The sequence below is a fragment of the Salminus brasiliensis genome, chromosome 3 (genome assembly GCF_030463535.1).
Source record: "Salminus brasiliensis chromosome 3, fSalBra1.hap2, whole genome shotgun sequence".
Taxonomy (NCBI): Eukaryota; Metazoa; Chordata; class Actinopteri; order Characiformes; family Bryconidae; genus Salminus; species Salminus brasiliensis.
The window spans coordinates 11,375,371-11,515,777 of NC_132880.1; the positions used below are offsets into that span (position 1 = coordinate 11,375,371).

The 140,407-nt window shown below is 38.8% G+C and overlaps 2 protein-coding genes across 4 annotated transcripts; both read right to left on the reverse strand.

Moving 5' to 3' along the window:
• Positions 1–11,964: 11,964 nt before the first annotated feature.
• Positions 11,965–32,837, reverse strand: zdhhc18b (zDHHC palmitoyltransferase 18b). Of its 2 annotated transcripts, none has more exons than XM_072675435.1 (9): positions 31,737–32,837; positions 31,047–31,207; positions 29,461–29,616; positions 27,119–27,256; positions 26,294–26,345; positions 26,079–26,181; positions 24,708–24,820; positions 22,387–22,483; positions 11,965–15,593 (listed from the first exon to the last, which is right to left on the reverse strand). In XM_072675435.1, exons 1-9 carry the CDS (start codon positions 31,985–31,987, stop codon positions 15,216–15,218), a joined length of 1,449 nt encoding a protein of 482 aa, XP_072531536.1. In that variant the 5' UTR covers positions 31,988–32,837; the 3' UTR covers positions 11,965–15,215. The 2 variants fall into 2 exon arrangements, with proteins under 2 accessions (XP_072531536.1, XP_072531537.1); XM_072675436.1 differs by lacking the exon at positions 11,965–15,593 and adding an exon at positions 15,609–17,956.
• Positions 32,838–40,564: 7,727 nt separating this feature from the next.
• On the reverse strand, positions 40,565–93,964 carry arid1ab (AT-rich interactive domain 1Ab). Of its 2 annotated transcripts, XM_072675437.1 has the most exons (20): positions 92,626–93,964; positions 74,960–75,172; positions 72,979–73,545; positions 72,156–72,272; positions 56,322–56,559; positions 54,944–55,033; positions 53,455–53,622; positions 52,541–52,853; positions 51,772–51,911; positions 50,512–50,609; positions 49,949–50,158; positions 49,475–49,679; positions 46,520–46,652; positions 46,131–46,306; positions 45,830–45,971; positions 45,572–45,691; positions 45,181–45,277; positions 44,180–44,987; positions 43,953–44,083; positions 40,565–43,848 (listed from the first exon to the last, which is right to left on the reverse strand). In XM_072675437.1, the coding sequence occupies exons 1-20, from the start codon at positions 93,616–93,618 to the stop codon at positions 41,947–41,949; spliced, it is 6,861 nt and encodes a 2,286-aa protein (XP_072531538.1). In that variant the 5' UTR covers positions 93,619–93,964; the 3' UTR covers positions 40,565–41,946. The 2 variants fall into 2 exon arrangements, with proteins under 2 accessions (XP_072531538.1, XP_072531539.1); XM_072675438.1 differs by lacking the exons at positions 72,156–72,272; positions 72,979–73,545; positions 74,960–75,172.
• Between the last annotated feature and the right edge of the window lie 46,443 nt (positions 93,965–140,407).

The following is a 140,407-nucleotide window of genomic DNA, read 5'->3' on the forward strand; positions in this document are numbered from 1 at the left end:
TCTGAAAGCTTTTTAGAGGATGCCATGGTGATACCATTTACTCCACTTACTTTAAGAGAAAACCAAACTAAATGTCTGTGTAGTGTCCTTCAAAATTAATGTTGAAATTACAATGCTTTTTTACACAGCCTATACTAGCTATGAAGGGACAGATAAGCAATTTTAGGTCTGTTGCTACTCTAAACCATCACAAGGCACACTTTTAGTGTTTTTTTTTATTTGTCCTCAGAGAATCCTGTCATAGATTAAAAAAAAAATTGAATTTGTGTCACAATTTAATAAAATGTAGTGTAATCAAGGCATAGCTTTATTGCGTGAGGTACTTCAAACATAAAATGCCTAAAACTGGGTGGCTTAATTTGAGTGGTTTTAAATGTATTCAAAACATCTGAATACATTTAGGTAAATTTCTTGGAGAAGTACTGTCGATGCTTTACTTTACTTGTTTTTTTGTTGACTTATTACAGAAAGTAGATTTAATATGTTCCATTACCCTGGTCCTAGGCCTAACCCTAACCTCAACCCAAAACATAATCCTAACCCGAATCATGGCCCTTTACCTTTTACCATAGCTCCTTGAACTCAACTTAGGTCCCAGTTCCAGACTGGCATCAGCAGCACATCTATAGCAGCTGGTTGAGGACACACTAATTCAGTAGACTATAATTTTATTTATGCAGTTAATTACAGTCTCTTGATATGCTACTGAATGTATTCAGATGTTTCACTATTGCTGTTAATCCCATCTAAAAAGGAGCATTCAAAATAAAGTGTCACCAAAAACAATGTGTGTGGATTTGTATTTTAAGAGTGCTGAATTTGTGGCAGAATTGAACATAAATCACTTTAACATGGAATCAGTTCAGCTGCATTGTATACCACTTTGTGGCAACGCACATGATTGCATATTGTCAAGAGCAATGCAGTGTTTGTGCCACAATGAAATCTAAGCATAGTAAAAACAAGACAAGTCTTCGTTAAGTCAGTCAGACCCCATCGGCAAGAATTCACTCAAAATGGAAAGAAAAAAAGAGGTACACAGTTTAGCTACACTAAGTGCACCAGTTTAGCTGATGGTAGTCAGTTCTGTAATTGCAGTTTAAACATGAGTATAACTCACATTAATGTGTTGAAATTTTATTGGAAACTCAGGTTTATCAAGGGTGGTGTGTTCCCTGCAGGGCCACTTTTCCCTCATTTAAAGACCTATAATGTTATCCAAAAGGCTTTGTATCACACATTCATCATATATACGTGGCAATGTAGGCATGTCAAAACATAGAGATGGTAACATGTGGATTTAACACTGCTATCTATTACAACCAGCTATTAGAATAGTATTGTTTTAATTGTAAACTGGGCCATGTTGTAGTACTTCACATTAATAAACTTAAAACATTCTTTATGTCTTAATGGTGTTCATGCACAATGAATTACAAAGAAAATGCTTATATTGAGCTTGCTGAGCTAAGTAATAAAACTAAGTCAGGCCAACAAGATTGTACGCATATTGCACATATGACACTAAAGTGCACCCCAAGAAATTTGTAACATTTGCACGAGCTCCTGTCCAATATTTCATACATATTTCACGTTTCACAAGGAGCTCCTATCCACTGATGGCACTGTTTTGCCTACCAAGCCAAGGGTTAGGTTAAGTTTAGATAGTCAATGTACCTGTTTTGTTGTGGGTAAAAAACAAAAAAAAAGACTATTCAGATAAGCTATAGCGCTTTTGGAAATTAATTCCTATATTAATTTCCCTATTCAAATTATCTATTATTATAGGTCTTTAAAACATTCTGTCTTTAAGTGTGTATAAGCAGAATCATTTCCATAAAAATACTCTTGTATTATCACATTTCAAAAGTATGTTTTTACACTGCCTCTATCCTGCAGCAATACACTGCATTTCCATAATTCTCACCAACAAACTGTGCCTCTCATTCATTTCAGCAGTGCTGCCCATGGATGTGGTTTTGTGACTACTAGGCAGGACTGTTTCTTTTACAAAGATAAATTGTTGTAAATTACATTATAGTTGTGGGCATTTTCACTTTCTACTATGGTATGGTAAGGAATATGGCCAGAAAACTGAATAAAATAATACAAATAAAATGTATTGAAAAGTTTTATTATAATTTATAAATATATTTAAGGTTTTGTAATGACCAAGTCAAAGTCCTGACTTAAACCACATTGAGAGCTGTAGCTGGACTTTAAACAGATATTTTATGTTTAAAGGCTTTCCAGTGTGGCAGAATTAAAGCAACTCCTTCTTTCAGTAAGTTTAGAATTTAATTATTTGGTGCAATTTTTGCAAAGTGTTGCAAAGAACCCATTTCCCTTAAATAAATTAAAAAATGCTTTGTATTTAGTTATGTTTTCACTGTCTTGTATTAAATGTAATATTTTGTGTTTGATAAGCCAAATAGGAGGACATCAGGAAGGGGTAAATATCTTTGCAAAATGTGGACATGGTGGCAGTACTTTCGAAAAAAGCTGTTAAACACTGTAAGGATCTGTTTTTTGCTTTGAACCCCTCTCAGTGTGTGCATGGGATGTATATAGCTTTATATGCCTCCTGGTGACTCAAAGGAGAGTAAAATCCACTGCACTGCTGGAGACTGCTCATTTTTCTTTCCTTCTACTAATGATCTCCCTCTCTCTGTGCATGGACCACAGCTTGGGCCATAACTCCCAACTCTGAGTGTCTATTCACATCTTGTATCTTTTAAACTTTCCTTTTAAACTTGATGCTTATCCAGGTCCACACAGCAACACTCTCACGCCTACTGGCCTTTTTCTAGACCTTTTCACTTTTTTAACTTTCCCTTGTGTAAAAGCCCACAAAGTAACATAACTGTGCATGGCAACTAAGCAGAAACAACAATTGTTACAAGATGCCCTCCTCCAGTGTTTGAAAGACTAAACCTATTGTTCCTGTTCACCAAAACAGCCCAGCAAAAAAGCGTTCAGAAGAGAGCACAGTTTTGGCTCGCTTCAATAGATCTTGTCAAGAAGGACTACAGGGAAGGGGATCAAATGAAGCAGCTTCCCAGAAGTGCTTGTAATGGTGTAGTGGCCAGACATGCCAGGGGAGCCTGGGGAGTGGTTAGGTGGGGTTCCCAAGCATGAACACACACAGCTCGCACATCCATGCGACGCCAAACTGGCTAATAGAACTGTTTAAGCAACTGTCGTGGTGTTCTTGGAAGGACTTCTTCTTGAAAGGAGACTCGTGACCACTGTCTTTCAATTGCAATGATGAAACATTTTATTCAAAAGTACAGTGTGGAGAGAGCCTGCCAATTCTCAGTGCCCCTCTGCTCTCTCTTCCTAGACAGAGGAGCATCTCACATTTTATACCCTTCTACAGGTCATGTATTGTTGCACTATTTCCATATATAGGATGTCACTGTTTAGCTCCATGAGGGGTGTAAATCAATTGTCACATACTATGTTTGTTCAGTTTATGTATGGCTTTACCAAATTAGGCCTAGGAATGGTTCATGCTCTCCCATTTAAGGCTAACCCATGGGCCTCACCATATTGTCTCTCGACTCCATACCATTCCTTTAGATCTATAAATACCTGCAGAGCCAATGTATATACACTACACAACCTTTTTTAAATATGTCATGAAGGAGCAGGCCTAGCCCTGTGCCTGTTTGTGCACGTTACAGAGGGCTGAAAAGGGCTGCATAAAATAGTGACTGTATTTACTGTCTGCATTTACATTTACTGACCGAGGCTTATCTATAGCTTATTTCTGTTGACTGGAATGCCAGCTGTGCAGATTGCTGCTGTGCTTAGAATAGTCACAGACCCAAGAATTATCTGGTTAGTGGTGGTCCTCTACTGGTTCCTTTACTCTGATGGACAAAGTAGAAGGGGCCTGAAACAGATGTACAGCACAGATGAGTTGCAGTCAGTAACTGTAAACCTACAAAGTACACATACTGTACATGGGTGTATATTTGCTCAATGCAGCCAAAATATAAAAATAAACTGGCCTCCACCGTTCATGTCACTGCCATTTCTTAATAACATTACAAGGCAGCTGCTTAGATGATTAATTGTTGGAACAAGGCTTGAGAACTTTGAATATTTATAAAGATTTGAAATTATGATCTGCTCTTTCCCGATGAGGACAGTGAACAAATAATAGCCCTAACAAGTTAATTTAGGTCTACCTTGGTAAAGGTTATTTGACAACTCAAATCTCACTTAATAAATGTAAGAACATAAATGTAATAAATACATATAGTTTTTATAAAAATGATTTAAATAATCATAAACTATTATTATTATTATTATTATTATTATTATTATTATTATTAAACAATCTTTCTTATACTGTAGAAAAGAAGGATTCATTTTTAAGGGATGCCCAAATCATGTCACTGTATGCACTGACTGTCCACTGCCACTGAAAAGAAAGAATCAAATAATAAATTAACCTTATTTGATCAATTCAGGACAGCTCATCACTTCAGCGACAGCAAAGATGCATAGAGTCTGTGGCAGAGAATACAGACCATCACAGACTATAATCCTTCCTCACAGACCTGCAGAAGCACCACCTCTATGCTAAACGAGCTGAATAAATTCTTCACTCAGTTTGAAGCATACAACAGCACATCTGCACAGAAATCCTCTCCCCCTCCTGGCGACCAAGTGCTGACATTGTCCCCGATAAGTATGAGGTGGTCATTCATCAAGATCAATGTCCGGAAAGCCCAGGGTCTTGACAATAAGGGGTGCTAAGGGTATATGCGGAGGAACTCACAGCTGTGTTCACAGATATACTTTAACATTTCACTGAGTCAGGCCATCGTCCCTACATGCTTTAAGGTCACCACCATCATCCCTATCCCAAAGAAGGCCCTCCAGTCTCAATAAATACTGTCCGGTGGCACTCACCCCCATCTTCATGAAGTGCTTCGAAGGACTATTCATGCAACACATAAAGTTCGGTTCTCAGCAGACAGCTCAGTCCACCAGGCAGTCAGGATGTTCAACTCTTTCCCTGCCCTGCCTCCCCTTCCCCTTTCACTCCCTTAACATACTATTCATACACTTTATAAGTACATTGCTGCATGGGCCACTTTACTTCTGATGTAATATGTCATCATATTACTAATATTAATTATTAATATGAATAATGTTAGTAATATTAATATATTCACAATATTACTGTCACACACATGCATATTTTTTTCTTTTGTGGCATTATTTATATCTGGAATTGTGATTTTTGAATTTGCCACATAAATGCCACAACAGCATTGGAAAACAGATGGTAAATTGATTTTAATGCAATAATAGACTGTTAAGCCTTGATATTCAAATAGTTAAAAAGCAGCAAAATAGAAAGAGAAAGAGCCCTGAGATTGGCTAAGACTACCAGGAAAGCAAAGGGTTAAGGCGCAGTAAGAAAGCAATGCAACAGAGAGATGTTGGAGGATGCCAAGATGTCAGCAGAAGTGCTTCCACAGTCCCCAGGACATACCATCCCAACTGTCTGTTGGAATCCTGTCACAAAATAGCTCTGAAAGCCAAATGCACGTTAATCACAGGGTGTGAAGGAGAGCCCTAAAGGCTCCAGGCTTTTTTCCCTTTGCCTTTTGCTAGCTCTAGCAGGCGACAATGTCCTACTTAACACACACACGCACACACACAAACAGACACATGTGGCCCAGGCCTACCATCACAGTTTCCATCAGCATGCTGTCAGATTTCCTGCCACTGGATATTTACAAGGAGTTGGGAAAAAAGATGTGACAGAAAAACCAAGCACTTATCTTCTTTTTATGGGGAAAAGAGAGGCAGGGAGGTAGAGAAGGGAGGCCTAAGCTTTAATGAGTTACATAAGTTGTGAGGTACCAGACATCTTCCTGCCTTCATCACACATTAGTGCCAGTGACTGTGCTAGTGCAACATACAATAAGCATTCTGCATTCCAGAAAAAAAAGTTTAATATTTTTTCACTTAATTCTACACAGAAATTGAGAACTTGCTGGTCACTCTATCTGCAGAAGCATAAAACCATGGTGTAGTTGTGAATGACAAGTTAACGTTTCTTGAATCATATTGTGAATCTGACTTGTTGAGTCTATTGTCATTTCAAGACTAAGCTGCTGTAACTCCCTTCTGGATGGTCTTGCCTATGCAGACCATCCGGCCCTTGCAAATGATCCAGAACGCTGTGGCACAACTTGTCTTAAATGTTCACAAGTTCAACCTTGTAACTCCTCTGGTGTGTTTCTTCAATGGCTTTCTGTAGCTGCCTGCATCAAATTCAAAACCCTGACCCTAGTCAACAAAGCCCAGAAAGGGCCAGCCCCTTCATACTTGATGGCAATGGTCAAAACCTGATCTATACCAACACCCCTCGAACTTCAAGTATGGCTCAGCTTGATCTAACATCAAATAAGATGCATAAAAGACAAGCATCCATTTTTTTTGTCCTGGCACCAAAGTTGTGGATTGAACTTCCCCCGGGTGTCCGAACAGCAGAAGACCCATCTCTTTCAAGAGTACCAAAATCAGCACTTATCTTGCACTTATTAAGGTTTACGATTGTATTTGTTACATGTTCATGTATGTTATACTTGATTTGTTTGACATTCAGGCAAAGTGTAGTGTTATCAATATTGCTATTGTGTCCCATTCATAACAGCATTCATAATAGCATTTATGTTGTAAATGAAACACAGACATTCAAAGTTTTAACAAGCATTTATATGACATTCTTACTTTAAATCTGCTACCAGAGTACTTACTGTATGTAAGTAACAATAAAATACGACTGATATTGTATGACCCTGCATAACTGCAGCAGTGTGCATAATAATAATAATAATAATAATAATAATAATAAATACATTTCCCACAGACTTTAAAAGCTTCTTTATTGATTAGAGGCTAGATCAGACTTTGGCTTCCTATTGATTAGATTGTGCCAGCATGTCTAAGAATGGAATAAAAATCTATAGAGTTAAAAAACAGCATGAGTGTGTGCAGATTGTGAGCAGCTGTTTCTTTTCTGTTCTGCTCTCACTATGGGTGTTCCTGCTCCGCCACAGAAATGTTTAACCCTACAACCACAGTTTCAAACTGTCGATCTAAAATAAAGACCTATAGGTTTAGCTGAGAGGACACATTTTGTATGATTAATCATAGGTTTAAATATTAGACCATTAAACTGTTCAAACTAAACAGTATACCAAGGAAGATCAAAAAATAACAACCTAACAACCAGCAATACAAGAAGAGATGTTCTCACACTTCCATTGCCCAATTACATGCCAGCTACCGCCATTAAAGACTTTACTTTAACTTAAAAAAGACCACTAAGCTCAGCTGGCATGACTGAAAAAGAACTCACATTCAAATCAATAGTTAGTCAGTCCAAAATCAGTCAGTCAGCCGAAACATATTTAGTGTTCAGAAGTGTCAAGTCTTTGGTGTGTGAGTTGATTTTCAAGTCTCTGCACTGTTAAAAGTATCAGATTCTTAAGGGAATGTCTTAAGGTTCTTCTATTTGAAACTGTGGAGGAACCTATAAGGGACCTTTTTCTTCCAATAATCTTCTCTGGAAGGTTCCTCTACAGAATTCAAATCGATTTGAATTGAATTGAAGAGTCTCTGGGTTGGGAGTCTGAATTGAGTTCTGAGTCTCTGGGGTGTGAGTCTGATGTTTCTCATGTGTCCAAGAGGTGTCTCAAGTCTCAAGGCACGAGTACTAGTTAGGACTTGAATCACTGGGTCTGATATCTTTTAGGATGTGAGTCAGAGTCATGGTTTTGAGATTCTGAGATTTGAGTTTTAGCTGAGAAATTAGCTAAATTAGCTAAATATACTGCATGTAGCACATTTTCTGTCCATGAGACTGAAAGGTGCCTTATAATGAAAGAAGTCTTTTTATTTGAATCCAAATTAAACTTGATGCCACAAAAAGACAGCACATAAATGGTAGCTAGACAGTACTAGACCGTCTGTGTGATTGTATAAGAGTCTTGATAGTGACATTAGTTGTAAGTGGGGTTTAAACTCAAATTCAGGAGGTGTGTAAATCTCACTTCTTTCACTGGCACCAACAATGTTCTGAGCGCTGATAACATGGAAGTGATTGTCAGTAGGTCTAGCAGTTTGGGTCCGTCCTATCAACTGAATGAAGCCTCATTTTCTTGTTGTTTCCATCCTTTTCTTGTTTTTTTTTTTGTGATGTGGTAGTCATGTGAACATACATGCTCTACCAAAATATCTAGTGAATACATGGGCTACAGCTCAATCAAAATCAAGGAAAACACACAGAAAAACACACTTAATTCAACTAATCAAACATACTGGTGCGCTGAAACTCCCCTGAAACTGTGGACAATGTAGGACAACCCTCACCATGACATAGTATTTGGCACAACACAGAGTCAACACAATGGCAGTTCTGGAGGACTGAAGTGACCTCACACAAACCCATCACCAACGCTCAAATAACTTAAATGAACATGCCTGTAATGGCAGCAACAGGTTTGACCTGCCAAGTCCCATATATAAACTGCACTTCGTTGTCTGGGAATGCCACCACCTCCCAGGACCTGGCAGCAGGTGGGTAAGATGAGTTGTGTGAAGAGTGCATAGTAAATTGTGATAGTAAAGTTTGAAAGCATTGTGACCCGGAGCGCAGTCGCCGAGACAAAGCTGCATCTCATGTGCCTTGGACGAGGCAATCAACCTTTTAGTATTGTCATGCACTGTGGCTGTTTTTCAAACTAAATTTGTGAGGGTGCCATGCAGAGTTGACAGTGGTAGAAAAGGTACAAGCCCTGTAGTCCCAGCCGCAGATTTTCCACTTACTTTCACCTATTGCACAAGCCTTAAACCTCTTCCTCATTGGAACCTGATGAATCTGTTGACACCATGCCTTATGCAAGGTGTGGGTTAAAGGGATATATGTCCCCCAGTATTGAGCTCTGGATGGGTGGAAGTGTGTTCTCAGGAATGAAAGTGCTACATCTAATCATTTTTTGAAGTTGAGTTAGGGAGTTGGCGAGTTGGGAGATGAGGTGGGGTGGTGTTCATCCAGATCTTAGTAACACTCTTGGAAAACATCAAAATATTAGATATTTTGAAATATTTGATATTTTGAGTATATTGAAGAGGATTTCATTTAACTTAGATATCATTTTGCAGTACAGGTATAAAAGAGAAAGTGTAATTAACACAATTGCTTTTTTTAAAAAATAATTATTTGATGCTGCACTTATAACCAAACTGAAAGCTAAATGCTTGAGTTTCTCTGCTACCTTATGAAACTATGCAATTTTAGCTGCAATTTTCCACATGGAAATCACAGACAAAAATCCCAGATCAAAAACAAATCAAGCACAATCTGTCAGGGAGCCAAAATCACATTTCGTGACCCAGTTGTGACTGTCAGTGAGCGTAGCATCAAACCACAGCAAATGAAAGCACAAGACACAGAGCAAGGGGAAACCAGAGGAGACAAAATCACTAAGCATGGATTGTGCTTGGTTCCACATAATTTCCCTTAACGCATCTGATATGTGTTTTAATAAAAAAAATCAAGTTAACCTCAAGTCGAAGAAAGAGAATTCTGAGAATATGTCAGAATATGTTGTTCATATATGTTTTTGTTTATATTTACAATATACAGTATAAGGTACAGTATGCACTTAAATTGAGTGACAAAATTGTAAATAAAGTGGTTGTGTTACATCAACAACAGATCCTCACACTGGCTAGTATTTCACTGAGAGATGGGTATTTTACTGTTATTATCACTCATCACCGGGGCTGAATGCTGCTACTGCGCTATGTAACTTTGTAGGAGCTACACTAGGCCTCTTGCAAGAACTATTTTGAATAACTCAAATTATCTTCATGTAAAATCCTGTAATATTACTCTACTGTGTCAGTTAGCCAAGCAGCCTTTTCCAGTATGCAGTTTTTAGTTATGCTAAGTGGGAAAACCACACGACAATGACAACAAAGCTTTAGACACTAGTGGCCTGCATTCCCCCTCCAACCAGAACTAAGGAAAGCTGCATGGCATGCCACAACTTGTCTCAGAATGAAAAGAGATGAGAATTGAAAAGGTCTGTGTGCAAGGAACTGTGAAAGAGTGAGACACTGATAACTCTCCAAAATACTTCACCAAAGTACCTTTTGTTAATGAATACATTTTGAATCACATTCTTTGCATACATGAGCTTAATGCAGTAGTGCTTACTGGATTCATTACATTTTGAGTGTTTTATGTCACACTCCTAACACTATGACATTTCATTAAAAATGTTAAGGCTTTAAATTTTAGCATGTGATTGAGGATAAGCTGTTTTAAAATCTAGCAGTACATGGTCTGTTACTCTTGTCATCACAAATTAAAAACATTTGGTAGTAATTGTTGCCATCTAGTGGTGACAGGTCTACAAAAGTGAATGCTGTGGTTTTGCTCAAGCAAGCGATATGTATGACAGTTTCAAATCACTTCTTTATTATCCATTTCTGACTAAATATCACTAAAACTATATAATTTTACCATGATTTAAACAACAGCGCCATTTACCAAAATATAATTACTCTGTCCCAACAGTATTTCGCTTGTTTGATATGCCCTACCTTTATTATTTTACCATGATGTGTGTGTGTGTATATATATATATACTTCATCTACAGAGCCTTCTCAGAGCAGAAAAAAGAGAAAAATGAGCAAGCAAAGGGATCTGAGCCACTTTCATCACATGCAATCCATGGAGGCCCCACCTCAGAACTTACAGGTCTTAACGGATGTACTGCTAAAGTCTTGCTGCCAGATACGAGAGGATGCCTTCAGGTCTTGTGGAATTCATGCCTTGAATGGTTAAATCTGCTGTGAGCGCACAAGGGGGACCTAGTCAGAGTCATGCAGGTAGTACTAAAGTAATGGCTGATCTGTGCATACACATCATGTTCGAATGAAAAGGTTCGGACACCCCCTCATCTATTATTTTAAATGGCAAAAAAATTAAATCAGGTGCATCACATCAGCTACAGACGGTTTATGTGCTTATTTTCAAAAATCAACATAAGACACTTCCATGTATGAGCCTGTATATCAAGTTTTTCAATTTTTGACATAAATTGAATTTAGCAGCTGTCCCTTTTAATGTGTTAAAATTTCATAATAAATAGACCAAAAAACAGTCCAAAAGGACTTTTTTACATTGACTTCCAAAAATCCTTTAAATTAGAATTTCATTGAAAGTTGAGAAGTTGCTGTTTTGGAGACCTATTAGCAATTATTATATTGTATAAAATGAATCATTGATGTTTAATCTTTAACTTAGTTCATTAAGTTTAATAGTTACTGCATTACTGCACTATTACTCATTTCATGTGTACACTGCTGTGGTTGCCCAATATTTAATCTGTAAAGTGTTTCATAATGCTTTTCTGTGAATAACACTGTAAAGCACACTGTATAGAAATGTCCTCGTAAAGTCTATGTATACTGTGTATACTATTGTACTATTGTTCTCTGTATGTTGTGTATCGTCTGTAAATTATATGTAGAGTAGCTGTATATTGTTAACACTGGATAGACACTAACACCTGGAACAAATTCCTTATGTGTGTAAACATACTTGGCCAATAAATCTGATTTTGAACTCAATTTTGCTACCTTTAACACTCGTTGTTGGTTGTGATATTGTGACATTCTCCCTAAATCCAGGATGAATAATAAGTATCTTTATAAATAATTATTCCTTTATAAATAATTATAAAAGAGCAAAGACTGGTGGATTACATTATTTATTTATATTTCTTAAAGTCATGTTCAGTTGACTTTGCAAGCCCTTGTGGAACTTCGTACAAAGGAGAGTAATATCGTATATACAACTGTATTCGACCACAGTCAAAGCCACAGTCAGCAAAATGTACAAATGTGGCGTAAGATGTTTTGCATCAGTTTTATTGTTTGCCTTTTAACAAAAATAAGGATGCATGCCTCATGCCCCCACAGTATATAAAAAAATCTGTCAATGATTTCAAATGCTTTTGGCTTTAAGCCTAAGTAACATGCTGATTAAAAAAAACAACATGAAAATACATTTAAGGAATCACCTTTAGTACAGAATACACATTACACAACGTGAAGACCACATTAGTGAGCACAGTGTGACACTGCGCAAATTTACATATCACAAGTATGCAAAGTCAAGTTGTCCAGTTAGCTTCTTGCATTTATTTGTGCAAATATTACAAAGGTTTTGAGGAACAGTTGGGTAAACATGAATTTCCTGCATCTATACTCAATACACTTTCATATTTAGTTTGCATATTGAACAACAGGACCTGGATAACAAAACTCCATCTAACTGCAATTCTCCTTTACATATTCATATCAGTGAGGTTAGCTAAAAAGCAAGACCCCCAAAATCAGTGAAGTATTGCTACATATAGTTCTTCAGGGGTGAAAAATAACTGCACTTAAATTCTGTACTTAAGTATCAATTTGGAATACTTGTGCTTTTCCACAAACACCTTTGCAAGAAAGAAAAGGAAAACCAATAAACCCAACCACATCCAAGCATCTACAGTTCTGGTTCTAAAATCTGATTGCCGCATTCAAAGTTGTTGTGAATACTCCAATGTACAATTATTTCACTGCCTCACAACAATTGAACTTTGCATTGACACACCAACTAATCTTTCACAAATATTATTACTATTACTAATAGGTTAAATGGCTTTTCCGTTAGCACTCGGTGATAGGGTTTGTTTGATGTAACACTGAAATATGAAAGTTAAAGGATATTCCACTGAAATGTCTTAGCAGCTTCGCACCATCTGTTGTAATTACATTTGTTTAGACCTAGACACAAAACCGATCTCAAAGTAGATATTAAAGTGGATGTCCAGCAGAGAACTGTGAACACAGTAAAAGGCTAAAAAAAGTATTTCTTAATCATATTATGCACTGCTGCTTATGCTCTGCAGGAAGTATGGAGCATTGTGAGATTCCCCAGTGATGTGAAAAGGTACAAACAATACATACATACACACCTGGAATTACACAGAGGTGCTTTATCATTATCACTACTGTCATGAGGGTAATTTGGGTAAACTGACCAAAAAGGTCTATTTTTAACAGAGTTATTTCCTTCTTCAACAGTCTGTGGTTGTTTGGCAACGGACACTCTAAACAAACTACATTTCTTGGCAAAAGAAATGTTTGATGTTATTGAAATAATTATTAGCCATTTATTCATTTATTCTAAATCTTTCTCTATTCCATCTTATTTTTCCTCATCATTTTATAAAAGTTATAAGACACTTCACTGTGTGTTACTGTGATTTTGAAACCATCACCCTGGCTAATTCACTGTATGCTGCAGTTACACTAGTCTTCTGAAAGCAAATTTCTGCCAGCAAAATAACATTTATTCAGTGGGACTTGCCACATGTAAGCAGTGTCCACAGCAAATCAAATTTGTGTGTTAAAATTACAAGGCTGGTGAACTGCACTACTACCACTAAAAGGCTGGCAAAGCTCTGTGGACCCAAACTGCAAAATGCTAATGCATGACTGTATCTTCACTGGCTTTTAAGAGACTAACAGCATTTACATAGCCTGTCTGGAGAATGCATTAGCTAACATTGTAGGTGGAGAGTTACCTTCTCATTTAAGAAGAGCCGGCACACAAATCACCCACTGTCCCAACCACGACAGTTATATATACAGTTTGTGTACCAAAACAAAAGACAACTGTAGTTTTTGATTGTCAAGTATGTAATTATCTGGCATAATTATGCTCAGTTTTGAATTTTATTGTTTGTGGTAATTGAGTTAGCTAGCATGCTAGTCACCAATTTAACTTCTTGTTTGAGTGTAGCAGAACACAAGTAAACTTCACCCAACATCACCAGCCACAGCAGTTATACTCAGTTTTACAGCAAAAAGCATAGTAGTGTACTGCAGCGGGTATATAATGACATGGCATAAGCATGTGCAGTTTTGACTGATTAATTTTATTACAGAACCGTTAGCCTCACTTTAGGAGCAGATCCCTTACAGACGTAGCCGATCAGCCAAAACATATTTGGTGTACATTTTACCTGTTTACTTCTTTTGAGCTGAAACTATGAGGCTCACGTGGCTTTAACAAATAAATAAATAAATATAATAACAATAATAATAAAAATTAGTACATACATGCCACCATACTCGATTTAAGCGATTTAAGTTTTAAATGCCTAAAACGGCCATCTTCTGCATTATCAACGCTCTAGTCATGAAAATACTAATAAAAGAGCAAATAAGACCAAATAACATTACAAAAATAAAGCTTAGGAATGCTAACGATCATAACCTGGAATAGAGTTTCTTATTCACTGAATGCTCCAGTATTTTTAACCTTCCAGTATATTTAAATGTAGGGTAGGTCATATTTTGTCCCTGAATGTTCATAAACAATGGGGAAGACACAAAACACTACAAGGTCTGAAATTATTAGAGAACAAGAGAAACAATTAGTTAAGGTCCTGAAATATTTGTGTGTCATGAGCTGTGAACAATAAATAGTAAAGTGTAAGCTACATTTACCAGGCATGCACTGATATTTGCATAATGAAGGCTGGCTTGGCCTTGGCTCACTTGGGCCTGACCAATACAGAAGATGTGGCCTGAGAAGTAGATCCCAGAACTCATTCCATGTACAAGACAAATATATTCATTGTAAAATTATTGCTGTTCAAATAAAGCTCCCAAGTGTGTGTTTTGTCCTTGGCCATTTTGGCACGCACTGTTAACGTTAATGGCTGTGGTCCATTAAAGATCCAGGACGTACACATTGCCTATATCCTTATCCCAGTCAAGATGATCCAGTCCACAAGTAATTAGAGGTAAACCCATGCACCTCCTGACCATGTAGCATTTAGCGCTTTTTGGCTGGAGCAGATGCAGCCATTTCCTTCAGTCACTGACAGTCCCTTACAAATGAAGCTCTGTGTAAAAACACCTGACTGACAGGTGTTCTTCTGCACTAAAATCAGTTTATCAAAAAGTTGCTGGAACAGCAACAAACAATTCAGGGGAAGACACCTGCAAGATGCAGATGGAAAGAGTTTGGTGCCCCTATTTACATTTTCTCAAAGAAGAATCCTGGAGTTCTGCTGTTTCTGGTGTGTGTGCCATTGCAGGTAAATCAGTGCAGAGGTGTGAACTTTGGGTCTCGGGTTTTTGGGTCTTTTCTGCTCCTCGAGCCATGACTGTGCCTTGGCCCCTGGGGGACAAGAGAACTGGAAGCGTGGGCGGGGTTGTGGGCTTGTGGGGCAGTTCGTTTGCTCTTGCTTCTGTGATGAGAGTGATGCCTGTGAGATGTTGTAGCTGTTGGCTGCTCCCTGGACACCTTGGACTGCGGTGGAGGAAGATGAGGAGAGGGAGCAGGAGAGGAAGCAATACTGGGCAGAGCATCCAGTGCTGCAGGTGGAGGCATGGCCTGAGCCTTGGCTTGTGGGCAGGGGCTAGAAAGGAAAGGGGACCGAGTGGCCGTCTCCAGCAGGCCTTTAGTACCCTGCGCACACTAGAAGAGGGTGAAGAATATGGAAAGAGCAAGGACATGACAACAGACAGAAATGGAAGGAAGTGGCAAAAGATCGAGGCAAAGTGGATAGTAAGGTAAAGAGGAGAAAGAAACACAGAAAAGAAAACATAAGAAAATATTTAAGAATAGTTTGTCCAAAACAGAAAAGACAAACATTAAATAAATAAAACAAAATCAAGATATCAAGATAACCAGTTAACAAAGTAGCACAAGCTAAAAGCATTTTAAATAAGCAGGGTGTGCGTGGCATGCAGCAACAGCAGCACTAGGGAGAGAAAGCATGCACGTAATGAGCTCACAATATACAGGGGCAGGATCAAGTCCATTTTTTAACTACAAGACATGAACCACCATCAGAAAGCTTCCACTACATCATGACATCAGCACTTTTACTATCACACAGAAGACTTCCTTTCTTTGAAGCAAAACACAACAAACAATAAACAAAATAGGTTTTTATTAATAAAGACCAAGAGAGTCTAGCACAGTCAAACAACACAGGTCACATGTCATTTAATACAGCAAAACATCAAATAGCAAAATTTCAAATAAAGCTACAAGGTGCTGGGCAAAAGTTCAAAAACGCATTCAAAAACGCATTTACAGTGATTTGCAACATGGTCATTCTACCATAGTCTGGTACACTGAACAGATTTAGATGTGACAAAATCTAAGCTTTTATAAAATGAAGTCGCTCATTCATCCAAGTTCCGTAAACCCAGTGCAAATTAGATAACACAGAAAGACTGGTGACCTGTTTTAAGTCTGAGCCTGTTTACAGCGGGCATTAATAGGGTTTTTGGTGACTGGATCACATTCGAAATTCACTTGTCTGCATTCAGAGGTAGTCAGAGACTGGTCGCATCCACATTTTATACAGGTGTAAACGAAATGCTTTTCTGTGATTGGATTCCATCAGGCAACCGCCTGAAAAATGTTTATATGAGTATTAATTACTGTGGATCTCGGTCTCTCTCCAATCCAGTGCGTGTTTTGGTGTGCATGTGCCCGCACTTTTTACCAGTACTAAGAGCAGTATTACAGAGTTTGTTTCTTTGCGGTTTATACAGTCTATCATATTTTCTGATACATACATTGATGAGAAATCATTGTTTACAGGAAATACAACGGAAACTACGAAGGCGTTGGTGTACTTTTTACTCTGGAAAGTAAAATCAGATCCCATCTGAGCACACACGCATTTTAAGTGTAAACAGGTCAAAATTCGGTCAAAGTAGCTCCAAATACTATCCAGATGAAAACAGGCCCTCAAATTCAACTGTCAAACAGCATTAGACTGAGCAAATATTTTAGCTTCATTGCTGTGTGCTCATTGCCAGAGCGCTCATTAATGCATCATTTGCAAATGGCACATTTCTTAGGTTGTTAAACTCACATGCTCAAATTTAGATGCACTACAACCGGACGTGACTGCACATGACAAACTCAAACAAAAATGTAAAACATGTAAAATCAACGGTGGTTTATCCTTATTCTGAACTAATTTTAAAAGGTTTAAAAAAAGTTGTCACCACAATGGTAGAATGACCCATCAACAGTAATGCCCTATAAAACAACAAACCAGAAATAATAATTCACTATAAACAATCAAACAATCTTCATCATGTTGTTTGTCACCACCAGGCAAGGGTGATGCAAGCAACAATTTGGCACATTAGTCCATAATTCAGTTCATCTGTGTGGTTCTGTGTATGTATATGGCTCAGCCAATCAAATTAAAAAAACAGAACTGTCTGCTTTCCTGAGATCCATTTTGAAAGCCAGAGTACACTGACCAGACAAACACATGAAACATTTGGTTGGTGTGCCATACCTGACTTTGTTTACTAAAAAACTCTAAGATGTTCTCTGTCTTTTTACTCTAGCTAGGCAGAATAAATTCCAAAGTGCATATAGCTCTATTTGCTGCTCAAATTCAGTCCAATACTGCAAAACTGGTAAGACAAGCATAGCTGTAAAAATTGTGTCATTGTCCAAATGTTTATGGACTCGACTGGAGATTACATGGTAAACTTCTTTTATACACATACACACTAACCACAAGCACTACAAACACCAGAGTAAACTGTTTAATGTCTTAGTCTTAATAGGAGGTGCAGTGCTCAGAGAGTTCATGACATGATGTGATGTGATAAGGCCCACCAGTGTGAGACTCAGCACTGTGGTTTTGGCACAGCAGCTGGCTCTGTGCAGCCTGCCAGCATGCAAGCCCAGCCCAGCTCAGCTGGGCAAACGTCTTACCGACCTCTTGTCCTGTACTGCACACATCCACTGATTCATCAACTGGCACAGGACAGTGCAAAATCCAGGCAATCATCCTCCTACACATACACATAGCTATTACTAGGGGAAGACTAATAAACATGAAGACTAATGGAGAGAGTAATTAAATTAATAATAAAATGGCTTACAATGACTTTACCGCACTTAATGGGTGCTGTTTGGTACATACCCTTAACTGTGTTAAAATGACTGATAAACCCAAGACTCAAAAGAGGAAACCATACTCAATGTCAAGCATCAGCAATTTAAAGTCTCACATTATTGGGCTACACAGTAGTGGACCTGTGGGAGTTATGAAACATATCTTTAGGATAGGTTGGAGGGTCAAAACTAGTTTTCCCCAACATCAGCACCTGATCTTACAAACGTTCTTGTGGCTGAATGCATTGAAATCCTCAAAGCAAATGTTCTTACATCTAGTGCAAAGCCTTCTGAGACCGCCGCAGCATCCAAGGGAGCAAAACCACCAATCAATACCCTTCATTTCAGAAAAAAACAATGTCTATAAAAGTTCAAAGGTTCCTTCAAATGTACTTAATCCCCTTAAAACTTTGGAAATCATCTGGATTACAAATGACACGTTGCTATGATGTTGAGGAAGATTTCACCCCAATGTAAACACAGTTGGCTAAAATTGGCCTCTAAATGTGAATCATTCAAGAGACACATATGCACAAATGTTTGCAGACATCCATTCAAATGAAGGCATTTAGCTGCTTTAAGTTGCACACATTGCTGAAATACAAAATGCACACACACACACACACACACACACACACACACACACACACACACACACACACACACACACACACACACACACACACACACACAATATCTAGACCCTGTAGCAAAATATGGCCAATAAAATAGGACTCCCTGGAGCAGATAAACATGAACCTATTGACACCATTCCAGGGTATAATGCCTCCTAGCACTGAGCTGTGGAGCAGTGGGACAGTGTTCTCTGATATGTATTGTGTATTCCATACTAGTACTGTGCTCCATCCAGTACTTCTGGTATGAGTTGGGGAGTTGATGAGGCAGGGTGCTGATCATCCAACATATAGTGACCTCACTTACACTTCTGTTACTGAAATCAATAAAATCCTCTAAAATCTAGAAGAAAGCCTTCCCTGGACAGTAGAGACAGTTACTAAAACAAGCAGGATAAACTCTTTTAAATACCTTTGATTTTAGAAAAAACAATATAAGCAGGTACCTCAATACTTTTGTTCATATAGTGTAGTTAACCTTATTTAGATAAAAGAAATAAACATGCCTAATAAAGGAAAAGGCTGCAAAATAATAGCCATATGTTTGGATATCCCAATGAGAACTGCTGGATCAACTGTCAGGAAATGGAAGCAGCATCACACAACACCCATCACACACACCACACATCATTCAGACACATGAGACATGAGGCCATGCCTCACAACTGTAAATCAAAGTAAGGAGACTTGTGAGGGAAGCCACAATATGCACCACTCAACAAGATCAGGAGCATCAGTCTGCATACAACAGGCCTATAAAAGGACGGAAGCTGGAATGAAAACATTACGGATGAGGGAAGAAGTGGAAAAATAAACAAACAAACAAACAAATAAAAACACAACTACCAGGCAATCTAGTGGTCATATGAAACAAAAATAGAATATTGGGATAGCATAGTCATGTTGGGGCTATGATTTTCCTCCACAGGGACTGGGCATCTTGTTAAAACTGAGGACTGGATGGATGGTACAAAATACAATGAGATAATGTTAGATATACAGACTGCTTCAGACCTAAAAAAATAAATAAAAAAAGGTCACATGGCCAGATGTTAATGTTGTACAAGCCAACAGAGAATCTGTGGCAGTATTTAAAGGAAAAAAAGTTCACAGGAGAGTCATCTAACCAACATGAACAACCTAACACAAACAGGCCAGGAAGAACATCATGCATATCTGGTGGAAAAATAACCCAGAACAAATCTTTAGAGTTTAGAATCTTTAGAATCTTTGAATCTTTAGAGTTTATGCAAGCAGCAGTTGTTGCAAGTTGTTTTTAATTCAAAAGGTATTCAACAATGAATTTTGATTTTATGAGCATACTGATTTGCAATAAAATGCTGACTGGAAAAAATCACCAGGGTCATTAACAACCCAGAGAAATAAAAAAAATGTTTTCAAGGAAGTGTAGTGTAGTTTTACAATGGCTTGGAACATGGCATAGCTTACATATTGTAAGTATGTTTTATTTATTTATGGATTAAAACAATTCCAATTCCACTGTGTATTTCCAACAGTTTATTTAACAATAATAAAAATATATATATCATAGTCTAACAGACAAAAAAAAATACAAAAAAACAAAACGTTAAAAAGTACAAAATGTTTTACAAAATATGGAATATATAATGCACATCTCCACCTGAAACAGGACTGCTAAACCACTCTATATGCACGGATTCCAAATTAATAATAATTAGCAATAAACACTATTCCTTCTCACACACACACACACACACACACACACACACACACACACACACACACACGCCAAACATTAAAGAATTTAAAATTAAATTAAATTTTAAATTAAATTTTATCTTCATCTGAACTGTTGTCCCTGAACTGTTGGTTCTTGTATTCAGAATTTTGATGCAGGGGTGATGGTGACGGTCAGGCATTAAGACCTGAGCAACTCTGACAAGAGCCAATTTGTTATGGTAACACGACTGGGGTGGAGCATCTCCAAGACGGCAAACTCTGGCAGTTACCTACTGATAAGGCAGGTACAAACCAACATGAGGTAGAACGAGCATGAGGTCTATTATGGCACAAGTCTCAGAAATCTTCAACAACACACAGTGCATTACACCCTGCTGCAAAGTTGCAGCCCAGCCAGACAGCCCATACCAAGTCCTGTTCACCATCAAAAAAGCTCTAGACTAGAGCTCTAGACTCTCTGGACTAGACAGTGAAGCAATGACAGGGAAAGGGCTGCCTGGTCTGATTAGAACTGTTTTTCTAGGTATGGTTGCATCATTTACCTAAGGGATGCACAGGATCTTTGTCAGATACAAGAAGATGCAATGCTAACACCTCAAAGACAGATCCCCTTTATATGTCTTACAGAGTGACCTATTCTGGTGGTATGCATAGGGCCATTGGCATTTTAGGTAGTCTTAATGTTTTAGCTCATGATGGGTGTGTGTTTGTAGCACTCAGCAGAAACACTTGACACCTTGAGCAGGCAAGGCCAGTATCTTAATAATGCACTAGTGTGAATGAAATGCACTAGTGTGAATGAAAAAAAAAAGTGTCACTTAGACTGCACTGTAAACAAACAACAGAGAAACACTGTTTCTTTAAAATTATAAACATTAATGTCCCCATTAAAGTCCCTGAGCGGACATGTAAACAAATATTACCAAAATATATTAAACTGTGTCAGAATACTAACTCTTCAAACCAACTATGAGCAATAGCATGGGTGTTTTACTGTGAAGCAGCTGACTAGTCACTATGCAAATCTTTCCATACTCCTTTTACAGTAATCAACATTATACCATCAGCTGTTATAACCAGCTCATCAGTTCAGTGTACATTACAGTGAAGCCTGCTTGACGCTGTAAAAAGTGAGTTTTATGGTTTCATGTCCTCTACAGTACTGACTTGCAAGTGCTTTTTCTGATGTAGGGTCACCTGATTTCTAGTCACACTAGTTCCTCAGTACAAATTAAGCCCTACTGTTGGTAGTTCCTCTGCCTAAAAGGGAAGTGTGTAGGACCCACCCAACCCAAAATACCTACCATTACTGAAAACCATGTGTCATATGACATACCTCAAAAGAAGCTGCATCATTTCTTATCCAATATTTGCTTACTTTCCTTAAAAGAGTAAGTCATCAGACATCTGACACTGTGTCTTCACCAGTGCTTGTCCATTTTACTCAACTCTTCCACTAACACGTCCATCACTGTAACACATTCTAGGATGACAACTACATTTTAATGTGTGTGTAACTAGTTCAACAGAAGTGAACACTGATCAGTAAATTCACTAGACCTCAATCCCAATTCTCAATCTAGAACAGTGGGTGCTGGAAGAAGCACACACAACCTATCTCTAGTGGAAGACTAGGTTAAAGGCAACTAATTCTGGTTGTCCAGTGAGCTTAGATCAACTTTGTTTCATTAAGGCAGCTCTCATTCAAATATATGAGCCATCTTCTGTTCCAGGGCAGAGCTTCAAGCAGTGGCAAAGACACTTACATCAACATGAAAGGTGCTTTCCATACCAAACAACAACATACAAAACAAACAATATGTTTCTATGAATCATACATAGAACAGGCGGAAGGGCTTAATCTGGAGCAGGCATGGAATTGTTCAGGCAGTAGACTGGCTTTGAATGGTAAGGGTTAGGATAGGAGGAGGGGCGACAGGGGCTCGGCCTGATACAGGAACAAGTCCTACCATGTTGATGTCATTTTTAGCAGCAGGAAGCTCAATTTCAGTGGGGCCAATCTCTGCAGACTCTTCTGGGGGCACAAAGCCTCTTCGGTCAATCAGACTGGAACAAGAACAGGAAAAGAACAGTTTGAGTCATTAACCACATGAAGCTAGCTGATCGAAATACAATTAAAGGCTACCCGCCCCAAAGCTACGCACTTATCAAACATACAGTGAGGAAAATAAGTATTTGAACACCCTGCGACTTTGCAAGTTCTCCCACTTAGAAATCATGGAGGGGTCTGAAATTTTCATCTTAGGTGCATGTCCACTGTGAGAGACAAAATCTATAAAGAAATCCAGAAATCACAATGTATGATTTTTTTATAATTTATTTGTGCGTTACTGCTGCAAATAAGTATTTGAACACCTGCCAATCATCAAAAATTCTGGCCCTCAAAGACCCGTTAGTCCACCTCTGAAAAAAAGTCCACCTTCCCCCCACTTATTATTCTAAATTAGCAGCACCTGTTTGAGGTTGTTAGCTGCATACAGACACCTGTCCACCCCACACAATTAGTAAGACTCCAACTACTAACATGGCTAAGACCAAATTGTAGACCTCCACAAGGCTGGAAAGGGCTACGGGGTAATTGCCAACTGTTGGAGCAATTATTAGAAAATGGAAGAAGCTAAACATGACTGTCAATCTCCCTCGGACTGGCGCATCAATGATCCTAAGAAAGGTGAGGAATCAGCCCAGAACTACACGGGAAGAGCTGGTCAATGACCTGAAGAGAGCTGACACCACTGTTTCCAAGGTTACTGTGGGTAATACACTAAGACGTCATAGTTTAAAGTCATGCATGGCACGGAAGGTTCCCCTGCTTAAATCAGCACACGTCCAGGCCCTTCTTTAGTTTGCCCATGACCATTTGGATGATCCAGAGGAGTCATGGGAGAAAGTTCTGTGGTCAGATGAGACCAAAATAGAACTTTTTGGTCTTAATTCCACTCGCCGTGTTTGGAGGATGAAGAATGTATTGCGAGATTTTGGGGAACAATCTCCTTCCCTCAGTTAGAGCACTGAAGATGGGTCGTGGCTGGGTCTTTCAACATGACAATGACCCAAAGCAAGTGGCTCCGTAAGAAGCATTTCAAGGTAAGAAGCATTGCCACTATAGAAAATCTTTGGAGGGAGCTCAAACTCTGGGGAAGATCTGTGTAGAGGAATGGACCAAAATCCCTGCTGCAGTGTGTGCAAACCTGGTGAAAAACTAGGAAACTAGGAAACGTTTGACCTCTGTAATTGCACAGTGGACATGATGAAGACCCCTGCATGATTTCTAAGTGGGAGAACTTGCAAAGTCGCAGGGTGTTCAAATACTTATTTTCATCACTGTACCAACCATGTACACTAACAGTCAGATGTTTCAGAACACCCCCATTTTTCTAGTGTTTATTGACATACAGCAGTTCATGTCCAGTAAATAACCTGTAATGGTATAAATCCTAGTGACCTCAAATTGTACAAAGGTAAGCTCGCTTGCTAGGGGAGGTGAAGCTAACAAAAAACTGGAAAATGCTGTAAAAAAAAGGCAATTAACATTAACAACAACAACAAAAATAATAAAATTATGAGAAATTACAAAAAAGCGAGAGGGTTACATTCACAACAGAATTAGAAGACAAGTATATAAATGTAAACAGTTTGTGTGACAGGTGGCGTACATAATTCCTTGTAACCATGCTTAACACTGGACCAAGTTTCAGTTTCAACGGTCAAGAGAAGACTTGGAGCTGCAGGTTTCACAGGCAGAGTATTAGTAAGAAAGTAATTGCAAAGATGGCAAATTAAGAAAAGCAGGCTTGTCTGGGCCATGAAAAAATTGGATGACTGAAACTTTTGATCGGTAGTGTAGGTGCAGTTTGCAGATTTAAAGTTCTTGACTATAGCTTTATAGTTAATTTTCATTCGCACACAAGTTGTGTTAATCACTCTATAGCCCTTAATAAGCTGTTAGCTGGGCATATGTTGGCTGGATTTTTTTGGTTGGTGGACTTCTCAAACAGCAAGGACAGTAGATACGCAAAATGCCAGTAAAATCACTGTGCCTGACACATTCATACCAGTGTCACACATGCTTATATGGTACAATGCGAGTTGTATGCTGAGTTTAGTTCACCACTTAAATATATGTGGTGACTAAAAATATCTGGTTAATGATGGTACATACATTGATGTATGGGCTAAAGATAGACACATAGAGGGGCCAAAAACGGGCTATAGACAGAAACTGTAAACCAAACTGCACTTGCATAAAGCTTTCCTTCCAAGCACTGACCTAGGAGGCATTGGCCCACAGAGCACTGAACAGCAGTTCTTGATAATGCTGTTATAACTGTAAGGGTTTCCCATCTCTTCATTCCCACTCTTCCCTGACCAGGAACCCTTAATCTGAGAGCAAAAAACAGAAGAAAGAAGGAAGAGGGAACAATTATGTTTTGAAAACATAAAATTCTCAAATCAGAAATAATGACTGTTTAAGAAATGAATCTCTAAAAGGAACTTGGTCAATTGGTCAAAACAGAGTAACATGATTTATCACCTACCCCAGACAAGGCCAATCAGCCAAGATACATTTATTATATCTGAGGTTTGCTACTGAAGTTTACAATGGGAGATGCTAAGCTAACAATGCTAACCAACTACTAATTTCTTCTCCGCAATCAAAATGCCCAAAAACGTTTCTCAACCTGACTAAAATGAATGCAGAAAAAAACCCCATAAATAAACACCCAAATAACAACACAGTGTGGGTGGGGCAGCATTTTTGAGAACCACTTTTACCTTACTACAGTATGTGGCATCATCCTATGCCCTGCGGTCCAATTTGAAAGAAGGAGGACAATTTTTTTTAAAAACTGTTTACACTGTTTAGAAGGAAATGAATGAAGATTTTGCAATGCATATCTTAGGTTCAGTGTTTGCTAGCAATGTTAGCCAAGCATGTCCCATTACAAACTAAAGAATCACACCAGAAACTAAACATGTCTTCAATGATCAACTGCATATGGGGTTAGTGATAAATTAATGAATAAATTCCACATTTGTCACTTGGTTCCATTTTCATCTTTTACAATTACACAAAAATGAGCCTTGTATTGTAAACCAAAGCCAGATAGGATGTGCATTAACAGAAATGACACTTTATGTATGGTTTGTCATTTAAATGGTCCTGTTTGAAGCACCAAAACACTCTGCAGATGCAGGGAAATCAACATTTTAACAGCATTTTAATGTTTCCATACATGGCATTTAATGCTCCTTATCCACCAGTACCACTAAAACAAACAACAAATATTTAATGGAATGACACAAACACTAATATACAGTCATGGTTGAATGTGTTGGCACCCCTGAATTTTTAGTACACCTCTGAAAGTATTTTTCAAATTATTGCAATTACATGTTTTGTTATACACAATGTGTATTTCCTTTGTGTGTATTGGAACAACACAAAAAAGCAGAGATATGTTAAGGGTGCCAATCATTCTGTCTGGCCCATTTTTGGAGTGAAATTATATTAATTTTATGTTGGAAAGACACAAATGAAATAAACATGTGTATAACAAAACTTCCAGAGGTGCCAACACTTTTGGCCATGACAGTAGATAGTCACCCAGATATTTTAAAGAATATTATGCACACTCACATCTTCATTTGTAGTGAGATTGGCAGCAACGAGGTAAGTATGGAAGCCGGAAAGGCCTAAAATTGACCATACTGAAAAAAAGCAGACTACTAGCTCTAACGCAGTGGAAAAAAGTGAAGGACAATATTTATACATATACAATATTACACACAAGACTAAAATGTACTTGTTCACAGACAATAAACCAAAAAAAAGAGTTACAGCCAAAAGGATATCTTGCAGGGCTTTCCTGGAGTGCAAAAACCAGACCATTTCCTCCTTGTGACCCTGTATAAACAAACAAACCGGGAAAAAAACGGGAAACAAACTTGGGGAAAAAATGATTTATGCCACAAAGAAACAGCAGTATGTGGAAAAACAATTAGCTATGTGAGAGGCAGTTTAAGGTACATTAAGAAAATGAAAGGGCTAAATTACATTTATGAATATCACACCTCATAAAGAGTCATGTTTTTTTTTTACTATTACTCTATTCTAATAAACATGATATCTATGTCATGAGTTGCATGGGGAGCCAGACAACTAGGGCTGGCAACCACAGAGTGATTTTTGATGTAGAAGGTGCAGTTTGTGCAGTGTCAGCCAAAGGTTTCCCAATTTTACTTTTTTCTAATTTATGAATTTGATTGGGTTTTTTTTATCAAATGAAATGCCATCCTGTAACCTTTGGACAGATCCTGAGCACAAGGTTACTGATGGAGGAATATTTCCCTTTAAAATCTAATTACACAGAAACCTAGTTTAGGACCCTGTATGTAGTTTAGGACACAATATTACTTACTGTAGCATATGAAAAAGAACAAAAATTTACACCATGCAGCTAAACATTACTGGGCAACAATTTCTGGTTTCTTTACAAAGAAAAGGGAAACAAAAATGCCCATTACTAAAAGCACTATATAAATAAATCTGACCTGACTTATATCATCAAGTCCAAATTTTATGTAAGATTAAGAAACATTAAGTCATTCAGGTACATCCAAACTTAACTGCTACTGTAAATACAAAAACAACAACACACAACACAGGAGCATACATACTCAGAGCCAGGTGTGTGGTCACACAGCCAAAGATGAACGCAGTGAGGAATGATAAAGAGACAATGAATGTGTAAAAGAAGCGATAGTTGCGCTTTCCCACGCAATTCCCCACCCAGGGGCAGTGATGGTCAAACCGCTCTGCAGAAAGAGAAAGAGATTATCAGTTTAGCTGCAGATTACTACAACAAGAAAGTGACCTAAGGCAAACAATGTCTATGGTGGATATATAGAACACACCCTAGCAATTTACAGAAAGTACAGGAACTAATTACAATTTAAAAGACAAAGTAAAATCAATATTACTTCAAAAAACTTTCACATTCACAAAGTGAGCGGTCATCATTAGGAAAATACAATGGGCATTACTGTGGTCACCATATTAAAGAACAGGTAAAAGATCAGTCTTCTCCTGTAGTCTAGACCTAACCCTAGGTATACATTTCCATTCTTTGTTAGCTACATCAGCCTCGCAGCTCCAGTGCAAAAATAAAAAGCACAATTTGGATACAAAATATATTTTGGCCTATTGGGGCTACAGAGATGCACCAAGTATACATCTGAAGAATGTATACAGAAATATAAAACGTCTTTATACATATACAGTGAGTCCAAGAAGTATTTGATCCCTTGCTGATTTTCTTTGTTTGCCCACTAATAAAGACACTATCCTTCTGCACTTTTAATGGTAGATATATTCTAACATGGAGAGACAGAATATCAAGACAAAAATCCAGAATATAATTTTAAAGAATATATTTTAATTAATTTGTATTTCAATGAGGAAAATAAGTATTTGATCCCTCTTGCCAAACACACTCAATACCTTAGTGGCAAAGCCTTTGTTTGCAAGCACAGCGGTGAGACGTTTGTTGTAGTTAACCACAAGTTTAGCACACACACCAGGGGGAATTTTGGCCCACTCTTCTTTGCAGATCCTCTCTAAATCATGAAGGTTGGTGGGCTGTCGCTTGGCAACTCTGACCTTCAGCTCCCTCCATAGATTTTCGATCGGATTGAGGTCTGGCGACTGGCTGGGCCACTCCATGACCTTAATGTGATTTTTCTTGAGCCAATCCTTTGTTGCCTTTGCTGTATGTTTAGGGTCGTTATCATGTTGGAAGACCCAACCACGGCCCATTTTCAGATCCCTGGCAGAGGGGAGGAGGTTGTCCCTCAGGATTGTGCGGTACATGGCTCCATCCATCTTCCCAGTGATGCGGTGAAGTAGCCCTGTACCCTTGGCAGAGAAACACCCCCAAAACATTATGCTTCCACCTCCATGCTTGACGGTGGGCACAGTGTTCTTGGGGTCATAGGCAGCATTTTTCTTCCTCCACACATGGCGGGTGGAGTTGAGGCCAAAAAGTTCAATTTTGGTCTCGTCTGACCACAAAACCTTCTCCCAATAACTTGGTTCATCTTTCAAATGATCATTGGCATACTTGAGGCGCGCCTCCACATGTGCTCTCTTCAGCAGGGGTACCTTTCGGGCACTGCAGGATGTGAATCCATTGTTGCGCAAAGTGTTGCCAATTGTTTCCTTGCAAACTGTGGTCCCAGCTGCCTTCAGGTCATTTGCTAACTCCTGCCGAGTGGTTGCAGGACGATTTCTGACTGTTCTCAGCATCATTGCCACCCCACGAGGCGAAATCTTCTTTGGAGCACCGGGCCGAGGTCTGTTGATTGTCATGTTATACTCTTTAAACTTTCTGATAATTGCACCAATAGTTGTTACTTTCACATCCAACACCTTACTAATCTTTTTGTAGCCCATTCCAGCTTTGTGAAGGTCAACAATTCTGACTCTGAGGTCCTGTGACAGCTCTTTGGTTTTACCCATGTTGGAGACTTGAAATCTGTGTGATCTGTCTGATTCTGTGGACAGGTGTTTTTCACACAAGTGATTAGTGAGAACAGGTGGCTTCAGGTCAGGTAACAAGTTGATTGGGAGTGTCTAACTGGTCTGTAAAAGCCAGAACTGCTAATGAATACTAAGGGATCAAATACTTATTTCACTCCATGAAATACAAATCAATTAATATATATTCCTTAGATTTATTTTCTGGATTTTCTTTTTAATATTCTGTCTCTCCATGTAAGAATACATCTACCATTAAAAGTATAGAATGATCATGTCTTTATTAGTGGGCCAACGAAGAAAATCAGCAAGGGATCAAATACTTCTTGGACTCACTGTAACTGCATACTGTCTTCCAAACCCACATAGAACATCTGCAACCATCCTAAACACATGCAGTCAGATTAACACACCAGTGATTCTCTAGAAAGGAAGCAAGAAAATGTTACCTCTGGCACATGTCATTATCCCCACTGCTACTCACCCACACAGTTGTCACACAGACTGCAGTGGGATGTGCGAGGCGGCCGGAAGATCTTGCAGGTGAAGCAGTACTTTAGTTTAACCACCTGCTGGTTGATGACTACCTCTTTGGTTCGAGGAGGGGGTCGGTAGGAGGAGGAGGAGCCAGTGGGATTGTCTGTGGGACAGAAAAAGTCAGAACATCAATTCTTTATAATACAAAAAAAAAAAAATCATAATCATAATAATAATAATAATAATAATAATATTAAGCTGTGAGACACCACAGAGCTCTGTCCAGGTGTTCAGCTTTCTCTTCCTATCTTCCTTATTTCATTTCAGTAATCAGACTGCTTTTCAGTAAATCACCCAACAATGAGGCCAGGGTAATCACCATTGATTCCATCTAAAATTGAGTAATGGGTAACTATTAAATGAGTAAAGTAAAGCCAAACAGAAAGGACTGCTGCTAAACTTATAACTACAATAACTTAGGAAGTCTGTGTGTTAAAATGCATATAAAAAGGGAGTGCACACCAGGTTTAGTTACAAGGAGGTACAGAAAGGCAATTTTAAATAAAATTGCATCATACATACTGCCAATCAACCACAGCTGAATACATTTTTAAGTGTTTGTGACAACTCTATATTAGACACAAAGGACAAAAAACAAAAACTTTTAGTCAACACTTCTATAATTTCCTGTAATCTAATGTGTGGAAGTGAAACTGAAATGGTTTTACATACTGGAAAGTTTACAATAAAGTGGCCCACATAGGGCACACACTCGTCTGGAACAAGGAGCAAGAGAAGGGCCCCTGGTCTAAGGAGTCCTGTTTTCATTTACAACACTTGCATGGCCACAGACCTCACAACTAACATGAGCTGAATGATGTTTAACATCTTTGTCTCAGATACAACAAGGCACCTTCATTGAGCTAGCAGAGTGAGCAATGGCACAGAAATATTCATCAGCATATTATGCTTATGGTTTTAACCCACCTAGGTAAATATTATAATGGACGCCTATTCTTTCAATGAGGATTATCAGAAATGAAATAGCTGTCTTTAACTGAGCCTATTTTAGGAACTGCAATGCAATGAGAAAATATTTAGTAACGGGAATCTTACTTTAAAGAATTATTCTTAGACAAGGCTATAGTTTTAAACAACTTGCAGGCAGGTATGCTGTAAACTGACTACTTGTGTGTGTGGGCCACAGTGAGTTACAACACACAATCCATGTGCTTAGTGAAGACTCACAGAAAAGAAGTCACAGGAAAGTCTGATAAGTTTATTTTAAAAAGTAATTTGCTATGGCCTTCACAGACACCAGATCCCAACCCAATTCAACCAAACTCCATTATCAATATACCTTTCAAGGGAGATGTAGAATTTATGCCAAAGTGCACTGATTCTGCTCTGGCATCTTATGGTGGCCTACCACCTAAAAATAAGTTTTTTCCCCTTTATCACTCGTCAGTAGCTTCTAAAACCTAACTACAGTCTTCACACTCTTACAACCATGCTATTGTGCACCATATGCAATTAAGGACACCAGCATAAAAATAACAAGAAAGAATGCAAATGTCAAGCTTGAACACTCACCAATCTGCTTCTCAATATCGGCTGCTTCTTCTGGTGTTGCCCTGGGCAGAATTCCTGGGTCGGTGAAGCTGGTCTGAAGAAGAGAGATGACTACAAACACAAAAAGGACGCCTCCAATCACTGGGATGCAGCCGGTCAGGTGTTTAACCAGGAACGGACAGCTAGGAAAACGGGTCACAGAAATGAGGGCAGTGATTGATCTCTGGAAAACTGCAGAAAGCAGATAGAAGACCAGTCCATCCAACATGTAAATCAACCAAATGTTCTACCACCACAAACAAGTCTGATAACAGAAACCAGAAATTCAAAGCATTTAATGCCTCTGAAAGCTAAAAATCACAATATATGCTAAACTCATATATGAAATGGCTATAAATACATTGGCCTGATTCCTAAAACTTTGTTCGACTCAAGTGTAGGGATAAAGTTGTGTCTTTATTTTAAGATGCTTAAGATATGGAGGTAAATGACAGGTGAAATAATTCCAAAAGAAAACTTTCCACAGTTGATCAATTTCTCTGTTACAATCTTACTAACCGTATCATAAAGCCATTTTGAAAACTAGTGGCTCTTTAAGACATGCACCAAACACACCGTACTTCCCATTCATCTGGTAGAATACTGTATAGTCCGATTTGGTAGCAGATACTGATTTGATGTTTGCCTTGCAGTTACACACCCAGCACTTACTCGAATATAAAAAATAGTCCACTGGTGACCAGAATGAGACCGATGGTCAGAGGTAGGACGCCACTCTGACGGGCTACGATGATCCTTCCGTCACAGCAAAAGCGATTCTTGCCAGGAAACACTTCCCATTTTCTTTTCAGTCGCTTGGGCTTCTTCTCCGGGCAAGGTCGAGAGGAAGGAGTCGGTGCTGGGGTGGGTGTTGGTGTTGCGAGTGCCTGCGGATCTATTTGTTGATATTCGCAATTTTTCATGTTTCGACAGCCTTCTTGAAAGTGCAGGCCTTTATCCAATGCCCTCCCTAAAAGAAGAAAGACTCACGATTGTTGGTCCAGACGCGCTTTTCTCACACCTTTGAGAACCCGCTTCAGACACGGCAACGACTGAGCGAGTGGTATGATATGACCGGAACTATTTCTCATAGCCGGTTCTCTTCAGCTGAGCTACGTATCCAGCAACGTCACGATCTAATGGCTGTGAGATATTAGTCCTGTTATAACCCTCATTTATCTCCTCCTCCACCCACCGCGTACTGACTGCTCTGCCCGAACATGTCAAAGTAGCCAGATTTACCAGCTAGTGACGCAATACTCTCGCAAAAAGCTTCCTTTGCCAGCCACACAAACACTACTGAACATCAAACATGCTATCCATGCTAACCTAGTGCTAGCTATATATTTTATATAAACATTCACGTGCGACTGTTTTTAGCCCACTCTGTTAATAAATATAGCTATATTAAAATCACAACATCGGTTACATTCCTGCAGCATGTATCTTAATCAAACGCCAATTGGCAAACTTATACTTCATTATTTGCATTACAAACGTGTTACAGATACTAGCATACCCAGCATCATCCCAGATCTGGAGACGGAACAGAAACTGCTGCACGAGACGGTTCGTACAAATAGCTATAAACAAATCAGTTCGGTCTCTCACAGCAGACTTACAACAACCTCCGAGATTGTCTACGCATTTTCCTAATGATCATGTGCATGTGTAAACCCCGGTTTCCACTTTTCTGGAGCGCTTTTAGTTCCTTCACATCGAGCATAGAGATGTTTACGCCAGACCCTGATGGTGTACTGTAGCATGGCGAGAGGATGACGCAAAGACGACGGAGGTGGAGGTTCAGCCCCTTTTAGACCAGCTGACTTCAGGGGCTGCTGATGCTCGTACAGTTTGCAGCGAGAGAGGGCTGATCTTAGATGAGGCGGCTCCTGTGATCGCGTTCACAAAAGCTGAACGTAGATACACTCTCCTACTCCGGAGGGGATGTATGAATATCATACCAATCATAGATCAGTATATTGTGAGTAAACATACGGTATATTTGTATTTATCTTATTTAGGACTATTATCATATATGAGTTATGCAACACTGCCCCATCACGTTTTCACTGATGATATCTTTAGGCTTTGCAACAGTTTTGGTGTTCTTGATCTTCACAAAAAATATCCAAACTGCAGTAACGTTAGCACATCATCTAAAGTCTTGTCAGAATGAGTTGGGCATGCTGATGACAGGGCATAATCTTTAAACAGATTTAAAACAAACCAGCCACATGCCAACATTTTTGTTAATATTTTCGTGTGTTTTTTGGGCAAACAACCATGGTTCTGTGTATGGGTTTATAAACAATTTTCCTCTAGCTATTATATGGTCTTTCAAGCAAAATACCAAAGTAATTTATCCAAACGTCTTTCCTTTTATGTCCTTTATCATAAATAGTTCTTTGTCATCAGGTCATGTACCATCCACCTTCAAGACCGCCAGAGTTGTCACTATCTTAAAGAAACCAACTCAGTGCCTGTAAGAGTGTGGATCATGGTACAGTAATAGGACGCCACCATTACAAGTCAGTTGGTGAAATTTCTTCCATCCTAGATATTCCACAATCAACTGTAAGTGGTATTAAAGAAAAAGGAGAGGGTTTACAAACCACAGCAACTCAGCCACCAAACGGCAGATCACGTAATGTTTCTGAGCAGGGCCACAGAGTGCTGAAGTGCATAGAAGTCGCAAACCCTCTGCTGACTCACTAGTGGCAGAATTCCAAACCTGCTGTTAGAGCTGCAAAGTGTTCTGTAGGTGTACCAATAATGTTTGTTTGGTTAAGTGGTTAACTGGTTTACTGAGTAACCAACTGGTATAGTAACTTTCTTTGATGAAGATTTTAGAGGCATTAAACACTTTGGACATCTGGTCACAAGCACCACCTCTTGAATTTTACATTTCTCACCAAACCACTCTGACTCTAATAATATCCTCACAATTTAAGTTAAATAATACATCATTTGTAACAAATCTTCATTTTACTTTACCAGTGAAAGACAAGTTGTCTTCTCTTGCTGATTAATTTGCCAGCACCTCTTCAATCTCATCCTGTAACTCATTGGTGATTTTCACCACTGTGGAGTAGGCTTTGTTGTTTCAAACCTTAATAATACAACATGGAGAATATTTTCTCAGCTAATGTTTTGTTGTATCTATAATGGATATGGTTTCTTGTGAGTAGTTTATTCATTTAGTATGTACTGTAATGTAGATTCTTTTCCTTACCAGTTCAAACCAATGGGTGGAGCTAGGGGAGCATTTTACATCTTTTCTCTTTTCAGCAACGTTTGGCAGTTTTGTGTGAGAGCAGCTCTCTTCCCTGCCAAGGCCAGCCTCAAGCCTGTTTCACATTTTTCAGAGCAAGCAATGCGACTTTACATTTTTTGCATGTCGCAGAGAACAAATGTATCTTTCATAAGTCTGCTGTAGCGAATGGGAAAGCATTCAATAAAAAACTGCCTTGAAATGAATTTTTGGGGGGGAGAGAAATGTTGCTCTGAGAGCAGAATGGCCTAGTTCTTAGAGCCTTGGTTGTTTTATCAGTGCTTAGCCCACAAATGTTCAAACAGTTCTCACTACTAACAATGGGAAAATTGCATTCACCCTGATGATTGTAGCAGGCAACAAGCTTTGCAAAATAATGCATTTGTGGGCAGAGCAGGTGATGTAATGTCCCTACATTACATTTCCAATATAAAGATGTATGTACCATTGTGGTCATACGTTTACATGAACGCATTATGGGCATGAAGGTCCTGGCAGTAATGGACTTTTGTTTTGTTTTTTTATATACAGACATACAACCAGTTAAAAGTCCCTTTATACCCTGACCAGACATATTTAGTAGCCATCAATAAGTTTAAATACATCTGAAGGCAGTCATCAACAAGGCAGAATTCTGGTTGGAGCATTTTTTTTTGTGGAACTGGTAGAATTCAATCAAATCTGTTAATTTTCCATTGACCGATATGTTCATCTTCTACAGCAATCTAGCATTTTAGTAATACTTTTAGTGGAGAATGGGTTTAGGCTACTCTACACTTGTCTGCCTAGAACCAGGAAAATACGTGTCTGGGGAAAAACAAAGTCCTCAGAAATACAGAAGTCGTCTAAGAGGATACAAATTGTTCCATTCTTATTGTTCAGGGCCAGTCTTGCTCAAGATCCAGGAGATGGTTTGAGAACATTGAAAATGTCATGCTTCTGAAATATATTGCACTTCAAGATATACATATTCTAAGTTACATTATAGCAAAGGAGCTATAAAAAGTTTTTTGTAGCTGTTCCTTAGACATGTCTTTTGTAACATACTGGACTGAACAACTTTGAAGCCTATGTTTTAAGAAGTCAGGACGCAGGAAGTTCTTTGGATTCGAAAGTGGTAACATTGAAAGTGGTAACATTAAGAAAGTTAACTGGCATCATGCTATTACATCAAGTAATTTTATTTATTTAACTATACAATTTGGATATTTCTTTTATTTAGTTAGCTATTTTGTTTGCCAAAGTCTGCAATGTTGGCTTTGTAGTAAGTAATAGGAAGTATTGCTAATGTGTAATAGCAATGCTTGCAGGAAATCAGCTTAATTTGGGCACAGCCCAGTCACAGCAGTTAACTCTTTTAGCAGTTGCCATTTTATATACTATATAAAATGTAGTATTACATTATATATACACTGTATGTTCATCAGCAGCAGTAAACATAAAAAGTTAACATTTTAAGGCAGAAAGGCTTATTACATGCTAAGGTGTATTATGCAGTTACTTTTGTACAAACTTCAGAAACTAGAATCTTTGGCAATAGAAGGCGGGTCATAGGCTGTTAATAATTGTGTGAATTGTCTCAAAGTCAGCTCGAGGCAGATTTTGAAGGGAAAAAAACAACCTAAAATTACATAGAACAAGGTTATTTTATTTTATTTTATTTTTTAAGATGTTGCAAGATAAATTCTTTGTCTAGATGCCATTCATTGAATACAGTGCAAGCCTCAAGATGTACGCAAGTGAAAATGCTCACTTTATCATCATTGGTAATGAAACCTCTGGCAACAAGTCGCCAATGGATGTCTGCAGTAGAGGTATTAGGTTAGAGTCATGTATGCTATTGTAGCCGGAATTTTGCTGGTACTCGTTAGGGTCTGTGAGGTTAAACTCAGCAGGATTTCACAGTGAAACCAAAATCTTTCCAAAAGAAATCTTACACATGGTTCTTTACCTCCTAAAAGAGTACTTCAAATACCATGAAAACTTCTTGTAGATGGCTCTATGTAAAACTATTTAACCCTTGGATGGTTCTATATAGAACTTTTTAAAACGCTTCTATATAATACCAAAAGATTCCACTGTCATTACAAGTGGAAAAAAAGCATTTTCGTTCTTATTTAAAACTCTTGTTCTTTTTAGAATATTAACACTGACACTTTTCTTTTGTTAATAATTGTTAATTTTATTTTAATATGTTGCTGTGAATAGTAAATGGGAGATGAACTGACCTCCAAACATTACAAATTAAACACTCTTTTCAACAGTAAGATTAGTGATTAGTGTATTGGTTTTGTTTTGCACAATTTAAAATAAACAATTTGGGTGAAAATGTGTATGCAAGTGAACAGTGAACTTGTTTTTACTAACCTAAATTAAGGAAATAACACTCACTTCAATCCAATACACTTAAGATCATTCATAAGTCTGACCTCCTTATTATTTATTCATAAAGCTTAATTAGTCTCAGTATCTACTATTTTTGTGTTATAAATGCACATGTGCAAGGTGGATTCTGTAGACTTCTGTTCATGGAAATGTAACATGCAGGTAATAATACCAGGCAATTATTGTGCTATTGTATTATGTTAAGCTAAAAAATATATGATCATAGGGAACCTGTAAATTTTTTCCACAATTTCAACATAATTAAATAGGATGTAAACAGTCACCAACAGAGTAGTTTGGTGCAAAAACAAAAATCTACACAGTTACATGGAATGATTACAAATACTATAGGTCCAGGTTCTCATTACCACCACTAATGTGGTCTTGTTGGAAAGGTTTTCTGAAATCTTTACATCAGTTATTAAATTATGCAGACATTTTGAAGGCAAGTCCAAGATAAAATAAATAGGGATGACCTAATGTATCGCAAAAACGTTATTGTAGATATAAATATAAATTAGGTCAGGCATAGTTATGATTAGAATAATCCGTGGTTAGGGTAAATCAGGATCTGTGTTTCTATATATTTTGAGTAATTGCATATTCAAACATAAGTAATTAAGAATATCTGTGTAAATATAAGCTTACATTAGTGGAACCAAGAGTAATGAAATTAAGTTCTTTATTTCTGCAACACTCCGTTCAGTATGAATGCAAAAGGCACAAACTGTTGAGCAATAATAAGTAATATGTTTGACTTGAGGGTTTTTTTTTTTCATGGGAAAAGTTGTTACAACTAGGAATACTGCCACCAGACTTATTTTATTTAAATATGGATTTACAATTCTGGAAAAAAAAAATTAAATATAAAATTTAAAATAAATAGGTTATATAATTATATAAATTATATAGGTTATAAGTTAAATAAAATATATTCTGCTTATTATCTATATAAAATACAAAAACTGGTAAAGGAACAAACAGTATTTGTGCCAAATGTAGTTACGTTTAGAGTCAGTGTGATTTTATCATTTGTACAATACAATGCTGTATAATTAGAGTACAAAACATTTCAGCTTAGGGAAATGTCAGAGTTAAGGAAATGTGTCCCCTTTGTTGCAACCCCTTTGCTAACAACCTTTATTCGGCTGGAAAGGCAGAGTAAAAGCAGAAATTAGCATTATTGTACAGTTTTGTTTTTTTGTTGATGTTTTTGTTTATACCAAGAACTGAAGGCCTAGCAACAACATTAGCAGTTCACGACAACTTAATAGCTGATAATAGCTCTAGCTGACGTTTGGTATTGTTAATGGTGATTATATATATATATATATATATATATATATATATATATATATATATATATATATATATATATATATAGCTGAATTTAGCCTATTTGAAGGGGTGCCTGGATACTTTTGGACATGTCATGTTAGCTAAATTACTTAATCAAGTTTTCACTGTACTCCATTTCTTCTCTAGCTTTCTTTATTGAAAAAAAAAAATCAAGGCACCGTGCAATGCGCTGTCATTGCTCACCATTTGGGAAGATAATATAACAGGAGGCACACAAACTCGAACAGTGTGAACGTCTGTGCTGTCATCTGCGATAAACCTGACAGATGTGACCTAGAAGAACGGGCTGCCAAAGCGTTGACAGGTTCTTTCCTCTGAATCTGGACAGACTGATTTAGATACTCCACAACGCCTCGTTTCTCGCTCCACCAATGAAGTAGCTGTGCTGCTCTGAGGCTGTTGCTAGGCAACCTCTCTCCCCCTCCATGTCCTGCTTACTCTCTCTGCAAACGAGACTAGACTCGAGGCTCCAGACAGGACCGGAATTTTCCCGCGGACAGAGAGCTAGCGCGTCTGAGTGAAATTCCTGACCCGCGGGAGGCCTCATTTGGGGCAAGAAAAACGTGTACAATGGCATAATAAACATGTTAATCATAAACATTTAACTCTTAATCAAGACACAGTAACCGAGCTTCTCCGTTCCCAATCTCTCAATTTAAGGGTTGTTTACATAACTAGTTAATAACAGTTACTGAGGTAAAGCCCCACACAATGCTCAACGCCAATGAGAAACATTTTGCTAATTAAAAGATTGAACAAATTTTGGCAAATCTTTGATCCAGATTCCTCGTTTGCCACACCTGCATTTTACAAAACAGGTAATTACAGGTAACTATAACTTTCTAGAATTCTCAGACTTCACTGACAGATGTTTCCAAAAGAAACCAATTGTTGTTTGCCTTTTTTTGTTCAACTTCTTGATGTGTGTGTGTGTGTGAGTGGACGGTGTGCTAAAAAAAAAAAATAAATAATAATAATAATAATAAATAATAATAAAGTCTAGACGTAGTACCGAGGACAGTCGTAAGATGGCGCTGTAGGATAAAAATTCTCTTTAATTTTTAAAGAAAGAAAAACTTTCACATTGCATGTAAACAATGATTCACGTTAAAGCCTTTTAGCTACATTTGTATGCATATAGAGAAGTTACTCAGTAGTCTGTGTCATACCCAGGTTTATGCAGGCTTTCTCTATGAGAAAACAATGGTCTCTTGAAAACAATATGAACAAACCCTATCAAACCGCATTAGTGAACTGACTTCATAAGATTTATCCTCACCATTTGTTTTACATTATAAAGTTTAATAACAGACTTGGCTTCCTGTGGCGTCATTTTAACGTGCAGAAGCATTTGCTTGCTTATAGCAAAAGTGTCAGAGTCAGTGCCATTCAAATACTTAATTTAGCAGTTCATGCTACGGTCTTGCTATAAGCAAGCAAATGCAGCAGCACGTCAAAAATCCGTGAAAACGTAGCACTAGCTACCACAGGAAAAAATGACTTAGGAACATTTTTGTTTTAGGGCTTTTTTAACAGAGAAAACAGACAAAGACGCAGTACCTACTGGTTACTTGAAAATAATCATTACAATAATGCATGTGGAGTTATAAGGAGTAACCGTTAAAGTCTTAAGGAGCGTTTCAGCCAGGGCTGCTTCCCGAAGGAGGCAAAATACAAGACAAACGACCTAACACAGTGGTCATTTTCCTATCAGTCCTAAAGGCACAGCAACAAAAGCAGCCTGTTTAATTCTGAGGGAAAGAGGAAGGTTGGGAAATAGGTATTTGTTCAATTCTAAAACTTAACATTTAAAACTAGCACCACTTTAAATACTTACATACTTAGTTTCTTTGTCTAAACATATAATAATTGCTAAAAAAAAAAAAATTGAAAAAAAAACATTTTTTTCCATCGGTCTATCGTAATTAGATCCTCATAACATTTCAATACTGCAATCGATTAGCTGAAGTGTATGTGTTGACTCTCTCCTGTCGTGAGTCCTCGCTTTGCAACAACGGGGTGCCCTCCATGTTGACATTTTTCAGAGGTGTAAATACCACTGTTCTATTATACCGACGAGAACACTGTGAGGCACACAAAAGACATGGGTAGTAATAAAATCTCGAGATCTGTTCTGCAGTTTAAAGATCTGTTCTGCGGGTATCATATGTGGAAACCTGGAATAAGCAAATAGTCGAAGTGACCAGCCTGAGCTTTCAATCTTAAGATACTGCAAAGTTAGTAAAACAATCTTGAACAGCAAGATACCTGGGGTTGCATGGGGTAACATGCCTTGCTTAAGGTCACAACCAGGAGTACATTTTCAGACCCTGTATGTCACTGGGTTACAATCGCTCACCTCTTAGTCTACTGGTCACTGTTAATGCTTCAAATGCTGAGATGCTTTTTCAAATTCACAAACTCACAAATTCCTATTTAAACGTTTCAACATTTGACTGCTTATAAATAAAACCATCACAAATGTCTTACGAAGATTTAATGTACATTTATTCTTAACACGTGGAACATATAGTATAAAGATTTCATACTGAATAAATGATATTCATTAAGCCAAAAAAGGAAAAAAAGGAATTTACATCAAGTTTTTAGCTACATCGTCTGAAATACAAATATGCAGAATTCATATCACTGGGGGAGGGTGGGAATGACTTCCTTAAGGATTGCCTAGGTTTGGTTGAATGTAAAGCTCACAAGGAGCCATAGACGTTTTATTTGATATATTTCTCTACACCCGAACTGATCTGTTAGGGGTCACAGTGAGGGGGGAGGAGTCCTGTGCCCCAGATGAATAAGGAAAATGGGTTAAATAAACACATGGCAATGCGCAATGAAGGGAGCTTGAGTGTAACCTTTAATTCGTCAAAGATTAAAAATGGTGAAGAGCGCCAAAAGGTGAGAGAAGGAGGAAGAGAGCAAAAGAGTGTAATGTACAACATTATTTACACTGCAGCCTGGACTGCACCTGGAGCTCAAGACCAGTCCTAAGAGGTGATTTTTCTTTAAGGGTCAAGTCATACAATCGAGGGACAAAGAAGAGGTCGGGGTGTTGTAGGTTCACGATACTTTGGGGGGAAAGCCTTCTTTTCCTCTCTCAACATGAACTAAAATCATTTTTAAAAACTACAGTTTCTGCTGCCAAGCCAGCGTTCTCAGTGTGAAACAGTATTATTACAGTATGTTTACAGTTGTCTTTTTAAGGTGTACAGTACAAAAAAGTCCTACAATCTACTGCACAGGCCTTTCATTTACAAATGTCTGTTCAGAGCCGACGACCTGGTTCCTTTAGGGCTGAATGTACGTCATCCAAGTTACAGCAACTCATACAACATACAAGAGTCTGAAACTGTTTAGCCTCCAAAATACAAACTAGATAACAGTGGTCTCTGTGTCCGCCAGCCCAGCCAGCCCGAGGGGAAAGACATGGGCACTTTTATTCCCCAAACTCACTGTAAACGTGACAGCAACTTTGGTTACAGTTTTATTTAGTTTTAAATTTTTTTTTTATTTTATCTACTTTATTTCATTAAAAAAAATGTCCCAAAGGGCAGCACACTCTCGCAGGCTAGGGTCTCAAGCCGCTCATCTGTGTTAGTTTCTCTTTGTCTTAAACGTGTTAAATTCACTATGATTTAGTGAAATCCTTTCTCAAGAGAGAAGCAAAGGTGAAAAGGACAGACAGTGGAATCTGAGGTGATTTTGCATAAATTAAAAAGAAAAAAAAAAGAGGAGGGAAAAAAAAAAAAAAAAAAAAAAAAGTCATTTTTGCCTTTACATTTTCTCCACTCACACACAGCTGCGAAAAAATAGGGAGGGGGAGAAGGACAAAAATCCACTCCACAACCGTCATGACTGGCCAATCAAAAACAGTACATCACAGATCACATGGGACACCAGTGAGTTCATAAGGGGGGACACGGAGACATCTAGTAGCCGTGACTCGTACAATGTGAACTCTGAGTGGTTTTCTTCTACCTTGGCAAGGGCGTGCAGGGCACGAGCAGCGCGCCGCATCATGTCCACACTGGTAGGCTCAAAGTGTGCCCCTTGCATGTGCAACAGCGAGCCCTGGCTTTGCTGGAACTGTGTGGCTGCTAGACTGTCCTCCAGAAAGCCCAGAAGGTTCCCCACACTGCCCTTCTGCACAGCAATGGCCCGAGCAGCCAGGCTGTCGCCCTGAGCCAGGTTGGCCAGCAGCACAACAGCCATTTCTCGGCATACAGGCACCTTCCTGTCGCCGACCAAACGCACCAGTGACCCGAAGAGTTTCTCCAGGCGGCTAAAGGGTGGTGTGGCCAAAATGAGGTCAACGTTGTTGTCCTGGATGCTGAGCTTGCTGAGGGTCTCAAGAACTAGTCTCTGGGGGGACAGTGCTCCATTAAGCCCCAGTGAGGGGAAGGGGTCAAGGGCTTCAGCTGAAGGACAGACGGCCCAGTGGAGTAGACCATCCAGCAAGGGCAAACAGATGCTCTCAGGGTAAATGGAAAGGTCCAGTTGGCCTGAAATGTTTGCTAGTGTGACCAGGCAGTTTTCACGCAAAACCTCCAGACAGTCCCACCACCACTCGTCTCGCTCACAGCTGACTCCTTCATCCTCTTCTTCCTCTTTTTCATATGTGACTGGAGCCTGCTTGCGCTCAGGGTGCCGGTGATGCAGCAGCACTAGACGGCCCAGAATTAACAGCAGACCTGGATGCTTGGACATTTCATGGTCATTGCCAGGGATGAAAGATAGGCTCCGCACAATATTGGAGACACAGATGCATCGACGGGCTAGTGTATCCTGCCAGTCTGACAATGTACACAGCGGGGTCTCATCCTTGCTGTGTGGCTCATCCTCCAAGATCTTCACACTGCTGTTTTGTTGTGCTGGATTGATGCCAAACAGGAATCTGTTTTTTTCCTTGTCACTTTCTGAACTGTCTCGCAACACTTCCTCGGTCACTGAGCTTGGGCGAGCCAGCAGTACGTCATCGACAGTGGCCGTTATGCTTGTGGATGCCCTGTTCTCAGTGTTTTCCTCAGCTGAAGGTTCGTTTGAGCAAGGCTGAGAATCCAGCTGCCGCTCCTGTTCTTGCTGCTGTAAACTCTTCTCTGCTTCTTCAGCAACATGCTCTGTTGCAGGAGGGGCCTTTTTCCGGGACTCCGTGTTAATAGGCAACCTTTTAAGTTTTAGCAACTCCATCTTACTCTCAAAATGAGTTTGGATGTGCTCTGTGGTGTCACCTCCACCAACACTCCAGTGAATCAGGCCACTGTCAAAGGCCTGCCGCCGTCCCAGCTTACTTGAGCGACCAATGACAAAAGGATCTTTCTTTCGCACTATCTTAATGGGAAGCCTGTCAAATTTGCTAGCTTGTTTTGGTTTCTCCTGTGGTGCACTGTTGTCCTGTGGAGTAGATGACCTAGGCTCCTTGGATGACAAAACCTGCCCTTCCATCTCTTCTTCAGATTTTTCATTGAATTTCTGGCCCTGTGTAGTCTCCTCCTTCTCCTGCTTCACCTGAATCTGTGACATTTGATCACTGCTTTTCTCTTGTTCCTCTTCATCGTCTTCCTCCTCCTCCTCCTCCTCATCCATCTGTTCTACCTCTGGACCTTCTTCATCAGACATCTCAGGGTCTACAGCATTTGGATCAATCAGTGTGCGCTGCCCAGGATCTCCAACCTCATATTCTTTTAAGATGCCAAAGATCTCAATAAGGCATCTACGGAAGTATTCCACTATCAGTTCAAGGAAACCAGGAAGCTGAAACAGGACACATGAGCATTACTGCAAACACATAACAAAATGAAGTAAATTATGTTTATTATAGCTTTAACGCTGCAAACATCACAGAGCTCAAGTCTCACCTGGCACAAATTAAAAGTGGAAATGCTGTTGTCATCGTACAAAAGAATATTAATGGTGTCCAAAGCCCATGTGCTCTCCGCTAACAAGCCTGATTTTAGGGACATCATGACTCTCCAGGCCTCTGGGGTTCCTATATAAATATATAAAAAGGATTGTAACAATTCCTAGTTCACCAAGAAAAAAAAAAAAAACACAAAAATGTTATCTAGAGGAAGCAGCTTCTTACCAATATCTTTCATTGTGAGTCTACGACGTGGTTTGAGAATGGGCTGGGTAGCCTCCACAGAGCCTGGCGGAAAGGCAACGTCTCGTCTTATCAAAGGAGGCTGTACTGGTGATGGGGCTATGTGTGAAGCAGGTACTGGAGGTCCAGCTTTTTGGATCTTCATCCCAGAGTGCATGTATGGGGACTTGCTAGGTGACGTCCTGTTCTCCATTGGCCTTGGCATGGGTGTTGGGCTGGACACTTGTGGAATGTGGTTTTGAGAGGACTGATAGTTAGACTGCATTGTTCTACTAATAGGTGGACCAGAACCTCCAGGTCCATAGGGAGGCTGCCGCTGGTTGACATGGCCTGGCCATGGACCTTCATGATTCATTCGTTGGTCTGAAGGCATCATGTCTTCAGAACGGTGGTAGCCTGGTCCCTGAGTGGGAACACCAGGAGGGCCCTGTCGGTTGGGGAAGTTTGGATAGTTCATCTCATTGCGGCCTTGCCACACTGGGCCTTGAGGTCCATCAGGAACCGATGGCATGGGACTTCCCATCATCTGTGGTGCTGTGGAGGACTGGGAGTTAGGACCTCCAGGATTTGGTCCTCTGTCCCGACCAAATCCAAAAGGGAACTGACCAGGTGGACGTCGATCTGAGCCAGGATAAGCATTATACTGGTTGTACATATCCTGCTGGGACTGGGGTCCACATGAAGGCTGAGGGCCCGGTTGCTGCTGTCCACTAAATGGATACATTTCCCCCTCATGACGCTTTGCTGGAGGACCGTAGCCACCATCTACAGGCCTCTTCGGTGTGTAATTCTGTATGTGAGGAGGATAGGAACTTTAGAAACTGCTTGCCACTTATCTACCCAGACTGCATTCCACAAATAAATCTAAAAACATTTGTTGTATAATCAACAAGCATCACTAAATCTTTAAAATAATTACTTAAATGTTACATAATCTACATTAAACACTTTGGGACAGGTATTGAGTTTAGTGATATACAAACCGGCTGCTGCTGGGGGAACATTCCTGGCTGCTGATTTGGGTATGGTCCACCAGGGGGAGCACTTTGTCCCGGGTAGTGATTACCATAGGATTCATGCCTATATTTTGTACAAAAATACAATGAATAATTTAGTGCCCTGTTTTTAGCTTATGTACACACATACACTGTATGTCGAAATGTTTGGAGTTGTCAATCAATCATTTGTGCAATTCGAATAATTTGAATAATTCGTTGCTATAGCCATTTTTTTTTTACTCACTGCAATTCACATATGGATTAAAGCGCAATAAAGTAAAAGTAATGGGTATCTGCCACAAAGTGAACAGTTATTGTATCTGATAAGAAGTGCCCTAAATGCCTAAAATGAATACATCAGTAACAAAATGGCAACCTTTGCTGCTGTGGGGGCCTGTTAGGTGAGTACATCCCTGTGTCTGCGCTGGAAGGCATCATGTTAGGCTGTGGCGCTCCAGGGCCCATACTGCCATCTGGTCCCATACCTGGTTCTTGTCTACAAGGAGACAACATATTGTTGCAATCACACAAAAACAGTGTATCTAAAAAACAAACAAACAAAAAAACCCAGCAACTTCACAGAAAAAAGTAATTGTTTACTGAAAGGAGGGGGGGGGGGTTTGGGGAGTCATACCTTCGTTCATATCCTGGTCCATATGGATACTGCTGTCTCTGACCCATCTGCATATTACTCATAGGACCTGGAGGTCCTCTGTTATACTGCTCACCCATTCCACTGTTAGCACCTTGCCCTGGAGTCATGAACTGTTCACCAGCTGCTCAAAATAAAATGTACAAGAACTGGGATTAGAATTTTTGCCTAAAAGCAAAATCGGTTACGATTACTCAAACCTGGTCTGTTAGCTTATTCTATCACCTAATAAACTTGTGCAAAAAATGTGAAGGCCTTAATTGCTTAACCAACAAAATCGCACCTTTTCTCATCCCACCAAAAGGATCTTTATTGGGCTCATAGGGACCCATGCGACCCATCATATCTGGTGGTCCACCCATGCCAGGCTGATAACCAGAGTTGGGAGTCATTGAGTTCCGCCTTGGAAATGCAGGGTCTCCACCATCAGCAAAGGGGTCCTGAAGATTCACACTGCTTCTATAAGGGATTTCACAAAAAAGCATCAACACTTTTACTTCAAGAAGAATACACTGGCATCTTGCTTTTATACATTTTCCTACAGATGACAAATGTTGGAGATGCAAGAAATGCAGACCAGGATACTGATGCAAACGAGCCGTTTTTGCATGTACTTTTTCTATCAGTCGTCTTAAACTATAATCAGTCCATTAGAGATCCTTCTTAAAGTACCTTGCAACAGGCATAGGGGGCATCTGGCTATGGGGTGTTGAAGCAGGGGTGGGGGGTTTCAGGTCACCTCCTTCAGCCATGGAGCTGCTTGTGGACTGGGGAGTCTGAGGACCTTGTAACGATCCGGATCCCGCTGAAGAGGGACAAAGAAAGGCCATTTAGCTTTAAACCATATACAAAACCAAGAGGAATGTTTCTTTATCCTGGTGTTTCTTCTGGGCATAGTTTTAATACATCTGATGCAGCTCGAGAATTAGCCAATGGGCTGGATCAGGTGTTTTGGGGTAGGAAACAGCTGAAACTGCGGTTTACCCCAGCTGATTAAATTGTGATTTTGACCACATCGACAGTGCCGACACAGTCCCTTCCCTTTTTTCCCCCACCATAATTCAAATGCAAGACAGACATGTAGGCATACATTCAAGCACTGCATGATGACATCTTTGAAAAGCACTCCAGGAATGTGCTGGCTTCATCATTATGTGCATCAGTGCAACACTTCGGGCATTTCTCATGACACTGCTGGCACACAGATTTTGGCAGCCCTTAATTGCATTTGAGGAGTTTACCCCTCCCACTGCCAAGGGGAAGCTCACTGCTGGCTGTGTGTTCATAAAGCACAGTTTCTGGGCTTTCAGTTCAGCAACTCAGCATGCCAGTGTCTGCCCTACTGCTGATACTGACCCACAGACTAACAACAGGCTAACCTCAGGCAGTGTCCAGTTCACCACCAAGCCTTCAGAGAGCAAATCTGCTTGTGGAGCGGGGCATGGACAAAGCACGGGAAGACAGTGTGCATATTTCTAAATGAGTCTGTATAAACAAATGTGTGTGCCACATGAGTTCCTACCCTAAGCGCAGCTAAAAGACTCTATTGGCACGGCTGGCTGATGAGTCATGCATCCACTCATTAACACACACACACACACACACACACACACACACACACACACACACACACACACACACACACACACACACACACACACACACACACAGAGAGAGAGAGAGAAAGACAGGGGTCATTACCAGGTCAGATGTATTCACTTCTCACACTTCACACACATGCGCGCACACAACTCTCCCCTCCCTCTGGACAAGGATTTCCCCTCAAAGACTGATAAAGATGTAGGGTGAGATGGAGGAGGGAAAAACACAGACAGAGGAGGGGTGGGGTGGGTAGTATATGACTCAGCACCCCCATCCTCTTCAGGTTTTTCCCATTCATCATGTTCTACCTCAGTACAGCCCTCCAGGGCCTCCACTGCCCAGGTCCAGCAGTCAGCCCTGGAGTCCCTGACTCGGTGCCAAACACATGAGGCCCACATCACAGAGGATTCCCTACTTACTCATATACTCCCTTTCCCCACTTAGCATATAATCTCATTATTTACACACCCTCTTCTCTTCTTTCGCTGGTTCATGATCTCTCAAACATGCTAAAAATGGGACAGTTAAAGGTCTTACTGATATTTCATCCAACAAAACCCAGGGATAATAATATTAATAAAAAAAAAAAGATCAAAGTAAATATCTCCACTTAATAGTGCCAATTCACAAAAGCTATGGTCAGATATTCACATAAAACAACTTGTACACAAATGTCATGGCAATATGAAGCTTAGGGGTGGGTGAAATGACAATTTTTGACATGCAAACAATCAAGATTTATCACAATGTCAATGAAGTAACGTTTCAGAATGGCGGGTTCTGAAATCAAGACAGGGTCAGAAGTAATACAAGGGACTTTCCCAATGTACTGTGCGGTTAAACGCTTTTTATGTGAGCAGAAACAAGCTACTAGCTGCAGTCAATCATGATCCTTAACAGGAAGGTATAAGGCAACTTGAAAGCTATTATTACGTCTGGCTAAATCAAATGGAGCATCTATTAACACAATAAGGACAAATGAACTAGGACTTCTGTTCATTCACTGTTTCTGATGAAAGCAAGGATATTGGAGGAAAAAAAGTTATCCTGCTTTTATTTAAAATTGTAACACAATAAGGCATTAAATAAAACACCTCAAATGTGCTGGAGACTGTAATTAGAATGAGGTGTTTTTAAACCCTTTTTGGTATATTTTAATAATACAAAAATATTGAACTGTCAACTTCTCACCAGTATTCTGATGGGAAGTTTCATATAGACTCATCTCGATAAAGGACAACTCAAACAAACCATAACTACATGAATTATGAATATGGCATAATGCCAGTTCATTCGGTATAACGTTTAAAATTCATCCAAGTTTTTTTTTTTTTACATACCACAATACTGTTATGCAACAAAAATAGGGCAGAACAAAATGTAGTGCAGCATAGCTTAGGCGCTTCACAAACAGCACACTTAACATTCATGTGTTGCCAGTGACAGTAGGCTAGCACTCATGCTCAGTTTTCGTATTAACCAGAGTTTATCCATAAACTTGCAAAAGATGAAATGAAAATGAAAATGAAATAAGCCATACATTTCTATAAAGTTTCAGTCATGATAAACAAACAAAAACCGAAAAGAAAAGTGAAATTCCCTGAAGCTGGTAATACAGAGCACAAAAGATAGCTACAGGAACCTGACCATAAACACAATCTAAAAAGCAACGCAGCGATCATGAAATACTCACATATCAACACTAAGATATTACGGCATGCCAAAGTACTAAAGATTTACAGCACAGGAGAACCAATATAGGAAATGACAATCAAAAATATTGTAGTTCAATAATATGCACCAGCGTATAAGCACATTATTTCATATTATAACATTTCGGGAGGGAAACAAAATCTTTCTTTAAAATGCCAGTGACAAGTTTACATTTACCACATTAAATTAAGCCATTAACCTGTACAGACACACACAGACACAAGGACGGTTTTCACAGTACAGCCATTCACCTTAAATTAAAGTAGATAGGTCAATAGTTTTTAGAATTACCAGATGATTATCTACACTAACCTGGAGATGGTGGCTGGATCTTGGCTTGGTTCTTTTTGGGGTCATTAGAGAAAATGTCAGGTGGCGGATCTTCTCCACGCTCAATCTTGCACTCAAAAGCATATAGACATTGGATGTACTGCTTCTTCAGTGAGCTGGCTGCACTACTAGAGGTTCCAACATTCAGGTTTGTAGCCAGCTCCCTCCACTTCTTGTTTTTATTCACCTGAAAAAAGGGGAGGGCGAGAGTGAGAAGTTGGGTTTCCACACAAAATGCAGAGCAGCGAAATGACAAATGTGATCTTAATGGCAATAAGACAAATAACTGTGACAATAATGACTTGGCCACTATTGCTTTTAAATAAAATGTTTTTTATACGTGAAGTCACATCTGTCTCAAGATCCATATAAGCAATTCCGAAACGATGCCCACTCCTAAAGATATGTCCTCACGTTTGCGGCTATTTCACTAATGTGACAAAAACGCACGCTTACCTGTGTAAGTCCACCAATCTCTTTAACAGATACATAGAGGCGAAAGAGGTCGAGTGGTTTACGGCCTACAGCGGGCAAGTTGCTCATTCCCATGGCTTTCTCTTCAGCGAAGGCCAGATAGCGGTCCACCCACATCTTCCTCTCTGGCTCAGGGCCCAGTTCATATAGTCGGGTTATCTTCTCATTAGTGGTTGTAGAAGAGTTTGATTTCTAAAGAGACAAAATATCAAAAATGCCAAATAAGGTAATTGCTAAATTTTTCAAAACATATTTAAACCCTTCCTTCCATACATAAATGAATTAATCATAATAAGATATGGCACTATTTAGATTATGGATGTTAAAAAAAATATATATATATATATATATAAAAAAAAATATATATATATATATATATATATATATATATATATATATATATATATATATATATATATAAAAAACGGTTTCCCCCCTTAGCCCCTACCAACCTAAATGGGGGAGAACTGACTGGTTTATGGGGCTTAAGACACTTGCATCACAACACAGGAACACTGCCAAAGTCCACTGAAAGAGCTCCTTACCTTTTTGGACTCAGTCTTGGGAGTCCCATCAACTTTGTTATTCATCTTCTGTGCTTGATTTAGCTTATCCATGCCAAACTCTGGGCTGGGGGCCATACCTGGAACAGAGATGGAAGCTTTTAAACATATATGCATTTCCAATAAATAAATATTTTCATTCAGCACTGGTTAGAACTGAGGCCTCAACTGTGTACATTCATAAATGAGCTATGCTGATATTAGGCCTGTTTCTCTGGAACGCCATAATTTCGAATGTCATAGCTACCTGAAAATCATGTTTGCATTAAGAACCAGTAGATGAAATCAAATGGATAGAAGATATGTAAACAGTTTTCAATGACTCAGAAAACAGAAAAACTATGTTGAACTAATTCTGTAAAAGGTTAAAAACAAATAAATATTGGTCATTTTAATTTAGGTTCCGGTTACACTTTATTGTTCCTACAGGTGAATTTTAATGTATTTTCTTTATGCATCAAAGTGAGTATCTAAATTGAACTTGTTTTTGTGTACAACTCCAAGTCTATCCTTATCCTGAGCTATGCTGGGACAACTCCATCCAGAGCTGTGGCTGAGAGCAAAGTCACCATAAACACTGTTCTTAAATTTATTTTGAAAGATACAATTAGATAACATGGTTATTCATCTAAATGCATATTATAAAGTATTAAGATTAATTAAGGGGTATTAAGGGTAGTGGTGGCTCAGCGGTTAGAGCTCCGGGATATTGATGACAGGGTTGTGGGGGTTGATACCCGGGCTCAGCCCTTGAGCAAGGCCCTTCGCCCTCTCGGCTCCCCGGGCGCCGCAGCAATGGCTGCCCACTGCTCCAGGCACGTGTGCTCACTGTCCACGGTGTGTTACACTGTTGTGTATGTGTGTGTTCACTGCACGGATGGGATAAAAGTGGAAGCCAAATTCCATCTGTGTCCGTCACAAATGGCCATTTTTTCCCCATACATCCCATTTATGTTAGTATACAGCCATATATGGACACTGAACTGGTGCTATAATAAGAAAATTCACATAATAGCCTCAGCTCTATACAAAAGGCTCATGTCAGAAAAGGCATTTCAATTGATCAATTGTTCTGCAAAAAACTGCATAAAATGGCACCTGACTTGTTTTGTGTAATTAAAACAATTACAATGACTTTCTGGGTTTAAATGTTTGATGTGTTGCACGCAGAATTGCACATTAATGCCACTATATATTTGTAACCATATTTACATATTTACAAGCATTAGGCCTGCTGCTTACCTGCCGAGTTGTTTGCCATGTTGCTTCCTATGGGGTATGGCCCTGCCTGGTTCATCATGCCCTGCATGCTGTTCATAGGGGGGGCATATGGAGATCCAGCCCCCATCATTCCCTGGCCCATGTTAGGATAACCGGGTGGTCTGGAGAACGCAAAAAAGGATCAGGAGGATTATTTAACTGAAAGACTGAGAACCATCTTTACATTTAACAAGGATTTGAAAAACTAGAACATTTTGTCATTGTTTGCCTAATTTGAGAGTCAAACAGCATAAATCCTGACTTGCTGACTTTCATGCTCTTTCTTTTTGCTGAATATGCAAGTTATGCACAAGGAATCATTTGGAATGTCAGTCTTTCAGAAATTGACCTAACTCCATTTTAATAGTTTTCTTCCTGTCTCTGCAGTCCTAGTCTGTCTCTTGTCTTCCTGATATTAACAGCCTTCTCCAGTCCACTGCCAAAACCAAGAGCATATCACATAAGGGAACACCTCAGAGTATCTACAACACTAAATTACAAGGATCATTTTAAAGCATAAGTGCTTTTTATTTCCTATATTTAACATACTGAACAAAAGAAAATGAACTAAATACACTGTTTTGTTAGGATTTGTTTTTCAGAAGCAAATTAAATTGTTTCCTATACATAATTTAATTACTTAAATTAACTGACAATGTACAGCATTAACACAATCTTTACACTGAATAGATGGAGCCCTAAAAAAGTGAATAGATTAAACAAATTCAGATATTTTGTCCAGTGTCCCAACCTGTGAATAGAGTTAGATGGGCCATGGTGCATGCCTGCCGCAGCTGGATCCTGGGGTTTCCTATTCATGCCAGGTGGAGGACACATGCCTGAAGCCACTTGTGGTGGCATGCCACCCATGTTGGGGCTGGGACCTATGCCAGGGCCATAAGGCCTTGTGCCCATTTGCCCTGGACCCATACGTCCAGGGGGCATCCCTCCATACGGCCCCCCTCCTCCTTGCCCTGCCATAGGGTTCATGGAACCACCCATGCCTGGTCCACCTGGGTAGTTTGTGCTGGGCATACTGCCATAACCTGGCTGCCTTGTGTAACCTGTTAATGAGAAAATAATGTCAACGCCAAAAGTCCAAAAGAGCAGTAAAGAAACACAAAAACAAGTTAATTTAAAGTTTAAGACAGAGAAGACACAAATAAATAAATGTATAAATGTCCCTGCAGCTTGTAACTACTTCTACAGACTAGCAAACCCAGCAGACCTGTAGCCTCTTCTGTAACATGCTACACTGACTGTATGCAAACAGGATTTGACCAAGCTATCTGATGAACAAGGCTTTAAAGGTTTCATATGACTTGTGTCACATGGCTGTTCTTAGAGCCCATGTAACAAAAGGTCTCTTAAAGAAAGCGGGGGGAGGGTCAAGCAGAGTGCTTCAGAAAAAGATGAAAGAGTTAGATACAAAAGCAAGGGCGTACTATGTTCATCAGTGCATTACCATTTGCACTGCTTCCAGCCTGAGTTGTTTTCCATTCCAAACACTACTACACTCTCACTGAGCATTATGTTTTACTATTACCTAACCGCTGCAGATGACAACACTGCTCTGTTCTGCTAGGTTTTCCCTTTGCCCGAGGCCTGACATGATTCAACACAAAGATCTCTCCAACATACACAAACACATGCAAACACCCTTACCCTGAGGCCCATACTGCCCTCCCTGTGGCCCATAGTTGCCCATTGAGTTATTCTGAGGATAAGGTCCCATCCCAGCGTGCATCTGACCTCCAGATGACTGACGAGGGGATAAGGCAGAAGCAGGCTGAGGAGAACCATACGGAGGCATCGGAGGATTCCGCATGTAGACTGAAAGGTAAGAAAGAAAAGTAAAACTAATTAAGAAGCAATGAATGCAATTATATGTATGCAATAAAATAAATGCAGACACATTACATAATAGGGCCTACATTAATAAAGTAATCTACTTCATATTCCAATGACATCTCAAATTCAGAATATTGTTCTAAATTTCTGAGTTGAGTGTATTTTTGTTCATAATTTAATTAAACATGTAAGATGTCATTTTATTATTTATTACACCTGAAAAGACATGCCAAATATTTGTTTTACTTTTGATCACTCTGCCTTAATGTTCAGGAAATCCAGTTTTCTAGAAGGGAAAACATGGCAGGAAAAGTTGCATGAACCAACAGGGAGGAACGCAGCCTCAAGAAGAGGTTGATTCAAGAACTTGGACTGAGGTTGGCATCTGTGCATCAAGAGCCAACATGCACAGATGTCTCTGGTACAGGAGTGGCTGGTTATAATGAATGCAGCAGTTGTAGCCCCTTTTTCCTGGAGATATCAGCCAACATTACCTGGGTTAAGAACAACACTAACTTGTCTGTTGCTCAATGTTCCAAAATCCTCTTTTAAGATGAAAGTAACTTTGCATTTCATTTGGAAGTCTATGAGTCTGGAGGTCGAGTGGAGAGGCAAAAAATCCAGTGAAGTCTGGCATGAAGTTCTTGCAGTCTGTGAAGATTTGGTGTGCCAGATCTTCTGCTGGTGTTGGTTCACCATGTTAATCAAGTCCAAAGTCAACCAGGAGATTTTAGAGCACTTCATGCTTCCATCTGCTGACAAACTTTATGGTGATGCAAATTTCCTTCTTCAGCAGGATTTACAACTTTCCTACAGCGCCAACATCCGACTCCGCAATACAGACGGGCTAAATGCCACTTTTGAACCTGAACATTAACATCTTAGCAGCGCCACAAACTTGATTGCCTCCATGCCATGCTGCATTGACAGTCATTTTTGGTAAAGGAGCCCCAACCAAGTATATAAGTGAACAGAAGTTGGACATTTCTGTTATGCATTTCATTTTCTAAGTCAATAAAATATTCTAATAAGTGAGATACCAGATTTCTGAATTTCATGAGCTATGGGCCATACTAATACTTACTTTTAGTAAAACAAAACCTGGCTTGAGTAATGGCACATTGTGATGAATTTACCATTTACTTTTGACTTCAATTATGAACAAGATGCACTTGTAACCATGTCTATCAGGCTTCTATTCTTACTTTAATGGTAAGTAGTAAGACTTAAATATGTATCATCATGTAATTTACCACTGCATATTCATATAGAGGGGGGAAAAAAAAAATCTAAGATGCCTCACCTCTGTCCTGCCCCATGGCTGACTGGTTAATGGAAGAATGTAGGATTCCATCTGATTGAACACTGGATGGTCTGGGGGGCATCTGGTTTCCTAAGGAAGGCAGGCAATTTATTTTCTCAACAAACCGCTGTGTCAAAATTAGTGTTGCCTAATTTAGGCCCATCACAAACAGCACTAAGTACCAATACGTTGCTAGGGACCGAAGGCTAGCACACACACGCTTACTCCCCAAGACCCCTGGGCAGTTTTCGTGTCCACTTGATTTAAAAATAAATCTACTCACTACTCAGCGAACCTGCAATTATGGAGGTTTATACCCATGTGAAACCGTTTTAAAATTCTAAATACTTTTAAAAATAGATCCTAAATGAATATTAATATTGCACAGTCATTGTTAAAATAAAATTAATGAATTAATACTGGTATATACAGTGGAACCAAAATGAATAAATAAATAAAACACACACATACTGTAATACACATTTTTGGATACACCACCTAGCCCTATGTCCAAATAAACAACACAATCTGATTATATGCACCTGTGTGTTTACTTCCAAAAACATTCCTTAAAGAAAAGCAAGTATGTACAGTTACCCTCCAATACCTAGTTTTCCTTATTACAAATCAGGTGGTCTGCTGAACAAATCCATAGAGTGGAGTAAGTTGACAAAGCCAGCAACCAGGTATTTAACTGTATTCTTCTATCTCATCAAGCCTTTTGAAAAAAGTTCCTATATTCATTCATTCACATGTGTATACAAGTATGTAAGAGGTTGTTTGTTTACATTTGTGTTCTCTTGTTTCCCTTCACCTTTCCGAGCTCCCTTGTTCGATTGGCTAACAATACAGATGTGCTTGTTGAGCTGGTGTTGAAGGATGGCTTATAACCAAGTCGACCAGCGACCCCTGGAATTCTCCTCCTTTCCATTACCATCAGCTGACCAGCCAGACCATGACATGGAGAAATGTGGCCTGCTCATCACGGGTTACTTGATTTTTGTGATTTGTTTAGGATTCTTTACAGTGGTGTGTAAAATCCTGTGCCTAAAGCTTAAACCTTTTAACTTGGAAGCTGTAGGGGGGGGCTATTTCTTTTTGGGGGGTTGATTATGTTTTCCATTAGGGAGTTGGGTTATGTTTATTGTATTTAAGTTAAGTTAGGTTTTTTGAGGAGGGGGGGGGATTACTTTGTGTCTGTTATTGGTCTGGTGGGTAGAGGTTCAGGAAGGTTGGGGGAGACACTTATGGTGCGGCCTAGCCCTAGACGGGCTGTTTTAAACAATAATCTTGGGTGCCGAAGACTTTACATGGTACTGTATATTTACAATAAATCTGTGGTTAGCAAAGTGAAACTAATGATGTTAGGACAGCCCACCTGGCACAGCTGCAGGCGAAAGCGGGCCAGTCCGGGAGGGTGTGGCGCTTGCGGGTGAGCCCACAGGCGATGGAGAGGGGCCTCGGATGCCCGGCATGTGGGGTGAGGTGTGAGGAGAGAAGGGCGACTGAGCCGGGTTACTCTGTTCACCCTGACTGCTAGACACACCCGATGTGCTCACGCCAGGACTCAGGGCACCCTCTGTACCTGTAGGGAGGTCATCAATAGAGCCAAGATCCTGAAAGCGACAGGGGGGAAAAAAGGAATCACATGGTTATTAAAAAGGCTTGCTATAGGATGGCTATAATCCACTGGCATTAAGCTGAAGGCAATGGTAAAAAGATTGTTGACAAAAATGCAGAAGCAGGGAGCAGTGACTTGCCTTGCAATTAACAAAAAACATGGTGAATCAAAAGTACTACATGGTTAAAAGACATCTGCATTATTACTACAATTTCTTTTCATGCGCTTACACAAATATCATGATTCACCAATCACACCAAAGTAAACTTATCTGGAATGATGATTGGGCATGACAGAACATATTGTAGCCTTCTGCAATACTATTATTGCAAAGATCGATATACTCTATTCATGATTACCGAATGACATAAGCAGTCCAAGAAAGGAGTTTTCACAGTACTGTTTTCATTCAGTTATGGCTAAATTCATTCATTACACTTAACAGGGAATGATGAAAAAACAACCCTGAGCTAAATGAACAGAAGGTCTACTTGGTGAAGCCTTTCTGAAATAAATCTGTCTGAAGCCCATAACCCCTCCCTGTAGAAAAGTGTGTGAGAGCGCATGTGCACAAGCACGCACACTCATGTTTACACACTGAACTGTCCTCACGTGTCACCCATGTGTTCAGTACAAATTTGTGAGCTCATCTGTCAGTCAGATCAGAGAGTAGGGGAAGGAAAGAAAAAAAAAAAAAAAAAAAAAAAAAAAAAAAAGTAAAACGTGGTGGGGAGTAGGAACACACACACACGCGCGCGCGCGCACACACACACACACACACACACACACACACACACACACACACACACACACACACACTGGATGGTGGCCAAGTATTCCCATAGAAATCGCAGGCTGGCGGCGGGCCCCGAAGTTGGCGGTTTTGCACTTGAAACGGCGCCCGCTGCTATTTTTGGGCCGTGACCTGACGGAGGAACCCCAGAGGGAGAGACAGGAGGAGGACGCTGAATCAGGCTCACACTGACTGCCACACACACTCAAACAAACACACACCGTTTCCTCGGACACGCTCACTGCAGGCTCTCTGTTAGGAACGACAGTGCTCCTAGGCCAAACATGCAGAGGCAAAGCCCAAGTGCTCACCTCCTCCCATATGTACTTGGGTGTATTTGAGCGGTGTAATATGACTGGCTGACCCAAGAATATTATTCAATCACCCATGGGAACATAACTCCATAGCTTGGGCAAGATAATTAATTTAACTAAAGCGACTCAGAGGACACACCTGTGTGTGCGTGAGTAAGAGAATTATACACTGACCCTATCCCAGGCACCTTAAGAGACTTCGCCCTGTATGTGAACTTATTCATTGATTGAGCTAAAGCTTTTGATTCTGTTGATCAATTTTACTTAACAGTAAACGTGGCAGTCCTGGGGCTTTGAAACACTTTTTGGCCTGGTTCTCAAATTACCTCTCTTGTAAGGTACAGATTGTTGAATTAGATAATTGTCCCCCCGAGGACTTAATACCAAGTCAACAGGCTTTCAATAACCTCCATTTATTAATTCATTTATTAAACTCCACAAAGACCAAAGTTGTGTGGTTTGGCAGGAAGGACATAAAACTACCAGAGAAAGAATGGTCACAAGCACTTACATGGTTAGATAGGACGATAGGAAGCTTTTCCGGTCACATTTCTAAGCCTTAGTTAAAGGTTAAGGAAAACAACCCCCCCCCCACCCTTTTTGGTTAAATGACCTTTTTTGACTATTGTAGGTTAAAAAAAAAAAAAAAAAAAAAAAAAAAAAAAAAAACACTGGTTTATGTTAAACTACCAATAGAAAAGGACTACCAATAGAAAAGGATTCTCTGGAGCACAAAAACACGAACCTGAAGTGAGGCAAACAGTAAATACGCAGTAACATAAGCCAGTTAGCCAAGTAGCGGTTAGCTATATTTGTAGCCATGTGTAACTAAAACTTGTAAACTGAAACAAAAACTAAAAAGAAGACCAGGAATGTGATTAAAGCAACTATAAGAAAGGGTGCATGCGTAAACTACTGTGACCTGGGTCAAATCTTTGGTGCTACACCCCTGACTACATAGATATTTTTGTCTCTTCTTCCTCAATTAATACCACTATTAATAGTGCTAAAAATGTATAACAATAATTATACAACAAGTTATACGTAATTTCGGTAACAGTTTAGTTTACATAGATTTCATAGACTTTGTGACACCAGTTGCCATCTGACCCCAAACCACCTGAAGGTCAGAGGTCACCAAGGTCAGGAAGCAGGGCCCTAACTGCACAGGTACAGCTAGAATTTAATTTTGCAAGAATTAGCTCTGATGAGAAACTACTTGGGCAATGGAATAAGCCTTGATTTGATTGCCACACTGTTCGAGTGAGTGCTCATACAGTTCTGGAACCTACCTCTAGTGCTCTTGTACTGATTCAACGCAATATTGCAATATTGTTTGCAATGAGTCCAAATTTGCCCAATATCTAACTTTGCAACAGAGCATTGCAAGTGTTACCTTTCAATTAGCATGTAAATTATAAACTGCAGTTCAAAGGTCAGACCCTGAATTCAGTGAGCATAGTGCAATAACAAAACCCACACCACCAAGCTCTAACAATTCAGCTGTTTTTTTCATTGATCCTGGTACAAATGAAAATAATTCACAGTATAGATGATGCACCACCCCAGTCCATTTCTTTCACACATACACACCATTTCCTGTTGCTGTGTTACAGCCATTGATTTCCAGTTCTGAATTCTGCACAACAGCAGCAGCAGCAAGCGCCAATCTGCTGACTGTACAAGCTGAGGCCGGCAAACTCGAGCTCCTGTCCTGTGCAGCGCATTCACTAATACTGACCACTCATCAGAGACAGCGATTCCATTGTCCAAGCACACACAGCTACATCAACAAAATTATAGCGACGCTGCTAATCACGCCAGAGCAAACACCCACAGGACTTCAAAACCCACAGACCCGGTCCACCCTAGATTCACACACCAGAGTTAGTGTCATTAAAGGTGGGAACACAGTCTTAAATTCTAGGAAACATCAAGCAGGTGTCATGACTAGATCCTAAGGTGTTTGTTTTTTTTCCACCATGAAAAAACTAGCATAGTCCACAGTACGCTAAAATCAGCAAACACTGTGTAGAAAGGGAACAGCTTCCATAAACAACCACACACAAACAATTAGCAAGCAACCAGCAGTCAAGTCAGTCAAATCCATACATCTGAAACATTAATTCATCACACAAAATCAATACACACAGGGAAAATACTCAGTAAAGTCACAAAAAAGCATAAGAGACAAAACTGAGACTCCAACTGAGGCTGGAAGCCCTCAAGGGCCTCTACAGCTCTTAAAAGACACGCATTAGCATACATGCTACCTTCACAGCACACTCTTCTATAACTGTGCTAGAGTAAGCATCAATAATTGAACACAGTTCTTAAGTGTTTTAAAGACTTGCAATTTTTTCCTTTAGAAGAATTTCTTGCTGCAAAAAACTACAGCAATCGTTGTAGCACTTAAGCAGTCTTGCACTTTTGCAAGCCATGTTTCCAGATTTAACCCCAAGAGGGGTAAAATCAATCAGTAATCAGGTGGGAAAGGGAAAAAAAATTAACTGTGTAGAGAAACAAACTGGACCAACGTGTGGAGGGGGGAAAAAAAGCAATATATTTAATATTGTTACCAATTTCTATGAAAAAAGTACACACAGGAAAGCCACAACAGCTGCACTGCCTGTAGTGCAAAGGATCCTGTGGTGAAATATGATCTGTGCGTGCAGAGGGATCCAGGATTTTACGTGCCCTAACTAAAAGCTCGAGGTAGCGGAAACAGGGGGAAAAATGCGTCTCTGAAGTTGTCATGGTAACTGTGCTGAGACTCCACGTGTGTTGACACATTAGTACGGAGAAGATGCGCACACCCCCCTCCCGCCCGCCTGCCTCGCTGAGGTCACTGTGCAGTCAGACTACAAAGAGCAGCCAGCCAAAGCCAACCCCCTCGCTTTTGCTCATGCGCGCGCACACGCACACACACACACACACACACACACACACAGAGAGAGAGATTAAAGTGTGTACCTCCCAGCACTTTGAGGAGGCCTTTGGCAAACAGTGTATCAAGCACACTCGCTGCAAAAAACTACAGCAATCGTTGTAGCACTTAAGCAGTCAATTTATAAAAAACAACAACAAGTGCTGCAAGGGATCACACAACTCTGATCACTGTTTTTGAGTGATGGATCGAATATTTTTTCAGATCAGCAAAAAAGTTTGAAATAAATTAATTAATTAAAAAGGAGACAAATGTGAGTCATTTTAGCTTTCAGCCTAAAAGTATTTGGTGTTACTAATTAATCTGTATCAGGGACCTATTTTGACATGGTTTGTGTGTGAGTCATGTTCCTTTTTGCCTCTCTCTCTCTCTCTCTCTCTCGAGTTTTTACTTTTTACACTTAGACCATGTCCATATCGGACTCCCACACCTCACACTAAGAACTCTGCTAAACTCTGCTCTCCTCTCAAACACCAATGTGATGTTACTGCAGATATGTGGCTTTTACAAACCATAACGGTTTTATCCACACACTCCAGTCACATGGCGAACAACGCCACAGTCTGTATGTTTTCACTGGAGCTCTGCGTCAAAATTGAGGGCACTATGGCTGTAATACAGTAACAGCAGCAGGAACTTTGGAACCTCTCTTATACCTCAGCACAACATAATGGCACTCCACAATTTTTTAAAGAGGATCAGTACTACTGAGGGATGCTGTGTGGTTGATCATGTAGTTCCAATTTTATCCTAAATGTTGACATAAGTGTTTATGAGCAACATTAGAATAGAATCTCTAAATCATAGAGACAAACTTTAAATACATTTGGGGGTAAGTAATGATCAAATATGTCTGTGGTAAACTATAAAACATGTAAATTAGATTTTTTGTTCAATGTCTATTCATTTACATGCTGGTGTTATCTACAATGCTAAAGAATTGTCTATAACTAAAACGATGTTCTTCCAAATTCAATTTTAAAAACCGAAACCCAAAACACAACTTTTGTTAACAGCACTTCATATTTTGCAGCTATCCTGATATGTTAGGTTGGCCTGTTTTTCTTGAAAAGGTATGAAACCAAATACATGCAACTGTACACCACACTCAAATACAAATGCTCATTGCCACCCTTCTCCGGCTGGGAAAACAATACACAAGAAGCCAAAGACATAACCAGCATTCCTCTCGAACAAAAGATTACTCAAAGATACAGTGTCTTTACTTATGACCGCAGATACATCTTTGTGTTGAGCCAGAGGCAGTGATATGACCACTGCAAATAAACATACCTTGTACAATAACATTTCCATTCACTGGAGTCTGAGAGGGCCATTATGTCTTTGCATTCAAATTAGCCATGTCTGCTTAAACATTTTTGCCTGCTTTGTAATGGTATAATTTGCTATTTATGTGCAGCTTATATTCTGCTAAATGAAGATATTAAACTCACACACAGAGATAAATAAAAGTACCTGTTGTACATTAGGAAGAAATACTGTCCAATGCAGAGTGCACATCATTTAAGAAATGGAAAATAATGAACTTCAGTCTCTCACTACAATTAAATCAATCACTCTTACTCATTATAAACTAGGTACACCTAGGCCTAAAAGGTCCTCACAAATGGTCAAGCATGGCCACACTACTCAGGTTAGCTCTGAGCAGTGTACAAGGGTACAAATATCCATTCCACTGAGAGGAACAAAGGACATCCACACCCCTAACTGGATCTTTGCAGGGCAAAACTCAACCATAAGGGGGCACTCCCATTCCACAGACTTGGTGTGACTGTGGAAGAGAAGGAGATGGAGATTGGGCAGAGGAAGAGGAAGAGGCCCCTGCCTCAAACAGCAGCCATTTCTGTGTTTTAGTGCAGCTTCACAACTACATGTATACCATGCACCTACAGAAATATGGAAGCACACGAGGAATGAGGAAAGTCTGTTAACTGAAATAGGGCTGCCCTGATTACTTAACTGCTCAGTAATGATAAAAAATACATATATGAAAAATTGCACGATAACGCATACTGGCATGTCTTATAGTAAGAAAGAAAACCTATTAGACACCCATGTCTATATTCGATAAAGTCCTTGCATGGTTTCTAATGGATCATTCCAATAATCATCAAAATAACAGGTAGACTATTTGAATACTAACATTATCTACAGTGATGCACTAATGTTGATTATAAATGAAAAACTGGCTGGCAGAGATGTGTGGAGGGGTGGTCTGTGTGCATACATGCGCGTGTGTGTGTGTGTGTGTAGGGAGCCTTTTGTGTGGGTGACAATAGCAGTAGGGGGGCTGCACAGTATAGAACAAACATCTCAGTGATGGAAGCAGCTGCCCTGTCTGCCTGTTTTATATCCCTCAAGGTGGAATCAAAAAAGCATTAAATTGCATTAAATATCAAGCAACTTCAATAGTTCATGCTGTTATAATGATTCAAGGTACATTTTTAACCTGGTCGTAAATAGCAAAAGGTACACAGGCCTATTTGAACATTTACTTGAGACGGTCTGTAAGCATAGTGAACAATGTAAATAAGTGTAAAATAATAAAAACAATAAAAATAATAATTAATAATAAATTAAATATTTAATACATGTAATAAAATAAAGAAAAATATATAATTTAAACTATAAAAATGCTGTATTTTACAAGCACAGCATTAATCATCATAATAATGACCATGCTGAACAATATAATAATGAACAAAAATAATAATGAACAAATGCTACTGTAGAGGGTAAAATACCTGCTGATGAACAACGTAATCAAAATATGGAAATAAAAAAAAATACTGGATTTTGAGTGTTATATCTTTTCATTTGTGTTCCACTTGAATACTCTTTAAGCCTGTCATTGAAAACAACTATAAGAACACACCAGTAATGCATGTTAGCAAGCGAACGAATAAATAAAGAAATAAAATGATAAATAAAATGACACATGCTACTTTTGTGGGAGTATTATTAACTAAAAAGCATAAATTTGATAAGACAAATGTAGACTATTTTTTTTTATATAATTTGATGTTAAAATGTAAAACACAAACACTGACAAACAGCTAAGCTAACAGTTTGCCCCTGATTGGAGTAAAATAATCGATACTGGGCAGATATAATCTGCCATTGCATACGAGAACAGTAGTATTTTTTTTTTTAATCAAACAGCAAAAAATATGACATGTTTGATTCAATTTAACTTAAGGTGACATTGCACATCCTGCAATATGATGTGAAGTGTGCCCAAAAAATAATAATTTTAAAGTTACTAATAAGAAAGTTACCACTTAAACAATATTGTAAAAAATCTCTGTTATTTGTAAATATCCCCATACATTTAAAAAGGCAAAACAAATAGTGGCTAGGACAGGGAGGAGAAAATACTGGGGGTTGGGCGCCTGCCTGAAAAGAGGGAAGAGAGGGGCGAGGGAAAAACTAAACAAAACATAACCCAAAAAAAAAAAACAAAAAAACAAAAAAACACCATGGTCTGTCTCCCTCCTCTCCTCTTCTCCAGAGCAACGCCCCTTCTACAGAGAGCGTTGGGCTGGAGTTACTGGTCCTGCATACACACCATACAAGTCCTAAGCAACAAAGATTGATCAAGCTGAAACAAAAAGGAAAACCGTGTAGCGAAAGGAGAGGGTAAGAGAACATTAGCTAGGAGAGAAAGAAGAAACTAGTGTACGAGTGAAGCCTAGAAAAGAGAGGGAGGCAATGCTGCAGTAAGGCACTGGCTGTTGTGGCGCAGTCCGCTCAGCCAACAGAAACGAGGGGGGTGAGAGGCAGAGATAGAGCAAAGCTACAGAGAGGCAGAGAATGAGTGAGGGGGGAGGGGCATAAAACAACAGAGTGGGTGTGTGAGCGAGCAAGCGAGCGAGCAAGCGCGAGCGAGCGGGGGGGGGGGATGTTGTGGGTGGAGGTGTGGGGTGAGAACGAAAACCACATTAAATTTCAGGTTAGTCGTTGGTGAATCTGCAGCATTTCCTTTCCTCCCTCCTTAAATTGCATTAATCAATTAATTAATTAATTAATTAACAAACTGATACAGAAGGAGACCTACAGTTAAAGCAGCACAATGGCTAAAGGCACAGCTAGAGATGGGCCCCTGAACCTGAATAAGACATGCTCATGTGCAGGAAGCACAGGCCCCAGAATAGCAACAGGAAGCACACCCCTGAACCTGAATAGTGCAATTACACAGGCTCACCAAGCACAGCACAAAACCAGAGCTGTGCAGTCAGATATAGACAGACCTTTAGAGATAAACAGCAAATACTAAACACTGAAATACCATTGACATTTGTTTTAAAATTCATTTTGTAACTACTTACACTAAACTTGTACTTCAGTTTAAACTAATTTGAAGCTCATGTTCACACTCATGTTCACAGAGCAGAATGAGATATATAGATTATATAAGCTATTTCGTTTCAATACTTTATGCTAACTTTAGATTAGCTTAGCTGTCGTTAGAACTAATGGCTCTTAGTCTGAGAAAAATCTAATGAGATGCCTTGCAGGTGCAAAATGCTCCTTGGATCATAGCCCAGACCAAAAGGACCAAACTAAACCATTCACTACGTCTTTTTTGTTGTTGTTTTTTTAACTGACAACACACCAATGTCAGATTTAACAAAAGCCATGACCCTTAAATTGCCCTTAGCAATACAGAACTCCTTGGAACTCTCAGTACTGAGGCTATATGATTTCTATGTCACAGTTACACCAAAAAAATCCATGTGACAGTTGGTATCTTCAGCTGTTGTGTTTGACAATCTGGGCTGAATTATTCTAGGCACTTATAGTTATAGAGGTTGCTCTGACCACTCAAATGGACAACTTCAACACTTAAAAGCACCTCCCCCCCATTAAACTCCTACCTTAACCAACCAACCAAGTCACAGCTCTTAGGTCCCAGTCAGGTCCACAGTATTTAAGACTGCTTTTTGATTAAGACATAACACTAAGACAAACTAGCAAGACAAACTTGACAAGTTGTTTAATTCAAAAGCATAATGAGAGGTCATGTAAAAATAAATGGATCGTTTTAGGCATAATATGGCCCTTTAAAAATTCAAAGGATGCTGTTTGAGGTGGTGACAATCATTCTGTCTGTATAAAAGTTTGTGCAGAGACTTATGATAGCTTAGACAGAAACTCAAATAGACAGAAAGCCTCTCATTATGCTGCACGGATATCTTGAGTTTGTGTTTTTGCTGCTCCCATATTAGACTATATGGGGTAGTGAGGTGGCAAAATGTGGATGATCTTTACATGACGAGAGCCACTAACGATCCTGTGTGAAAATGCCAGAACTGCCAACTCCACAGTCCCTCACATCAATACCGCTTTTACAATCAATTACACCTCTCCTTTTATCCCCTTTATCCCTTACGACTCTGCTGTCTTTTTGTTCCTCTCACGCGTTTACTCTGCTTGCCCTTTTTTCTCTTTCACACAAGGTCAAGAGACCCCCTGGATCACATTCACATCTGAATTAAGCACCTCCAGATCAGTCTTCTCAACTAGGAGGAAAGAGCATGCAAGAAAAAACAAAACAAAACCAAAACACAACACTTGAATGGGTGTGTGATCAGCATGTGACCTTCCCCTCCTCGCCTGAAAAAAACGAATAACAAGCAAGCCAGAGATGTGGGGAGAAGAGTAGAGAGTTATTAGGAAGACAGAAGAGTGTAAAATACAAACAGATACATGTTAAATTGATACAAATTTAAAGTGCGATAGAGGGGAGCAGAATGAATAGAAATTGGACAACAGAAGTTAGGGAAGTGTTTAAGGTGCCTGAGAGGGGCGGGAACAAAGCCGGATTAGCAGTGCTGTGAGGGGGGGGGGGAAATTGTACAAAAGCCCCCTTTTAAGGAGTGAAAGAGATCACACACACACACACACACACACACACACACACACACACACACACACACACACACACACACACACACACACACACACACACACACACACACACACACACACACACACACACTCTGGGTGGCAGGCCAGTCCACAATGCACAATGATTATAACGGGGGGAAGAAAGGATCATTCAAAAGTAGTTAACTGCAATTATGACAACTACTAAAACCCACAATGGGGGTTCAATCAATGCATTCTTTACATAATATTTACATCTATTAATAAAATGTGAGTGTGAAGACCCTTTTAAAAAAAAATTACAGAACCTGAAACAAAAATGCTTACACACACACACACACACAATTGTTGGAATCCCTCGGTTAATGAAATGAAAACCCACAATGGTCACAGAAATAACTTGAATCTGACAAAAGTAATAATAAATAAAAATGCTATGAAAAGTAACCAATGAAAGTCAGACATTGCCTTTCAACCATGCTACAACAGAATTATTTAAAAAAATAAACTCATGAAACAGGTCTGGACAGAAATGATGGTACCCTTAACTTAATATTTTGTTGCACAACCTTTTGAGGCAATCACTGAAATCAAACGATTCCTTTAACTGTCAATGAGACTTCGGTACCTCTCAGGACGTATTTTGGCCCACTCCTCATGAGCAAACTGCTCCAGTTGTCTCAGGTTTGAAGGGTGCCTTTTCCAAATGGCATGTTTTAGCTCCTTCCAAAGATGCTCAATAGAATGTAGGTCAGGGCTCATAGAAGGCCACTTCAGAATAGTCCAAGGTTTTCCTCTTAGACTTTCTTGGGTGTTTTTAGCTGTGTGTTTTGTGTCATTATCCTGTTGCAAGACCCATGACCTGCGACTGAGACCACGCTTTCACTGTGCAGCACATTTTTCTCTAGAATCACTTGATAGTCTTGAGATTTCATTGTACCCAGCACAGATTCAAGACACCCTGTGCCAGATGCAGCAAAGCAGCCCCAGAACATAACAGAGCATCCTCCATGTTTCACAGTAGGGACAGTGTTCTTTTCTTGATATGCTTCATTTTTCTGTCTGTGAACACAGCCTTGGCAAAAAGTTCCATTTTTGTCTCATCTGTTCATAGGACATTCTCCCAGAAGCTTTGGGGCTTCTCAACATGTAGTTTGGCAAATTCCAGTCTGGCTTTTTTATGATTTGGTTGGTGGTTGGTGTGGCGCAACAGATAAAACCACTAGCTGCCAGTGAGCTATTACACCATGTGGGAGACCAGGGTTCAATTCCCAGTCTGGGTGACTATGCTGCGCTACACCAATAAGAGTCCCTGGGCAAGACTCCTAACACTACATTGGCCCACCTGTGTAATACAAGTCACCTTGTAAGTCGCTCTGGATAAGAGCGTCAGCTAACTGCCATAAATGTAAATGTAAATGATTAGTTTCCAACAGTGGTGTCCTCCTTGGTCGTCTCCCATGAAGTCCACTTTGGCTCAAACAATGACAAATGGTACGATCTGACACTGATGTTCAAGCACTGATGTAAACTTGAACTTCACCTTTAATCTCTTTAGAAGTTTTTCTGGGCTCTTTTGTTACCATTCGTATTATCCGTCTCTTTGATCTGTCATCAATTTTCCTCCTGCGGCCACGTCCAGGGAGGTTGGCTACAGTCCCATGGATCTTAAATTTCTGAATAATATGTTCAATTGTAGTCACAGGAACATCAAGCTGATTAGAGATGGTCTTATAACCTTTAACATGTTTGTCTATAATTTTCTTTCTAATCTCCTGAGACAACTCTTTCCTTCGCTTCCCCTGGTCCATGTCAAGTGTGGTACACACCAGGTCACCAAACAGCACAGTGACTACATGTACACACATTGATTTAACATGTCCCTTTGGTCACATCATTTTTGTCCAGGCCTGTTTAATGAGTTTCTTACTCACTCAAAATTTTATTTTTCATTTTAATAGAATTTTTATTTATTACTACTACTTTTGTCAGATTCAAGTTATTTCTGTGACCATTGTGGGTTTTTCTTCATTAACCGAGGGGTACCAACACACACACACAAGCACACACACAAGCACACACACACACACACACACACACACACACACACACACACCTTTGCAAGAAGCAGGTGTTGCTGAATAGAATTTGCTCATTGTCAAGTGAAGCAAAAACAATTCCAGAACAAGTTCAACCAGTCAAGCCTGTTTGAAATATACCAGCACATTGCAGTTATCCGCCTGGACGGTTGGCTAGATTTCAGTCTCATGTTATTAAGCACCAAAAATTCATGATTTGTTGACTTGCCTTTAATTTTGTATTATTATTTGAATATGAATGAACAGCACTAGCCTTGAATACACAGGACAATACATAGCATACTTAGTGTTCCTAAGCGTTCCTTACCTTCCTGCAATGCAGAGAACATGTCAGATGAATTAAAGAAAAGGCTGATTTATTAAATGACAAAATCAAATCATGTGGTCGAGCAGGAAATCTCTAAACCGTGCACTCCAGATAAACTAATCGCATCCACTCACATTAGTTGAGTAGGGCAGACTGACAAAAATAGTAAAAAAAAACAACAAAAAAAAAAAAACACAACTTTCACAGCTGCCTTTGACCCATTACAATGGTCTCCTAAATGACTTGCAGTGGCTAGTAACAGTCCACACTACTTAGTATTCTTTCTATATATTGTGGAGTGCAGGGAGGGAAAAAAAAAGAAAGAAAGAAATAAAATAAAATAAATTAATATCACAAGCTGACTTAATTCATCAATAAATGGGATTCGATCCGTGAACCAATAATTGGAATTAGAGTGACTAACAATTAATCAGCATTTTTACCTTACAATCTTTACCTAACTGGGGACCAGACACAAACTGACCATCGAATGTACTTTAATACAGACAAATTGCATGCTTCATTAAAAACCAGGGCCACCAAGTGGTAAAGATGTCTTAGGTGCTGAATAGAATAGAACAAAAACTGTTTCAATTTGCCTTTTCAAACTGTAGAATATTAAACCAGGAGTAAATTGTATAAACCAAACTTTCTTGCCAAGAGACACTCTGCTATATAATGGAACAGAGTGCTATTATGAATATAATGAGTCTTTTAATTTCTTGCACATAAATAAGGCAATTTTAATTTAACGTTACAGAGCGCCCAGCGCTTTGTTAGCACTTAAGTTAGCAGTAGGGATGTCCCAATCAATCCAGTGACACGGGATCGAGGGCATTTTTAATGAATCAGGTATCTGCGTTTAAGGTTCCGATCCACTTCAGATCCTTAGGCGTTCTTTAGCAGGGTGTCATTTTGGGTCCTCTAGGCCCCATTAATAGACAATCCATAGCTGGTGCAGGCAACCTTCTAATTTTTTGGAAAGCTACCCAAGACAGAGTTCATCTGGGACTTTGTTCCGGTGAGGAAAACTAAACAGAGATTTATTTAAACTGATCAGTGCGGATGTTAACAGTTAGCAGCTAAAACAAAAGTTTAGATTATTAGACAACGTATAAATTCCATCTTAAATAGTGTCGCAGTTCCACTGAGTCCATTTCAATGTCAGAGCATAACTGCTGCATCATTTAAGGTGGAACAGAAAGTTCGGGAAAGAGAAAAACTTTAGCTTCGAGTTTGCTCAGAGCCTCGCTGTAAATGAGCGAGCAGCAGGAGAGTGTGTTAGATGATCTATTTTCTGGTATTTTTGTCCACGCTGCCAAAAACCACCCAGTTTGTTGTAGTTCTGCGACGACACATTTTATCCCATTATCTCAATTTGGGAAGATCTAACGTTCCTCCCATCTCATTTACTCCTGAATTCCACCTGATTAGAAACCAGACTATGTGGAACTAAACCAGATCTGAATGGCGCATTCAGAACCAAGAAGGAGGCTAATGTACACACAAACTAACGTGACCTGATGGCAGAGTTGTAGAGGAACTGGGAACTGAATGGTCAGGTCGGTCAGTCAGACTGGAATGTAAGATATTAAGCACTATAACACTAAATAATTGTTTAAAAAGTTGCTCCAAACAAAGAAGACCAGAAACTGGTACTACAATAATGATTTTACGGCTGTTTACTAGCATGGATTAGCACAGTTTACCTAAACTGTGGGGCTGGATTACTTACTGAAACACAAAGATCAGATTGGTATTGGACAGTTGTTGGCATTAAGAGAATTGGATCGGAGGGTAAAAAAAACCTTGACCGGGGTATTAGCAGTAAAATCATTATGGCATGAGAGAAGGACAATAATTTGCCTATTTCACCCATCACCCTGTGTTCATTTAAAGCCAATTTCCTCTAAAGCAAAGGATTCCCTGGGAGAAAAAAAAACCCTGACCTGCTTTGGCCATGGGCTGGACTCAACAAAAACAAATAAATAAAAGAAATGGGAACCACATCCTGAGGGCATCCCCACTGGCACAGATTGTGCACACACATTCACACGTCCCTCTCTCCATTTTACACACTAGCCATTTTCCTTCCTCCTGTCCTCCACTACTAGAGTCTCATTCACTCTTGCTTACTCTTGGTTTTTCCCATTAAAATATATAATTTCTTATTTATTTTCTTATAATTTGCATTCCCCGACAGGGTCATTTGCTAACCAATGAAAACAGATGCTCACACACACCCCTGCAGGGAATTTCTTTATAATCCTCAAGAGGTGCAAACCCTTTTTATATATATATATAAATATTTTGCAGAGGAAGCCAGGTATATGGTCTGCATTAGAACTGACATGATGCCTGCTGCTCTTTTCGGATCACAAAAATTCAGGTTTTAACTGTACTTAATACAAGGTAAGCATCAACTCCAAACTACTCCTTCACTACCACCCCACTTGAAGAAAAACAAAGCTCATTCGAACAGTTCATTTACGGCATTCAGCAAACACTTATCCAGAGAGACTTACAAAAGTGCTTCACGATTTACTCAAGAATAACCATAGCTAGTTTGAATAGACTAAAAATTCAAAGATACCTCTAAGCTTAGACACTACTAAACACAAGTCAATATGAAGACAATAGTACCCTACTATTCGCCCAAGTATTCTCGGAAGAGGTGGGTCTTCAGTCTGCGTTTGAAGTTCATCACACATTGTGAGTGCGCGTACCATTCCAAGATAGATATAGATTTATTCCTGGGGTTATTAAATTCCTGCTTGTTACAGCTTGATAACAAAAAACAACAATTACTGATTCACATTCAAACCCTTTGCATTCCCAATATACAAACTTTTGCCTTCCCTCCCAGTACCATCCTGGCTTCAAGTCATAATTGACACATGGAGCCCCCAGTCAAAGAACACACAAGCAAGTGTGCAAAAGCTTTACATGAGATCTGTTCAGGACAGTACAGTAAGAAATATGAATTGCAGTGCCAATACAGGAGTTTTGTCTAGGAAGTTTTCCTTTAATAATAAAAAAATAATAATTACTACAACACATGGACCCCCCCCCTCAAAAAAAATATACTTCCTTGGGCATTCACTTGTACGACAACTTGTGTTCCTAAACATTAAACAGTGTTTAATTTAGGCTCTTTAATTTTGAAGCATTGACTTGCTTTTCGAACTCAGTTTTGCATGGGGATGGGGTGGAGGACTTACTGGTAGGCTGGATGGGCGTCCCTGCATGCTGTCCTCCGTACCACTCTTACTGGAGGCCATGGGCTGGTTCGAGGAAGGAGCAGAGGCCTGAGAACTAAAGGAGTCTTGGGACAGCTCCTTGTATATAAAGGAGACAGAAATACAGACAGTGAATCAGAGATCAAGAGTGCTGTAAGAAGAATGCTGTAGTCATGTAACACTTTGTTTTGAGACACTACATACATCAAGTAAGGACTCTGGCAGTATGTAGCGTGCTAAATGAATTTGACACTCTGTGCTTTGTCAAAATCATCTTCTGACCTTTTGCCAGTAGTGGGAGTTTGGGAATAAAAGTAAACATCCTGTTTATCTGACTAGCAAAAGAGCTAGCAGAACACACACAAACACACACACATCATTTCATCAATTTCTTCTGTGGCTGCTTATCTGTACCACTAGACCAATTGCTTTCATTGCCCCCAAAATTTTTAAGACTCGCCATCACTAAGTTTACCTATTTAATTTTTAATTTAACTTTAATTTGTGGTTTTCAAAAAAAAGAATTATGATGGAGAAGCACATAGTCTACAATGAGCAGATCATCTTTCAGGGCAATTATTTAATACTTTTAGGTCACCTTAATACAATACACTGTAATACTACAGTGAGCAGCTGAACTGCTAAATTTGAAAAGAAAACACCATCATAATTAAATGAAGAATTTTCACAATATTTACATTCTGATTGCATTTCTGCAGTTTGTGTTAAAGAAATTTGACTGTTGAGAATTACCATTTGTAGTCAGTAAAGCTCACTAATCCAGAAAAACAAAGGGGGCTCTTACTTGTGGGGGAGGTGGAAAGCGCTGGAAGGGTGACTGCTGCTGCTGAGGCTGCAGTGGTGGGGTCTGTGGGTATGGCGAGGGTTGGCCATGCCCTGGGGGCTGCTGAGACTGCTGAGGGGGCTGCTGTTGCTGTTGAGGTGGAATCTGCTGCTGCTGTTGCTGAGAGGGGGGCTGCTGCTGGGGAGGCTGAACAGGACCAGGTGAGGGTTGAGAGTATCCAGGCTGTGACTGGGGACCCTGTGTTGACTGAGTTGGGCCCTGGGACTGAGCCTGGGACTGAGGATAGGGTGCCTGGCCAGCTTGGGACTGTGGAGGCTGTGTATATGGAGGTTGGCCCTGGGGGGGGCCCTGTGGAGGTCCTTGGGACTGGGTATAAGGGGCACCTCCCTGTGGATGAGGGGGGCCAGAAGGTGTTTGGGAGTATGGATGCTGGGAACTGGGGCCACTTGGGTGCTGCTGAGGGTAGGGAGACTGCTGTGGACCTCCGTGAGGAGGAGGACCCTGCTGGCCATAGTACCCCCCCTGGCTTTGGCCGTAACCTCCAGGGCCATGTTGACCATAACTCATCTATAGTGAAAAACAGCATAATAAACATCCCATCATTTCACAGCCAACACAAATATTCAGCATTTGTTTGTAACAGCTTTTCAAGTCACCAACAAAACACTAATGTTTTCATATTACACCTAATATTATATATTAGGTGTAATATAATACAATATTATATAAATTACATCTAAACAGGGATAGGAGAGTTTGACACAAAAATAAGACATTTTAAGCCAGTCACTTGAAATTTAGCTGCCATACAAAATTCTATAGTGTGTTTTTTTTTTTTTTGGTGGGGGGTTGGGATTAGACTGTTTTTACAGCATGTCACATGCTACATGTGTAAACATTTATTAAAAGAGACGACTGGATTGATAGCAACAGTTGCAATTGAAATTATTCGACCCCTATTACAACAGTTACAGCTGTTTGCAATAAACCAATCAAACAAGCACTTGTGACCTTTATCACAGGTCACAAGTGCATAAACAGTTCTCCTTCAAATTTAACATACATCTGATGCCAATGTACAGCATGTAATGATTTAAATACTTAAAAGAGATTAAATAAATATTAGCACGTCTACAACATACATACACTAGAGACCGACCAATATGAGTTTTTTTCTATAACCAATGCCAATGTTTAGAGGTCAGCCGATGGCCGATACGCTTTGCTGATTTTTTTTTTTGGCCAATATCTAGACGTTTTTCGCTTTATTCGCATGCTAAAAGGTCACAACAACAGGATGTACAACATTTTAGAACTAAAAAAACAAAAATAGTAGTGCTGCAAACAACTTTATGCATTTTTATATAAAACAGTCTAACTGTGAACAAACCTAACTTTAAATGGCCGCTACTAAACACGGATATCAGCAGATGTCAATATATATAAAAAAAAAAAAAAGGGCAAATGTCAGCCCAACATATTGGTCGACCTCTAATGCACACACACATACATTTTCAAAGCTGTTTTATCTTTTAGTTTGTCTGAAACTGGATTACAAGCTGTCCTCCTTACATAAAAATTACCAACACCGAAAGAGTCTGTGGCAAAATTAACAAATGCCCATGTGTGACATGTCCATATTTAAGCTTTTTTGTATCAAATGTAAATAAAAAACATAGCTATATGGCCATCTCTTAAATTATATATATATAATAATAATTACCACCTGTTGCTCTGTATTGATTCAAACACACTTAAATGAGCAGAGCGCAAGTCTGAACAATAGAGGGAAGAGAAGCATAATTGCAAAGCACATGAACACCTGTGCACAACGTCTGCATTTTTGTCTGTCTGCACCAAAGCAGCTGGAGGCTTAAAGGAACGTCACTCTGAGCTACAACACACAATGATTGCTTTGGGGGTTGTTTTAAGAATGGTCAGCTTAATAACTAGATAAGTCAGTTTATCAACTAAAGCTCACCTGCTGTCCATACTGCATGCCACCCATAGCTACTGGGGTGCGCCCCTGCATGCCCATGGGGTACCTTTGGGGTCCTGGAGGTCCATAACTCTGCCCAGAATATGGAGGTCCTTGCTGGGCCCCTGGGGGAGGCCCCTGCGACTGAGAGTAGGGGTTTCCTGCTCCATAATGCTGACCCCTGGTCTTCCCTACCTGGTCCATTGGGCTTGGGGGCTAAGCACACAGTAAAGAACAAGGAGACAAGAAAGAAGAAAAGCCAGGAGTTACCCACAAAAGTAGTAAAAATCAACCTTTTTTGCAAAAAGTTAATTGCATGGAATCGCATTCTGCTTTTCATAAGAGAAACAAGAAGTTGTACTACACATACTACAATTGTTTTTTTTTTTCTTAACAAATCGAATACACGAAAAGCTGATCACAATCAAAAAACAAACTGAGCATGGTTGTATGTGGTGGTTTAGTGAAACTGAAAGATCTAGGTAAAAACATGCTCTGTAAGAGCAGCCCCTGCTTGTAAAAGGAACTGACTTGTAACTTGTAAAGGTGTTTTTAGATTTAGTCAACATTAAATGCACAACATTTCTTAAAACAAAACTGAGGTTGTACATGATTTAAGCAAACTAAGGAAAATAATTTGATGACAAAAACTACCACTCAGCATAAATTTATTAAAAATACATCAATTATAATTATGCATGAACTTTACAATCCATCACATTTTATTCAATAACAGAACTAAATACTGTTAGTAACCAAAACTTTCCATTCCCATTCCAAATTTAATCCAAATCAGATTTTAGAAACAGTACTCATTTAATTTACGTTTCTTAATCATTATGAAATAATCCAAATCATTCAGAACAGACATGGGTAATTTTGTTTCAGCTTTTTACACGTTATGTAAAAGCAGTGAAATTCTAGAGCATTCTGTACCATTTCTCTGTTATAGTTTTCCAGATTAAATTTGTACATTTTACAACCACGAGTTTAAAGAAAGACAGGTGATGAACTTTATATTAAAAACTTGGATTGGATGAGAAATCCAACATATTACTAGTACAAATAGTTACAGTAACATGCTTCAGCAGTGGAAAAACTGGAGCAGTAAGATGCAGACAAGATCGACGTGTGTGAACCTGACATCAGCTGTAGTCTCCAAACTCTTCAGATTGTCATGAACAAAGACATTAATCTAATCTACAGATCTGATCATATCCACCAGAAGAAATATCAAATGTTAATTTACATTAACTATAATTGTCTGCTGACATCACAACATTAAATGGTGAATTAAAAGAGTTAGAAAGGAAGGGAAAAAAGTGATCTGTTTAGACTGCTGTGCATGCATGCATTTCTTTACAGGTCAGATTGAGGTCAGTTTGCAAGTCACAGGTTACCAAGTGCAGATGCATCCAACCGCCCAGCATAAATTAGGTTAGATAGCACATTATATTTTTTTTTATTTACTTTAAAGTGATGGGAATAGCTTAAACTAACCTGCTGCTAAAGCCTGTAAATATTTTCTTTCTCCTGGCACTAAATCTGTGCTAAAATACACAAGCCTTAACCACATAATACCCTAGTGATTAAGTAATTCCATTCTACTTTAAGTTTTAGGTCTGGTAATCAAGTAAAAAAAAAACAAAAAAAAAAAAAACATACTCTTTCTGGTAAGTGGTTGCTATGACATACCCTCAGTGTTAACAGTAATTCCTGTTTTATTTTTGTATAATAGTGAATAATGTCTGAATTTTTAAAGAGATGATTACATAAAAAAAAGTTAAATAATTTTAAGACAAGACACAAAAACCCATTCAGAATAACTGCTAGAGTTAAATTAAACATACAATTCTAAAATAATTTACTTTCACACCATTAATCAACAAACCAGGCAGTCCAGAATGTCTCATAGAAAAAAAAAGAGAAAAAGAGTGATTTTCATGCAGTATTAATCAGCAGCACATCTTATCTAAACCTTGTGGCTGTATTACTTATACGAAAGCAAATGATCAGAATAGCTGATATTAAGAATCAAGAGAATAATCAAACTTGATTGGGATATCCCAGTCTAAAAGTAATAGTTTGTCCAGGATTTATCACTAACCTCACATGCTGCTGTTCAGACAAGGTGTTTGATATATCTGAGGTTTGCCTCTTTTTGTTTAGAACAGTAGATGCTAGGCTAACATTGCTAACAAAACACTGGACTAAGAGTGTCAAACACATCCAGATCTCCTTTTTTGTACAGTTCAATAGACTTTAGACAATAGCGACAAAAAGAATCTCCTACCACATATCTGAATAGTGGAATAGTGAATAGTGGCAGCCATTTTGAATAACCACTTTTACCTCAGCACAGTATGTGGTAACACTGCAGTCCAGTACTACAGCAGGCATTTATAAAAGATAACGTAGTTCCAATTTTGTTTAAACAAGGTTCGTTATTTAAAGGAGGTCAAGGGGGACCAATTGCTACTCGATTGCATCTAAAACAAGTGATGAATCATGTTCATCAGATTTTTTGCTGAATTATTCCTTTGTAAAATGCTTAAATAAAAAAATAACAGCTCATCTTAATAGTTTGCATCAAGATTTGAATCTCAGTGTTCGATGAAATTGCTCCTCTAAAAAGAAAAGGGCATCAAACAGTCCCCTTAATACTTTTCCTTCTCTGTCACTCCCACCCTAATAGCATCTCACAAACAGCATACTGCCATGCCATGCATCAGCAACACCCCCCACCCCCCCACTACCCCCTAGGTTTCTTGAAGAAGACCACCAGAACTATTTATAGCTGTGAGACACAGGGCAGCCTGTCTGTGAGAGTGTAACAGGTCCCAGCTGTGTGTGCATGTGGGTGTGTATGTGTGTCTGAATCAGAGCCAGCCCTGCTCCTCCTGCAGCTTTAATAAAGCACTCTTGGCACTGGATGAATGACAGAAGTCCAACCACAGAATGCAAGTGCTGCCTGGGAGAAGGCTGTGCTTTCGTACTGATCAAAAACCAGTTTTATACTTTAGCCAGTGTAAAACTGATATGGTCCTAAGTGTGGAAAACGAGGACATGCAATCATAAAAATTACATTGGTAAATTATAATGATAAATCTGATGGTCAATGAATTTATCGCACTCCAGAAGGGAAGAACAGGCTTTCGTAATTGGTGTTATAGTGCTTACGAGTCTGCTTATTATTTATTGTACAGTATCAGTAACACAAAACTTGTCTACAACGCTAATCCAGGTAGATGTAGTGCTAATTTACACAATATACTGTATAAGGGAGAAACTGCATTAGCTCACATTTCAGTGGACATAACTGTAAAAACAGAATAAACCATTCCATGCACAACACATAATACTTGAATATTTGAAACTACATACAACTTGCATCTCCAAATTTACATTTCAAGGTTCATGAAAATGTTAAAGTTGACAAAGGGGACAGCCAAAAAAAAAAAACGTTCTCTTCAGTTCTTCAAGCACTCACGTAACCATGAACTGTATTGCCATAATGTTCTATAACATATTGCCAACCCTGCACTGTTCAACCCTATTTAATCTACTTTATTTTCTGATCAGCTCCAAATGACAACAGGACAAACAAAATTGCTACGTACTTCTTCCAGTTAAATGCGTCGCTTGGGACACTCCTGCATGGTCTCCCAGAATTTTACATGAATAGCATATTACCTAAAGTCCTATACAGCAATTTAGGGCAACACAACATTATGGTATGTATTCATTTATTAGGAAATATACTGCAGAAAGCTAAACCAAATGGAGCCATCTAAAATGCTAATCAGATAGAAAAGACGTATACAAATTTTAGCATTTTGGTTTTGTTTATTTCCTAAATGACCTAAGCACCTACATACCCCCCTGTCAGGTCCTCAATATACATCAATAACAATATCTTAATAAACCATAAACAAATCGCTTGGTAAACAGGAATTCTGCAACTTTACGACCATAACATAATTGGCACGATATTTATCAAATCTATTAAAAAACAAAACAACCCTAACACAGTATGTCTGGTATGGACTATATGCATATGGAAATAAATGGGTCATTATGGGAATATTTCTTGAAATCATCTGCACATATGTTGTACATGTGATTGAGGAATGAACAGTGAATACAGGCAGTGTGGTCCCAATAGCCCTTCAGTGTGTAATGTGCCATGTGCCTGGGATTGAGAAGCAGCTTTGCCATTTAACCGTTTTGATAACATATCTAATTATTTTAGCCAAGATTATGCTTCAATATGTATATTTTTCAACTATATGCAAGTTTCTCACCTTTAGCTATTCCCATTTACTCCCATTAATTCCCAGTTCATTCCCATGGCAACTGCGTCAGCATGCTAAGTTGTCAGGTTAGTTAGCATGCAGCATTCTTACACCAGTAAAGGGTAATATACAATGGGGGGAAAAAAGTATTTAGTCAGTCACCAAATGTGCAAGTTCTCCCACTTAAAAAAATGAGAGAAGCCTGTTATTGACATCATAGGTAGACCTCAACTATGAGACAAAATGAGAAAGAAAAAAAAAAAAAATCAGAAAATCACATTGTCTGATTTTTAAAGATTTTATTTGCAAATAATGGTGGAAAATAATTACTTGGTCACCTACAAGCAAGCAAGATTTCTGGCTGTCACAGACCTGTAACTTCTTTAAGAGGCTTCTCTGTCCTCCACTCATTACCTGTATTAATGGCACCTGTTTGATCTTGTTAACAGTATAAAAGACACCTGCCCACAACCTCAAACAGTCACACTCCAAACTCCACTATGGTGAAGACCAAAGAACTGTCGAAGGACACCAGAAACAAAATTGTAGACCTGCACCAGGCTGGGAAGAACTGACACCTCTAAGCTCTCTCTGCACTAGATGCACATATATGCTTAGCAAAGCTGTACACACAGTCACAGCAGTGACCTCTTCTGAACTCTTGACCTCAGACAAACCACAACAAGACAACAATGATGCAACCAACCCTCAGAGCCAAGCAGTTCTGCCACACTCACTAGAACAGTAAACTAGTTACACGTGACACAAGGTTAATATTGTCATTACACGGGTGAGACATATTCAATTCTTTTCAACTTTTTCTGACTACTTAAGCATCAACACAGATGACACATACATTAAATACTCCTGCCTTTCAACATCCCATATAATTAAACAGGGGAAGCTGTAATGAAATTTGTAAAAAAAAAAAAAAAAGACAGGTCAGGAGGTCACTGCACAATTCCTTGGATTAGAAGGTAGGGGACACACACACACACACACACACACAAAATATTGATGGGCTCAATGTACACAATATTACATAAAAAGTGTTCACTCAGCTTCATGAAATGGGTTTCTATGGCAGAGCAGCTACATTCAACTTTTACATCACCTAGTGCATAGCAAAGCGTTGGATGAAGTGGTGTAAGGCACGCCAGTCACTGGACATATTCTCTGAAGTGACTAATTACGCTTCTCCTTCTGGGTTTTGCGAAACGGTACTTATCTGACTGTATTGTGTCAATTAATGCCTCTAACTTTGGGGAAACAGTTTGAGGATAACCCCTTCCAACATAACTGGGCATCAGTCAACAATGACATGGATGAGTTAGTTTGGTGTAGAAAAACTTGACTGGACTGCACAGAGTAGAGATATCAGTCCCGATATTAACTAAATCTGCTGGATCAGGTATTGGATAATTACCTCTCGCTTTAATTTGTTGGTGTGAAACTGCATTAAATGTGCAAAAATAAAAATTACAAATGGCAATTTAGTACATTCATATCTGTGGTAATTTGTTATATGGAGTAATGTTTAAGTCATCCTGATGCCTTAAGTCTCTCTCACATGGTGAGGTAAACAGTTTATTAATTCAGCAATGGTACAGGGTATCGACCGATATGCAAAGTTTATGTAACAGAATTAAAAAACTGAATCGGTGCATCCCTAGCACAGAGTCCTGACCTCAACCCGATAAAACACCTTATCGGGGATTTTTTCTGCAACAATAGTATGATAAATTTTTGTTCATTTAGTATAGTTTAATTCTATGCAGAAGAGCAGAAAACATAGTATAAAATGCCTTTACAATAGTACTATACTTTACAATGTGCTAGATTCTCTGCCCATCTAGTATGCGATAAATCAATGAAACGAAAGATTCCTTCACTCACAATGGTCTGAATAAATAAGCAAGCAAGCGCCTGCAATTAGCACATGGCTAATCTGCATAGAGAAAAGTCAAGCACTCTTGGCAGACAAGGTTCTGCTGAGTGGATTGTGTCACTATCTGCTGGGTAAAAGGCAAAGAGGTGGAAGATTTTTGAGTGTGAAGTGCCCTCAATGAGAATTACAAAGGTTTTGTCTGTCTGTCAATTTATATATATATATATATATATATATATATATATATATATATATATATATATATATATATATATATATATATATATATATAAAATTCATCTGTATTATTTCTTGTATAAAGGTTGATTTCCACACATTCAAATGTGGACTCAACTTTATAAACCCTGTGAGTGATACAAATAACTCGCTTCCAAACAGCTACTTAAGTTAGTTCATCAATTTATATGATTTACAAAAAATTGAGATAGACCTGCTTGTTGTTTTTTTTTGTTTTTTTTTTTTAAGAGTGGTGTTGGTGGAGTGGTGCCTGATCGCAGCGAAAGTGTTGTCTCTTCAGAATCAGACAGATGGACGAGGGGCAGACGATAAACAACTGCTGCTAATTTAATCCTCCACACAGCCACATGTCCCAGGCACACACTGCACAAGACTATTGTTCTGTTCAATCACATGCCCAACACAAATATGAAACAATATGGCAGTATATATTCCAAGAGTTTCAGAACATTCAATTACAGCCCGGTTTAATCTCGTAAAAAAAAAAAAAAAAATGAAGTAACTAAGCAACATCCCAAGACCATGCGTGCACTGCATTACAGGTCAACCTGTTCCCACCCATTATCATCCAAGCCCATCCATCCAAATTTAAAGTTATGCAAAGTTGGGATGAAGGTTTTCAAGAAGGCGTAAAAAAATCAATGTCAATACATCAGGTGAGGAGCACACTTAATGCACAGTGGATCACAAAGGGAGAGAAACGTGAAGCTACCAGGAACCCATTATATTCCAGTTCTGTCATATTCCAGAACTGCAACCTTCCTGGAGTACCAAGAAGTACAAGATGTTCAGTGTTTAGAGACATGGCCAACGTAAGGAAGGCTAAAACCTGACCACTACAGAACAAGACACATAAGCTGAAGCGTCTAGACTGGTCCATGAAATATCTGAAAGTTTTATGGACTGAAAAAGCAAGCGACTCCTGGTGGACCAGATGGAGAGGCTTGTGGCTGGATAAGTAACAGACACCGAGCTCCACTTCGAGCCAGACACCAGCAAGGTGGAGGTGGGGTAGTGGTATGGGCTAGTATTTTTTAAAGATGAGCTGATTGGACCTTTTTAGGTTGAAGATGGGCTCAAAAGCATCTTTCAAAAAGACTATGCTCCATCACATGCATCCAAGTATGTATAGTATTCCATCCTCTGCATGGCCAGCCAGTAAAGGAACTTAAGATGAAAAACTTATGACATTGCCTCCTTCCTTACCTGACCTGAACCCAATTGAGAACTTGGGCAAATCTTAAACGGGAGATTTACAGTGAAGAAAACAGTACATCTCTCTGAACACACACACACACACACACACACACACACACACACACACACACACACACACACACACACACACACGCCACGCCACGCCACGCCACGCCACGCCGTCCATCTCCAACAGAAACTGCTGCTGACAGCTAATTTGGCAGAGGCGCCGTTTTAAAAGTGTGCCATAACGGATATGTTTGTTTTCTATGAATGATGTTTGCACATTGGCCCGTGGCTAAAATTAGACACCAGGCATGCAAATCCTCAGTGTGTGTGTCTATGTACACTGTGCAACAGACCTCATGTTTGCATCTGGATATTAGGAGTTGAAAATGTCAGACTGCGTCTCATGGGGTCACTAGACAGCACTTTTGCTGCAATAAGAAGCTCAACACTTAAGTTATTAGATGGTTATCAAGCCTTTTACCAAGTGAGCAATGAATAAAATTTGTTTAAAATGGAAATAAACAAACACTAATCAGTGCACTTATGTAATTACTAAATGGAATGTCTGGGCATTAAGCTATTTAAACTTGCTTCTATAGTGTCTTGCCAACATTTTTTTATTTACTTGAGACAGAAGAAATTCAGATAATGCATTTTAACTGAAAAATAAATCCGGCCATCGTGATAAATGCAAGGTAAAAAGCGTGTCATGAAAATGATTTCTGAGTAGATCATGAAGTACATCTAGACCACTGACCTACCATGTTTCATTACAAAGAGGACAAAAAAAAACTGGATGTGGTGCAGTGTTTAAAATGTGTCAAATCATTTGTAGTATTATAGTATTATTAACTGAAAATGCGTCTATGTCAATATTTCAAGCAGATGCATTGTTTAGACAGTATTTTCATTTTTATTATTATTTTTAAGTGACTAGAAATGTAGGTATTGAAAACACTCAAATGCTTTTCCTTATTACCACTACATAACTGCTGAATAAGGTCAGTCATTTTTGGCTCCAGTCCGGCTGAATTCAAAGATAAAGTTTTAAAATTAACAAGGGCTACAGTGCAACTGTTGTGAAATAAGGTTTTGAAAAAAGGTTGTTTGTATACTGGACAAAGTTTCAAAGGCATACCCCAGCAGCACATGCGTACAAAAAGGACAACACAAAACAAAAACATACACATGCATCACCATGAAGACTAACAGTGTTGTTTCAGTAGAATCTGGGCTTTTATGTTAAATGATGGCACAAGTGTGTGTTATGCGCTTTGGGATTGACTCTTTAAAATATATTTCTTTATGCATGGAGTGGCATAAATACAATATATCCAACACTTTGATGAGGGGTATAAATATGCCACTGCACCACTGACTATTATATGCTAAAATTCTTGTTTAAACCTACAGTTTTGCACTCAATATATAAACCTTTTTTGTAGGTTTGCCAAAGAAAATTTATGAAAATGAATAGTTTAGAAACCTCGCCAAAATAATCAATAGATTACCTGATAGAGTCTAGAAAGAGACTAGATCAAAACAAAAAAAATCAAAAGCTTTACCACCACCCCCCACACACACAAAAAAAAATAAAAATAAATCAAAGCTGCACTGGTATTGAATATATAAATGCAAATGATCTGAACCCATACCTGAACTGTTAATAAATATCAGACATAAAAGGAATTAACAGGAATTTAACATGGTCTCATTCTCATATTGACTAAATGCTTCAATATCGCATAGGTTGGACAGCATGCTAAATCTTTTTGCAGTACATCACAAACTTTTGGAGCTCCTCAAAACCATTTCAGAAAACCTCCTGCAGAATGCATGCTCCCATGTATTCACCAACTAATACAAATGAAGCTGCCTTATTGCCAACTCACATGAACTACATTACATTTTATTGCATCACTCAGTGAATTATGCATTTATTTTCTTCTGTGAGAATATCAACCATTTGCGAACGCGCCGCATCAGGTTAAATGCTGGTGACGTGAAGATGCGGCAACTCATTATACGAAAGCAAAACTCCATATCACCAACATCTTTACGTACTTGATCTGTCTGCTTATGCTGAAAGGCCAACACAAACTGACATAAGAGAAAAACGCTGGACGAGTCATTCTACTAGATTCAAACAGCTTGTGCTTGAGCTGCGCAATTAATTTTGAAATAGTTGATTACATTTTACGTACAAAGAAAGGTGAAGCCGGTCCTAAAATAAAATAAACAAGACAACAATACAATCCACCTCCATAGTCAGAATTTGATTCAGTGGCGGAGAAGGGAAAACATGCTCCAATATTATTGGTCAGTTTAAATTTCCCATGCCCCTTACACACGCTGACAAAGGTAAACATCACAAGGTAAAAGAGAGAAACAGATTACAGAGAAACAAGAAGTTTGCCTTTTGAAGGCCATGAAAGGGTTATACTGAATAGGACCATTGACGAGGCAAAAAATGGCAGTCGTCCCCCCCCAGTTTGTCTTTAAAATTACACTACAAACTACAGAAATTGAATTAAACATTTGCAAATTGTACATGCATGCACAGGAATGTTCAGGCATGTCTGAATACAAACATTATGGCCAGAAAATTGTAATATTCATAAATGCAGAGAACATCAGGTATTTCCCCCGCAAACAATTATCTACGACCAACTGGATTCCGGGGATTGTGTATGTGATTTACAGCAACAATGTTACAGTTAAGAGTGCATAAATAAATAGGTAATACAGCCAACCAACTCAAAAGGTATTTAGAATAAGAAGCAAAAACCTTATTTCCACAGTGTCAGTCAAACAAACGGATGGTCAAAAGTTCTGACATCCTCTGCTAGCTCATTCAGCACTTCTTATTCTGCTTTCCAGCTCCCAAGGTTAATACAGACCCAAAATGCATTTGCCAAAACTGCACAACATCCAAACACCAAATCTGGAAGGTAGTGTAGTTTTGTGCAACTTATCAGGCATATAGACATTAACTCACATTTTGGCCCATAGTTCTTGAACCATGAGACTCAATGCCTCATTTTGTCCTCTTAGCTTAAATTTTGATTACTGGCAAAAACCTGAAAAATAATTAAGCGAACTTGAGGAAATCGAGGGATTTCGCTCATACTTATATTTCTGATATCAAAACTGTAGATCAAAATAGTATGTGTTAACTATATTAATACAATGTTAAAAACTCTTACTTTACAGTAAGCGTGAACACTTTCGAACATCAAACAAGCAGACCATGACCAACTGAGCAGGTGGGTCTCAGTTTCCGAATGAATTCTGGTATAGTTTGTATGCAAGTATGAACGAAGCATGAACCAAAGGCATCAAAGCGAACTGTTTTGTTGTACAAATTACAACAAATCAAAACATTTCAAAAGTTATTTATTACTGCCCGATTCCACAAGCAGCCAGTGATCTATCCGCTTAAAGACTGCTTCTTGTCCACCAGCTTCAACCTACAACCTGCTAGAGGTTTGCCCGTGGACACACCAGTCTTGTGCAGACCTCTACTTGCAGCTTTCTGTCATATACATGAATTATTCCTGGTTCAACCTGATTTTGCCCAATTTTACCAAATTGGTGCTTGGACCCTTCATATTCCTACTTGCAGTTATATTTGGTCAGTGAATTGTCCCATGAAACCCGCAGGCTTATAATCTAGTAAAACTAGCACATTTAACTAAACCAGTTTTTCCAGAAATACGCAAAGAAACATTTGCAAAATATTGCAGAATGGACATCTACATTTACTAAATCATGTAGAAATAAATATGAAAGGCTTACAATATGTAGGGAAAAGGATGATTGCTTTTTTTGCTGGGCTAAGAACACACACACAGTGTTTTAACAATTGTTTTAAAGCATCAAAGTCCAATTTAGTCTGAACATGTAAAACTGTGTTAAGTCTATGATGTACAAATCCACACATCATAAATGTCCACAATTTACATTCACTGCAAATGATCAAAATCATGATTTTTTTGTGCTTCAATTTAAAAATGTTTCAAATAGTCAAGTTTCCTCACACTTACAAATAATGGCATGTTGCAAATGCAGTGGTAAAAAGCAGGATATTTTAGGAAAGTGCTTCTTGTACTTTACCTTATATGCAGAATAAAAAAAAAAACACTACAGTATGGGAGAGCATTATGGAATAGTAGTTTAAGATTCTGTGGCTACTGATGCATTCTGTCTGCGATCATCGTGAAAATGTCTTCAAATACAGTGATAACATTTTTACCATATTGCCCACTTTTAACTTATGCTCTCTCAAATTAATCTATATCCACTCTGCTGTCAGAAAAACATCACGAGAATATATCACCCATAATTATGATAGGACAGAACGTACATCCTGTGAAAGGATCCATCTTCACAAGTATTAACCTATTCTACAGTAATATATTGTGAACTTGCTTTAAAATACTACAAAACTATTTACACACACAGATTTTTAAATAGTTGGCCATTAATATCAGTTATCGCCATCAACCCCAAAATATTACATCACTGGTTAATTTCGTATCAATGGTAAACAGAAAAAGCAAGTCACAGTCAATCTTGAGGCATTTGCTGAGTGTGAGAGAACACACCCCTCCCAGTCACACATTCAAAACACTCAACTTGCACACACACAGCTGTCACCGCCAGCCAGCCAAAGATCATTCACAAAAAACACCCCCCACCTACCTTCAAAAGACAGACGGGCGCACACGCGCACACACTGTGAATGAGGCAGCATGTTAAGAATCATTACTCAGCAGTGCAGACAGCTCCATGGCATCAGCAGTTAAGCACACACACAAACCTTCACCAATCACCCCAAAGCCTGCGGAAACTCAGCCCCACACATAGGAATCCCCCTCAGAGTTAAAACTTTCATTACTCTACTTATTCCTCTACTTTTCAGTACTGCACAACACCCTAATTCAATAATACAATTTATTTTATTTATCATCCAGTGCAAATTAGCTGCAACAAAGAAACATGAGTCAAATAATCGAATCTATCGATTCTTCAGATCGATTCAATCAATTGCGACCTAACGTACATAACCATTAACTTTTAAATGTGGCTTAAGGTTGTCTTATGCATTTGCTAACTAAAAAAAGACAATTCAATTTTTTTTTTTTTAAAAGAATGTGCAAAGTAGCAGCAATTTGAAAATGCTTTGGGTTACTGCTACATTCCTTTCAGGAATTTGTTTGACATGGTGTGCTTGTTTATTTGTTTGTCACTGTTATTTTGACATAGTGGTTGCATAAAGCAATTGCCTTTCTCTCACACTTTCTTTTATTCCATGACACATTAAAAGATAATAGTGGAGTCCCTTGTAATGAGGCAGACTGACTTGATTTCTCCTTTTTACACTCAATCCATGTCCATATGAGACCCCCACACTAATATAACTCTCAACAAACACAAAACACGCACAAGCAATGTTGCTGTAAATGTGTGGTCTTGTTATTGGCACAATATTTACGGTAACAGTTTTATCTATATATTAGACAGACAGTTGCCCAGTGTGCAGATTGAAGGAATTATTACAGCAACTTTGGCAATTAATTTACCAGCTCACATGGGTCCCGAAGCACTCCTAGATAGTGCAAGAAACACGTGTGATGGCGCCACCAACCATCTTAACAAATGAAATCATTTAATCAAGCAATTCTGTTCAAAGAGAAGCTCAATATATATGAGTAAAACAAAGATTAAGCCTGCAATTGACTTTCTCTACAGCAAATAAATGTCAGTAGGAGCTATTAATAATAATAATAAAGCAGTGCACTTAATCTTTCTATGGATACAAACAATTTATACATAAAAAAAAGAACACAATTGAAATGTGCATGTGTATGTTTTATATATACAGACTGCGATCAAAAGGAGAATGCACAATTTTAATGAAACTGCCAAGACATGAAAACATTAACATTTTTAAAGGGTTCAAATTCATACATCAATACTTCAATTCATGTGAAATTTTGCCTCCATTAATTTTCTACAAGTAGTAGTGAAGAAATGCATGATGGATTGTGGGTGGTGCAAACATGACTCGCGAAACAAAGAGAAAAGTTGAGCTGGCTTCAACTTTATGCAATTACACAATTACATGCGAATAAACACAGTTCTGTCTGCGCAACATGGATGTGAACCGAGATGAAGTATAGAACATTTCCAGCAAATATAGAGCACAGACGTTGCCACAGCCTTCTTTCTCCACTACATGCTGTAGCTAATTTAGTGTTTAATCTCCATATTTATAGCAGAGTACAGTTTTTTGTTTTAGCAGGAATGTGCATCATTGGATGCAGTTGTAAATGGACAAAAATAAACGATAAATTGATAAATTGTGACCACAGTCAGACAAAGAAATACTTAAATCAAAAAAATTTTTAGAACCAAGGTTGAAACGAGAATTTATTTGAAAATGTCAACTTCATGACTGACGTGTTCCTTCACATTCTGCGTTGTAGACACAAACATCCATCCTCCAGCAACAAGGTGCTTGCTGGCGGAGAGTGTGGACAGAGAATTTGGCGCTGCATGCAGTGGACAAGTACCATTGTACAGATTTACTTTATAGGTTTCCATTTATAGAGTTCCAAACAAAGAACATTTCAGCAAACTTTACAAATTTCAAACACATTTCTTCTTTATCTTCTTTAGACTTAATCATCAGACTTTAAATGATGTTCACATGATGCCTTCTGGTGGGAAACTCTAAAGCACCAATTCTTTATTAAAACTAAGAGCACCTTTATGCAACATTAATTGTTTTTGTTTGCCTCAGTGGCTATATATAAACAGCAACTCAACTCTAATAAAAACTGACTTGACAAATTAACACAACTAGTAGAAGAGAGTAAAACCAGCAAAACTGAACCCAAGTGCAGTCTTCGGCAGGAACTATTGCCGTCTTGCGTAATATGAAACATTCACAATTAAAAGCCTGGGTTTTATAAAAGCAATAACATTGTAAGTAGTAATAATACTGAACACAGGATTGCATATCTGGCCTTGATTGTTGTTATTTCATGAATTAATGTGATTGTAAGCCTTTTAAATTTGCCTTTTAGGGTGTCACATTTCAAACAGAACTTTCCCACAATAGGTAATGCAGACTGAGACAATATGGCACAAAGAGTATGTCTACCATTTCTGTTATGTCACATCTGCATTTTTTTCTTTTGGTATAATTAGGACAAATCCTTAACATTTTAGGCCATTACTTCGTGTGAATTTAATGTATTTGCTTCATATCACAAGGCAAAGTCGACTTATTCAGCCTACTTGCCTGTAGTCATCAAAATCAAACTAACTATAATAAAAAATTGCACAAAAGCCTAGCATCTCCATTTGTCTTTATTTTACCTTATTTTATCTTAACTTCACAGTTGTCCTTTATATCATCATGTCACAATTACACAGCAAATAGCCCAATAGAAAATAGTTCAAAATGAGCCAGAACAAAATGGCTTTACACTGACCTCCACTTAAAATTAAGGAATTGTTCATATGCAAAAGTGTCTTTTTGGAGATAAAGTATACTTTTCACCATACTGGTTTAAAAGAAATAAAGAATGAAGCATGAAAGCACACTTCAATATGGCAAAGAGAGGCATATACACCGAGCAGGCATATCATTAACACCATCATATTCAGTAGGTCCCACTTGTGACACCACAACAGAGATGACCATTCAAGGCATGGACTCCACAAGACCTCTGAAGATGTCCTATGGTATCTGGCACCAAGGCGTTAGTTGCAGATCCTTTAAGTCCTGCAAGTTGTGAGGTGGGGCCTCCATAGACTGTACCGATTAGGTGACCATCGTCAGTTCATCGATGGCTCCATTCTTGAACCATCAACTGTTCACTTGCTGCCTTACATATCACACCCTCTGACAGATGCCACAGTAGATGAAGATAATCAATGCTTTTCAATTCACCTGTCCATGGTGTTAATGTTATGGCTGATCGGTGCATGTCCACCCTTTAAATCACAAGAGACAAGCTTTCAGTTTTAAAAAAGAAAATGACTTAAATTTGTTCTGAGTAACAGCAACTACAATGCATCCACCAAGCACAATCCATGAATTACATACAGAAAACACTAATGCATTTAACAAAGTGCTTCCAGGCTATGAAAACTACCAGAGCAAAATGTCAATACCTTACCAGTCCACATGCAGAGTGAATTATTGTAGAATTGCTGATTCAAACGATCTGTGTCTACAAAACATCCCCTGCACACTCAAGCCACATCAGAAGCAATCATTCAGTAACATGGGTTCAGTTTAAAACATGTATATGGTTGATGCACACAGTAGGAGAAGAAAAACAGCCAATAGTGCATAATTCCAAATCTCACTATACTTCAGATCTGGGAACAAGGATATTAGTGTTGACATGGTTACAGGCTGAGAAGGAGAATAAGAACCAAAAGTATAAAGAAGTAACACTTGGCTGACAACAGCATGCCTTGTTAACAGTCTTGTTAGGTCCGGACTACAGCAACCTTCATAGATGAAGACAGCTCCTGAATAAATATGTGAATATGCTGAAAGAAACAGTTACACCTGGTGCCATCTACTGACCTTGAATCGGTTTTGTTTTGATCATTTATGTTATAAAAATTGATAAACCAAAAAATAAGGATATATTACAGTTCTTGCAGGCCTTTAACAGCAGCCAGATTACTGTAAATCTAACAAAGCTGTGTATATGGTTGAATTTTAATATTGGGTGTTGCTGAACAAGTAGCCAAAACACACACACTGTTTAAGACCACGTGTCAAAACTATAATTAAGTGCACTTACAAAGACAACAAAAAATAAAACTAAAAACAAACTGTCTAAAAACATATCTATAAATACACACTGCAAAGAAATATCTGCATACATTTCCAACATTCTTTGGGGAAAAAAATTACTAAAATAATAATTCATATATATTTATTACTGTAACTGACGTTTCGGACTAAAAAAAAAAAAAAAAAAAAAAAAAAAACAACATGAAAGTCTCGTACAAAAAATGTAACATCGGTTAAACGTGTGATGCGCACACACGCACATACACACAGAGTTAGTGCAGCAGTAGCAGCAGCCCGTCAGCAGGGCTCTTTGCGCCATTACATTAGATGCAATTATAAATGGCCAAGAGCAGGAGATGGGGAGCCAATCAGATTTCAGCTAGCATGTCAACCTAAGACCAACTGTCTCCTGGCTTTGACAGAAGGATTTTACCTCCATAATTCAAATCCCAAAGCAAAGCAGGCAGCATTTACTCAAATCGTTGACCGTGTTTACCGGGCGCTGGCTAAGAGATCATGTACTTCGATTTACATCGGCGAAACAGTGCTACTCAAACAAACAAATAACGCCCATTCCAAATCAACAGATGTGGGACTGTGCTCGCCACATCGTTATAAACAAATTCAGACATCAAACCGCGTGGTCAGATCACCAGCCTGTTCTGCCGTTTTGCGAAGGTCTGCAACGGCCCTGCGTGTGAAATACCCTCACCTTTAATCAAACACCGCGAATTCGACCTTATCAGAACACTACAACGCGATAGAGAGAGATCTTCAAAACAAATTGTGTTTGCACCCCTATAGCCAAATGAGGACTGCAGGAAAAAGTTAAAACGCACAGCGGCGTTTGCGCAGCCCCTTTTTTGGTGCATTCAAGTACACAAAATTAGCATTACTTGTCAATTCCCAGCCAGCAAAGAGCAAAGTCATGCCCCGTCTCGCACCTATTCTGTGCCCCAATCAGCTTGCCCAAGGAGCCGGGAATGGACACGGGGGGTCTTTAAAAGCTTTTAAAACTAGAAATTCCCCTCATAAATGCCGTGAGAAGGAAAATGGGAGGCAGCCATTTTAGAGAAGACCCATAGAGAAACAATGGCGCTCTCCTGTACGAGAACGTTACCACAGCTCTTCGTGAGCTTAGTGTTTTAGCATGGAGTAGCCTGGAAGTAAACAAACTTTTAAGCAGCCTTACCTGGTTTCTGGTGAGCGCCTGTCCAGTATTTCCCGGGCTCATAGGGGGTGGATGATGGCTCCTTTGTTGCCAACCCGGATGGCCCCCACCATACTGATTACTGCTGGCCATGTCTCCTGGTCCCTTACTAGCCCCATCCTGGTTGTTGTAGTCGTTCGGTGGGTAGTTCTGGTAGCTTCTTGTGGAGCTTGGGGAAGTTAGAAGCTGGTTTAAAGTTGGCGTGGAAGTTGGCTGAGGGTTACCCATGTTATACCTCTGGTTATTATAGGAACCCACCATGGCTGTGGGTCCTCCCGGAGGCGGCTGCTGCTGCTGCTGCTGCTGCTGCTGCTGCTTGCCCGGCTGCCCTCCAGCCGCCGAAGGCTGGTTGCTGCGTGGCGAACTCATGCCGTAGCCCTGACCCTGATATGGAGTCCGGTTCGGGAACGGGCTGTAGCTGTTATAGTGGTTGGAGAAGCTGTGCTCGTGCGAGTTGGGCGGGTAGGACTCTAGCATGCTGCCCGGCGCTGCAGCTGCCATGCTAGGGCTTTGTTGTCCGCCATGTTGATGAAAAGGGGCCCGGTTGTAGTGCTGGTTGTAGCCGTAAGGAGGTGGAGGGAAAGTGCCCGGGTGATGGTGGACCATACCCGGGTGGTTGTTACCCTCAGGCCCGCCCGCATCATTCTGGTTATTATTGTTATTATTGTTCACCCTGGATGGATTCCCGTTGCCGTTCTTTAGTTCAGGATCCCCTCCTCCTCCTCCTCCTCCTCCTCCTACTACTCCTCCTGCATTTCCAACCTCGGTCCCGTCCTGCAGCTCCTTCTGTCCCGGAGATCCGCCGTCCGCCCGCGGCTCCTTACCCTCCTGCTGCTGCTGTTGTTGCTGTTGCTGCTGCTGCTGCTGCTGCTGCTTCTCTCCCGGCACAGCTACCGACTCCTCCTGGGGTTCACGGTCCGGTTTTTTAAGCTCGGCGGCCGGGCTTGGGTTGAGAGTGGCGACCTGAGCGGCCATGATATCCCTCCGTCCCTCTGTCTCACTCTTACACACTCTCTCTGTTATTCAAAGCGACTCAGTCACAATCCACCTCGAAACAGCAACATATATACAATTATTTATAACAACGTTCCCGTGTCCCGGATCATCCCCCCTCACTCCGGACCGGATCCACTCTCCGCTCCAGCTTCTGATTTAAAGAAAAAATAAACAAAAGTTACTTCAAGAATATAAATAAAGGTCCCGGGAATTAATTTAACCGACACAAAATGTAAAAGGAGGGCCTCGGTTTACAGAACGAGAGTATGCACGAGAAACCGATCAAACCAGCACGAGGCTCCGCGAGACACAGCCATTTTACCGATGCGCGCGGTCAGGCGGAATACACGGAATGGACTTTCACACAGGCGTGGATCTGGATCGGGGAAGAAACATGGCAGAACTCAGCGTAGTTTCACTTCAAGATATTTAAAAAATGGAGTGAACCACACATTTAGATAGTTTAAGTAACTAAAAAATAACTGTGATAAATCATTTGTTCTTTTTTGATCAAGTAATGCCTAATGCCTTAGCAAAATGTAAACCAGTACAAAATAAAATAGCATTTCTAACAATTAAGGATTTAAGCATACAACACATTTGATCAAAATGTACTGCAGCGCATTGTATTGAATATAAGTGCATTGCAGTGCATGAATCTGTACTGACATGCTATCGTATTGCATTGAGTTGTACCTCAGTGTATCATGCTGTATTGTAATGTATTGCATTGCGGTGTATAGGTGTTATTTATCATTTTAAATTACAGAGCATTGCACTGTACCACAACACATCCCACTATATTGCAAGGTACTGTATTGTATCACAAGGATATGTACTGCATCACATTGTATGGTAATATATTGTATCACAGAAGACCGTATTGTACTAAATTGTAAGGCAGCATATCATATTACATCAAGCTGTAGTGTAGAGCATCATACTGTATCAAATTATATCGAAATTATATTCAATTATTTTGAACTGTAGGGTAGCGAAGCATATTGAATTGTAACATTGAATAGATACCAGCATGTTAGCTTGGGGGCTAACATAGCTTGTGAAAAGAGTGTTATATTGGGACACTACAAATCACAGGTTTTATTTAGTATTTTGTTCTTTTAGAACACTAAATGCTCGAATAACCTGATAACTGAAACAATAACATATTGATGGTTCAGTTTTTTCAACAACTGCTTATTTTTTCTGTAGCAAGAAATACTAAATCAAGACACCACTTTATTGAATCAAATACTAAATCTAATTCCTCGTAAGTCATTGCACCGCTGCTACTAGTACATTAGCTACTATGCTCTTCCATCTCATCAGCCAGGTTGAGACTAAAAGTGTACACTAGCATGTGCACACAGCAAATATGAAGACTAATAGCAGCAGCATGAAGCTTGATTTGTGGAGAGGAACGCATGAAATTACAGCCTGTGCGTGTGTGTTTTTCAGAGAGGGAGGATAGAAAGGGAAAGAGGATGGGGGATGGACTGAGAGCAGGAAGTGAAAATGAAAAAAGTCAAATGCAGTGCAAAAAAAGAGGGTGCGGGGGGGGGTGCAGAAGAAAAATATAAGCCTATTAAAGCCAACTCTGCTGTATGCAGTCAAAAAAGGGCAACAGTAAAATCACAATTTGGAAAAATATAAAAACACTGGTGGCGCTGGGGTATAACAGCCAAATAAGAGCAGCCATCGCTCTCCCTCTCCCACTCGCGCGCTTGTCTCAGTCGCTACCCACCTCCCCGCTCTCCCTCTCTCAGCACAGCGCAGCCTCAGTGCTTGCACAAGCAGCAGAACTTTGCTATGGGAGTGTGTGTGCATGGGGGATGGGCAACAGAAAAGCACACAGCGCCCAAGCAGCAGCTCTTTTTCCTTTCACAATGCAGAGGCTCTGCTGCTGCCATCACTAAACAACCCGAGCCTGCTCAGCCAGGAGCCCCCATCCCAACAGGCTTTTACTTTGCTCAGTGACACCAACATACGCTATCCATGCTTAATACAATTGTGTGTGCGTGTGTGTATTTCCCTTTTTATATGTGTGGGAGGGGGTAAGCAGCTGACTTTCTCACAGCTATGACTGCTGTGCGCATAGAATAGCTCTCTGTACATTAGAAGTCATATATTTCAGGAGCTATAGGCCTACTTTATTTCTGATAAGTAGCCATATGCTAGGCACAGGGATTTTAAATGGTATATGCTTTTTAAATAATGCAAGGAATAAAATGCTTTTCATAACTTTACTGTATGGCTAAGGCATTTCATCAATACATAAACATACACTTGTAAAACAGAAATGAGTCAAGTTGAATGCTAAAAATCAAACACAAAGCCCATTAAACCTGAAGCTCATTGAATGCCATTGACTTTGGTAAAGAGGGTGGGGGTGGTCTTCTCTGAAAACTCTGGCTTCAGCCAAATCTAGTATTTTTTGCAATGAGAAGCAAAGTTGTGTAGCAACAGAAATGCTTGGCCACACGCCCTCTTCACTCCAAGTGGATGAATCACAAGTCAAGCAAGCTCCACACACACCTACGTACACATTTTGAGATTTACATGGCTTGTCTTGGTCAAAATGGCATATGGACTGAGTTTCAGCAGTGGTTCAAATTCTTTTAATACAAAACGCTTCTTTAAAGATGCCCTTCCTTTTAAAGCTTAAACAAGCCTTTATCCTGATTTTTTTACTCTTGTGTGGCTACAATGTTTTTACAATGTACAAACTTTTTCCCTCAAACTTGGCCTCTGCCCACCACATGATGCAACATTGTTGGTGGGGTGAAGCCTAGAATGTGCTTCTTTGGAGATACGTGATGCCAGCCAATCATATTTGTTTGCATTGCCACTAATGAAACATACTATATTAGCTAAATGTAATTGGAAGAGAATGTTAATTGCCAGTACTCTTACATCAGCTAACTGACACCCACACTGACTAACATCATGCTGAGCTATTGGAAACGGAGATTCATCCAACCCTTTGACAGAAAAGAGAAAAACTCTTTGACAGTTAATCCACTCAGTTATTTTTTTATTCCTTAAAATGAAATAGGCTGTTGTGGTATTTTGCCTTTAAGACATTTGTAATCTTTTGTATTTTAATTTTGTAATTGAAAATTGTATTTATTTATTTTTTCCATGTATTGTAATTTACAATATGGACGATATGTAAATTTTATTGGACTGGCTGCCCTGTCCAGACTAAAACAACAGGCTAAACTGCTGTAGATGGAACAGACGATTATACTCAAATGGTTTTAGTCCAAAAACAGCACATTTTTTTCTTGCAGTTCAGTCTCCACATAGTAAAGTAAATGAAATGTTTTTAAACTATATCAAACTCTTTTAGAAAAGAGCATTTGGTTTGCCATGATTTAGGCAGTTTACCAATGAAGTGCCCAGCCCTACACTCAGATTGTCTTCCCAGTGTGACCCCCCTGCATGGGTACTGTGACACACCCCAACTGTGGCAGTGAGATGATTTAAGACTGTTTACTTTGCCCCCCTTTACCACATACCCACAAGCCTGACATGATGCATGGCCCACAGACTGATGCCGTGGGTCGCCTCAACAACATGCTTGGAAATGAGCCTTAAAGAACCTAGGCTGAACTTCATTTTTTGGAAGATTTTCACACACACATTTAAATACTGATAATTGCAAAAGGGAGTAAAGATAAGATAAGATAATCCTAAAGAGAAAGAAAAATCACTTTATATCTCAATTTTAAAAAATCTCCTGCAGAAGCAACTGCCTATTAGCAACTATTGTCAGTGTCAGTTTCAGGTCCTCCTGGTTTGTAAGTACAGGGAAAAGCAGCAGAATTAGAGCTTCTTTTGAGCAAAAACTACTCCACCATTCTGCTTGTACAGTAGGTATAATTTAAATATAGCATATTTGCTACATGCTATTGTCCCCAACTTATTCAGTTTAACTGATCACTTAAAATTAAACATTTTTTTCTATGATTTTAAGATAGATGTAAATAACCTAGATTCTGATTGTCCTATAAATGGGAATGAGTTGGGCTAAAGTTCAATATTTGTGTGTGTATTTAGTAGGCCTCATTAGGGGTGTAAAAAATAGATACACTTGAATATTCCAATATTGTGTTGTTCAATACTGTAGTGATTTTCATAAGTTTTTATTTTTTATTAACACAGTATACTTTTTTATTATATAAATATAATATAATAATATATATAATTATATTTACATGTATAGATTCATAGTAGCAATGTTGTACAGAGCATACTGTTCTGATTGCATTAAAAGATCTTACTTTGATCAATGAGATGTAATCACAAGAAGCCCATGCATCAAATTTTCAGCTAAAAAAATCCTCTAGTGGGCTTTTGTGAAGCGCTCAACCACACATAAAGTGTGCAGAGACAGTATTTTTGCAGTTTTCCCTTAAACTGTAAGCTAAATAAGGTTTACACAGCAGGCTTGTTTAACCACACTGAGGTTTTCCTAGTAGATGGCAAAAAGTTAAAATGCATAACCATGATGAATGAATGGCAATATTTGACACAGTCAAGCAATAGGGAAAGTGTCAGGCCGGAGAAAAGTTTACTGATGACAGATATTCACTTTTCTGTTGTTTTTTTATCTCATGGGAGCCAGCCTGGGACAGGAGCCACAGCAACACAGTAATGCGGAGTGGAATTTCCTAACGAGAATGGAGTCAGGTTTGGTGCAACAGGAACACACACACATTCACACACACTGGAGAGCCTGGCTCAAAAAACTATCCCCTCCCTCCCTCCCTCTCTACACACTCATACACCTCGAATTTCATTCATACCCATTAAGTAACATGCTGTCATAGCCGTACAAGCATACGGGAACGGCTAAGGACACACCCCTCTGTGTACTTCCATGCACATGTGCGCACTCATCTACACACACTCGTACAAATAACACACATAAACACGCGGTTGGGCCCCTTCCAGCAGGTTGCTGGGCAGCTGTGAAACACACAGTCTGGAGTGCGCTCAGGAAGGAACTGCCACTTTGAGCGCCTGCAATAGAACCTCAGTTAATTCCCAGACAGATAAGCAGCGCAGCCTGTGCTACAGCAGCTGGCATACCTGTTCTCCTTCTCTTACACACACACACATGAAAATTTACACAGCATTAAGCACAAATGCTAAAAGAAACTACAACCAGATATGTTTTCCTTTTTACTAAGAGATTAGAGCAAAACTGTTTTTTTTGCATTTTAGTGAACAGTTACACTACATTTCCATTCCAACTGACCCTTTCATTCTGCCTCAGATGGCTTGCATTGCCCTGCCAACACCTTACTTCAATGCTTCACTTAGTGTGTATAATAAGTATAATTAATATATTAATACAATTAATAAATAATTAATAATAAATATAATGAATTGTTTATAGCTGTGATATGTGAAACACAAAATTGTTATAGACATACTGCCAATGCCCAATGCAGTGTTTTACAATAGTTTTTCAGATATGATTTTGCCAAAAATGTATTTAAAACTGGCTTCTCTAAATGTTCTGTAGCACACTTCAAACGTTGAGTTTTGTGATGATAATTGACAACACTTCCGTGAAGATTATGTTTGTTCAAGCAATGCTCCTAACTGGTATGGTGCACCACCCTTTTGACTCTGCTAAAGTTTTATGCAGGTTCTTTTCCTATGTTTTTTTGCCTGTCTCACCAGCACACAGTCAGTTCTCTCTGAGAGTTTTCTGAGATCTCAACCCAGCCTCCATGTTTCCCCTGAACTTCCATTTCTTAATAACAGTCTGCACTGCAAAAATTGCAAGATGAAAACTTGCCATCACTATATTGTTATAGCCTTCTAATTTCTTTTTTTCAGATTGATTAAACAGTTGCTTAGAAGAGTATATGTATGACCCCTGAAGTAAAAAAAAGTGCAGTTTGGTCAAGAGAGTGCAAACTTTTGCTTAAGATTGTAAGCCTGGCTCCAGCTCAATAAAGGTTCCACAGTATCTACTTTATACTGTATACTGCATACAGTAAAATAAAGTGCTTCATAGACATACAACATTCACACAATTCTAAAACATTCCAAATAGCAGCAGTGGACTCTTCAGCACAGCTCATATTTATTAAAAAAGAGCAAAAATCCGTGGCCTTTCCAACACTGCTCTGACAGCTTTATCACTAAATGTTAAGTGGCCATTAAATCTCCTTTCACAGACACAGTGTGAGCCCAGTGTGCCACATCTCTCCAGCTGAAAATCCTCCTCACTCCAAAGGTGAAAATAGCCCAGCAGAGACTGTAACATCCAGCCTGGCACACTTTCAAACAAAGCTAACAGGACATATTCAGGTTGCGTAAGAGCATAGTCTCCTGTCTCCACTTCCTTTGAGAAAGTTTTTTTTCTCCTTTTTCCTTTTTGTCTGAAGCTGCAGTTTGCCCAAGGCATTTTCCCTGACATTCTTGAAAATCCCTCAATTTTTGAAATCCACAGCAAAGGACAGATTTCTAAACACTGGCGTTTTCTTCATTGCGGCGGGAAAGAGAATGAGCAAGGGAGCACTAGAGGGAACTCCCCAATCTCAATACAGCTCTCCAAGGTTAACAGCACTTACAATACTGGTGGCATTTTTTCCTTTTATCTGCAGCAATAAAAATCCCATAGTTCCTGATCCTTAAACGAAATAATGTATTTTAGGCTTATTCGAACCAGCTTCTATGATATGAAATAACTCCCGCCCCATAGAATCCAACACAATTTATACCACCTAAAAGCCATCAGTCAGCAAAGCATCATATATTAAATAACATTCATATATTCACGTTCATATACAAATGTACAGGAGAATGGTAACAGTAATTTGAACTACATCCCCAAATAAATAGAAATAGATCAATATAAATGTAAATATAAATAGCAACCTCACCATTACACCTCAAACAAACCTCCAATCTTTGTCAAATGTGGTAGTTGATTTGGCAGTAATAGAGCAGCAACAGTTTAAAGCTAAGTAGTAGACTAATGTGTCTGTAATGTAATTTCTTACTCCTTAAAAATCTTGTATTTCTTGTAAGGTTATTAGGAGTCTATTCAAGAGAAAAATGTACACGGGACAAAATTAATCAGGTTTTCTTTTGAAAACAAGAAAAACTTTTACAGTCTATAGTTAGCATTTTGTTAATAATACCTTGCTAAGTTTCCCATGTTAGCACATTAAGTCAAGCTTTTATTTTACTACTTAGCTACAAGCTTTAGGCAGAAGAATAATCTTACTGTGTGTGTGTGGAAAGAGGGGTTGGTTGAGGTAACTGATGGGTCAAATAGTGCCAGCAAGCTTCAGGGGCCTCTATGACATCCAGGCCAGAGTAGAACCTTTCAAAGGGACAGCAGTCAGATGGGGCTGGACTGAATGATTAAGCTGCCAGACGTTGAAAAAAAGCCTTGAGCATCTTATATCAATCATCAGCCTGACAAAGTGCACAAATTAATGGAGGCAGGGAAAAGAGGTCGCTTTAAGGATGACATCCTTCCCAAGATGAACAACTTTATTGCTATGTGAGGACAGAAGAAACATATGTTATCTTATACGTTTCAGGCTGACAAAAACGAATGTGTACTTTGACAAGTAAACAATGTTTTAAGAACTTGACACAAGTACCAGAAATAATACTAACCCTGTGTTACCTGACATGACAGGCTCACATTAGACAACCTATTATACAAAATTGACTAATTTTGATGGCTAGGAGACTGGGTCAGATTTTCTCCAAAATAGCAGGTCTTTTGGGGTGTTCCCACTATGCAGCTCCTACCAAAGGTGGTTAAAGAAAGGAACCACCTTTAAACCAGTGACAGTCATAGGCACCTAAGGCTCACTAATGGAGCCCTCACATATATAAAAAATAATAGAAGAAAATGTAAGCAATTCTCTCTACACACAGTGGTGAGAGACATGAAGGAGGATTGGGGTAGGGGAGAGAAAACAAAACCACAGTCACCAAAGCAATACTCAAAAATTCACTCTTCCCACAATACCATGAAAATCCAAACTAGTTAACAGTGCTTATGAAATTTGAGAAATTTAGTGCAATTACAAATGCTTTGGTATTCATTTTCTTGAGAAAGAAAGTAAAAGCTGATATGATTCCACACAGAACTACAGAAAATAAGTAGACAAAATTATTGGCACCTTTTTTAAATTGATTTTTTTTTTAATTGATTTTAATTGTGATGCATCTTTAATTTGTATTTTTGGAAAGTACCGGGCGCTAACAATATAAAAATCACACATTCAACCAGAATGTGTAAAAAGTTCAATCTTTGTGTCTGTGTACCACACGGAGCATGGAGTAAAGAAAGAAAAGTAAAAAAAAAAACTAAAATTGTGGACAAGTATGGACAATCCCAAAGCTCAAGTCCATCTCCAGAGGTATTAATGTTCCGGTGTCCACTGTGCACAATGTCATGTTCTGTTCTGTTATCATTTTCGAAAGATTTTAACCAAATATAAAGTTGATGGTGCCAGTTTTTTGTACAGTCTATTACTGGAGTTCTGTATGGAATGAAATAAATTATTTGACTTTTTGTCTCTGCTTTTTTAAGTAAACATGTGAATGCCAAAGCATCTGTAACTGCAACCATGTTTTGCGAAAAATGGTGCATGTTCTGAAAGAATTGCATGAGAAGACAATTTGTTTAACAGTGACGTTTGTACCGTGGCAGTTCAGTATGAATACCCAATCCCTGTCCCCAGAATAGTTGAGCAATGTGCATGTATATGGTGAAAACAAATAAAGGTGATCAGCATGTGCAAATGGATGTCCTATGTTTCTATTTTTTCTTTCACTGTATAAAAAGCTCAATGCTGTACTTATTGTTGGACACACTGTGATATGAATAGAGTACAGTAATAACTGTCTCCTTCAATGGATAACAGAAGTTCACCTAAGCTCCTAAGTGCTGTCTTCTACAGTGGTTCTACAGTGGTTCTACAGTGTCTGTAGGTGCTTCATTAGACCTATTCACATACCACTAACATAACTGCAATATGATCAAAACAGCTTTTGAATAAGCAGTGGTAGTAACATTTGGTCATATTCATTGTAGTCAGGCAATGTCCACAGTAATGGAAACTGTATTGTATTATTTCCCTTTTGCCAGTATTCCACCCCCCTAGAATGGTTATTATTTCAACATAACACCATTACAATATTGTGTTGTCTTGCTCACTTTGAGGCACTTGAATTCATCCAAATAAGACCATGAGGGTCCCACCACTCAGTAAAATAAGCCTGACTCAGGCTTCTTTGTAGACACAAAAGCTCCTGATCGTTCCTCAGTGTGAAAGACTGATGTGTGCAGATGTGCCTTTCTGCTCTGGATCTCAGAGAAGGTCCTGTTTCAGACTTTATCTTGTTTGCCATGTAAGCAGCACGATTCACAAAGGTTGAGATGAAGGTGAAATTCAGGGCATATATAAAGTGCAAAGTTTGAAAGCTAGAGACAGAGAGAAAAAAGGACAGAAAAGACATCAGTATTGGGATGACAAAGTAAGGAAGCACAGAGATATGAGTGCAAAAGAGAAGAAATGTAATAAAACTGGGAAAGCGTCTCATCACAAATGGCGAATGCAGATAATCAGTCAAGGACTTAATTAATTAATCAAAATAAATACAGTACGATATTTTAGAAACCATTGAATAATCATCTATTTTAAATACAACTAACAAATAATGATGAAAAAAAAAACTTTTATCAAACTACAGTCTAGTTAATGCTAGCCACCAGTTTGCAAGTCATTTAGACCCTGTTTACACCTGGTCACTTTATGTGTCTAGTACGTGGATTGTATTGAAGTTTTTTGCCACATGCATTTACACTTGGGAGTCAAATGTGTCTCCAATTAGTCAGACTGCTCTTTAGGAAGGAATATGCAAATTGCTCATTGCGCAGCAATTATTAATGGTGTTTCGATTGTACTTGGAAGAGTTACAAATACTTTGTATTTGCATCTGTCTTAAATGCACCTTGGGTGTGTTTACACTTGCATATTATGTTGATTGACTGCTTGCGCTGATTTCCCTGCTCCATCAGACCTACTAAACCTGACAATATACAGGTAGGTTGAATTAGGTGTGCTTGAACAGGAAAAGTACAAAACTGTGGCGGAATCCAGACCTCCAAGACCAGAATTACCCACTCCTGCTCTAAACGGATGAAGTGACCAGGTGTGGGTCTTAATGTCAAGTGACAGGGGTGCTAGTTGAATTCTGGCTGAGTCATGAGTCACTGGGGTGCAAGTCAGAGGCAAGTCTTGAGTCTCTGAGGTGTGAGTTCAATTCGAGTCAAGTCTCAAGTCTTTAGTTTGGTCTTGTATCAGCCATAGGTATACCATTGTACAAATGTAAACCCCCTCTAAAAATTGTCAGGTTCAACAAAATCTTTAAAAAAAGCCATTCATTAGAGAAAACTTTCTGACACAACTGAATAATTATGTGCCAAAATTAAAGTCAAATGTGTCCCCAGTACATGCACATACAGTTAAAAGAGAAGTTTACATACACTATATAAAAAGACACATATGCATTTCTCACTGTCTGAGATGAAATCAGAATAAATGTTTCCCTTTTTGGGTCAATTAGGATTACCAAAATAATTTATATTTGCTAAATGCCAGAATAATGAGAGAGGGATTTTTTTTATGGCAATTTTTATTACTTTTTTTTTTTAGTCAAAAGTTTAAATACATTTCATTAATATTTTGTACCGTTGCCCTTAAACTTCTGGATATCCTTCTCACAACAGTTGGTAGGAATTTTGGTCCATACCTCCTGACAGAACTGGTGTAACTGAGCCATGTTTGTAACTGCCTTGCGCGCACATGCCTTACCAACTTCAGCCAGTATCTTCACAAGGTCTTTTGCTTTTGTTCTTGGGTTGATTTGGGCACATTTCGACCAAAGTACGTTCAACTCTGGGACACAGAACCTTACTGAATGGTATGATGGCTGGACATTCCCATCTTGTTTGTACTTGCATATAATTGTTTGTACAGATGAACGAGGCACCTTCAGGCATCTGGAAATTGCACCCAAGGATAAGCCAGACTTGTGCAAGCTTACAGTAGTCTTCCTGATATCTTGGCTGATTTCTTTCGACTTTCCCATGATGTTACACAAATGAAGCAGTGTGTTTCAGGTGTGCCCTAAAATACATCCAAAGTTGTGTCTCTATGTTGCCAATAAACCTATCAGAGACTTCCAAAGACATGACAGCATCATGTGCATTTATATAGTGTGTGTAAACTTCTGTTTTCAATTGTGTTCAATTGGTTTACCTATACTCTTTCAATTTATGTGTGAGTCTTAGCAGGATAAGCAAGTTGTGGCCCTGTATGGGGTGGCACGCTTCAGGCTTGACGCCCAAACACCCATGCTTGGGAATTTTACACCACTCAAGTGTGAAAACAAAACCTGCGCTTGGCTTTGTGGCATCCCTTTAGGGAGGCCACTAGACTCCTTGAGGGGGTTGGGGGAAGGAGGGGGTAGGCTAATACTGTGGCTGATTACTGCCCTGGGGACAAGGCTGGACAAGGTGAGGGGTGGGAGGGAGTGGTGGGTAGGAGTAGGGTTTCTAATTCTGCTCATTGAAATGCTGATAAAGGCACTGCAAGGCAATTGGCCCTTTTGCTGCCTCTGAACAGCCACACCTCCAAACTGCAAGTGTCCATATGGGCTACTAAACTTGCAGTATTCATGTTTAACTCTGCTGCCCACTTCAAGGCAAGTACAAGTCTTTTACTTGTCCGTCAAAATGGATGCTTTGTAGTAACTGTGGCTTTTTGTTTTGTTGTTGTTGTAATAGGCAGAATAGAAATTGTGTGTAAAATGTATCAGTACATTATTATGCATCCATTTGAAGCATTTACTGACAAATCATTCTTTTGAACTGGATCATATTTGTAGCATATTTGCAGTCTTTACATATGTTATATGCTAAATAATCCCATTAAAGAAACCTCACATAATCATAGCACCGAAAGTGTTTTTTGTATGTTGTTTGTTTCACAAATAAAAAAAAAGATTTTTCCATTTTTTGTAAATATGACCAGTTTTACTCCCCAATTTTAGATAGCAATGGTTAGTAGGCTCCCCTATCACATGTGATGCTCCTTACACTGGGAGGGTGAGGACACATGCACAACCTCTTTTCAAACAGTGGCAAATGTAACGTCAATGGGCAACCAACGCACTGGAGGAAAGCGTTTGGTTCCCAGCTCAGGCTAACAGACGCCCACTGAAGTCATCCACCCACCCAGAGAGAGCAAGAAAAATAGTGCTCTCTTGGGCTCCAGCTGCTCATGGAAAGCAGCATGACCCAGGATACGAACCTGGGTTTCCTCGTTTCATAGTGGCAGCGCCTTAGTCTGCTGGACCACTCTGAGCCTTAATTCCAAGCCATGATATCTATTTCATTCATCTTGAAAATTTCACAATGTAAAGGAGATCTGAGATCTTTCCAATCAGAATAGAGAAAACATGTTTTTACATTTTAAGGCAACCGCTAGAGACACTTAGAAGCCCTTTTCACATCATTATCAAATTAAATCATTATGAGGTCAGAAGTAATTACTAATTATTTGGAAGGTATTTTAAGTCTTAACTAACAAACATGTTAGTTGCCAGGTATTAAAATCTTCTCTGAGCAATATTTGACATACAAATCTGCTAAACTTGGCTTCTTCCAAGAACTAAATGGCGGGGCCAGACCCCAGACATATGTTATGTTTGGATTTTGGAAGCACTCAAGCTTTGGAAAGCAGTCATGTGCATTTGGAGTGGACACTAGAATTGGAACCTTGGGAGACACTGCTGGGCTGAACATCGCTCTGGGCTAATCAGGCATTAACTCAATGCTGGCACCCAACCCTCAGACATAGAGCCTGGCGGAGGGCATGATGCCCACTCCAAAGTGCCAACCAAGGGCTTGCTTGGCATGTGCCACTGTGGCGTAACCATGCTTCCTCCACATTTGAAAACAAAAACAGGACTCCATGATGCTGATGAGCAGATGTCACCTATAGCCTCTTGACAAGGTGACTGCACAAGAAAGCACATGAGCATGTAAACAACGACAAGAACATTTTGGTTCAATGAACAGTGAGTGACTGGCACAGCCAAAAAAAACAAAAAAGCACTGTGCCATATCTAGAAAAACAGTTTCCAAAAGGCAAAGGCACTGCTGAGTTTTTCTCTTCTCCTTGTTGTTGGGGGGGGGGCACAGTGTTTAGATTTCTGTAGTCTTTGATAGCAGCAGGCGTCACAAATGCAATCCGCAGTGAAGCTGTAACAATAAAAAAAAAAGTGTTCTAAAAACACAGCCAGGGACAACAGCAGGTTTTAGGGTGTTTCAGTATTTCATATTACATGTTCACAGTACCACTTTACCTCCCTGCAGTTGGGGAACGGACAGAAGAGAAGCTCAAGTGCCTTAAAATAAAGGTGTTGTGCCTGTTTATTGAGTTCTGCCTACTCAACCAGAAGGTTTGCCTGGAGTTAAAAGCACAAAATATCAAATAATAATAATAAAGTAATAATAAGTCATTTATATTATCATTTATTCTATTTTATATCTATTTTATATTTATTTATTTGTCATTTATAATATATATATAGCTTTTAAAAACTTTTGCCTACTATTCTTGTGAATGGGCGTATAGTTGTGGGTAAAGAACCTGTCGAGCAAAGAGAGCGCACCATTTTTTTTGAGGATGGATTTGCTTGTATAAGACACTTGATTCTGCAAGAAGAGTGAAAGAGAGAGAGGACACAGAGTGTAAGAGAGAGAGAGAGAGATAAAGAGAGAGAGAGAGAGAGAGAGAGGCCCTAGCAAACTAGAAAAAAAAACCACTAGAGGCCTGGGTTATGCAGAAACAGATTTAATGTAAGGCTTGGCTCCCTTTTATGGGTGGAAGAGAGAAGGAAAAGCTGGTCTGGATCTGAGCATGAGGCGAAGATGCACAGACAAGCAGTGCAGGGAAAACACAGCCAATAGCCTCCAATCTCCACACATGTATGATCACTGTGAATGTAGCACAACTGTTTACTGCAGCCAAATGTGACTGTATCTCGGAGGAGAGGATGATGGTGTACTTCTTGTATCCCTGTGTTCCCTTTATACTCATGTGCTGTGGGTATACAATGTCAAACTGCATTAAATTAACAACCCACACCCAGGGGAAATCAGGAACTCCTCCTGTAAACTGACAATGCCCCCAGCCCTGTATTCCCATTTTTTATAGTTTCTAGCTCAATAATATTGTTATTAACATATGTTATGTTACTAAAATCACATGTGCATCCTTGTCTTTAGACATGAAGCCTACTGAAGCCGTCTGCCATGGAGAAAGATGAACATTGATTAAGAAAAGAAAGAAGTGAGAATTAATTTTCAGCATCACAAAGTAGTGTCTGTATATAGTATGAAAGCAGGATACAGCCTAAAATGCATAACAATTTGAGATTGAAGTTGCAGGATGAGACAACTTATCTTTCAAAGCGACCTAACAGCATACCCAAAAATTTCATTACAAGTGGTGAAGAGCTAGGCCATAAGGTTTGGGCCATATATGACAAAAGGTGACAAAAGGCATAATTTGACTCTGAAATAATTTGACTGCTTAAGTGAAGAATCCTATAATAGCACTCACATTGTTGTTCTCCATTTCTAACGGCTGACTGAAACCTGGCTAGAATACCACCATATTATCGTAACATGTGTACACTTCCTAATGTTTGCTCCCATGACACTGGTCGATTGCACTGTCCCCTAATTTGTTTGGTGGTTAATCTGATGTGGTATGCCCTTAGTCCAGCTCCTGTGGTCCTAGGCATCTTGGCTTAATCTACCTTAATCAACGTACTGAGGGGTAAAATGCTAATTGGAAATGTTCAAATTTTTTCAAGTAAAATTTAATCCTTGTTTCCTTAATAGTGAAATAACATCAAAATTACAATACTTACACGGTTCACATACAACAAACATAGAGGCCCTGATGGTTTCCCATTGCAACTTTTAAATTTAGATCTACATTTTTTCATAATTTGAAATTGATTTACAAATGATACCAACAGTTACCAACAGTCAGACTTTTACTGTTGTTACAATGTCAAGATTACTTTCAGCAAAACAGCAAAAAAGTTATTACATTACAAGTACAAATTAGATTTTGCTTATAAGTTTAGAATTTAAAAATTCCTGTTTTTTTTATTAGTATGTTAGAAATAAATTATATATAAAACTATTTCATGCTTTTTATTACTGATGATTTTTTAATCCTGCAGTTTTCACAAGGATAAAACTAGTTATATTACTCAGGTAAAATGTCACTTGTATTAACACACCTGAAGAAATCACCCAAACTTTCAACCCAACCCCAACCTCATCACTGTCTAATAAAAAGTGCAGTGTAATGCACTAAATCTACACTGGTTTTACTTTCACCCTCCTGAAGTGAACAGAGCAGCAGATCAACATACTTAGCATTGTAATAGTCTCACCTGTAAGGTACTCTACAACAAACTAGCAGGAGACCAGAAGGTGGAGAGAAAATAAATCCTGACATAACAGACCCTAGAATTGTGCAATGCACAATGCACTGCTGTGTCTTCAGCCCTTTAAAGTGACCAAGATGTTGAAGCGTGAAACCAAATGTGAAGTAAAACATGGTACAAACAAATCACAGTATAAAATCAAGACAACCAGCCATTCGCCCTTCCTGGTGTTTGGTGTCACATCTGTGCATATGCTGGGCTGTGTTTTACAGACCTAGCGAGCAGGTAGAAACCCGTTCACAGTGTCTTCTCACCCACTGCTTAATCTCAGTCACAATTACAGCCAGTGACAGGAGCACAAAGCCCACTGCCGACTCCGACAAGGCCTGTCTATTATGTAACCTCCAACAGCTGGGCGGGGGGAGGGGCGGGGTTTAGGGGGGGTAACCCGTCACCGTGACAGCACTGTGTGTCAGCCAAACATGACGAACAGGAAAGGATGGGGGAGTGTTTTTGTTGTGTTTTTTATTTGTTTGTTTTGTTTGTTTTTGAGAGGTATGTGTTAGTAGTAATAATCATTAAACAACTCAAATAACTTGAAAGCTTAAATTGTTTTGTTACCTGCTTAATATTATTTTCCTCTACATCAGAGAATGTCTCTGTAGAGATTGTCTACCTTATTTTCAACCAAAGTAAAAGTAAAAAACTAAATATTATTTATAGTGTAAATTATACTGAAAGTAATACATGCATTATTAAACAATCCTTAGACAACGCAGCTAGCATTTATTCTCCCAGAGACATCCAACTTTTTACTTGGTGTGGGAGTACTTGAGTGGGGTATGTCACGTATAAATGGGGATTGATGCTAATATGGTCAGGATCAAAACAGCGCAGCATGAGTGAGGGTTGACTTTTCTTTCAGAAGCACAAAGTACTGAGGCCTTGGGTGTTCCTCTGTGACATTTTGTGCGGTTTGATAAGAGAGGGCCTCTTGATATGTGCTTACAAGTGTGAGTCTGAGCCCTTCACATGCTTGTTTACAGGTGAATGTTAAAAGAGAAGCTCGAAATATGCTGTAACAGTCGATTTTCTATGTACACTGGGAGTCAAAAATAACTGCCAACAGGCAATGCCTGGTTTCTGATTTTTCGGACACTTCCAATCGGCAAGGTAAATTCCAGCACTGGAAGTCATCATAGTTAAGCATTAATTTGCCAAACCAGGTGTTGGATGATAACTATAAATCATACTCCCATTAGGAGAGCTTTGGAGATGTTTTAATGATCACAGTGATGTAAAAGCATTACCTTTGTATAAATGTTATGTTATTACAGCGCCTACACCATTTGTACTGTACGGTAAGTTATAAGCTGACACTGCTGTTTTTATTTGATGCATTATTCCTGTTGGTCAGATCAGCATGATGTAAAACCTTTTGTGGCAACATTGTAGGATACACCTCGCATGTGAAAGTTCCAGGTTTGTTAATATCATTAACAAAAACAAGAAGAGGATCTATTTTGTGGTGTATATACTATTTTTGTACTGTATATACTTACATTTCTCACTGCTGTCCACAGACCACCCAACCATCAACTTTCTTAATGTAGCCTCGCAAAGTTTCAATAAATGGGTATAATATCATGCATACATTTCATGTAATGATTTTCATCCTTTAAGTAAATAACAGGTTTGAGTTTGAGGGAAAAATTTTATGTATTCAGAAAAATCAACCTAGTAACAAGAGCCACAAGTAAACAAAATACTTAACCAAATTGTAAGAAGCTATGGGGGACAAACCATTTTTGTCCACTGTAAAGAACAAGAACATCTGCTCTCTATGCCAAAATGATCAAAGTTATCTTATTGACAGGCTTTCAGCCAAGTCTTTTTGTCAGATCCCATCCCCTATGCATCCTGGAACGGAGTCAACAAATTTTACCTCCTTGCTGATCCCCCACCCCCCAACTGTCTGATTGAATTCCCCTTGGATTCCTTACAGGGGGAGGCCTCTCTCTAGAGCCCGTCTGGCAGGTCTGCAGTGCCAGAGAGGCATGTTACTGGCACACACTCATGGAGCCAGAATAGCAGGAGCCAGTCAACAGGAGACAGCAAGATTTGGCAGGAAAACCCAAATACCTGACAAATATTAATGGGAGTAATCCCATGTATAGTTCTGGCATCCAATTAGCTTGGCAGCAGAGACATAGGCCTCTGAACCAGTGGAGACTCATAAATAATAATAACGTACAGCAGTGATGTTCTCTGTCCATGTGCAGCAAGTGAATCAGCATCAGAATTTCTACTTGCAATAAAGACAATTTCTACAAAGTCATATATATTGCAACAAGATAAACCAGCACACAATGTGTGCCAATTGTGCCAACAAATAATATAACATATAAATAAGATATGCATTGGGTGTAAAGGTAAGGTACATTTCAAATAATGTAACTTGTTTCCTGTTGTGTATTAGAATATGTATCCAGCACACTTAAGATAACAGTATCCAAGCATATCATACTTTATTGTGACTATCATGTTAGCTTAGGCTAGTGAGTTCACCCTGGTGTGACACTGTAAAGCATAGCTTTTGTTTCAAATAAACTATTATTCTCAACTTTATAATTCTGAATGCTCATTTGAACTACACATGGAAACATTAATTAGCATATTAACATAAGGGGCATTCAGCCAGTTCTTATTTTTGCTCCATCAAGTTCAGGCGCCACTGTAATCTCATGTATATTCACTTTGACCTATTTAACTACTTGTGAAAAAATGGACGATCCCGGTGTGCATATAAACTTTGTTTAGAAATAAAACTCTCCTTTAATTTGTCATACGGCGTGAACCTCTACTACTGTGTTGTGAGTTATATTATCCCCTTTACATTACCAGAACTATCAGATGTGTGTAGAGGTCAGAGGAGCCGATCCAGATCCCAGGAGGCGCAGCTGCCAGCCCGGAATGAATCTGGGGTTGAAAAGCCTAAAATACACCTAAAAATCGTCAAATAAAATCTTCCCTCCGCTGTTAACTTTCTTCTGCGAAGAACGTAACACAACAGAGTCTCTGTGTTATTCTGTGCAAGATTACTTACTTGATAACATCATACTCCACGCCAGGTTTTGTAGGTGATCTGTGCTTCAATTTACTGTGTGCGCTTTCAGAGTCGAAGCACACGCCAACAACCTTAGGGATTCCTCCGCGGCTCACTTGTGTGTGTGACTGGTTTTTTTTTTTTTGTTTGTTTTTTGAGAGGAAAATCAGTCGAAACTCGGGCATGATACTTTAGATTTTTTCCTCTGTGAAATAGCATTTAGCTTGTTATTCAACGGTTTGGATTGCAGAGCGACAAAAGTCGATGTAGGACAAATTTTAATTAACTTAAGGACTATTTCGCCTGTCTGCCCTGTCTCTCTAACACATACAATGCATTCCTGTGTTGCTCCGCGCGTGATGAGGCCTGCCTGCTGTTCCTGTAAACTCCCGCCTTTACTGAGGGGAGAAACACAGAAACCCGCCAAGGTCTTCACTGTAACACGCTCAGTATCTCTCTGACTGGGATATTGTGGAACACGTTGCAGAATATAGCTTAAACTCCAGTACAAATGCATATGCAGGCACACATCATAACATTTACTAATTCTGAAAATATAGAGACCAAATAAGAATTACGTTTTTACACTTACAACAATAAACCACATCCCACACACAGTACTGAACATTTCAAAGAATGTTGATGAACTTAATGTCAAATTCAAAAGTCAGATTAAAAATTTTGGCAGTGAAATTCCTAGTTTGATGTCATTTCTTAAAAACTTTGGCAATGAAGCACAGTAACAATAAAATAAAAGCAACAACAAAAAAGGATTAAGCACATAAGAGAACAGCTAACCGTTGTTTGACATAATAGTCAGTAACAAATAACAAATACAGTAATTATGACAAAGTAGTACATGATAATCTAACACTAGAAACAGTAGAAAGTGCACATTAGTGCTTACTGTGGATTAGTATATTGCAAAAGCCATCTGTGTTTGCCACTTTTGCCTTTGTGACAATGTGAATCTGTCATTGTGGATATTGTCTTTTTAATATTGAATAAAAACTTAATGCTGAACTGATCAATAGAAACACTCATAAATTACCTGACTTTTCTCTATAGGTTTTTCCTTCTTCAAAATTGCCATTTCGGAGATACAAGGTTATGGCCTTTGTGACATGTATAAAGTGTGTGTTTGTGCAGTAACTATAGTCCAGACAATGTAACAAGAACTGAATGCCTTGTTGGTGAACTAATGTTAACTATCACAGACCAGCACTGGATCACTAAACCACTGGGATATAACATTACCCCAACAGAGTTAGGGGTTGGCTTAACATATATTTACTTTGACCCAGCACTGGGTTGTTTCATTCTCATGCTTTTTTTTTGTTTAATTTTGTATATTATTTTTCATTTTGCAACTATATATTAGTAAAATACATAATAGAAAGACCATTCATGACCTTTATTGATAATTATGCTTCTCAGCTTGTCACATATATTCTAGTATATTCGTTTCAACTCTCTAACAGAAGATGACAAAAATTAGAAGTAACATACCAAACATTAAAAGAATAGTGGTGATATATAATGTGTAGCTAGATGATCCTAGCAGCTAATCTGCTAAGAATTAGATAACAAATGTCTATCCAAACAGCTCTTACACACAACACATAGCTACTGTTACCAAAATTCTGAAAGCCTCAGCAGGGAAAAGAGCCTATTGTTATAAAGCTCCCCAATTCTGGAATAATCTTTCAGATAATGTTTAGGACTCAGACACAGTCTCAATCTTAAAACATAGGCTGAAAACTCCTCTGTTTAGTTTAGCTTTTGGTCATTAATGTTTCCCCTTAGATAAAGGTTGCAGATTCAGGGGTTCATGAACACAGGGAATTGTAGTATACTGAGAGGCTGGAGCTGTCATCTCCCTGCTTGCCCGCAATCACTCAGGTTTGTGGACGGTGGAGCAGATGGATGCCAGTGTTTTAAGGTGCTCCCATGTCTGTGTTACCTTCTGGCTCTCTCCTCTTAATTAGGCTGTTATAGTCAGACCGTCCGGAGTTGTCAGCGACACTCTGATACTGCTCAATATTCTCTGCTCTCTATAAATCCATTCAGATCTTACTCTTCTCTTTACCTTCTCTGAGTTAATGGTCACCCACTCATCCTCAATTTAAAAACAGTTCTGACCAGAGGAGGATGGATCCCCCTTTGTGAGTCTTGGTTCCACCCAAGGTTTCTTCCTCCAGCTCTGAGGGAGTTTTTCCTTGTCACTGTTGCCTTTGGCTTACTCACTGGGGGTCTTAGGTTTAGTGACCCTCGACCAAAACAGTGCAAACAAACATTAGAACTTTGTAAGCAAGCTAACATAAAACACATACTTTGACGGGTTTCACTTAATGAAAGTTGCAAAATTTCTATATTTGATTGAAGCTTACTTACTGATTCCTGTACTTGCTGCTGTCTGATAAAATGTTTACATGCCTCTGTTCTAACTGACTTCCTTAGGTCCTGCTAGTCTTTAACCCAGTGGCTGGGCTATCCAAAAACTACCCAGCACTGTGGAAATCAGGCGTACAACAACAGGCTTAACCCAGCATTTGGTTAAAAGAATGTAAATATACTCAGTATGTGTACATTGTGTATTTATCATTCTAACATCTATTGTTCTATCTATCTATCTATCTATCTATCACATAAAGTACTAAGTTATCAGTAATGGTAAATGGTTGAATGGTTTTGAATATTTATGGTACATTTGTTAGGAAGATGTATACAAAAAGCATAAAATATGCACAAAATAAGAAAACAAATGTATTAAATCATTCCCTTTGGATTGAAAATGCTGCTTTGTCTATGCTTACAAGACTGTTTAATGAGCTCAGCTGTAATTGGCTGCCCTGCGTCCCTGCTTAGCCTCAGTGTGAACATGCAAAGCTAAATTTCTATAGACTGAATAGGTTGAGATATGTCAGTGCCCTGATTTTTGTGACATCACAAACACAATGACTGCAAAATGTCCTTTTTTGCAGCTTAAGGTCCATGCATGGATTGTATTGAGTTGTGTGGAGCATGGAGTGTGTTTTTACATACCACGTCAAACTAAAAAAAAACAAACAAGGAAATTTCAGTTTTAAATGATATAGGTCTTTTATAGACAAATAACTCTACACAGATATTTACATACCTACAAACAATTTCACCCTTTCTGAAATGAGGGAGGTTCCTCTCTATATAATGACACACTGAAAGATCTTTGCTGCTTTGCATGAGGCAAGCCTCGATGGGGCAGTGACGGCACCTCTGTATGACGGACAGGCCTACGGCTTTCACGGTTGGGTTTGTGGGCGAAACGAGATTCCACTGGCCCTAAGTGACAGTTTATGGTCCCTGATTTGGTTTGGGGAGAGATTGCCAAGCAACAAAACCAGCCTAAGTCCTGAATGAAACAGCCATCTGTTCTGTGCCCCGCTAAAACTGAATTAATTTCACATAATCCTGGAATTCAAGGCTAGATTGATGTCTCGGGGTAAAAAAAAATGTATTTCCTGGAGCCTTCAACCCATGTGACCTTACAATGTACTCATTTGTTGTCTTTCTCATCTGTATTGTTGCAGAAATAAGTAAGATGGTGTCATTTTTCATGTCTTAAACACACACACACACACACACACACAAAAAGGGAGTGTTTAAAAGAAAGATTTCACATAGTAGTAGACTTAAAAGATAGTAGTAGCTTGTTTAGGTTTTACTTAGTACCTCCCCCAAATGGACACACACACACTCACACAGAACCCCAGACATACACACATACACACACTAAAGAAAAAGAGAGGCCCTGTTTGTCTATGGTGTAAATCAGGTCATACAAGAATAATCCCTTTGTATGTAGTGCCTATTCTTTAATGCTGTGCATTAAGTATATTGATAATGCTCTAATAAACTGAAAATGATACACTACAATCAGCATACTCTTACAACAATATCTATATCTTATCAAATGTTGTTTTGTTTTGAGTTTTTTTGTAACAAAAAAGTATTTTATTAATAAGTTAAAGTTATTAATAACAGCGCTATATTTGTAGGTTTATTTTTTATACGTAATTTATAGGTGTTAACAATTATCAATGCTAATGTTCCCACATTTTATAGAATTTTGTTTTGGACCAGCTCTTCACCTGTCCTTTACACAGCCTTAAGTTTTTCAGGGTCAAATCGGGAGTCTTTCACCAACCAGCAGCACTTCTTGGTCAAGCCTCATAGTGTCAGTGCTGTTAAGCAAAGAAAAGCTCAAAGTCTGATTCACAGCGGTGGCATTGAACACACTCCCAGACGCACAATACATACTGAACAGGAGAGGTCAGTGGCCTACCATTGACAAAGCTTTGCAGAGAGGTTGTGTAGAAGCAGTGTGATATGAGCACTGAGACAATTAATAATCCACTTAATGAGCTGCAAACAATTCACTGCAGATGAGTAGAAACCACAAACATACTCTATTTTGGATAAAGGGCGTAAAGCAGATGCAAAATGCTCTTCTGTTCATCTGTCTGTGGTATAGTACAGTGCATTGCATCTTTTTACACTGTAGGTTAAATATTAACTACACAGCTGCTCCTGACAACAAATACACACATATACACCTTGTTTAAAGTCTCATTTCATGGAAATGGTTTTGACTTTTTAACATGTCAAAGCATATCATGCACTCCACAGTCCATACAGTTCATATGCACAAATCCTACACAAAATACATAACAAAATGTAAGATATGGATCCTGTTATTCAGACTCTGTTAAGATGATGAAAGAACTGTTTATTTTTTAATTTTACTTCCATTAAACTTAGAAATGAGTATCTTTGAACATAAACCCACACAAACAACATAAGTTTAGAGGAGTTTACAGTGATTACAGCTAGCTAACTTTGCCTTTGACAAGATTCCGCTATGTTGTGATTCCTTCATGCTTTTTGTTCTACGTTCATAATTAAATTATCTTCCGACACAATGAATTAGAGAGATGGGAATAAGCACAAGGAAGTGCTGGTCAGGGTTGGAAACAGGGCCTGCTATTTTGAGTGCTGGTTTAGACACAGCATTGTAAATTAATTAAGCAGGAGCTCTCTAATATAGAAACGCTTTGACAGCAGAAAGGAAACCTCTATCAGGAACAATGCAGCAATGATGGTCCATAAAGGCTCCCAGACAATAGCGAACTCTTTCAATGAAGCAATTAAAAGAGGTACTGACAAAAAAAAAAAAAAAAAAGGGGGGGGGGGGGGGGAAGGAATATTCACATGTTGCACATATGCTACTGAACAGTGCCATCTAGTGACTGTAAAGCTGTAACACGCCATGACAACAGCAAACCCACAAGTTCTCTGTGAATTTACAAGGAGTTCATGATCTTTTTTTAATATAAGAAAACCAGAAAATGAAATTCTAATTAATTCTCCAGTGAAAATTCAGAAGGAGCTAAAGTGAGTCTCCATTCCTAACACTAGACTATTCGGCTTCTCTGCCTCTTACCGGAAAAGACCTCTTATTGAATTGCCTGGGGGAGCACTCTGTTTTACATGGTGAGATTTATGGATGCCACACACATTCTCTCTGTCCCTCTTCTTCCTGCTAACAGGCATGTAGACGAATGAAGTGTCAACTGTTGGAATTCCCCACTGATTTAGAGGCCTTTTCAGGGTCTGAGGGGAAATAGGCAGGAAAGGCAGCTCAGATTGTAAGCCTGTGTGCACGTGTGACTCTTACATGAACCTTAGGGCCTGGAAAGCTGCAGTCATGATTAATGCAACAAATTGACATAATGAAATGGAATGCACTAAATTCAGTACCACTCAGGCCTTTAGCAAGATATAATTGAATCTTTAGCATGAATAATTAAACAGGGTTCTCTGTGCACAGTACTATCAAAAAGCACCCTGCATTTATTTAATTTACAGTCAAAACTATCAACATCAGCAACCAAAAAAAAAACAAAAAACAAAAAAATTACAGCTTTTTAAGAGATTTGCTTTCAGTTCTTCTGCAGAAATCTGCTGTGTGATATTCCACACCTTTAAGTTTGTAGACATAATTTAAAAGAATGACAACGAGAATGGAGATAACACCTAAGCTATGTTATCAGATGTGAAGAGAGTGTGACCGTGGTGGCTCAGTGGTTAGAGCTCTGGGCTGTTGATGATAGGGTTGTGGGTTTGATACCCTTGCTTGGCAAGCTGCTAGTGTTGGGTCCTTCACCTTTTCTGTTCCCTGGGTGCTGTAGCAATGGCTAACCACATTTAAGGCATTTAGCAGACGCTCTTATCCAAAGTGACTTACAAAAATGCTTTGCTAATTACCCAAGAATAACCTCAGCTAGTCTGAATAGGCTAAAAATGTAAAGATACCACTAAGTTTAGACACTACTAAACACAAGTCAATAAGGAGACCATAATACTCTTCACCCTAGGTACTCTCGGAAGACCTGGGTCTTTAGTCTGCGTTTGAAGACAAGGAGGTCAAGCCGAGTCGTACTTGAAGTTCGAAGGGCTCTTGGTGCGGATCGGCTTTTGACCATTTGACCAAACCATTGCCATGCTGAGCCCGTAATTCCAAGGCTGGAAAGGATAGAAAGGAGGATCTTGTGGTCCACTCTGTCAAAAGCTGCGGAGAGGTCCAGGAGAATCAGAACCGATAACAGTTTGGCAGATTTAGCTGGGGTAGAGGCAGGGGGAGGATCGGCGGATCTTGTCAATATTTTCTTCAAGGAAGGAGACAAAATCTTCAGATGTAGATGCTTCCAGTTTTTTTTTCTTTTGCAGCAGCAACTTCCATTCTAAACCTGGAGAGAAGAGACTGATAGGAGTGGAGGTCAGAGTCATGTTATGACCATTCTTAGCTCTCTACGGTTGTTGCGGAGAACATCTGACAGCGACAGGGAAGGTGGAGAAGAATTTGCTGACCTAGATGATAAAGGGCAGAGAAGGTCGACAGAGGTGGAGATGGATGAAAGGAGAGTGTTTGTAGCAGTTTCTAGTGGCAGAGAGGAAAAGGATTCAAGATGTGGAAGAGTGGTCAGGACAGTTGAGGCAAGAACTGAGGGGGGAGTGAAGATTGCAGTAAAGAGTGGAAGAACTTGCAGAAGTAGTGGTTGAAGTAGAGCGGGTGAGTGAGAAGGAGAGAAAGTGGTGATCAGAGAAGTCCAGAGGAGTCACAGTCACATCCAGAGCAGGGACAGGTCTGCTGAAGATAGGGCCCAGAGTGTTCACTTCCCTGCTCTGTGACCACTGCGCCAGGCACATGTGCTTACTGTCCACTGTGTGTGTTTCACTGGTGTGTATGTGCGTGTTCACTGCATGGATGGGTTAAATTTTGTGTCACAAATGATGTATTGATGATGATGATGATTGACGCCTGTAATCATTCACTGACTGGAGCTTCTCAGATCATTGGCCTGGCACCCATCCATAGGCTAACTATAAAACTATAAAATGATGAGACACCTTCAGAGGTCTATTCTGCTGTTCAGGGAATAATCTTTAACTGTTAGGTTGCTTAGCAACCATACTCTTCTCTACAACCATACTCATTGGCTTGGTTAAATAACTTTTTATTGCAGTTATAACTAATCATAAATGTTGTATTTTACATTATCGTGTTGTTTTTTGCCACCATTTTATACATTCAATATCCAAAACTCCCCTTAAAGGAATTTGTCAGCAAAAATCAACTAGACAAAGTAATGTATTGAACTAAAGTAGCATATCAATGACCTTCTGAAGTCCAGAGCCCATGGAAATTCTTAAATGCTGAGTAACGTCCCCTGACGTCCCCTTTGTCAGGCATTTATTACAGTGCTTCCACCATATTTGACAGATAATGTGGTATGCTTCAGATCATTTACTCTTCCATGTATATACTCAATCCTGACTGTTACCAGTGCTTCCCACCTTGATGTAAACCCTCTGCATTTACTCCAATGAAAGCATCTCTTGACTGTAGACTTTGACAATGATTAGGGCTTGACCCACACATTGACCATCTTAACCAGACTCCCGCTCATTTACAGCAGTGAACCGCACACTTCAACTCACGTTGGCTGTGTGAAAGAGAGGGCAAAACACCAAAGCAATGCTGTCAGTAGGCTATTGGTGTAATGTTCAGTATAAACAAAAATTATTTCATACTAGCTAGCAAAGATGTGTGTTGTCCAGTCACCATGTCAAAGCTGCTTTTATCCGCTATTGAAACAGCAACATCATGCATAATAAAATCCTACACACACTGTGCTTGGAAAGAATGTTGCAAATGAGCTTGTAAAACGGCCCAATACTTTCAATACATTCTCAAAGGCTGGTTATGTAATGAACAAGTAAAATTAGGTTGATATTTTAGATTAAATTCATTCATTGAAATTTGTTAAAATAAACTCTGAACCCTCAAACCAGCGTTCCATCTATAAGGTTTTTCTCTGCACTACTAAACAGTGCTTTTACCATGGGGTGGGTATCATTAATGTGATGATGCTGACAGTGCTGTTATAAAAAGTGTATTTAAGTGGTGTTCTAAGCATAAATTAGCCTGAAGAATCACTCCAAACCACTCTGAGTGGAATCAAGAGGTCAAAAAGGGCTCTCAGTTCAAAGACTCCAGGAAAGTAGAGCAAATGAGAGACAATGGCAGAAAAGCCTTTGGCATTTAGACATTATGGGATTTTTGAGCATTACTGTGGCAAATGAGACTCCAGTACACAGTCTCTTCTCTCTCTCCTTTCCCCCCATTTCCCTCCTACTCAGCGCACCTCTCCGCAGGCAATTCAATTACCTTCCTTGAAAATTACAGGCGCTTTCATTTGGAAAATGTGGCCCAGGCAGCTCATAAGGCCTCTCTCTCCCAATCTCCCCCCAATTAGCTTGCTAATGCAGCGGTTTTTCATGGTTTGGAGCAAGAGAAAAGAAGTGTTGAGAACAGAGCCATACTTTTGATGGAGGGAAGATGACACCAAAGAAATGAGGGAGAGTGCACGAGAGAAGAAATGAGAGGCAAGGGAAAAATAACACAATCAGCGAGGCTGTTTGGTGTGCACCGGGTGTAGTGAGCAGGAAAAATGGCTTTTACACACGGATCAACTGTTCTTTTGTCAAGTGTCGGCTCTATCTACACACTTCAGTGAACGAGTGCACAGTTTTTCATATGTGGAGAGAAGCATGCACGCTCTGAGTGTTCAGCACCTGCAGTTTATTGCAGTGGAACATTTAATTCAGACCTACATTAGCCTGCCTCAAGTACCAAAATAAACCTTCTTCTTTTTATAACTGTGGCCCCATTTCAATACTGTTTTTAGCATACCTCTCACCAACTTCGACTACTCATTCAGAAGGGCATTTTGCCTATGTTGCAGAAGTGGCCACTCACAGCAAAGAGGGAAAAAGGAAGCATTTTCAAGAAGCAGCTTTTTTAGTTGGGATGTGCTCACTCTTTAGACTTCACAGTATTCTCAGTCTCTGTGCACAGTTTTTTTGCATTAGGCTATGCAGCTAATCATTTGAAAAGGCTAACAGGCATCAGGGACTCTTAAGAGATTTTTTAAGACACATATTGACAGACTCACCCCTAAACAAACTTGAAGTTTGACCTTTCATTTCCAACCTAAAGTGTCTGACTTTGACTGTTAGTTTTGCTACGATCATGCACATTCAATGCTTTGGTTCTGAAGCTCACATCAGGTTTAATACACCTTCAAATAACTAGCCATTCATTACAGATCAACCTGTATGGTGGACAAAGTGTTACTTAAATTTGTGCTAGCATGTTGTTTGGATAGCAAGTATGCTAGATTGTACAATACCTAATTTAGCTGTATTTTTCAGCTAATCTCACTGAAGTAATCTACTGATCCCATGTCTTGAAAAGTAAGTTTTGCTATTACGCAAACTAGCATACTTACAACAATACATTTGAATTTGTTGTGACAAAACTTTGTTTTAAACTTTTACATCCAGGGTGTGATTAAAATTGACATTGAAATGTACAAAATTATGGTATTATCAGTAGACAGAAACTGCTTAGATAAAATAAAATTCCTGCTGGAAAACCCAACTAAGATCAGCTTAGGTTGGTGGCTGCTTTCAGATGGCTAAGCTGATGATGCTGGTCGAAAATCTTTGTCAAGCTTGTCAGGTTTGTAGCATAGCTACATGTGCTGGACTCTCTAGGGTGGATGATCATCAGTACCAATATTGGGCACTCTTGCCCTTAAAATTAACCCAAAGCCCAAAACCCTAAATTCAAAGCCCCAACCTCTATATTTAAAAATTCCAAATCCTAACGGCCAAATCCAAAACCCTACCCCCTAACCATTAAACTGTAACCACTTAAATTCATAGACCTAACCCCATAAATCATAATCCTTAAACTATAACTCTTACCCCATCACACACACACCCCAATAATTATAAAAATGTATATATATACATATATATATATATATATATATATATATATATATATATATATATATATATATATATATAGCACTGAGTTTACACACAGTTTGCACATCGTAAATCGCCATCTGTTAGTGGGGGCACTGTACCTCAGTACTGTTGAAAGGGTTTGATGTTGCAGTGCGTTGACTAGGTCTTTGCCAAGATATTGCCAAAGCATAACTTACTGACCCTAGAAAGCTATCAACTTTTTTTATGAATTGTGTTGTGATTGTTCTTGTTATAAACTGCCCTTTAACAATGTTTTATTATTTGTTATATGTTTTATTCTCTATTTTAGTATAGTCTGCCTCCTTAGACAGAATTTTATTTTGCAAAAAGTGTATAAAAAAAACATGCATCAGTGTATAAAAAACATATATACGTACATGAATTAAACAGCAAATGTCTCACAGCAGTCTTGCAGAAATGCACGTTCACAACTGTAAAAACGACTCTTTTAGTGCATTAAGAACAAACTTTGATAGGAATTAAGAGGACATTTCTATTCTCCCCTTAGGCTGCAATGGAAAATGAAACTAAACTCACCCCCGCTCCAAGACTCAATGAAAAGCATTGTAAACTTTAAAAGCTGACCAGCAGAGGGCGTACATGTGCCTTTCCAAAAACAACCCATGCAACAGACTGCCGGCCTTGTTAAAGGTCAATATGCAGAGGTTAAATAAAACTTCACATATGCATTTAAAAGTCCCCCAACCTTCCAGGTAACGTTCGGGGAGATACAGTCTCAATCTTCAAATCTAGGCTGAAAACCTGTTTTGTTTAGCAATTTCATCTGTCAATGTTTCTCCTTAGATAAAGGTTGCAGATTCAGAGTTTGATGAACACAGGGAATTGTAGTATACTGAGATGCTGGAGCTGTCGAGCTGTCAGAGATTTGTGGACAGTGGAGCAGATGGATGCCAGTATTTTATATATTCTGTATAGACATATCAAAATAATGTTGCACACCTGAGCAGTAGAACAGTTTTGATGGTTTGGTGACTTTCATCAATAATTTATGAATAGTACTGACCAGAGGAGGATGGGTCCCCTTTGTGAGTCTTGGTTCCTTTCAATCTTTCTTCCTCCAGCTCTGAGGGAGTTTTTCCTTACCACTGTTGCCTTTAACTGCTCACTTGGGGTCTTAGATTTTCATGTCTTCTTATGTTGTTGATTTCTTGTTTTTACTGATTACTGATTCTAAAAGCTGCTTTGTGACAACACCAGTTGTAAAAAGCGCTATACAAATTGATTTTTTGATTTGATTTTATGTAGGAATTTCAAGCCCATTAAACCTTTAATCTCTTTCCATTTGTACAGATGTGTTTTGCAGTCTTTCTTCTGTCATAAACACTGGAGGGGGCATTTTGAACAGTAAGAGCAGGAGGGATCGGTGGAGGTGTCACCAAACTGAAAAAGACACGGCAGCTGTAGCTACATTTAAGACAGAGACCTTTATCCTATTGTATACTCACACAGCCTAGTTAAGGGAAGACTTTTACACAAAATGATCATGTTGTTGTAAGAGAATGGAATCGTATAGCCACCAATTAGCACAATGCCAGTGATACTGTGTTACTTGGTGGCTACTAGAAGTTGGCAACATGACAAAAGTATAACCATATAAGTATAAAAGTATAAGTTCTTCTTTCTTCTTTGTCTCTGTCTTTTATTAATCACTATTTATGTAAAGCTGCTTTGTGACAACAACAGTTGTAAAAAGCACTATACAAATAAATCTGACTTGACTTGACTTGACTGTGATGATTTTAATGCTTTCAGCCACAAGAGCATTAGTGAGGTTTGGTACTGATGTTAGATGATTAGTTCTGTCATTCCAACACAGTTTAATAACTTATATCTATAAATGGGAATTTAATTATACCAGAGGCATTATTGATTCTGCTTATCGGTCTGATTCTTTATTGATTCCTGAAAAATAGGACTATGCAGGTCAGTGTCAATCCGGAACCTGTCCAGATTCTTTGGGCACAAGGCAGGAACACCCCCTGGACAGGGCATCAGTCCATCACAGAGTACCATAGTCATACCATTCACATTACAATGGCCCTTTTTTCGTCATCTGTCTTTGAAATATTACGCCACGCTTCAGACCAGGTGTGTAACTGTAGACAAAAATTCAAATGATATGGAGATCAACAGAAAAAACTGAAAAAAATCCCAAATGTATAAGGCTTAGTTAAGTGTAGCATTGCATGTTGTTAACTTACAGCTTATGGCAGGTGTTTTTCATGTCAAAATTATAAATATTATAGATGTCTGATCACCTGTACTGTTAGCGATAGTCACGATTGAAATATCCGGACAAATGGGAATCATTTCTGCTATGACTTTAATAGCAGGGAGTTCACAACACACAGCAAGTTTAAACACATTCACATGTGCCCATCTTATCAGTTGTCACTTGTGCAATGCTGTGCACTTCTCACGCATGTGACTGTGCTTAGTACATGTGCTCATACAGCTGCTAACATAAGTGTGGCTAGAGACAAATACACATACTGACCCCTCTGCCATGACTCCTCATTGTTTCTAGCAGCAGATATATAATAAGTATGATGTCATGAAACACACATTTCTGCAATGCGGAACAGCTAGAAAAACAATTCTCAACCACTCAAATCAATTCCTATCCTTACTTATACCTTTCAACACCATAAGGCCCACCAGCATAACACTTTTTAGTGAGCCATTTATTATGCAGCCTAGTTTAATGTTCTGCAAAATACTTATTTTAAGTAATGAGAAGTGGTAACCCTATACACACTAGAATCTTTTCTTACATCATTTCGTACATCAAGTGAAAGCATTAAAGTAATGTGGTTCTTTAATGGCATGTTGCATCTTTATTTTCTAGAGTGTAATGTTGGATAGAACAGATGAACTTGTGTTCTATTACTGTAATTTGTTTGACAGAAATATGATTTTGGTAGCAATATTGAAAAAATGTGTTGTGATCAGAACACACCCTACGACATGTACTGATCCAGACACTGGGAGGATGAGGACTGACACCTCTTCAAACTAATGCACAATAATTGATTTGTGAAGAGGGCAAGCCATCTACCCACCCGGAGAGAGATAAAGGCCAGAGAGATATAAAGCCCCCTAGCATTGAGCTATGGAGCAGTGGAACTGTGTTTTATGGAATGATGGGGCTCCATCCAGTACTCTTGGTAGGAGTTGGGGATGAGATGGGGTGGGGTGTTGTGGTGATCATCCAACATCCTAAACTGACTAATGACCTACTCGCTATGCAATCATGTCCTCACAGCATTCAGAATTAACCAAAGAACCATTCAACTTCCATTTGGGCTGCACACGTAGGAAGTTTTCCTCTGCATTTATCCCATTTGTACATACACCCACTAGTGAGTACATACACACTGTGAGCCCTAGCTGTGGAGCCCTTGCCGTGCCTTGCTTATGGGCACCTCAGTTGGGTCCTGTCAGTTCAGAGGCTTGAACTGGTGACATTGTAGGCACAAGGACGCTTCTCTAACCTACAGGCCACAGCTTTCTCTGAAAAGTAGAAACTGTTACTCCAACAAAAGCAAAAACTCTTCCCTTGATTTTGGAAGACACAGCGAATATGCATGTGTCTCAATACTTTTTTCTATATAGTGTGTGTACACATATACTCATACTCATCCATATTCCATGGATGCAAAATATACCTGCAGTTTATTTATCACTTCTTCAAATGTTGCCAAAGCATCTCAACGACTTTGAGGTGTAATCCCATCATGAAAAGCAAACATATCAGTATGATGGGAGGGGGGCTGCTGTTCCACTCTTTTTCTTCACAGCTCCCAGCTGTGCTGTTGCAGCCTGATCAGGTCCCCATCATGCCTAGCCTCCCTGACTCCCTCTTTAACAAAAGACCAGACGTCAGATACAGCCTACTGCTATTGTACCATTTCACATGGGGTCAGGGGTAATGGGCAAAGCAGCTAAACTCACTCTGGGAGGTCTCTTTCTTTCTCTCTCTCTCTTTCTCTCTCTCTCTCTCTCTCTCTCTCTCTCTCTCTCTCTCTCTCTCTCTCTCTCACAGACACACACACAAATGCTCACACACAGATCCATGATAAGGTAAACAGGAAAAACATAAATTAAACAGAAAGAAAATAGCTGTTTTCACAGTTTAGCTGCTTTAAAAAAATAACAATGCAACCTGGCACTGTACTTGTGACAAATTGTGAAAATGCTCTTTAAGGCAGCCTATAAAGCTTTATGGCCAAAATGAACTGAAAAATAAAATAGCTTGTGTGTGATGAAGGGATTTCATTTTTGGTAAGAGTTGGGGAGTTGAAGATGAGGTTTGAACATTGAAAACATAGCAGTTCTAAAAGGAGTTTAGCAATAATATCCAAAAAAAGAGATATGCACTATTAAAAGTAAAGATAGCAAAATTATTCCTTTTTGCAACACAATAGAGGGTTCTTTGGATGGTTATTTTGGTTTTGGTGATTGATTCTTTGGAAAACAATTGCAACTGTTTAAATGAGGGGGCATGGAAAGTTATATTAATCAGTAATACCATATTTTACATTTTACATTCCACTACCACACTGCCAAAATATTTTGTGGCATGTGAAACATCTTGCAACTAGATCCTTAAATGTGTTCTTAAGGTTTCTTTAGTTAAGACCATCTTGCACATACAGTTCAGTACAGAACCATGACGATTCAAATATTTACTTAAATGCTTAAATGGACCTTTCACTGGTTTTCCATATACAAACCTCTCGTATATGGTTCTTTAACACCAAAAAGAATTAAAGAATTCATTTTCAGTGCTATATAGTACCCTTAGAGTTATATTCAAATTCAATAAGGGAATGAGGCCTAATGTTTACTATTAACATGTAATTGGCTCATAATGTTGCTTAATGTAAGAAATAATGCAGATCAATAATGCATTCAAAACCAAGCACACAATATGACAAATATGTTGTTACCTAATCTTGTAACATCCTTAGTGCAATCTCATAGTTGCCTAGGTATACTGTATTAATAATATTAAGTAATATTTAATTGTATGTAGATTTAAGATTTAAGGTAAGGTTGTTCGCCAAATGTGTGACCTCATAATAATTGGCTTTGATTATGAATCTTGAGACAAAAAAAATGAAACTTATAAATGCAGGAATTATATATAAACTGGAGGAAACTTATAAACTGGAGGAATTTCTTTTGTATTAGTTGCATATACAGTAAAAACAACGTATCAACTTTTCTTGTGCAATAAAGATTGCGATTTTGGTGATATTTTGATTAGCATACTATTGCTATTATATTATATGTTATCCTGTATAATTTACAAACTATTCTAACCCTGCAGCTGAATCAGCACTTTCAGATACACGGCTTTTGACACCTTTATCTGATAGTCAATCAGTGATGGGTGATTAGCAACACCTTGCACATCCTGACAGGAAAAGGGCCTGTTACAGTGGGATCAGGGAGCGTTTGCCCACCTGGCTGGGCGGCAGGTACCCCAGGGAGTGTGAGGGCAAGGGAGTGCGTTCAACTCAGCGTGTCTGCGTGTGTGCATGCCGTGAGCTTGATGGGATTAGGACGCTGCTGGTCGTTCTCTCCGCATAGACCCAAAGTCCACTTGCTCTTCCACATGGCCCCTTCTCACGCGCCCCAGTTCAAAGAGAACCGGGAGCAGGCGTTTAACACCAGAGGGAGGGGAGGGAGAGGCAAGTGTGTCGGTTGGGGTGGTCGGTCGTCCTGCTCTCTTCCACACAGAATTAGCTGCTTGTCCTCCTATACCTTATATCAATGACTGCCAACTCTAAAGGCTACATTCTTAAAAAGTATGGGTTCTACATGATTCTTGGCTTCGGCACACACTTTTAAAGGGTAAAGAACCTTTCTTTTTCTTTGAGGAGACACTTATTAAAAGGACTTATTGCAAAGAAACCTAAAGCCAGATGTTTTTACTGTGATGATGATGGGAACCAGGGGTCACAATGTCTGCACAAAAATAGACTCCTTATGTAAAAAAAGATCCTGTCCCCATACCTTAAACATGTCTTCTGAGTTCGTACATGTAGAATGAGAGATGTTACCTCATTTACCATATTACATAATGCTGTGTTAGGTATCAGGCACTGTATTAATAACTATTCAATTTCTCTAGGATAGCTTTTAGACAAATTGAATGTCTGGTTTGAAAAATAAATTGAATTCCCCTTACATTTATGGCTCCCAGTGATTATGTAACCGTGTTACTGAAGTTACATTTGGAGAAAATCGTTTTTCTATTGGTTGGTATGTTGCATGAATGAAAAACATAATATACATCCAAAGATTCTGCAGGACAGTTAAGGAAACTGTAAAACCTAGCAAGTATAGTACAGAAAAAATGTATAAAACGGATTTTGCTAGTTGGCCAAGGCTGGCAGATTTAGTAGTCTACAGTAGCTCCACGTCTCCTCCCCCAGTCCACAAGGTAAGACACAGAGCTTCAACTTCACAACAGAAAAATGTTTACAGAACTAAGGATGTCATGTCCAAAGCCCAAAGTAATCAAAGATTTAGAAAGATTCCACCCAAATAATTTAAAATTTTCAGAAATTTCAGAAACAGGATGAAATTGGAAATTGAATTAGAAGAACTTAATTATTGAATTATTTATTTTCTCAAGTATTATTTTAACAAAGTTAATAGTAAAAATTAATGTTTTACTCTTTAAAGACACATCATTTTATACACTATTTAACCATCCATTGATTGTTCTCTATAATTCTTTGTGTAACTTAAAACTAGCAATAATGATATTATGTGTATGTGATCTCAAAATGACCAAAATGTAAAATCTATTAGTAGATATTATGTGCATTTTAATAACCCCAATAGTACCTTGTGAAGTGGACTACACAGGAAATTCAGACATTTTAAGATTCTAAAACATAGGTAGTGAAAGTGTTCACACACATAAAGCACATTAAGTTCACAGTAAGATTAACCCATCAGTCATTGTGTATCTTGGTGGTTAACACAGCTGGCTAATTTTCTAAGAGCATCATGAGCAATACAACTATGTAAACATGACACAAACATGGTGTATGTCCATAAAATTACATTTATTATATTATTTCTGACATGATATGTTACATGGCTGCAGTAGTTTGCTAGTTACTTTAGAAAGCAAAAGAGAGGTCAAATTGCTGTGATGACATCGCAGGGCATTCTGAATGAAGAGATTTAACCAACTGAAGTTCCCTTAATTGTGTCATGTGATTAGTGTGTAGGGCATGCAAGGACACTGCTTAGGGTTCTGGGGATTAGAATGCAGTGCTTAGCTTTGTTTTTGACTCACTCTAGCGTCTATTGCCTGACATATTTATAAGAGAAATGGTCCTGCATGATTGCATGATTGGAATTGAAACAGCTTTTTACAGCTAAGTAAAGTAATGACTCCTTGTCTGAACTAATGTTTTGCTATGCTTTGCTTCATTTAAAGTATTTATTTTAATTTGACTAAATCCAGTGAGCTTGCTAATGACCATATCTTTTAGGTTGAACTGACAAAACATTTTTTACAGTTTAGATGGAGTCTATATAGATAGATAGAAAGCTGATAGATAGATAGATAGATAGATAGAGAGAGAGAGAGAGAGAGAGAGAGAGAGAGAGAGAGAGCTGAGAAGAGCAGGTAATGCACAGAAAACAGAGGCCAAAGAGTGGGATCTAAAGATGAAGGGACATCAGAAGAAAAGGTGCAATTACTGCTCCTTTCTTATGGAAATGCTAATGAAGTAGAAGAGAGGGCAGCAGACAATGGTTTCTACAGGCAGGTTGAGCGTCACCATGTAAACAGCTTCCTGCCAAGGAGCCATTTACCCTCACTTTTACTGACTAACAAGCCATCTCCACGCCGACTACAAAGAGATAGGCTCCTTCAAAGACCACCAGAACCAGCAGTGGAAGTACCAGGCCATGCTGCGGCTTTCCCAGGACTAAACACTTGCCAACTAATGACGTTACAGATCAAGATCTCCTCTTCCTCCTTAAGTGTAACCCCATTATCTAACATTCCCAAAACATTCTAATAGCCCCTGTGGCTTTTATGATATGCTAATGCTAAGATTATGATTAATTCAATGTTTATGATCAATTTAATGTTTAATAAAACTGTTTTACTTTAACTGCTTGTTAACACATGAGGTAATTTTTAGGTTAAGCTGACTAAGTGTTATTACAAATCAAATTTAGCAATAGTTTAGGGTTGAATAGTGTCACTTTCATAATAAAACTATTTACATTTCAGTTATAATATAACTATTTACAGTTACTTTATAGGATAAGGAAAAAAGTGTGTTTTAACACCACCTTTCCCATGGGTTAGATTCTCCAGCCAGACAAGCACACCATGCTACACTAATAAGTGTACTTAAGTAAGACTCCTAACACTATGTTCTGCTACCTGAGTATCATGGTAATTATTATTATTATTATTATTATTATTATTATTATTGTTGTTGTTGTTGTTGTTGTTAATATTATTCCCAATTATGAGTTACTGGGTGGTTAGTATTAGGCTGGCATAAATTTCAAGTGGCTGGAATATCACACATGTGCACACACATATGCAGTCACACTTATATGATAAAACTCTTGAACAGAACCATGTGAGTCATACACACTATCATTTCCATTCTTTCTGGCTGATGAGTCTAGACATATTTTCACATTAGACACCTCAATGTGAACTGTACACTTGAGCTGAATTTAACAGCTTAAATGCCACAGTTTTTTTCTGAGACTCTTTTCTGTACATTACAATTGTGTACAATCATTACAGATTACATGACAATGTGTTTAATTTTGTCACAAAAATGTATTTGCTTTGTCTGATTTAAAAAATGTTTAAAAAAACACAGTTTTCTCCAGCCATTAGAAAAGCATGTTATCATTTATATGATTACAAAAGGAAAGGTTTCACAAATTTGATATGAAATCACTGTTGTGCACACTTTCTTGTGAATAGTAATAAGCACAATACAATGTACATGTAATTCATTATGTAACTTGTGTAAATGTATATATGTTTATATATAAATAAATAAATATAATTTACCCCATAAAATATATATATATATATTTACCCCAGAAGCTACAGAAGCTTATGGGTGACACTATATTCACATTGGCTTATACATGTCAAGTCACCAACATACAGAGGTGCTTAGCTGTCTACTGATACAAATCTCAAGATCATGCCAGTACAGAGAAAAGTCTTCCTACTTGCATCTTGAAGGTTGGTGGGTCAAGCCTAGCCAAGCTTAAAGTTTTATAGGTTCTTGGCATGGAGCCAAGATTTTGATTATTGGTATCAAGTAGGGAGGGCCATTTTTGGTTTTGTAGGTCAGTGTTTTAAATCTAATGTGGGCAGCTACTGAAAGCGAGAGAAGAGAACACAGTAAAGGAGTGACATGGCTAGGATGGAAGACATTGTGGTGCTGAGTTCTAGGTCGGCTTTAGGTGTCATCAGCATAGCAGTGGTAGGAAAATCCATATTACTGCGCTAAAAGAGCACTACATCAGGCACATGGTGAGGAGGCGGAGTGGTCCGGCCTATGGCTGTGGTAAAAGGTCCAGGATTAGGGGGCTATATCTATTGTCCTTTAATGAGTGGCTTTGATCTGGGCTCAGCGTTTAGTGTTTGTACACCTGGGCCACACCAGTGCTGGGGTAAGCCTGGCTTTGGGCTACAGATCGGGTGCTGCTGGGTAGTAACATAGAGGGGGGGCATGCATGATGTGTGTGGAGGCCTATGAGGAAAATTCTACTTCATACAGGTAACACTTCCCAGCGAGCTGCTGCTGCTGGCGTGGGAATGCAGTAAAAGAAGCTCAGCTTAGGGTCCTGTCTCCTTTGTCTGTCCTGTTTTTATGGTCTGTGTCCCAGCTCCTGTGTGGAGCCTCCAATTTCACTGGCCCAGAACCCAATAGATGTCTTCAGAGAGATAGTCCTGATGAATTAAGGGGCAGAAGAATTAAACCTGGGCCTCTCAAATGTAAGCAGGCTGACCAAGGACCCACCCAAGATCATCTTTCACCTGGAAACCTATATAATGAAGCAAAAGTACTTGGTGAATTTTGAGTAAAAAGTCAGATAAATGATCTCAACATAAACAATTTGTCAGTTAGTTGATGCCACAGAGCCCTGTTACATTTAATAGTGAGTAGTGGTTCTATAATGTTATGTAAATGGTTGAAATGGTGTAATATGAAATTTTTATAAATAACATATGATTATGCAGAATATACAGCATATACCTAAATATACCTACATTATTGCACATTCAAGTGACTCAATTCTACACGAAAATAAACTAAATGTTGCTTAAGCTGAGTGACTGAATATCAACTGTTTTTGCCAGAAATTGTATGGTGAAAACAGTACACTAGTCAGACTCAATAATAATTGGTGATATTTTGGTGATATATTTGTCATTTTTGTTTTTACAATTTGGTTTTGAAGTTTTTTTCTTTTGTAAAATATTTTCAGGCTGCTAAATTATTTTTTATAACATTGCCTTTGTATTCAAAATTAAAATTCAGATAATCCTCTCTTTAATTTTTTTAAAGGTTTGTTTAAAAAGCTGTGTCTGAGTCAGGAGCAGATTAATTTGTGGTCAACATTGTTACTCTGCACAACAGTGATACTGCAGTATCATAAATTAAAGTTTTCATTACATATGTTGAATATATAATTAGGCCATATCACATTTAGTTGTAGGTTCCCTTTTAGAGAATGTGTGTGTGTGTGTGTGTTTGTAAAAATATGTAGCCTACATGGGGGAACATCGCTAAAAAGATTTGCATCCATGAATGTGAGTATTAGTGAGGTCAGGTACCAATACTGCAGGATGCCAACATTCTATATTGGATGAAGCTCCATTACTCCAGAGAACACAGTTCCACTGCTCCAATGCTGCTCTAAAGTGTTCCCTTCAATTGGCAGTGCGTAAGGTTGTAGGTTAAAGGTCAAAGGCCTTAAGGTAAGAGGAGTGGGGTCAGGACCAGAGAGTTCAGTCTCCTGGGCTGACGAGAAATTGGGCAGAGGCAACCATGCTTTCTTCTTTCTCAAAGTTCACGACTGAGGTGCCTTTTAAGCAAGACACCTTATCCCCAATTGCTCCTCAGGTGCTGAGGTGGCTTCCCACTGCCTTGGGTGTGCCCCTAGTCACTATGACACCATTTATACCTGGTCACTGGATATCTTGATAAGGCTAAGCCACATAAAAATACTAATCTCTTGAAGTGATCAATAATAAAGGGGGCCAATTGTGCATCAGTATGTTCAGTTTCAGAAATGGGGTAACACTATATTCCATTGTATTGCTGTGCAATGTCTATTAAAATATTTGAATTAATCTGATATGGTATTACAAGAAGTCTTAACAAAGTTTTGGATATTTATTAAAAACGAACTGCTGAAACATATAAAATATACAAAAACACTTACCCTTAGTGATGTAATAGGTAAAGATTAATGTATGGCCTGAGGGTCTTGATACCCTACCTTTAGTTGAACACCGCCCCAGAGGCTTAGAGAAAACTCACTATTATGTGTCACCTACACTCTGTCTGTGAATTTAAAGCCGTATCTATTCTTTGATCATTGACCATTTACAGCCCTATTGGCTAATCACTCTTATCCAAATGAGGAAATGGTTTATTTTCACAGCTACAATATTACAAAATCATGCATTCACATTGTCTAAATGTTCTGCTCAAAAACAGTCATTAATGTGTGTGTGCGCATGTGAGCATGTGTACTTTGATGGCACAGCTGGTGACTATAAGAAGGGTTTAATCGTGTTTTCTCACACAGTGGTGAGCACTGACCTCATCTGCACATATTTACACCATGAAACATGAAACCAGTAGAAAGACACACAGATACACACAAGTGAAAGTTCAGGCACAGTTGCTCAAGCTTAGCAGTCTAGGTGGATTTATTGAAGAGAAATTCCCTCAAGATTTCTAAATGTCTGCAAAATTCAGTGTTAAAGATGTAAGCAAAGTATTTCAGAGTAGTTTGGTGTAAAACGGTTTATTATAGAGAAACTCAGAGAGGACTTTTTTTTTTGCAGTGGTGGAGACAGAAACCAGGGGTCACAATATTTACAACAATATGTACTATTTTAAACTACCAGTAAACCTACATGTATCTTCTTTTATATATAATCAAGTCTGTATGCTATTTGCACAACATATCAGGACATTCATCCATCTTCTGACCTGCTTCTTCCTGATAAGGGTGGGTCCAGAATCATTGGGCACAAGGCAGTCCATTACAGGGTACACACACTTCACTTGACCTAAACACTCAAACCTAGGGGCAATTTAGCATGGCCAATTCACCAACCATGTGTATTTTTGGGAGGCAGGAGGAAACCAAAGCACCCAAAGTGCCCTATGTCCCATCCATTCCTCACAGTCAGAGACCAGAGCGAGGATCAAACAATCAGAACAAAGTCATTTACATATGTATATATATCAGCCCTAAAGGGACAATCAGAAAAACAGACTGTTTAGTTCTAAGTGATATAAAGATGTTGGTAAAACGGTTATGTATAAATGAACATGTAACACAAGCTTTATAAGTGGACATCATCATCAAGTTTGTTTTAGGTTATGTTTTACTTTTGTGGAACTCATGTACACATTTACACATTTGGTAAATAATCAACACCTCCCCTCCCCATGCAGACTGTATTACAGTTTTATATAAGTTATAAGAGTAAGAGTTCTGTGTTTATTTTGGGATCATTATTTACCTTTGTCTCACACGCATTCTCATGTCATGTCATAACAATTTTTGTTATCTCCACCCTTCCGTTGCTGGGCAACCTAGAGCAGGCCATAAATCATCTGGCTCAGTCTGACTTGGGCTTGCCTGGAACCTTTAGCATCAGAGTGAGATCAACTGAGTGGTCATCATGCCAACAGGTCTAATCCCTGATCATGAAGCTGCTACAAAGATGTATTTTATTCAAATGAAGCCATTTGCATACTGTCTGCATCAGCATTTAGCTGTTTTTTGAGTCAGTGTTTCTGAAAGTGAAAACATATTTTGCACTATTGCAATGAATCAACAAATATTACAATTAATGACACATAATAGCATCTGTACCTATACCTATACTGTCAGAGTGATTACTAGCACAAGTAGAAAATCTGCCTGCCTAAGTGATACGTCAGAATAGCTAGTGATGACATTTATAATGACACTGATGACATTATAATAATGGATCATTGGCAAACTGACATTAGATGTGGTTTCATAGGTCTAAAGTGATGCATATTTGCACAATTACAAGCTTGGATAAGCATTGAATAGTGTGAATTTGTGTTTTAATTACATGCATTGTTTTGTACAATTAATTTGGGATTTTCTGTTGTCTTGTGAAGTGATCTGTTGTAGAGAAACAAACCAACAAAATTTTTTACAGTAGTGGTCAGAATGTCTGCAACTCAAACATATCCAACAATCAATGAACCTACATCTGTCTTCTGAGTTTCATTCCTAATGTTAATGATCATTAAATAATGATAATCTGAAATGTTCAGCTTTACCTGAGAACTATTTTAGAAAATACAAATTATTAACCATCGCCAGGTACCTTACACACCAATTCACTCAAAACTACGCATAATTCAGCATAGCTGCGTTATGTGTGTTATGTGTGTTTTTGAGAATGTGAGGAAATGTAAGTAGATTTTATTTGAGATATGTTTATAAACTATTTCAGTGTTACCCAAAATCTCTATATAATGGTTATAGAGTTATTAGTATCCCTTGTAAATCCCTGGTTTCACCTGTGTCAATGTTAACTAGGTTTGTTTTGCATGTCCTATTTATTGAGTTGAAATAGTTTTGCAGGTGGCTTGAAATGAGGTTTCTATTGCAATTGTATTTTAATTTGTTTTATAATTGTGACAGGAAAGGTGTTGTTGGGCACAGGAGCACACTGTGTGTAGTGTGATACCAGACTTGGTAATTTCTCTTATTCATTACTCACACACTCACTAACACTCCCACAGCCTCCCTCTGTTCCCTTAGCAGATGTGGATTGGGCCTTGAGCTGCGTCTGTCACTGCTGCGTTTCCACTTCAAGTTCAGGAAATCTAAACTTTCCTCTCCTAATCACCCTGGCCTTTGAAAGGGATAAAAAGAACACTCCCCCCACCCTCCTCAACCTCTGTCCTCCATGATAGAGCAAGGAGTTTTGGGATGTTAACGCTAGAGAACGGTGCTACAGTTCAGGAGTGTGCTGCTAACAGAACACAGCAAATGAACCCTGTAGAAATTACCTTGAAAATAAAGGTGCCTAAAAGGTTGGCCTTACGACTTTATAAAAATCTCGTTATTCAGGACTGCTCAAAGGGAGGCCCATGAGCCAAACTTGACATGCTAATACTTTAATTTTGGCCACCACCCCCACCCAATGAGAGAACAAGCCTGTTTGTATAACTTTCACTTTTTTTAAAGAACCTATAACATTTAACCACATAACTTAAAGACAATACAGTACAACATAAGGAAATTATAGCAGTAAGTAAATCATACATTATCCAAATTCCTCCACATATACTGAGGAGAAGAAAAGACATAAATCTAACAAGCTAGCTTACTGCTTTGTCTGTTTGGCTCTCGACCCACCACATACATTTTTGGGGTGGGGGATGAAATGTTTGGTCACCTCTGGTATAGAACCTTTACCCTATTCTGAGGTTTCTTAAACTTGGTTCTTACATTGGGCCTCTTTTACAAATATTTTGGGTTTTTTTTACAATCTTTAAAAAATAAAATTAAACAGTTCTGTTGGAAACCATAAGTGGCTCCCTGATGTTACTCCAAAGAATCCTTTATCTTTGAAAGAATATACATATCTTCTAGCCATGTTTCTTTAGCCCATTTACAGATCTACCACGTCATAGCAAGAAAGACACTACAATCAAAATTAAGATTCCTGATGTTGACAGTCTGAAAATTGTTCTTTATTATGAGCTTTTGTGTATCTAAAGTCTGTGTGACTGTATCTGTATTTGTGTGTCTCCCTTTTTTCCTTTTGACTCATCCCCTGTTTACTTATTTAGGCCAGTGAGGAGAGTGCAGTGGAAAATATGCACCATCCCTTATAACTGTTCCTTTGTGGAGCACCAGACCTCTGTAATATTTCTCACCTGAGTGAGAGTGTGCCCATGCCAGACTGAAATGGCATTTCTTAACCCCACCGTCACCAGGTCCTACTCACTGCTGCAGGCCCAACACAGGCCTGTAGTACAGTCAGCACTAAGACAAAATTTACATCTTTGGAATTTTTTTGCATACTTTATAGACACTTTATAGATGCATCGACTGAAATGTTCTTGAGGAAACCAAAGGGGCTCTTATATGGCATCACTCTGAAGATCTCTTCTTGTCACCTTTAATTTTAAATGTAGACTATGAACACTTTTAGCATTTACTAGAATGTCAATTCTAAACTCATAAGAGTGAGACTAACAATTCTCCATGGAATGAAAATAGTAATCGAAGGGTTAATAAAGTCTAAAGATTTAACCCTGTAGGTCTCAATATGGCCCATACTTCAATGACCTCAAAGTAACATTTTAGTTTTATAACTGTTATGGAGTAATTTATAGCATAAACATATTTAGGAGTAACTTATAATAGTGACTGTATTATCTACTGTAATTATCTACAGTAGATACTGAATCATTTGTAAAAAAAAAAAATACTGTGTCATTTATATTAGATAGTGAGTAATTTATAATTGTCAGTGAATCATTAGCAAAAAAATACTGAATCCTTTATTGTAGATTAATCATTAATAGTAAAAACTGAATAATTTATAGCAGATGCTGACTTATTTGTATTTGTAGTACATGTGTAATAGTTACTGAATTGTTAACAGTAGATACAGATTTTTATAGTGACTAAATGATTTGTAAAATTATTGAATTATTTATTGATGAATAATTTGTTTTAGACACTTAATTATTTTCACTAAAATCAGTAGTTTCTGAAGAAAAATATTGTTGATGCAGAATTATTCAAAATACATACTAAATAATAATTTATAATAGTTACATGATAACAGTAAAACATTCCCTTCAGTAAAACACATAGGATAAAGGGGTTTAAAAAGAGTCTTAAGGTATATAGTTAGTAATTGGTTATAAATGTTAAAGGTTAAGAGGTTAAAGCTAGTGTTTAAGGAGTATATGTTAGAGATTAAGGGGGTAATGTTATACATTAAGGATTTAATGGGTAAATATTAGATAACAAGCAGGCTAAGGCTTTACTTCAACACTGATTCATGTCTTTCCTGAGAGAATGATGAGTATAGCAGTTTATTGACAGAGCTAAACCTTTACTCTTATTTTTGTACTTGGCACCAAAATCAACAGTGAGTGGAATTTGCAGGATGCCCTAATGCTCCAATTTACAGGGTTTATTTATATGCAGGTTTTGACAATGTGTGCTAACTGATTCCTTACCAACAGACAAACCTATGTTCAAAATGTAAAGTAGTTCTGACCGTAGAAGTATAAATAATTATTAGTCTCTTATGTTGTTGTAAACTCAGGCATCAGTGCCTATTAATTTTAGCAGCATTATTATCTTTATTATTTTAAGTGTGGATTGGGGTCGCGAATAAGTTTCTTTTCTTTTGGGTCAGTGGCAGGAACGCAGGGCTTTAGGTGTGCACTCTGGACATGACTGGTGTGAAACAAACCAGAGCTTTGTAAACACAAAAGACAGAAGATGGAATCAGTCAGCTGAATCTTTAGGATGGAAAGGTGTGAGGGAGCACTTTGCATTTATGGCCTCTGAGGAGTGAGGTAGGAAGTGGCGTAGTAAAGCAGTCACACTCTACAGTGGCCCTCTCAGACATTTTCATTCAGTCCCAGCTGAAAAAGAGAGACAGGGACAGAGGGAGACGGAGAGACAGAAATGGAGAGAGAGGGTTCACAATTTACTTTCTTTACAAAAATACATTTACATCCCACCCAGGGAATCATTTTTATCGGAAAACGGGTGTGAAGTAAACGCACACGGCAGGCGGCACGATTAAGGGAATTGGGCTTCCTCCTTAACAAATACATCTCTTCTCACGTGTGTATTTGGGAGAACAAAAGATTGACGTTGTTCGCAAATATACAGCTGAGTTCAAAGACGGCGTGGCAGACATCGTCTCACTGCATCCTTTTCTTTTGTAAGATAGATAAGCCTAAAAAACAGCAAGACTCCCAGCACCCAGTTTTGCGCACTAAAAAGTAAATAAAAAAGTAAATAATATATAAATATTTCTATATATATATATATATATATATATATATATATATATATATATATATATATATATACATATATATATATATATATATATTTTTATTTATTTATTTATATATATATATATATTTAATCATTAGGAGAGTGGCATTAGGTGGCAAGGAGGGTGATTATTAACTCTCTTGTGACTTAAAATGTGAAACAGACGTGTTTTTATCTATTTGTGTTAGAGACTAACATGCTAATCTAAACTCTCTGAAATGATTCTGCCACAACTGTGCGCTCCTGCTTCAGTTAATCTAGCAAATTATATATATTTCAGTGGAAGTCAACTTTTCCGTG

Bases quoted from the DNA above. Each gene is read 5' to 3' on its own strand.
- arid1ab (XM_072675437.1), bottom strand. From the start codon at position 93,618: ATGGCCGCTCAGGTCGCCACTCTCAACCCAAGCCCGGCCGCCGAGCTT. The intron at 46,653-49,474 runs GTTAGTGTAGAT...GTCCCTCTTCAG, and splicing joins GATCCAGCCACCATCTCCAG to CGGGATCCGGATCGTTACAA. The intron at 45,278-45,571 runs GTTGCCATTTTG...TACAAAATATAG, and splicing joins AGGCCCCCACAGCAGCAAAG to GCATGAATCCTATGGTAATC.
- zdhhc18b (XM_072675435.1), bottom strand. From the start codon at position 31,987: ATGAAAAATTGCGAATATCAACAAATAGATCCGCAGGCACTCGCAACA. The intron at 26,346-27,118 runs GTATGTATGCTC...TTGTTTATACAG, and splicing joins GACCACACACCTGGCTCTGA to GGTCACAAGGAGGAAATGGT. The intron at 26,182-26,293 runs ATATCCTTTTGG...ACTTTTTTCCAC, and splicing joins CTCCAGGAAAGCCCTGCAAG to TGCGTTAGAGCTAGTAGTCT.